This window comes from Capricornis sumatraensis, chromosome 9 (assembly GCF_032405125.1).
Source record: "Capricornis sumatraensis isolate serow.1 chromosome 9, serow.2, whole genome shotgun sequence".
Taxonomy (NCBI): domain Eukaryota; kingdom Metazoa; phylum Chordata; class Mammalia; order Artiodactyla; family Bovidae; genus Capricornis; species Capricornis sumatraensis.
Window position 1 is genome coordinate 30,848,181 of NC_091077.1, and position 144,179 is coordinate 30,992,359.

At 38.4% G+C, this 144,179-nt stretch overlaps 1 protein-coding gene and 1 pseudogene across 1 annotated transcript; one reads left to right on the forward strand and one right to left on the reverse strand.

The window, feature by feature from the left end:
- Positions 1-7,249: 7,249 nt before the first annotated feature.
- On the reverse strand, positions 7,250-68,822 carry SNX2 (sorting nexin 2). The gene is made up of 15 exons (XM_068979634.1): positions 68,700-68,822; positions 38,614-38,731; positions 34,353-34,516; positions 33,028-33,094; positions 32,639-32,682; positions 31,083-31,224; positions 27,973-28,051; positions 22,434-22,509; positions 21,383-21,496; positions 21,037-21,130; positions 19,409-19,614; positions 10,632-10,775; positions 9,424-9,504; positions 9,229-9,300; positions 7,250-7,721 (listed from the first exon to the last, which is right to left on the reverse strand). The coding sequence occupies exons 1-15, from the start codon at positions 68,805-68,807 to the stop codon at positions 7,671-7,673; spliced, it is 1,560 nt and encodes a 519-aa protein (XP_068835735.1). The 5' UTR covers positions 68,808-68,822; the 3' UTR covers positions 7,250-7,670.
- A 55,362-nt stretch (positions 68,823-124,184) lies between these two features.
- LOC138086224 (PRELI domain containing protein 3B-like) lies at positions 124,185-125,910 on the forward strand (annotated as a pseudogene).
- The last annotated feature ends 18,269 nt before the right edge of the window (positions 125,911-144,179 follow it).

Consider the following 144,179-nt stretch of genomic DNA (forward strand, 5'->3'; position numbering starts at 1 on the left):
ACTCTATGTGTACTACCTAAAGTTTTTTACATAATTCTAGTATTGTTCTAAAAAGTTTTTTTTTTTAAGCCAATCACAATTAAATATCCTAAAACTTTCAGCAGTGAACAATATTTGTAAGGTGTTAAAACTGAAAATACTGAACACTGATTTAACCAAAAACTTTTAACTACACTGGAAGTGGGAGATGAGTGTATGAAGCAGATGGATGGTAGCGTAAAACTCTCATTTGCCATAAAAAAGATGTGGCTGATATCTAAAATTGATGATTCAAATGACAGCAGGATGTGCATTCTACTTAGAAATGTGAAGGCATTTAAATGGCAGAAGAAACAGCGTAGAAAGAGGTTATCATTGAGGAAAAGCACCAGGAAAATCGTGGTTTGTGGGGCAGGGAACCATTGTGTTTTATTAGTGTTTCTGACGCTAGTTTCTGACGCTAGTTTTCAGACTATGTACATGGACTGATTTGATGAGATAGACATTAACTTAAAAATCAAAAGACTTAAGTCAGTTTTTATCTGCTGACATGCAACAAGCTTTCAATACTTCAGCAAACCAAAAAGTAAATTTGAAGAACCCACAGAAATAACCTTTGCCGCACTACGAGCTCTATGCATTGCAGTAAGAGCTCTGTGCAACTGTCACATTGAAGTTATTCTTTTAAAAAGGTGGTAATACATTAACGTCATTTCTTAAACCAGGTTTCCTCCTTTGACTGCTTTCTTGACTCCCGTTTCCTCTTACCAGAAAAATTTTTCTTTCACCTTATCATAGCTACATTCCCCAATCTGTGCCTGTCACCTCATTTACCTTTATCTTTTTGATCTTTTAAATCGTTCAAAATCCCTCCCCCCTTGGCTTTCTTACAGACACCAACAATCCCTAATCTTGAATAAATCAAACTTTGTCTTGCTTTCTCATGGCTGAAAAAAATGGATACTTTGGTTGACTCTAAACTCATGATTTCCAAACTTATTTGAAAGTGGGTACTCATCCATAGCTCTGATTCTTCTCGATTTGTTTTCTAGACATCCACCACTTTCCTGTGGCTCCCCCATTTTCTTTGGCTTTTCTGCTGGTATTCCCTGATGATGGTTTAATTTTCTATTTCACTGAGAAAATAAAAGCATTCAGGCATTATTTCCAAATAATGGAAATGCCTTTTCCCTTCCTTTTTGTTCAGAGGAAGAAACTCCCTTTTTCTTTTTTCTGAGGCTCTTTGCACTTACCTGACTTATTCACCTCCATTCTTCCCTTAGATGTTACTTGTATGTGATATTTTGTCCTCAGCAGGCTGAGTCACATTTGTTCTCTGAGAAGGCATTCATTAATAACCATGGTTTTAAGGAACAGAGTTTGTTCACATTCTAACTTGATGACACAACATCTAGCCTGACTTATGTTTTCATGTATTTTCATCTTGGATGCCCAAAGGTACGTCAAAAACGTGGCGGGTGGGGTGGTGGCTGGGAGAGGGATGGGTTGGGAGCTTGAGGTTAGCAGATGCAAACTATGACATGCAGAATGGAGAATGCATAAACACAGTCCCACTGCACCTACAGCACAGGGAACTCTTATCACTATCCTGTGATAAACTACGATGAATACAATGTAACACGCCCAGAACTCTCTCATACTATCTGTTATTCAAAGCAGAAGTATCCTAAGTCATCAAAGCCAGAAATCAGGGCATCCTTCTAGACAACCTTCTTGTTCTTCCAGGATAACCAATCCATTGTTTCCGTGCCTGACACAGCAGAGACTGAACAAATACTACATGAGTGAATGAATGACGCTGGCCTCTTCTTGCCATCCCATCTCCCTTTCGGCTCTCACTGCAGTGTCATGCCCTCACCACCAGTTGTATGATTACTGTTCCAACAATTGCTGTCAAGATCTTTTTATTCTCCCTTTTCTCCATTGATTACTACTTCCCTTAATCTACAACATATTCAAGGTTCTTCTATGTGTTTCCGTGTGGAAACAAACTTTCCCTAAGCAACTGCCCCATTTCTCTCTCACCCTTCATTTGTCCCCAAGCTTCTTTAAAAGTCTCTAGTTTCCTGACAAGATTGATTTAACTACAGCATCTTTGTAGTAGGGGTAGATCTAAGCTTTTGCTGGCTGAAAAAAAAAAACAAACAGGATTTTGTTTGCAAGCCTTATTCCCCTCCATCCCTGATCCCCAGCCTCAGGGCTCTAAGAGCAGATCTTAGGGACAGATTGTTCTGAGAAGGACCCTGTGGGTAAGCCCATTTAGATCCTAGTTAAGTGTACACCATTGTTTTAAAGAAGCAGTAAAGACTGGTAAAACAATCAAAATGCAGGTCATTTTGTTCAGACGGAGATTAAATATTCAGTAAACATTTACTGGATGCCTAACAGCTAATACTTATTAAGTACATGCTATTGCTGAGAAAGTCACATCAATTATCTTAATCCCCCGAAGGAGCACCTGAACAGGTACTATTATTACTTTCCACTTTACGAATAAGGCAACTTTAAGTTTTAGAGAAAAATAACTTTCTCTAAGTCAATGATGTAGATTCTTGAGCCAGGGTTCAAACAGGCAGACTGGATGCATAACTGTATTTTTCATCACCCCAGTACACTCCCTTGATTGTACCATATTAGGTTTTAGAAGAAATAAGAACATAGTCGTTCCTCAAGAAGCACACAGACTACTCAAAGTAGAAAGACTGCTATAATGCAAGGTAAACATCAGTAAACACAATCTGAAAGGTGCAAAACGTTACCAGAGTCCTGCTAAGAGATCCAGAAGTTCTTTGCTTCCTTCTAGTTAGAAAACTAAAAAGGATATATGGAGGATGTGGACTTCATAAAAGACTGAACAGGATTTAACGAGTTGCTGGTAAAGGGGAAAAAGTTAACTTAAACAAGGCAACATCAACAACACTGACCCATAAAAGGATAGCGCATTCTCACAAGACAGGGGCATCATTTCATTCAAGCAAAAGGTGGGTGAAAGCACGGAGTAAGATCAAGACAGGAAAAGTGGTTTGAAACCAGGTTCTGGATAATCTGGACTTTATCAAGGTCACAAGATCTTGTGAGGAGAAAGAGAAGAAATGCAAAGGGAACAGATTTTAGAACTAGAATCAACTCAAATTGGTCTTGGCAAAAAAAAAAAATCTCAGCTATGTAAATGAAAACATAAGCATTTTGTGTCTCAGTTGCAAGAAGGTAAGAAGCTCTTTAAACTGAAATTTGGCAGCAAAGGTTGGTTAAAAAGCCTCCTCTCATGCATGCACATGCACGTTCACGTACACACACAAGTCCACACACACTTATACACACATACACGGAGAACCACCTGAAATAGGATCTAGGAAATAAATATAGGCTAAAATCAAGATAGCTCAAGACTTGATTATGGAAGCAACAAGAAGGCAATTTATTGTTCAGTTTTGTTAGATTCTGTCTGACTTTAGTTTTATTAAACAGTTACATATATAAATTTAAAATAGAATTTTTTTCCTCAAAGCAGTCCCTTAAATCAGTTTAATCCCATTAACTGATGCTAATAAAAAAAAAAATTCTGTGTATTAACAAGCGGGTAGCTTCACCTTAATTGTCTTTAATTACAAAGTTTCCATTTGACTCAGTTTATTAAGAAAAATACTTAAAATTATTCAGTTTCTTGAGAATTAAAGTATGTGACAAGAGGAAGGAAGATGAGGATTTTTAATTTCTTCATGTGCATTAAAAGATCAGATAGCAAGCCACAATTTTCCTGTTTTGTACCATCTTCTATTCTTAGCCACTTCTGAAGTAACAGTTTGAACAAATAAATTCTCTGTATACCAAAGGACTATCTAGAATTCTATGTTTATGATTAGAAGAAGAATCGCTAATGTATCTCTTTCCATACATTTTCAAGGAAGAATGTTTATCTTCAACAGATTTAAGAAAAATCAGTTCAGTATAATGATTTAGATTCTGGGTTTGCTTATCTGTAAAATAAGGAAGTTGTACTAGAGTCTCTGATTTTCCATCAGGAAATAAAGTGCTACCACTTGTTGAATGGTACGAGTGCTCACTACTTGCAAAGCACTGTGCCACAAAGTCTTATACCTTATACCTTACACCAACAAGTCCCTTTTATTTAGCTTTGAACACGTCACTGGATTTGGAGTGGTAAACAAAAAAAATCGCTGTTGGACGTCACTCTCCTTTTCCAGTTCCACGAAATTATCTAAATCTGAACTGTCCAGAGTCACAGCCACTAGTCACATGTGATCACTTAACATGTGGCTAGTCTGAATGCATATACAATCAAAGTGTGAAATACACAGGGGATATCGAACACTTAGTACAAAAAACAGAATGTAAAACATCACAGTAATTTTTAATATACTGGATTGCATGCTAAAATATTTCAGAGCTACTCAGTTAAAAATTAACTTTACCTGTTTAATTTACTCTTAAAATATGGGTATAGAAAACTGAAAATTATTGTGGCTCACATTGTATTTTTATTGGTCTGTAACACTAAGGACCTCGTCCACACATCACCGTGACCTCTCCTCATGGCCTTGATTACAAAGGTGGAGTAATCAACAATTTTGATACCACTCCTGCTGTAATTTCCCTCTTCTTGCTATTTGGGTCTGGCCAATCGTTTATCTTCATTATTACTTGAAACCATATCCTTCACTGTGAGGATTAGAAATGAAACCTGTTTGATTCTGGATTTTACTCTTTTTTTCAATACTTTGAAACAGATAGTATCACAGATATGATAACATATACATTTCCTGCCAGTGGATATGGAAATGTGTCCAAATATCTCAAATCAGTGACTGCACTTCCTTTTCGAAGCTGTTGTCATTCCCTCCTACCAGCGACCTTCCTTCCTCTAAAACAGGGTGACGTTTGCTCCTTCTATCTATAGTCCAGAGTCTTGTTAGTCACATGACTGCCCGTGCAGGGAGCCATAACAAGAAAGTGAAGGAGACATCTGGCTTTGTAACTAGTCACATGCTATAGGACAGAAAAACGAAAATCTCTGTAACTTCCTTAGACATCAAGAAGTATGTTTGTTAAAGGATTATAATCTTCCGTTTTTATTCATCTGATTTCCCTCCCTTAAAGAAACCTGATTTGTTAAGAGACTTATTTTATATTTAAAAGCCACTAATGAAACAATCTACACAAGAAATTGGTAAAACTTTGCTATATCTGAATAATAAAAAGGTTAAAGAGTAGCCAACAATGAAACAAGGGTATGAGATTAATATAAATATATGTATGAAAAAGAAGATGGATAGTTGGAATTACTCATCAAAAATACAATAAAAAACTCATGTTTTAGAAATTATATTTTTATACACATTTATTTTGCTTTAGCCTTGCTTTTACGTTATTAATAGAAGGTGATTTTGATTAGAATTTGACTCTCTAACAGAATGATATTTATGCTAAAGCTTGGTAAACAACATATTTTGAAGTAGGAAGGCACTTTAGGAATCAGTTTTATACCCTTGTTTTATAGATGGGTCCCACAGCTACTGAGTGATTAAAGACTGAACAGTACGTATGCTGACTCCAAGTTCAGTTTGTTCCGCTGTATTATGCTGCTTTAGTCCTTCTTTAGTCCTTCTTTATCTTTTATCTGGTTAAAGAAAAAAAAATTAAACTCCTATGTTTATAACTAAAAAATTGTATTATATTAATGCTCTTGCTGTTCTATTTACTTGGAATCAAAGTATTTTAGTAAGAGGAATATGAGATGTGAAGACTGAAGGCTAAAGATGAATGTAGTGCTGAAGATATTAAATCCTGTATCAGAGGCTCATATAATTTATTTGAAATTTCCAATACTCTCTTTATCTTTTAATAAAAAGATTGTTAAGGGGAATAAGATCTGGAATGGACTCAGGTCTGTTACTCTCTTCAGCTTAAGTCTGAAAATATTTATTATTTTATTTGGTGGTCCTGATGGTTGTTATAAATGTATCACAGCAGAACTGAAGATTTCTGCTTGAATAACTAAGTTACTATCCTATGTGTAAACTGAATCTTTGGAAGTAACAAAACTATACACCTAATACTAAAACATCATTATAGTGAAACTGTTCCCAGTAAGCCTATATTTTGCTCAATATTAACAAGACAACAAGATAGAATCTGATATATATTAATATGAATTACTCATTTCTTAAAAGTATCTAAGTCACCTCCAAGAGAAGCAACAACAGAAGACTGTACTATTTCTGATTCAGTTTCTCCTTGTTCTTAAGATGGCAAACATTATTTTGCATCGTCCAGCATTTTTTTCTTTCTGTTCAATTCATGAAGTCTTTATTATAAACCTATAAGTGTCGGGTATTCTTCTAGGTTCTAGGATTATAAATATGAACAATACCTACAAGAGGCTACAAACTTCAACTAAAATAAGTGGAAGCAAACATCGCCTGAGGATACTCTGCTATGTTAACTGTGTTCAGTAAGCTGTTAGAAAAGACTCAGTTACACATACATCTTACTCTTCCAGAAGGGAGATACAATTGTTAAGCCTGAGAAGAGGAGCATCTTAAAGAAAAGTCTGATGCTAGTCACAACTTAAATTTTCATCAACATTAAGGATTCTATAACTGCCATGTAAACATGATACAGCAATAGGTGAGATGGTTGCCAAAGACAAATTTCACTTTACTTCAAATTTCCTTTGTACTAACATTGGCTATCCATCCAATCACTGGGTATTTTAGCACAGCACTTTTCTCTGTCAACGATGACCACAGATGATCTTTTAGCTTAAAACAAAAAACAAAGGCAAGGTAAGGAATAAATTAAATATATGCAAAGTCTTAGACTTTGAAGGTAATAGAAGATGAGCAAAATCCATAGGACCTGTAACAGAAACAGATAAATATTTTTTTAATTGTTAAATTGGGCAGTTATAATAGGAAAGGATAAAAAACAAGCAAAGACAACTATTTACTCCTCTACTCAAGACAAAAGCATTCCCCAAAGGTGAACCAAGAGATAAATGTTCTTTGGTTTATGATGATTTTGCAAAAACAAAACTTAATTAACCTTCATTTAGTGACTTAATAATGAAAGAGTTCAGCTTTTTTGGTCAATTAAAAAATTAATGATCATAGTAGCATCACCTAAATACATCTAAAAGAAAAAGTTTCTTTGTATTAAAATGCTTTCAAAAGATCTCTAATATGTTTACATACCCAAATAATTTGTTACTAATACTTCACAAGGAATATCATTTTATTACTGTAATCACAAAATCATAATTTCTGTACAGGAATGTATAAGTGAACATTAATCAATGCATTGAAAATTCACTTCATAAAGAGGGTGAACACACTACAGAACATACTGTAAAGAAAAAATATTGTAAAATTTTCTGACCTCGCAGTGCACTTTTTAGTGCAAGTATTTAAGACACAATAGTGTTCAATTCAGCAAAGTATTGCAGAATGTCATGCCACAGTCCACTTAATTCAAAGAGGGTCAGGACATGCAGCTTGTAATAAAATGTCAGAATATATATTTATAAAAAACCACATGTAATTCATAAAATATATAGTGGTTTATTTAGATGGTTTTTAATGATTTCACTATGGAATTCTGCATAACTGGAACAAGCATCCAAGATCTTCTTAACAGGAATAATCTTCTTGCTAGACAATGGCTTTGGCCTCAGGTAGGAATGCCTCCCAGTATTTTATCAGCTGTGGAGGATAATAGAAGATATTCTTAGAACCTGTCATATACATTTCATGAAGCATTAAAAAAATCTAGCTAACAATAAATAACATTTATTTAAGTCTGATTCTTAACGGGACCATCTAAATTCCCTTATACAGTTTGTCAATATAATTAGCTTATAAATTACTTAAAAATATTAACTATTCATGGCTAATTTCAATTTTTGTAATAAAAAACACAACTTAAAATTTAAGATTAATTTATGCAAAACTGTATATATAAAAAGCTTTGCTAGTGTACACTATATAAGATTACCTTAAATAATAAAACTGCAATGAGCTTTTCCAGTATAAAGTGATAACATCTCCTAATTCAGAGAATATTCACATTTTATGTTATTGCCAGCCCAAAAGAGTGATAAAGAAGGAAGAAAAGAAAACATCCAAGCAAGATGGGAAAAAGAGACTGGAAAGAATTAGCTGTCGGTCTTTCCTGGATAGTCCAGAAAATAGTACAGATTGACATAAAAAGTAACATTAAATTTAAAACAATTCTTTTAAAGATAAGCTCATATAACCTAATTTTTCCATTTCAAAAATCTGATTTTATGAACTAAGCACTTAAAATATTAAAAAAAAATTGAGGATACAAATTTATTACCTAATTTAAAAATTTAATCTATTATATAGTTTTAAAAGAACTGGGGGAAGAAATCCTTCTGTTCAAGATATTAAATAATTTGATATATTACTCAAAGTTACATTAAAATACACATGGGAAAAAATCTCTATTATCTTGTTACAGACTTTTCTTTACTATAACAAAAACCCATGGTTTTCTCTATTTAAGGAGACAAATGCCACTTGTGGTATACAATCAACATGAAACCCACACAAACTAAAGCAAAAATCAAAACAATATTCTTTAAAAAACCTTCAAAACTTAGTTTTTAGTATAAGTTCTAGCTGGTATGAAAGAGAACTTACTATAGGAATGTATTTAAACATCTGTGATCAATAGAGAAATAAAACTGGGAAGACAGAGAAAAAAGGAAAAATAGTACAGCATGTTTCTCAGAAGTCTAAAATTGAGAAACCTGTCTCTCTCCTAGGAGTTAGGAGTAGAGGCAATAAGAACTTCAAAGTGAAAGTGTTAAGTTGCTCAGTCATGTCCCACTCTCTGTGACCCCATGGTCTGTCCATGGAATTCTCCAGGCAACAATACTGGAGTGGACTGCCATTTCCTTCTCCAGGGGATCTTCCCGACTCAGGAATCGAACCTGGATCTTCTGCATTGCAGAGTGTTTACCACCTGAGCTACCAAGGAAGCCCCACAAAGGACTTGAGGATTTACAGTTACTTTTACTATACCATTTTATTTTCCCTTGGCTAGCTTTGTTTTTTTTCTACTCCATTTATTGCTTCTCAAGTTCAAAAGCTCATTTCATTGGTTATCATCTTTAAAATAAAAAAGTATATCAAAAACAAGTTCTAGAAGTCTTTAAGTTATAAAGAAAAAAAATTACCTTACCTGTTGTTGTGTTTGTACTAATGATTCTAAGTACTTGATAATAACAGTTTTAAAATCTTTCACTCGTTCTTTCTGTTGAAATATAATAAATGGGGAAAAAAGCTCCATTAGTACAAAACTAAATTTGATTTCACCACAGTATCACAGCAAAATGTGACCACATTGTTAAGAAAAGTGTAAAATTATTATACTTGCCTCAAATCTTCCTACTTCTTTTCGAATTGTTTTAGAGATCTGTTCAAAATCTCTTTCTCCTTGTTGTACTTTTGCCTCCCACTGACAAAAACAAAAGGTAAAAATTTTTAAATCTTGCCTGGGAAGAATCATTAGAACTAGCTGTCATGACCACTCATTTAATTTATAACACAATGCCTAAAAATCCTGAAAGCTCACCAATGGCAAGACCCAGTTTGGCATCACTCAAACTTGTATCTAACTTTCCAGTGGAAGTGCATTATCAGCTTAATTTCCATTAATATTTTACTGTCAGATATACTCAAGATCAGGATATTATAGTGCTTAATGAATTATAATCTCCACATCTTAATTTAGATGAAAAGATTTCAAACATAAAGTTCACCATCAAATAATTCAGCAGTGCTAAGAGTATAATCTTCTCATTTCTTCATACAACTTCAGATTATTTCAAAATATATCAATAATATTTGCCTAATTTCAAGAATACATGTTCATCACAGTTTATATGCCCATGGAAATAATTAGAAAAATTAGATGACATACATTTAGAAAACATTTTTGTAATGGTGTAATGTCCAGATTAAAAAAAAAATTATGCAATTGTGGTCTACTGAAGAGCTATTAGTAAACATTAAACTCACTACAGAAACAATGAACGTTGTGATTAGTGACCAATGGAACAGCTAAAAATAAAATAAATAAATATTTAAGCAATGGAATGATATTTTCCCACTATGTAACTGAAACATTGGTACATACTCTTCAAAGAGCAGGTACATTTACTTTAAGTAATATAAAGGTTGTCCTACCTCTTCAATTTCCTTATTGAAGCATGGCAAAAGAAGTGTATAAATTATAATAAACTTATATAAATTTACTAAAATACCATATATAATACATATATATGGGGGATAATATATAAGTAATTATCTGAAATCAAATTATCTCAAAAGAAAGGTTAATTTAAATGTTTTCCTTGTATGCTTCTTTATCCATTCCATAATTATGTGAAAGTAACAAAGGCTGCTGGAGATTTTTACAATGATCAAAATGTTAAAATAATTCTAAAACAGTTTACAAATTATGAAAAAAATTGCTAAGTGTTGAATGGTTCAGAAAAAAATTCATGAAAAATTATGCATATATGAATGACTTATGGAAAACTTGGGTAAAAGAGATAAATAAAAGCATTTTGTATTAATCACCTCTCTTATTTCATTTTTAGCTTGCTGTATTTTATCTGGTTTGTTAGCAACCATCATTTTTGCTTCAGTTTCACGTTTTTTGAGCAAAGTAATTTGGGCATCTTCCCATTTCTGCCAGCATTTCACTCGATGGTCAAATACACCCTATAAGTGAATGACATAATTATTATTAACTGGGAGCTAACACTGAAATTCTTTCAAAATACCAGAAGTCCTCCATACTGAAAACAATAAAACCAAGTATTTTTATGTTATTCTTTATACTAAGATACTGAAAATAAACATGCTAATATCAAAGGAAGCAGATTTCCATACTCATTTACATAAAAAAAACCCACCCAGAACTGGATGAAATATACAAAATCCATTTCACTAGCCTTTAGGGTTTAAAATATGACCTATAACAAGGTTTCTAACAGTTTTATGGTTTGAAGAAAGACTTTTTAATAGAAAAATGCTGGTATCATATCTACAATTCAAAGTTTTCCTACTAAAATATCAAAAGCAGATTTAAGTTTTGGAAATATGTCAGAAAATTGAAAATAGGAAAAGCTGTAAGATAACAAAGTAAAGTAAAAATGTGGTGGAAGAGATTATCAATAGCAAATAAAAGAAAAGCCAAACAATTTAAAGGTATAACAAAATGGGGGATGGGGGAAAGAGAGAGAGTCTTACACAAGAAGAAAAGGGCAAATGGATGTATTTATCTAGTATGCAGAACCTAATGAAGAAATAGACATACATACAAAAAAAGAACAGAAATATCCAACCAACTCCATGACTTCTTTCAAGGGGTTTGGCAGAGCAAGAACAAGTTATCAGAAATAAGACAGTAATTAGAAATTTCTTTAAAAAAACAAAAAACTGATGGACAGGATGCAATACAACAGTAATCCCTTTCCTAACTTGATGTTGAAGATACATTGATTTTTTTTTTAGTATTTATTAATTGAATAAATGAATCAAGCATTAATAGGTGAAACAGTTATTTTCATTTTTGTTCCAAGTAAAGTGTTCTGGATCAAGAAACAGTAAATTAATAAATGTTCTTATAAGAACTTGATGAAAAAGAAAGCACCTAGATTGCATATTTTCAAAATGTAGGCTTTGGAAAAAATCAAATTTGGATTCAAATACTAGTTTTGTCACTTAAAACTTTGGGTAAATTCCCAAAATATCCCCAAAATTGGGTAAATTACCCAAAGTCACTTGACTTTGGGTTCAGTTCAGTTCAGTTCAATCGCTCAGCTGTGTCCGACTCTTTGTGACCCCATGAATCGCAGCACGTCAGGCATCCCTATCCATTGGGTAAATTCATTTAATTTCTATAATCCCCATAGTTCTCTCAAATATAAGAGGAAAAGGAGATCTAGATTTATGCACTGGAAATAAAATGAAAAAAGTATACAGCATGCACAGTGACTTAACCTACCAGATGTCTAATAATTAGAAGATACTATTACGGCTTACCTATAAGTAACATACACACATAAATGTAGTTGATTAACTAGATTTCTACTAGAAGTGCACATAATAATAACTTAGTAGGGAAAAAATAATCAGACTGTATTCAGAAAAATACATGTTCTGTATTTGTATATTATGAAAATGTGGGAAATAATATTAAAAATTCCAAGTCAACAGAAAGTTCTTAAAGACCATACACATTTTAATTAATCAGGACAAGAGACATCCTAGACAAACTGGTAAGTTAAAAACACTCTATCTATAGGCACTGAAATCCATTTTATGAGATTTGTCATCTCATATCATTTCTCTTCTCTCAGTAGTGAGTCTTAGTGTCCTCTCTGCTTTTCTTGTTTAAAAGACCATATTCGCCTTAAAACATTTCTCATTATGAATTAATTTTCCTTCAGCCAAATTAAAGTGGGCCAAAATCACAAAAGTGACAAATCTAACACAAATACATTCCAAAAGTCACTATCATTTAAAAGAAGCAATCCCTGTGCCTTACCATATACACAAATTTTAAAAGTAATTTAAGATTTTTAGGCCTAGTTTTCCTTTAATTGGACAGAGCCATATCAGCTCTTTATTGATAAATTCCTCTGTTCAATAACTAAATTTATTATTTAAAATATTTCCCAACACAGGGCAGAAGCGAACTAAAATGCCCTTTAATTTTAATATTTGCTAAAGTTCTTAACTTTTTGAAAAGGCAAAATGATAGGATACTGAAAGACGAACTTCCCAGGTTGGTAGGTGCCCAGTATGCTACTGAAGATCAGTGGAGAAATAACTCCAGAAAAAATGAAGGGATGGAGCCAAAGCAAAAACAATACCCAGTTGTGGATGTGACTGGTGATAGAAGCAAGGTCCGATGCTGTAAAGAGCAATATTGCATAGGAACCTGGAATGTCAGGTCCATGAATCAAGGCAAATTGGAAGTGGTCAAACAAGAGATGGCAAGAGTGAACGTCGACATTCTAGGAATCTGCAAACTCAAATGGACTGGAATGGGTGAACTTAACTCAGATGACCATTATATCTACTACTACGGGCAGGAATCCCTCAGAAGAAATGGAGTAGCCATCATGGTCAACAGAAGAGTCCGAAATACAGTACTTGGATGCAATCTCAAAAAAGACAGAATGATCTCTGTTCATCTCCAAGGCAAACCATTCAATATCACAGTAATCCAAGCCTATGCCCCAACCAGTAACGCTGAAGAAGCTGACGTTGAAGACGTCAAGACCTACAAGACCTTTTAGAACAAATACCCAAAAAAGATGTCCTTTTCATTACAGGGGACTGGAATGCAAAACTAGGAAGTCAAGAAACACCTGGAGTAACAGGCAAATTTGGCCTTGGAATATGGAATGAAGCAGGGCAAAGGCTAACAGAGTTTTGCCAAGAGAACGCACTGGTCATAGCAAATACCCTCTTCTAACAACACAAGAAAAGACTATACACATGGACATTACTAGATGGTTAACACCAAAATCAGACTGATTATATTCTTTGCAGCCAAAGATGGAGAAGCTCTATACAGTCAGCAAAAACAAGATGGGGAGCTGACTGTGGCTCAGATCATGAGCTCCTTATTACCAAATTCAGACTTAAATTGAAGAAACTAGGGAAAACCACTAGACCATTCAGGTATGACCTAAATCAATCCCTTATGATTATACAGTGACGTGAGAAATAGATTTAAGGGCCTAGATCTATAGACAGAGCGCCTGATGAACTATGGATGAAGCTTCCTGACACCGTACAGGAGACAGGGATCAAGACCATCCCCATGGAAAAGAAATGCAAAAAAGCAAAATGGCTGTCTAGGGAGGGCTTACAAATAGCTGTGAAAAGAAGAGAGGTGAAAAGCAAAGGAGAAAAGGAAAGATATACCCATCTGAATGCAGAGTTCCAAAGAATAGCAAGAAGAAATAAGAAAGCCTTCTTCAGCGATCAATGCAAAGAAATAGGGGAAAACAACAGAATGGGAAAGACTAGAGATCTCGTCAAGAAAATTAGAGATACGGAACATTTCATGTAAAGATGGGCTCGATAAAGGACAGAAATGGTCTGGACCTAACAGAAGCAGAAGATATTAAGAAGAGGTGGTAAGAATACACAGAAGAACTGTACAAAAAGATCTTCACGACCAAGATAATCACGATAGTATGATCACTCACCTAGAGCCAGACATCCTGGAATGTGAAGTCAAGTGGGCCTTAGAAAGCATCACAATGAACAAAGCTAGTGGAGGTGATGGAATTCCAGCTGAGCTATTTCTAATCCTGAAAGATGATGCTATGAAAGTGCTTCACTCAATATGCCAGCTAATTTGGAAAACTCAGCAGTGGCCACAGGACTGGAAAAGGTCAGTTTTCATTCCAATTCTAAAGAAAGGCAATGCCAAAGAATGCTCAAACTACCACACAACTGCACTCATCTCACACACTAGTAAAGTAATGCTCAAAATTCTCCAAGCCAGGCTTCAGCAATACGTGAACCGTGAATTTTCAGATGTTCAAGCTGGATTTAGAAAAGGCAGAGGAACCAGAGATCAAATGGCCAACATCCGCTGGATCATGGAAAAAGCAAGAGAGTTCCAGAAAAGCATCTATTTCTGCTTTACTGACTATGCCAAAGCCGTTGACTGTGTGGATCAGAATAAACTGTGGAAAATTCTGAGAGAGATGGGAATACCAGACCACCTGACCTGCCTCTTGAGAAACCCATATGCAGGTCAGGAAGCAGCAGTTAGAACTGGACATGGAACAACAGACTGGTTCCAACTAGGAAAAGGAGTATGACAAGGCTGTCACCCTGCTTGTTTAACTTTTATGCAGAGTACATCATGAGAAACGCTGGGCTGGAAAGAAGCACAAGCTGGAATCAAGATTGCCGGGAGAAATATCAATAACCTCAGATATGCAGATGACACCAACTTTATGGCAGAAAGTGAAGAGGAACTAAAGAGCCTCTTGATGAAAGTGAAAGAGGAGAGTGAAAAAGTTGGCTTAAAGCTCAACATTCAGAAAACGAAGATCATGGCATCTGGCCCCATCACTTCATGGGAAATAGATGGGGAAACAGTGAACAGTGGCAGACTTTATTTTTTGGGGCTCCAAAATCACTGCAGATGGTGACTGCAGCCATGAAATTAAAAGACGCTTACTCCTTGGAAGGAAAGTTATGACCAACCTAGATAGCATACTTAAAAGCAGAGACGTTACTTTGCCAACAAAGGTCCATTTAGTCAAGGCTATGGTTTTTCCAGTGGTCATGTATGGATGTGAGAGTTGGACTGTGAAGAAAGCTGAGCGCCGAAGAATTGAATCTTTTGAACTGTGGGTTGGAGAAGACTCTTGAGAGTCCCTTTGACTGCCAGGAGATCCAACCAGTCCATTCTAAAGGAGATCAGTCCTGGGTGTTCTTTGGAAGGAATGGTGCTAAAGCTGAAACTCCAGTACTTTGGCTACCTCATGCAAAGAGTTGACTCATTGAAAAAGACTCTGATGCTGGGAGGGATTGAGGGTGGGAGGAGAAGGGGATGACAGAGGATAAGATGGCTGGATGGCATCACCGACTCGATGGACCTGAATCTGAGTGAACTCCGGGAGATGGTGATGAACAGGGAGGCCTGGCGTGCTGCAATTCATGGGATCGCAGAGAGTCGGACACGACTGAGGGACTGAACTGAACTGGAAGTTCTTAATATGTATCAACGGGCCTTCTCAGTGACATACTAACTGAAACTAATTTGGTCTCTGCCCAGCTTATTTCATAACATTCCAGAACCATCACATGTTTACTGTGGTACAGATACAGGAACCATGACAAAGGCGAAACGGTTAAAGTCTCGTTATGTTAGGAAAAAAATTTAGTCTTAACTCCATAAAAATTAACTTTTTCTTCATTTGTCTTTCTACCCTTGTAACACTAGAATATAAAGAGAAAATCAGAACCACACTTAATCTTCTAAAAATGTGATCTTAAAAATCAAATTACTGTTGAGGTTTGACAGAAACCAACAAAATTCTGTAAAGCAATTATTCTTCAGTAAAAAATATATTTTAAAAAATCAAATTATAACTAAATGTATATCTCTGCATGGCAAGATACTAATCCACTCTGGTATAACCAGTTTCATCTGTAAGAGGGAAACATTTAGATTGGTGATTTACTTTAGACTCCACACCCCTGGCGGTTCTGTGGTACCTATCTGTATGCAAGCTAGTCTAAGTTAGATAAGGTTGCAGTTGTGGAGCACTTTTCCTAGCCAACCAGGAAATTTGAGGCTGTAATTTTAATTTTTTCCCACTGTAATTTAACTAATACCATATTCTAATTCAGTGGATCTGAAAGTATGTGGCCCAGATTCCTGGAGTCCTGAAAGAATGCTGATTATACAGACAAACAATGAAGATGCTAAACTCCTTGGGGAATCCATCTATTGCTTTTTAAAAAATTGCATTTTATATATTTTATACATTTACTTTCAGAGTAAGAATTCCCTATAAAGAATTCTAGTGCTGAAAACACTGAAAACTACTACCTCAATTTCTGACCCTACTCTATAGAGGTTCACAGGAGGCCAACACATGAGAATGTATGTAACGAGTTTACCATTTAATACATGTCAGTTAACAGTACTACCCAAAATGTGGAGTCCCAGATGCCAGAGGCTATACAAAAGAGGAAAATAGGAATTTTCTGGCTTCAAGGCCAGAACTGGGGAGTAGTTTGAGCAGGTGAACTTTTATCTTTTCCTTTAAGACCCCAATTTCTCCTGTTCTCAGCACCCTTACTTTAAGGTAGTTCTCAAAGTACTTTAGCTTCATAATTACCATCATTTTGAGAAATACTCTCCATATGGATAGAACAAAGGGCTAGGTAGTATTAAACAGCTATTATAAATCAGTAAGACCAAAAAAATAAAAGAAAATTGGGCAAAGGACATAAACAGTTTATAGAAAAAAGAAATGCAAAAGGCTTACCATTTGTAAAAATGCTTACATTCACAATAACTAAAGAAATTAAGACTTATACCTTTTCAGAGAGTAACATGGCAGTGTTCATGGATATTTAAAATTCATATATCCACTGGTCGAGTAATTCTACTTCTAGGGATTTTATGCCCAAAGAGTTACTATCAAAATACTTAATATTTAATTTTAGACTGATCAAATAATTCAAGGTCTATCTATATGCTAAATGACAGACTATGATTAACCTTTAAAAGATTACAACATATATTTACATAAACTGATAAACAGATCTCTTAGAAATGGAGTGGGTAAAAAAAACAGGCAAAGAACTGTGCATATAGTATGCTTCTTTTTGAAGAAGGAAGAGATGAATGGACAGAAAAAGGTGGTTGAGAAAAAGAGATAGAAAGGAAAAAAAAGAAAATTAGTTTCATACACATGCATGGCTAATTCTGTAAAGACACCTCACAGTATCTGACTGAGGGAAGAAAGATTAGAGGTCTTAGGTAGAAAAGAAATTTACCCTTTAGGATTGCTAGAATTATTCTATGCATGTATTACTTATTCAAATACAAACAAATTAGTTTAAATTTAAAAACAAACAAAAAATAAAGACCAAAAAAATTATGTCATTCATAATTTCTCAACTCCTTTATGAAATAGAGTTGGGCTAGGTTTCAGTAGAAAATTAATCTGAAACAGCTTTATGCATCTTAATGTATAACTTGACCACAGACCATACTAATTTAGTATTTCCCAAAGGGTGTTCCATATATGTGCAAGGACATTAAGTGGAAAAGAATTCCTGTTCATATGAATTTGGAAGCCTCCAGATTAAACAAAATGTCTATTTCATTTTTTTACTACTGGACAGTCCTGAGCTTTTAAAATGTACACTGAATCCACAAGACAGGGATATCACAAACATTATCTCATAGACTTAGTTGACTGTGGTACATTTTTCAGTGTCAGTGTGCTGTAGGAAACATTCTGGGATGTGAATATAACTGTAACTTCATGAGATGCAAAAATCCAGTAAGAAGGTAGAGGCAGTATGAGACAAGCTGTTTTTGAAGGATGAGCATCCATCACACAGGAAGAATAACACTGAGAGGAGTCTTCTCCCAGGTTAGCTCTTCTCAGCATGTACTACCTCTCAGACAGTGCCAAGTGTCCCTTTTCGAACCCACAGGTTTTTTTCTGGAGGTGTTATTCTTCCTAACAACAGCTCTCATGCTAGTGGGAGTTCTGAAACGAGGTGAGAGTAGGTGGCAGAGAAACAGGAACCATTATCTATAAACTGGACTTCTGTGTATCACAAGTTGCCTATTTAAAATGAAGTATACTCTAATAACTATATTAACATCTTTAAATAACTGAAAAGAAAAATTAACCACCAGGAATATGAAGAGTGACATCTAAGAGTAAATACAAACAAAACTGGTAATTTAGCAAACCCTAAACCTAAGAAGGAGCCTCTATGCAGTGCTAAGAACCCTCTAGCAATAACCGTCATTAGCCTGAGAACAGAATCACCTAGAAGATGCAATGCATCAATGTTCTGATTATAGATGAGTATCAATCTGATCAGACTTAAGCTGAAAAACTTTTGTGTAAGAAAGCAAGGAACAAGGTTGCATTAACTTTCTAGATGTCTGAATTCAAAGTAAACTTCCAGTTCCCCTTATTCCATAACTAATGTTTGTAACAATACTTCAAAGACACTATAAGATCTTAAAAAGTATATTCCAAAACATGTAATAGACAAAACAACAGTTCAATTATCTGAATATTGGAGATATCTGTAAAAGACTATTTTTTATTAGTTAACAGGATTACTTTCTCAATTATTCAGAAACTTAAGACTGCTCATCCTCAAACATTACAACTTGAAAACACAGTTCTTTATCTAATCTAGCCCCATGTCATCTATAAATACATGATGACCACACAAAATGTTTTCTTAGAGTCTAAATTCATGCTAAAGTCACCATTAAATATATTCATGCAACAGTCAGTCAGTTCTGGTTTTGTCTGATTTAGTTGCAAATTTCTATATGTAAATATGTAAGTAAGTATGTATTGGTTTTACCGTATTTGGCATCCTTGGATCCCTTAAAAAACATCAATTCTGTCTATGGTATTAAGCCATGGGGAAGAGAATATTAAGTTATGAATAATCATCTTGAAATTATTTTATACATATTAGTATAGTCATGTAATTTACATACTTAAATGCATGCCTATAGGAAATCATATTCTTCTTATAAGCAAAAAAGTGAAGTATGAAAAATTCAAGGAAGATTACAAAATAAAGCTTACTTTCACTGCAGCAATAAGACGAATGTAGTCACTAAGTAGTTCTGAAAACATATAAAAGTCAGCAAAAGCTTGTTCTTGATGTAACTGGTCTATCTTCTCCTCAACCTCTGCAAGCTGAGACAAAGCTCTAGATAGAGCAGTATGATCTTCAGAATTACCTAACATGGCAGCACTTTTAGCAAAAGCAGCTGTGTTGGCTGAAAGTTCTGAAATAGAAAAGCATTCATTTTTAGTGTTCACTAGTGAAGTTCTTAAATATTGCACTGATATTTTACATTCTCTTTAAATTTTATCTATTTACAAGCTGCTCAAATATTTACATTGTAAAGCAATATGCTCCAATTAAAAAATAAAAAACATATTTAAAAATAATAACATGAAAAAAAGTCATTAAAATGCCTTGGACATATAAATGTCAACTGTTCAGAGCTGTACTGAAAATTTAGAAGTACACTGCCTATACTCCTAGGGTATAAACTATGTTTAAAAATTTAATATTAATAATCTCCCTTCCCATTCTCCTCCTAAGTGCTTCTCTGTCTAGTCCTAAGACAAAAAATAAATATTTTTATATGGAAAGCACTGGGAACACTCACAATTGATTTGTATTACAATTATCTGGCCTTTAAACATGTATTTATCATTGAAAATAGCAATTTTTATGAGATTATTATTTAGCACACAGGAAGAAAACAAGACAAAACTGTATATATAATTCACATAAATCTTATTCTTTTTTTCTTTGTGTGCAACACCAATGGTTAGTGAAATATTAAGAATTTTTGAATGTGATCATTTTAAACACATCAAACAGAAAAACAGATGTCAAGAACTAACGATTACTTTGCCTGGATTTGCTCTGTTGCTCTGCATTTCAAGAAGTTCTCTTAAAGAACCATAAAATGTTCCCTAAGAGAATATAAATAGCAAAAACTGTTATAAACCACTTTCAATAAGTAATATATTAGTAGATTTTTGTAATTACTTTTTTTTGCAATGTATTACTGATAATGGCACTTACAGGTAATAAATTATTTACTAAGTGGTTTAGAAAGTATTCTAGAAAGATAATTACTTACTAAGTGCTTCAGAAAGGTAGTTCTAGAAGTCATGTATTCTTTAAAAATAAAACCAAAAACATCTCACCATGGAATAAAAAATTAGAACTCAATTTTAAAATGAATTTTAAACACTCCCCTTTCTGGGTTTTTAAATATTGTGGCTGAAAAATGAAGCAAATGCTTCACAGTTCTTTAGGAAACATAGGCACAAAACCACATTTTAAAGACAAATTTCAAATATCAATTTTTGAATTTCATTCTTTGAGTTACCAATAAGACATCTTCATTCATTCAATATATGCTTAACACACACAGAGTTAATTATCAAGCAGTTTTAATCTAAAATTCAAAATATACTTTTACAAACCTAAGATTTTTCTCCTTCTAAACTAGAAGATTAAAATACAACAAAAAATATTAACAAAGTTGAAACAGAAAACATCCTCTTAAAACTTTAAAATGATCACATTCATTTCACAACTTTAAAATAATCATTTTTAATAAAATTTAATAAAATATCTGAATTAACTTACAGTGTTAAACATATAAATAACAAGACAAACAAACCTTTTCTATGACAGACCAAGGCTTCAACACTGGCATGAAGTTTCCTAAGTTGCTGATCCAGATTTTCAAATTGCTGCTGCTTTTCCTCAAACCACTAAGAGAAAAATGAAAAATGGAGCTAATTTAGCCAGAACAAACCAGTGTAAATTAGGTTACCAATAGCAAGCTACATTCCTTGTTTTAAAGTAACGAATTAACCATGTATAACCATGGTGGTCAACTGATGTGCTGAGAACTACACTCAATAAGCAAATTAATATCCTATTTTCTACTTGTACAGCTTTAAAATGCAATTGTTGGGCTCATTAATTCATCTCATTATTCAAGTCGAAAAATCAGCTCTTACTGCATCCGATTCATTCATCTTGATTGTCATTTTGTTGACAGCGTCGGCAGCCTTGTTCACCATCCTCAATATTCCTGCTCCACTCAGAGCCTGTGTATTAACTGCTCTAGGCAGCTGGAATTGAATGACAAATAAGGGCAAACAAACCGGTTAAAAGCCTAGAGGTTTAACTGGCCACAAAAGGGACTGCCCCCACATAACACCCCCGAAAAAAAAAGAAAAGAAAAAAAGGAGGTTGTATTTTCTTCACTCTCATACATTTCAATAGTGAGATCTAATTTCTCAAATACACTACTTGTACATTCTCAAAGGAAAACTTAAAAAATAGACTTTCCATTTGTTTTTCTTCTGCACGTTTACATTTAGATGGAACAACACTCGGTTTGTCAAAATATATTAAGAAATTGCCAAGCACCTTAACACTGGCCACCTGTTTGCTAGCAGATATAAACTGTTTAAAAGGAAAAAAGGAGAAAGTCTTGAGAAAAATCTCCTTATGCTTAGAGCTGTGCGATTTGAAATTTTTTTTTTTTAAACAATTCTGGACTTCAAGAAAATTAAAAATATCTCATATGGTAACAATTAGAGGATAAAATGTGCCAAATATAAAGATCAGCATGGTTATAATTAAGCTCTTTCAAATCACACATTTCCATTTCAAAACCTTAATAAGACTATTAGAATATAGATATACAAACCCACATTCAACTATCTCTAAAATGAGATCTGAATAAACTTATTTCAACACAATGTCTAAACAATGACTTAGGGTATTAAGAATTAGACTATTTGTAAGCTATTCTTTTAAATCTGGTTTTACTATATTTCAAGGAAGGGAATAATCATCCTACAATTATTGATATGAAGAAGATATTTTGCTATGAATTTAGTTAAGTAATTAATGCACTAAGCAAAAAAACCCCACAACACATTGCTTTATTCCACTTATTAATGCAGTTGTTTACTGAATACCTATACTTATATATAATTACTACACTGATAATCATAAATGAGAACATTTACATATAAAAATTTAAAGTAGAAATAGTACCTCCGAACTTTCTAAGAACTGCCTTAAATCAGGATCCTGTAGTAAAGTTGGATGCTTTACTGTTCTTTGAAGATACCTAGATTTAAGAATAAAATGCTCCTTTATTTATCAGTAGCATCTTATTTTAAATCTTATTTCAACAAAAGAATATTTAAAAATTTAAAAAAGATGCTTTCTGTTTGCTTCCTATCAGTTTGCTTTCATTCTAATTATGTAGAATTTTACAGTAATTTAATAATTAAAAAGCTTTGCATTCATCTTTTGAAAATCTATAATTATGTAAAAAGAGGCACGGTAGTGGGGTAGGGGTAGGAATGGAGAGATGCGAAATTACTTACCAAACTTCTCATTGCAAAATATTAGAGTTAGGGTACATATCTAAGTTTGTCAAACAACTCTATCTTTTGGCAGGTCAGTATGTCCCCAGTCATTATTATATATATTCTAGTAATATATATATTACTAATTAGTCCAAACTATTTTTTTTAATTGCCATCATTACCAAAATGGAGAATAGCCTACCAATTTTTTCCCCCTTGGCAGTAGATTTAAATTATCAAGTCAGTTTTGATCCTCATTTGATAAGGACTAAATTTTTTTCAACATTTCTATTTCTAGGGTTTTGCTATTTTTGATGTTTTCCTTATACAACATCACATAAAATAAAAAGTAAAGAGAAACATCACTATTAAATCATTATCAGCTTACTTTAGTAATTTTCCTTTACGAGAAAAGGTCAAACTCTGACGGTCACAATAAATTACCAATTCTTCTTTCATAAGAGATAAAATTCCACTATTTGAATCACTGCTACTTATCTAATCCCATTTTTTAAAAATTGCTCTTTCCCCAGATTAATAATTACATGCATTAATGTTTCAATTATAATAATCTGCCTAACAGTTAATATGCCTTTATTCTATTTACACAGAACAGATTACAGAATATGCCTAAGAGTTTCTGGGGAAAAAAAATAAAAAGCTCAAACGTTAACTTCTGTTTTTATATATTTAAATAAAATACTTACCATATTAAACTTCATTTTAAGTCAACAGCTTACGTAAGGGGTCATTATAACAGAAGTGGTATTTAAAAAAAATATTTGCTGCTTAGTTTATGAAACTAAAAAAGAGTACAGTAGGAACACTAATCCTGTAAGTTTGAGAAACGTTGATACTTTTCCACTGGAATTTTACTTAATTTTAACACTGAAGTTCTCTAGTACTACTCTAGCTGAGTTATTAAGTTGTTTAGGACTGTGTACTGTTTAAAAGCAGTTTGCATAAGTTGTTCATCTGAGTGCACCAAACAGCTGGTAAGTAGCAAGCACTTAAGACATTCATAAAATGAACAACCAAGGAAGACAAAATATCTAGTACACAACCTTTAAGAAAAATTGCAGTATTTCAAACATAAATGGAAATAGCTAATACTCCTTATATTCTAAAATAACTTTTAAAAGTTGAGTTCTAGTGAGAATTTTTGAGTTCTACTAAGTGAGAATACTAGTCTCATGCAATATTCCAAGAGAAAGAGTGTTTCTATAACCAAGAAAGTTTGAGATATATTACATACATATTCCTTTAAGATTCATAGTGAATAGCAGCATATTAAATGCTGTGAGAAGTACTGCAGGAAAAAGATCTGGTTTAACTTTGTTAAAGCATATATTAATAAACCTCAACTGACAGTAGATTTCTTTTTTTCACCTTAAAACATACTAGCATTTTGAGGAATCAACATTGAAAAACTATGTTCTAGAAAAAGACAATAAAACTTTCTTAAGAGTTACATGAAAATAAAGAGCAATTAACCACTTTAAAAAGCTATTAAACATACATAATGTTAAAATTAAGAAAATAAACATAAAACGGATTTTTAATTGATTAACTACTTGTAACTATACACCAATTCAGAATTAAGGTCAGAGAAGGTTATAGATATGTAGAAGAAAGATGAACAAAAACGAATGTAGGAAGAACACACTGAAAATACAATAAAAAAGAGGTATTGGGGAGCAGAACAGACACTGAAGGAAGACATAAATGAAAGATGCTTGGAACTGATGAAAAGTAAGTGTCAGACTCTGCAAGAAGTGGTCAGCAGTTAGTTCTTAAGATTTGTGCTAAGGAAAGGTTATCAGTATATTTATAATCACTAAGGGCTTTCAACTGCTTCCCTGGTGGCTGAGATGGTAAAGAATCTGCCTGCAAAGCAGGAGACCTGGGTTTGACGCCTGGGTCTGGAAGATCCCCAAAATCTGGAGAATTCCATGGACAGAGAAGCCTGGAGGGCTATAGTCCATGGGGTCGCTTTCAAGTTTCTACTTACCAAAACAAAATAAAGCAGGTTATACAAAAGGCCTGAGAGAAACAGAGTTAAAGATATTTCTCTTGCTTTAGACTCAAAGATAACAAAGAGAGACCAAGAAGGCAAAAAGAAGCTGGGTCTCTGATGACATTCATTTGTTCATTCAACAAATATATCTTGAGCATTTACTACACATCAGTTACTGTTCTGAGTACTCAAAATGTATCAATGAACAAAAGAGAACAAGATTCCTTTCCTACTGAAGCTTATATTAGAAAAAGAAGACAGACAACAAATCATAAAAATTATGTAATATGAGATAAGATGGCAAATGCTGTGGAGAAATGAAAAGACAAGTAGAGAAAGGACAAGTAAGTGGAATCAGTGAAAGTGAAAGTCGCTCAGTCATGTCCGACTCTTTCCAACCCCATAGACTATGTAGTCCGTGGAATTCTCCAGGCCAGAATAATGGAGTGGGTAGCCTATCCCTTCTCCAGGGGATTTTTTACCAACTGAGCTACTAGGGAAACCCAATGGGATCAGTGGTTGATGGCAATTTAAATAGAATAGGTCAGAAAAGGTGATACCTGAATGCCTGAATTTTAAACAGGTAATGGAATTAGCCATGCGGATACCCCAGGAGCAAAAGCTTTATAGGATGTGCTACAGAGGATAGGGGAGTGAAAACCCAGGTGAGAAAATGCCTGGGATCTTTGAGGAGCAGCAAAAAGGTGAGTGTGGCCTAGAGCACAGTGATCAAGGAAGATATGAGATCAAGTACGTAACAGAGTGAGCAGTGCATGTCATGGAAGATTTTACAGGTCATTATAAGGATTATGGCTTTTATTGAATGAAATTAGATGCGTGTATGAGTGGGGATGATTCATGTTTTAAACAGATGACACTGGTGGTTATATTAAAAAAAGATTAGAGGTACAAGGATGGAAACAGGGAAATCAACGCGGAGTCTACTGAAGTTAATTCAGACGTTTCAACTAGCAGTGAACAGGTGAAAAATCTGTTGTCCAGATATCAAAAGGAAACAACAGGATTTCCCGATGAATTTGATAACATTAAACATCTGCCTACCTCCAAACCTTCTGATATGAGTGGGTTAATCAATCTACACTAACTGTTGAGGCTTTGCCAGCTGGGTTTGCAGGTACTTATTATGATACACTTACATTTTTAGAGAAAAGGAACAATGAATTTAGGTTAAATAACTGGTCCAAGACCTCACAGATAGTGTGCAGTGCATAATGGAGTGCCGGTTTCAACACAGAAAGGATTCTAAAACCCTGTACACTTCTTCATGCTACTTTACATTTCTCAGTTTATATTTAGAGAAGTGTATCCTTACTATAGAACAAACTCAATATGCTCATAAGGTAACACACGAAGCACTCATAAGAAAATCAAGTGAGCTATCTTTAGGATACTTAGAAGACGTAGTTTCTGCTTACTGAGTGTGGCACAGGAGGAATGTTTGGGTTCTTAACCACGCCCTTTCTCTTCTCATATTTTAACACCAGATATTAATCCTTTTGCTCAAGACAGTCATCTGGATTCTCAAAGTTCAACAAATAAATAACTATGTAAACGACTACTAGAGCATATACAAAGAAATACATCCTTGACCTGCCAGATCCAACTAGGTTGTGTATCCCACAGAAATGCCTAAATGTTTAAATTTTAAGAAATGCCACAGAAAACTCACAATAAAAATCATTCCAGTTCCTCTGTTTCTGTACCTTTACACCTGTATTTTCTTTAGTTATCTTTTCTAATGTACAATGAACTCATAATACGCTTTATCACTACTGCAAATTCTACTAAGGTATTGATAATATTTAACAAGCAATATTTACTAGTCAAAAAACTATCTTCACAAATACACTAGGTCAAGCTTCAATACTTCCTTAAAACTCTCCTCAGTGTTACATAGTGAATGAAGGTACGGTTTAAGTACTATGCAATGCATTCAAGTTAAAAGAAACGGTGAGTGGAGAATCAAATATGTCCTTGGTACAATAAATCTTCATTAAGTTTCTTATCAAGGATGTCATCCAAAATATTTCAAATTTACTCACAGAAAAACAGGACTGGAAAGGCTTCTCAAAAGGTCATGGTTATACTTTCAGGAAGAACTAAGTGAAATCAAGGCAGTACATTATCTATCTTTATTCTTAAACATACTCAGTCTATGACTTCTTTCACAACAGAATCAGTTCTAATGCCTAAATTAAACTTCTATTGATGCAATTTAAATCTTTTTCCAGAGTGACTGCTAGTCTCACAGACATAATCTCATCTTTTAAGTCTTCTCTAACATAAGATTTTAAGTTGCACACTAGCTTTTCTTATTATGAATTGTTCAAACCTGACTTTACTGTGGCATTGTTTAAAAACTGAAATAATTTATTACTAAAATCCAGAAATATGTTGTCTCACAAACAGTTTTAAAAACTAATTTATACCCAGTAGATATATATGCTATTTCCTAAAAACTGTCCTTATCTACTCTGATCACTAATTTTAAGCCAAGAGAGAAAATAAAACAAATAAGCAAATTTGATTAAAATTAAAAACAAACAAAAAAAAAACCTATGAAAGTAGCAAGTATTTTAAATCTAGGTAATTATCAACTATAAGGTGAACTTTAAGATAGTTTTGAACTTGTTTTCTCACATTTTCAGCATAGAAAGGAAGAAATGTTAAGATTCTGGGAGTAGATGCCTCCCATCCATTTCTCTTGAGTTGGCCACAATGAACCCAAGTCTTCAAAGCCATAGGAAACGTGTCAGGTCAAGAAGCATGAAAGAAGGTACAGTATGTGTGTCTATCAGCCCTTAACTATACAGTCAGTTCAAGCACTGACTAACCCTGCTGTACTTTCAAATCACAATCAACTATAAAGAACTGAAGGAGGGAGCACAAACCTAATTTTTCATTGCATTTAATAATATTTCAATATCACTATTCAAAAGAAAAATTATTGTAGATAAAGACAAGTATCACTTTGTTATGAGAATTAATAGAAACAGAACAAGATGACAGTACCACATTTTTTAATGGACCAATTTTCTTTAAAAAAGCTTATAGCACTCTTAAGAGTAATCGAGTGGTACTTCAGAATTTTCATACTTAATAATATACTTGTGCCACTTAATGGAATCAGACTTATATTACTGAAAAAACATGAGTAATAAACATAGCTGATTAGAATTACCTTTCAAGAGCTGCTCTCCTTTTTTCTACAAATTCTGTGGATGATGAATCTTCTTTACCCACCTTGACCTTGGTCATGCCTTTGAAAAAATTGAATGAGATTCACGATTTTCTACTACCGAGAAACATTCTTTTAAAATAATTTCTGCATAATTTGGCTTCCCTGGTGGCTCAGAGATGGTAAAGAATCTACCTGCAATGCAGGAGACCCAGGTTCAATCCCTAAGTTGGGAAGATCCCCTGGAGAAGGGAATGGCTACCCATGCCAGTGTTCTTGTCTGGAGAATTCCAAGGAAAGAGGAGTCTGGCAGGCTACACAGCTCATGGGGTCACAGAGTCAGACGCAACTGAGTAATTAACACTTTCACTTTCTGAATAATTTAAAATATATTTGAACTTGACAAAAAAGTGTCAAAAATTATAACTAGTATCATATGTTTGACAAATTAATATATATACTTGGCAAGTACTTTTAATGTAAACAGATAAAGCAGAGGTTGAGCTATGTCTGTAGTTTTCCAGTTTGGAATCCTTATTTTACTTGATATATATTATACTCCTGGTAAATTAAAATGTGTTTGATTGCAATATGCATAATGGAGTTCAAATTCATGAGTTTAAGCTCATTTGATATTTTTCTCTCTTATGAGCAATAATTAAGTCTTTACTTTAGTACTAGAAAAATAAGTATCATCTGTGAATATGCTAAGTACTTCCACTGCCACAGATTTTAAGAACATGTTCTTGTTTATTTACTGTATCTGGCTTTATAACAGCTGAAATAATGAGCTCTTTCACAGAACCTCTTTTAATTTAAAAAATAAAGTCATGTGCAAATTTTTTCTTAGTTAATGTATTCATTTTTAAAAACTGATGGACAATATGAAACTTTAAAAATGACTACTTTTCCACTTGATTTTCTGCCAAGAACTTCACAGAACAATTTATTATCTACCTTTAATAATAGCTCAGACTTTATGCACACATTTAGAGGAAACTAACTTGACTTTATCTTTTATTTAACTACATTTATTTCTCCTGCTGATTTCTTTACTTATATCTTTTTTTAAACTGCATTTTATATGGTTGCCTCAAATTCTTCCAATCTTTTCAAGCTAATAATTAGTGGACAGTTGAAGATTATTAGAGGAAAATATTAGTTTGAAACACAATAAACTTGGCATGAAAATTGAGTTAAAAATTTTTTTTTCCCCTGGCTCAATGTTTAAAGACTAGTGTATCTAGTCACCAAAATGAGAAAAATTATTTTGTTTTTCCTCTTTTGATATATTAAAAACAGTTGTACAACTTAAAGCTAAAGAAAAAAGGATAATAATAAATAATTTATGATAAATGAAACAAGTTCACTACACAGATAATGGGAGGCCAAAGGATACCACTGCAACAGTTTAGAGAAATAAAATTATTAACTAGACTAGCAGTTCACATGGAGAAGGCAATGGCACCCCATTCCAGTACTCTTGCCTGGCAAATCCCATGGGCGGAGGACCCTGGTAGGCTGCAGTCCATGGGGTCGCTGAGAGTCAGACATGACTGAGCGACTTCACTTTTACTTTTCACTTTCATGCATTGGAGAAGGAAATGGCAACCCACTCCAGTGTTCTTGCCTGGAGAATCCCAGGGACGGGGGAGCCTGGTGGGCTGCCGTCTATGGGGTCGCACAGAGTCGGACACGACTGAAGCGACTTAGCAGTAGCAGCAGTAGTTCACAAAGCATGGTTAGAATATCTGGAAGCATTCTGAGACCTTTCTGAGGAGTGGCAAGGGATGTGTACAAAAATCTATCTTCATAATACACCACACTGTTATTTTTGTATTTTTTACTCTCATTCTTTCATTGAGAACTCAGTGGAACTTTCCTAAAGTTATATGCTGTGTTGTATTACAAAAGATAGAGTGCGAAGCAGATGTGAAAATAAAGCTATTTTCTATGAAGTCAGAAATTAAAGATTTTGCAAAACTGTAAAAAACAAAAAAGGCAAGCCATTCTTACCACTTTTTTGCCTTACAAAAATAATTTTTCTCAAAAACCTTATTTGTTAATAACAGGTTATCAGTTTCTTACTTTTAAGTCAATTAATAAACACAATTTTAAAATTCTCACGTGTAAGTATCAAGAGATATAGCTCCAAAAGCAAAAGCTCTTTGAGGCCCTTCAATAAATCTGAATACACAAGGTGTCTTGAGACGAAAAAGCTGAAGAACTATACTAGATCTCTGAATTTTAAAAATGAAGAAGAATATAAAAATGCTTTTGAATATAGCAAGGTTTCAAAATCATAAAAGATACAGATAAAACTGCTTTTCAAATCAAATGTTTAAAGAGGTGAAAACAGTAAGTTAGAATGAAACATTTCAAATATATTTCAGAATAACAATCATATATATAAAAAATTGATTTATATAAAAACCTATGACTGGGAAATTGGTTCAAGATGATGGAGAAGGAGGATGTGCACTCAACTTCTCCTGAAAGAACACCAAAAATCTATCACTGAAAAGAAAGAGTGGAAAAAATACTACAAAATTTTAATGGCGGGACAATAGAGGTTTTCCTCTTTTGTAATATTCTGCATATTCTTAACTAAGTAAGGCTTTATTACCTGTAAAAGTGAAATGTTTTTAAATGTTAAATTGAGGTATGTAATAAAATGAGTTTAAATAGCTCCTGTGTGAGCAAGGCTAGATCAAATCTTTTTGTACAATGTATAGCTGAGCATGGAACATCTCCAAGTCCTCAGAAAAATGTTAATATGCTAATAATATTAAATATTCTCTAAATGTTACTCAGTAATAAGGTACTCTAACTACCCTGAAAGTTTTTAATTGCTTTCATCTTGCTAAATTCCAACTTAGTATTTAACATCATCACATTGTATAAATCAAAATCCTTAGGTATTAGAAAATAAAATTTTTAGCTATACACTCTTCAGTTGATAAATGACTATCACAAATAGAATATTTAAATTCAGTATCTCTTAAGACATTGATATGTCATGATAGTGTGTGATCATGGAATACACAAATCCATACAATCAAAATTGAACTAGTACCAGTAACAAAAATCAATTTTTAAAGATTTATACTTACCTACTATACTCTTTTCTGGAGCTGGTGGCACAATATAACCAACATGTAAATACTTGCTTGCTAATTTGCTATGCAAACCGAGGAAGTCACTAAATCTTCTTTTAACTGAAAATTCACTTTTGCTGAACATGGAAAGAGAAGTCTACAAGTGAAGAAGAGGTATTTCAAATTTTGAATACTGAAAAATTATTTAAAAATTAATGTAATACATAATTGTGAATATGCATACACACACACAGAGAGAGGTCTATATTGCAAAAAAAATCTAGAGTAGCTAACTAATGTGAAACAAAGATTTCTAACAACTGAAAAAACCCCAAATCACAGTTGTTGCTGTGTTGTTTTTTTTTTTTTACAGAAAACACCTGCTTTATTCTACACTTAACTCATCTCACTGACTCTACCTGTATTTATGCTAATGATTCTTAATCTCTGACCTTTACCTCTAGCCTAGATCTCCACTGGGCTTCAGTCTGATATAGTCCAAAGGAAAACCTCCATTTAAATTGCACTGCCATCTCAATTTCACCATATTTTCCCCTGCTGGAAAAGTGAAGGGAACTTCTCTGTATTGTTTGCTATTATATTCTAGCTTTTGGAAGACAGCCTGACTCCAAGGTATATAAATAAGTATCTGTTTAATGAATTAACAGATTTCACTCCATACTGTGTTCCTCTCTTTGTATTGCTTTTTCTCCAGGATCATTCCAACAAGCACAGAGTTCCTCTAGACAAAGACTCAGGCTTCCCTCCTTCCTCACTTCTTACATCCAAGCTCTACTGATCACACCTCCTATATAACTCAAGAAACCATTTTTTTCACTCATCCCCAGAACCAATTCCTAAGTATCACTTCTCACAGTAGGACTGCTGCAGACCCCCTGTCTTTAAGATTTGAAGGTCTACAATCCCTTTAAGAATTGCAACTGGCTCAACTGCCTCAACTAGAGATCCTGACCTTTCTTTTTATTTTGGCCACACTGTGCAGCACGTGGAATCTTAGTTCCCTGACCAGGGATTGAACTCACATACTCCCCAGCAGTGGAAGCACAGAGTCTTAACCAGTGGACCACCAGGGAAGTTCCCTGACACTTTTATCCTCCCAATCCAAACTGAGTCAGAGAAAGCTTTCTAGAACAAAAATCTCAATGTGCCATACTCTTGTTTGAACTTCAATGGTTCTCCATCATACAATTCCTAATGTGGCTGTTCATAATAAAGGCAGGCTTACTGCCAAACAATTTAATCTGGCACCACTTCCTACAGGTCCTAGAAAGCACAATGTTTTCTTATTTCTGGCTTTTATACAAGCAAATCGCTTTGCCCCCTTTCCCACCCGCAACACTTCTACTTTGTCTAGATTAGATCCCTTTCTGCATAGCCTCCCAGAACACTCTCTCTACCAAACCACTCACGACTCACTCTGACTATTTATGCGCAACTTTTACTGGATGATAACCTCGTAAAGACAGTGATCACGTACACTTTAATCACTGTGGTATCCTCATACTACACAGTGAGGACTCAGTATTTTTTTAGAGGAGCAAAAGGCTTACCTTTGTCGTTACTCTATAAGCCATGTAAGCATTCATGCCATCACCTATAAGAAAAGCCAAGCTATTAAAAATCATAAGCTTAACACACAAGGTAACTATGTGAGGTAATATATTAACTTGATTGTGGTAATCATTTCATAAAATATTAAGCTAATCACATTATGATAATTGTGATGTGCATACATCCTAAATATACATCATTTTTATTTGTCAATTATTTCTCAATAAAGCTGGGGGGAAAACAAACCACCAAGCTGCCACAAGTTTAAAAATTAGAAGCATCAATTTTAATATTGTAACAATGCATATAGTTAAGAAAAACAGCACATTAACAACCAAGTTAATTATTAAAAAGAAGCAAGTACAAAATATAATAAATGTTGACTCACCAACTTTCTCTGGATCTGATACACCAATTTCTATATCAAAAACATCTCCATTTGCTTCTTCTTCAATCTAGGAAAATTTTTTTGGTATTAAAGATTCCAATTTGTATTATCATCATAATAGTAGTAAGTATAATTTTTACCATCTATCTTTTATTAGGATCACTGCCACATGAAACAATTTCAGAGTCACTCAGCACTCTATTTCTGAAAATCAATGAAAGCTTTTACATTTCCTGTCTATGTGAAAAATACACACACACACAAAGACAACAGGAAAAAGATAATTAGGAGAAGTAACAGAAAGTCTTGTGTTCCTCCGACTCCTCAGATGTAAAGAAAACTTCTGGAGGAATACTGTGGAATATTTTTGTTCAATCTTCAGATGCAGACTATGAAGATAATTCCTTATTTTTAATATTACAATTTTTCAAAGCTGTATCTCTCCTCTTTAAAAACCAGGAAGTAGCCATTACTTCTGCCAGTAGAATCCTACATACTTGCATACTTGAGCATCATGATTTCTCTAATTACCTAGTAAACACATGTTCTTCCTGAAGCCAATAAAAGCGCTACAAAGCTCACTGAGAAAAGAAGAAAATGATAAATCCATAAGGCTACAGAGAAGCACATTTTATGCCATTGTAAGTAAGCAATCCCTGTTAACAGTAGTTCTGAGGGAAAGGCTTGTCATTTTCAAGAAGAAAACACAGGAACTGTTCAATCTTTCAAAATTTAAAAACAACATTAATATTCCAGGACTTCAGATAAGTATGTTTTTCTAATGATAATTTTTTTCAAAGTTGCCCTACTGCACAGATTTTTGAAAGTAAGCCTTACCTGAACTGTAACATACGTAAAGCATACAAATCCTAGGTATATAGCTCAGTAACTTTTACAAAGTAAACACATCTCTGTAACTAGAACCGAGATCAAGAAAAAACAGCATCATTAAGGCCCTCACGCTTCCTCTCCACTCACTACACATCCCCTGCTCTGCGAACACAGTGTCAGTCGCTCAGTCCTGTCTGACTCTGCGACCACATGAACTGTAGCCAGCCAGGTGCCTAAGTCCATGGGACTACTATGGTAAGATCACAAATGACGTAAACTGCCTGACTTGAGAAGGAAAGTGATGTATTCAAGTTATTGGATTAAAAAGTGTGGGGATACATTTAGAAACCAAATCATCCAACCTCTTCAGTGTTCTTTTTGGAAATGTCTAAAAGGCTTTGATTACAAATGACGGACAGCAGAGAAATGCTGGGTGGGGAACAAAAAAAAGTATTATTTACATATTAATTTAGAATATAAACATTTTTCCATACCTCGTCCCTGGATCTATCAAAGATCACAGGAGCAGACATACTCTTTGATTCAATTCTGGGAGCAATGAGTGTTGTGGGGGTCACAGGTGTGACTGCAGGAGAAGGTTCTGAGGAGAGTATAGGTTCCCTTTCTGGACTATCCAGAGAAACTTCCTCTGTAGCTTCTAGATACAAATTAAACAAGTTAGTTGAGGATACTGGTAACAAGCAGAGCAGGCAACGAATTATGAAACTTTTATATGACCCATAATATTAAAATATTATTTTAAAATGATTGTTATAAATAATTTATGAATCCTTCCTTAGTGGTTTATTTAAAACTTTAAAACCAACAGTGACTTTGTTGATTTTAGGAAGAATTTCAGTAAGTCAACATAGTTATCTATACTAGTGGTAGGGATAAAGCTAGAAGGAAAGCAATGATGTGAATAATTCCACATTCATCTGTGTTTGGATCTATAATGTATCTAACACTTGTGGTAACTTACCTTCCAAAATCTTGTATTCAGGCTAACATTATGATTCTTTTATACACAAACACAAACTTTATAGCGGAGAGCTGCTCAGAACTATCCCAACTGGGATTAAAAATCTGTTATGCAAAGTCCACAAAGTAATCTAAAGCAATTAACTGCTAAAGGTTACAGGATATTAGCTGAATACACTGGAGAAGGCAATGGCACCCCACTCCAGTACTCTTGCCTGGAAAATCCCATGGATGGAGGAGCCTGGTGGGCTGCAGTCCATGGGGTCGCACAGAGTCGGACACGACTGAGCGACTTCACTTTCACTTTTCACTTTATGTACTGGAGAAGGAAATGGCAACCCACTCCAGTGTTCTTGCCTGGAGAATCCCAGGGACGGGGGAGCCTGGTGGGCTGCCGTCTATGGGGTCGCACTAAGTCGGACACGACTGAAGCGACTTAGCAGCAGCAGCTGAATACACAAATATACACAAAGCAATAGGTGTTTAGGTTTTCATTTAAAGTGCTTGTTCATTTGAAAAATCTAAAACTAAATATACTTATAAACAAAACAAATCAATAAACTGAGTGTCTAAAAGCTATGTAACACTGTGCTAAAGGCAATGAAGAAACACACAAGTATCATACCTGCCCTCAGGGAGTTTATAATCTAGTTGGGAAAACAAGATATAAGCATGTGGAAGGTTAAACAACAAAAGACAAATAACAGCCAAGAAAACAATATAAAGAGCATAACAAAACATTTAACTGCTATATGAACTATAGGAACAAACTATAATTTGAGTTGAGATGGGAGAGAATAATCTAGGCTGGGGAAAATAGGGAATATTTTATGAAACCGAATTGAAAAGATATGAATGGATTTAAAAAATGAGGGAAGCATTCCACAAAAATGAAACACAGTTGACCCTTGAACAACATGGGGGTTAGGGCCACCAACTCTCTACACAGTCAAAACTTTGAGTCTAACTTATATTTGGGCCTTCCATATACATGGCTCCTTTGTTTTAGAGGTTCCACATTCTTGGATTCAATCAACCTCCAATCAAGTTGTACTGTAGCATTTACTAATTTTAAAAAATGCGTATTAGTGGACCTGAGCATTTCAAACCCATATTGTTCAGGAATCAATCATAACTGAGTAAGTTAAAAGCAAAGCCAGAAAAGTAAAATTTATAATCAGTGGCCAAAATAATAACCACAGTTCTGCTGGTTTACAGAACTGATACCAAGAAAAGGCAGGCAGGACTGTAAGTGAAACAGGATGAGATCAGTGGTTTCTAACCTGAGGTTCTTAGATTCCTCAGAGTTTGAGAAGGTGGTAACAATAGACAGTGAGCCATTTTAATACCTCAAGAAGTATGTCAGTAATAACATATATGTTATTTACGTGAAGCAGTAAGATACCTCTTAAATTTTCTACTTCTTTGAATTAAGAGGTACAAACTACTATGCATAAAATAAATAATCTACAAGGATATATTGTACATCACAGGGAATACAGCCAACATTCTAAAACTATAAATGGAGTATAAACTTGAAAGTCACTATACTGTACACCTGAAACTTATGATATTGTACATCAACTATACCTCAATAAAAAAATAAGTCAAAGTTTTTCTTTTTTTACAGAAAAAAGTCCCATATATGCTAAGTACAAAGATTAACATTTCCTTGAAAGAGACACTTTGAAGGTTAAGTGTAAACTGATTGTGTCAATTTCAGCTAAGTAACATTTCACTCATACCACAGACACCAGAGAATTTTTCAAACAAAGGAATACTCCTTAAACTTTGGATTTGGTATAATCTGCTGAAAAGCGTAAGTGAAATACACTAACTACCCTGGCAGAAGCAAGTTCTAAAAGTCTAGGACAATTTCAACACTGGCAACTTGCTCACCCTCACTTATTCCTCTAGGACAGTTTCCTAAAATGTGTTCAGTGAAGCTTAGCGCAGGATGGTACTGATGGTGGAAAGGGGCTCTCTAGTTACCCATGTTTGGTGAACATCCTATAAGTAAGCTAATAACAGTAACAGTCATGCTTGAACTTTTTCTGATGCCACTTCTGACATAATAATAGTATTTGAAATGCTACCCAAAGTATATTGGCATACATACCAATTACAATCTAATCTCATTATGGTTTTAAAACCAGAATGGCTAAGTCACTAGAGCAATACCTATAGTTTCTTCTCTTATACAGGTCTTAGGAAACCTAATGATGTCATTATGAAATGTAGCTGAGTTTAAGACAAAAGATAAAGCATAAAAAGTGTCTGCGGATAACAAAAGAAACAGATGACTATTTTTATTGCTTCATCTCTGTTTCTCCTTAAAAGCAAACAGAAACCCTGACACTAACCATGGATCAATCACTGTGTTTAGTATACTCTGCACTAGGTACACTAACACAGAAAAGACTTTTCTAGTTGAGCTTCGTGGGCAAATATCACTGCACAGTGCTGACGTGGCAGACTGATCAGCAGGGCACACTGTAAACAAGAAAACCATCTTTCCTATGCATAGACCCAGAGTTCTGCTGTAGAGTCTTAGCACACTCATTAACATAGAAGTCTGAGACTTAAAGACTCTTTAATAAGATGGATAATGTAAGTGTTCTATTTATGACCCTCTACTATTAGAGGAATAACCACAATTTTAGATTAGCAGCTACTTTTGTCATCTTTCAGATTAAAACATAAATGCCATGAGGAAACTTCTAAGGATCTCCTGGGAAAAAGTCAATGAAAGAAAAGAAAAGGGAGTATTACAATTTTGGTTAACTGTCATTATACACTAAGTTGTTAGGTAGCTACAGAAAAGGGTGGGAAGGTGACTGGGTAAATGACTGTCTTCACATTTTAATTTTCTGACATGAATTCATAAAATACATGAATTCACCTGCAGTGAAAACTTTTCATACACTAAACAGGAAATTATATGGACCTCTGTCATAGAGGACTGTATTTTTAAATATACTTGTACTAAAAAAATACAAGATGGTTTCAATATTCAACCACTATAAAAGCTGAGGGAGGATACATTATCAAGCTTTAACTCAAAGAAAGCCAGTTTAGGTAAATTAAGCTCTTAAACACACAAAGATTTACTATTGCAATTATTTGTGCCATTAATTCTAAGGAAGATGCTGCTTTTTAATAGCCAAACATAAATTTGTATTTAAATTTTAATCTTAAAGCAGATAATTGTTTTGAAGAGGGTCCAATTTTTTAAAGGTAGAAAGAGACTACACCAAATCCTGCCCCCATATTAAAAAAAATTCCTGAAGCATCAATTTATTCACCTAAAACTGAATCAAAATGGAACCCATGGTAAATACTGAAACATTTTTATTAAAACAGATTTCAAATATATTTAGATTATAAATAATTTTTAAGTTCAGAGTTTAATTTTGCTTTGTGATAAATTGTAAATAGTAAGAAAGAATATAATCATTGCTATTTCTCAAAATCTGAATGCCACAACCATTAGTTTGTGTCCAAGTACTGCTTGAAATAATCAAATTATTAGTGTAACTTATTTCCAAACGCTTAAAACCAGAAAGGATCATATTCGTGCTTTTCGCAACAGTCTTTATTTTTCACAAAGCAAAGTAACTAAAATTTCCTGTCCTCCTAAGTTGTTAACAAGAAAAGCCATCAATAGTACTTTACAGAAAATGTTAGTTTTGTTTTAAGAGAATATTTTCTGATAGGATATATGCTACAAATGACAATTACTTAAAAAAAAAAAATAAAGGTATTTACAATTACCTGCAAAAAGATCTTCTCTGTCATCATCTTGCACAACTTCTGCAGGTTTTGGACCATTGGAGTTTGTACTAATATCTTCTCCAAGAAAGCTAGCTGGATCTGGAGATGATGGACTTGACTGTTAAAAAAATAATTGATAACAGATTGCCATGTTTGTCTGTTATAATTATGTCTCCAGATACTATAGAAATAGAACATTCTCCTGATAAGCAGAGAAGAAAGAATAAGAACAGCTATTTACAGTTCCTCCTCTGAGGGTAAGAAATAATCAAAAACACACTTTCACTCACCTTCTTTCTTAACAAGAAATCACTTAAGATTTAAAACAGAAAATCTTTTCCAGTCATCCAGTTAGATATACTAATCTGTCAAGTTTAGTTATAATTAACAAAAACAAATTTTAATGTTTTATATAGTATAATATCATATAATAGTAAAAATCAGACCTTGCAAATATGTTGCATGAATAAGAAGTTCAAATTAATACTTTAAGAAAAAGGTTTAGCAGTAGTTGCCTTAAGACTACAATTATTCTAAAATTTCTGTATTTTGAAACTAAAAAATTCCCACTAATTTAGATTTATCACAGTTTTCTTATAAATTAAAACTAGTACTAAAAAAATACATAACACAAAAAGGAAGTTGTATATATCAAAAGTGCACAGCTATATATTTTCAAAACCCAACACACCTGTGTCATCAGCACCCATTATCAAATCGAAAAGCTCCACTCATGCTCCCTCCTAGGCTTTACCCTCTCCCAACCCAGGCTGCCACCAACCAGGATTTGTTTTTCCTGTTTCTGCTCTTCACACAACTAGAATTATCCAAAACAACATTTTTTTTTCTGTTTGTTCTTTGACCTTAATGCTATGTATACAAGACTCTTATATTGTTGCATGTAATAACAGAACACGCATCTTTGTTGATGTAAATATTCCACTGTGTAAATACACCACAACTGATCCATTCTGCTGTTGATGGGCATTTAGGTTTTCAAATTTCATTACCAGTTTTTTACCGCTACCAACAGTGCGTACAAACTGTCCAGCACATATATCTTTTAGCAAACAGTGAACAAATTTCTGTTTGCTATGTACCTAGGAGTGGAATACCTGAATCACAGGATAGGTAAATGTTCTGCTTTAGAAGATATCACTAAAAATCTTCTAAAGCAGTTATATAATTCACACTCACCCCAGTAATACAGGACTTCCCTGTAGCTTGACAGTAAAGGATCTGCCTGCAATGCAGGAGACCAGGGTTTGATCCCTGGGTCAGAAGATCCTCTGGAGAAGGGAATGGCAATGCACTTCAGTATTCCTGCCTGCAGAATCCAATGGACAGAGAAAGCTGCCGGGCTACAGTCCGTGGGGTTAGAGTTGGACACGACCGCACGACTAACATACACACACCAGTAATATACAGAGCTTCCAGCTGCTTCACATCCTTGTCAACACTTAAATATATTTCATGTTTTCACTTAAGCTATTATGGAGAGTATAGAGTGCACGTTACTGTGATCTGAATTGGCATTTTCCTGATGAGTAATGATGGTGAGCAGTTTATGTTTAACAAACATTTGGATATCTTCTTTTGTGAAGGGTCTCTTCAAGTATTTTCCCTATTTTTTTTTATTGTTCTTACTGATTTGTAGGAGCTCTTTGCATAGTCTAGATACAAGTTCTAGATATGTATCACATATGGAAGGAGAAAAAAATTTCTCCCAGTTTGTACTGGTGCCTTTCCACTTACTTAATGGTACATATTAATGAATAAAGTTATTAATTCAGTTCAGTCGCTCAGTCACGTCCGACTCTTTGCGACTCCATGAACTGCAGCACGCCAGGCCTCCCTGTCCATCACCAACTCCCAGAGTCCACCCAAACCCATGTCCATTGAGTTGGTGATGCCATCCAGCCATCTCATCCTCTGTTGTCCCCTTCTCCTCCCACCCTCAATCTTTCCCAGCATCAGGGTCTTTTCAAATGAGTCAGCTCTTTGCATCCAGTGGCCAAAGTATTGGAGTTTCAGCTTCAATATCCATCCTTCCAATGAACACCCAGGACTGATCTCCTTTAGGATGGACTGGTTGGATCTCCTTGCAGTCCAGGGAACTCTCAAGAGTCCTCTCCAAACACCACAGTTCAAAAGCATCAATTATTCAGTGCCCAGCTTTCTTTATAGTCCAACTCTCACATCCATATATGACCACTGGAAAAACCATAGCCTTGACTAGATGGACCTTTGTTGACAAAGTAATGTCTCTGCTTTTTAACATGCTGTTTAGGTTGGTCATAACTTTCCTTCCAAGGAGTAAGCGTCTTTTAATTTCATGGCTGCAGTCACCATCTGCAGTGATTTTTGAGCCCAGAAAAATAAAGTCATCCACTGTTTCCCCATCTATTTGTCATGAAGTGATGGGACCGGATGCCATGATCTTAGTTTTCCGAACGTTGAGCTTTAAGCCAACTTTTTCACTCTCCTCTTTCATTTTCATCAAGAGGCTCTTCAGTTCTTTTTTCACTTTCTGCCATAAGTTATTGATTCAGTTCAGTTCAGTTCAGTCCCTCAGTCGTGTCCGACTCTTTGTGACCCCGTGAATCGCACTATGCCAGGCCTCCCTGTCCATCACCATCTCCCGGAGTTCACTCAGACTCACATCCATCGAGTCAGTGATGCCATCCAGCCATCTCATCCTCTGTCATCCCCTTCTCCTCCTGCCCCAAATCCCTCCCAGCATCAGAGTTTTTTCCAATGAGTCAACTCTTTGCATGAGGTGGCCAAGGTACTGGAGTTTCAGCTTCAGCATCATTCCTTCCAAAGAAATCCCAGGGCTGATCACCTTCAGAATGGATTGGTTGGATCTCCTTGTAGTCCAAGGGACTCTCAAGAGTCTTCTCCAACACCACAGGTCAAAAGCATCAATTCTTTAGTGCTCAGCCTTCTTCACAGTCCAACTCTCACATCCATACATGACCAATGGAAAAACCATAGCCTTGACTAGATGGAACTTAGTCAGCAAAGTAATGTCTCTGCTTTTGAATATGCTATCTAGGTTGGTCATCGCCTTTCTTCGTAAGCGTCTTTTAATTTCATCGCTGCAGTCACCATCTGCAGTGATTTTGGAGCCCCCAAAAATAAAGTCTGACACTGTTTCCACTGTTTCCGTATCTATTTCCCATGAAGTGATGGGACCAGATGCCATGATCTTCGTTTTCTGAATGTTGAGCTTTAAGCCAACTTTTTCACTCTCCTCTTTCACTTTCATCAAGAGGCTTTTTAGTTCCTCTTCACTTTCTGCCATAAGGGTGGTGTCATCTGCATATCTGAGGTTATTGATTAATTAGTAAGGGTAAATTATCAATTTTACTTTAAGGCCATTTCTAATTAGTAAGGTTTGTCTTATCAGTTTTTTGAGTAAACTATCCCCTATGGCATAAGGACATTTCTTTACAGCTTTCAAAAACAGCTTAAATTCCTTATGGGGAAATTTTAAAAAGCAGTTTTCTTTTCTCTCAGGAGCTCATTATTATAGCTCCAAACTCTCATAAAGCTAGGTGTCTACTCACCTTAGCATGTTTTTCTTGAAGGAACTTAAAAACAAATAAGCTTTTCCTATAAGCTTTTTCCAAAGATGTTCCTGAAAACCTCCTCTCTAATTGAGTATGGTTAGGTGAGTGGTATATATGCTTCCAATGCATATCTGTTTCTTTTGTCCTAATTTCTCTTACCACACTGTATTACCATTATTATCTATTTATAGACAACCGGCTCTGTATGGAAAGAAGAAATGTCTTATTTTATTTCTTTTTACCAGGTTCCTGGCACCGAACACTCAATGACTATCTGTTAACGCAACTCTAAGAAAATAACTATGAATATGTGTAAAAAATGGCATTTAGTCTGTCAACCAGACTGTCTAATATAAAGTTTGAAATACCCTTTAGTACATATACGTAAAAATAGCAGAGTGGCTCCAATGCCCATTCACGGAAATACAGAGGAATTGCTGCAGTTTGAGGAATAACTAAAAAAATTCTACCCTGAACATAACATTTAATGAAAAACTAAGGGCTTTCTCACTATGAGCAAGAACAAGGCAAGGATGTCTGCTGTCATTACTGCTTGTCAACATCCCACTGCAAGTCCAAGCTAATGCAGTAAACATAAAAAAGGAAACAAAATCCAGAAAAACTGACAAAAAAGGCTTCCAGAACTAATAAACAATTAATTATAGCAAGGTTGCAGGATACAAGGTTAACCTACAGAAGCTAACTACTTCTATATACCATCAACAAATAGAATTTGAAATTTAAAAAGAAAAAAATACCATTTACATCGGTACCCAAAACAACTAAACACTTGGGAAGGAATCTAACAAAACATGCACAAAATCCCTATGAGGAAAACTAAAAATTCTAATGAACAAAATTGAAGAAGAGCTAAATAAATGGAGAGATATTCCATATTCATGAATAGGAAGACTCAATACTGTCAAGGTGTCAGTTCTTCCTGACTTTGAACCACAGATTCAATGCAATACCAATCAAAATTCCAGCAAGCTATTTTGTGGGTATCGATAGAATGATGATAAAGTTTACATGGAGAAGCAAAAAACCCAGAAGAGACGGTACATTACTGACCGAGAAGAACATGTGGGAGGACTGCAGCTGCCTGCCCTCAAGACTCACCGTAAGGCCACAGTCACTGACACAGTATGGCACAGGTGAAAGGACGAACCTAGAGATAGGTTCACTTAATATAAGCGAGTCCTTCATGGATGGCGGTCTTGTGGCAAAGGGGCTTGTGTAACTCAATGAAGCCATGAGCCATGCCATGCAGGGCCACCCGAGAAGGACAGGTCACAGTGGAGAGTTCTGACAAGACACGGTCCACTGGAGGAGCGAATGGCAAACTATTCCAATATTCTTGCCTTGAGAACTCTGTGGACATTATGAAAAAGTCAAAAAATATGACACTGGAAGATGAGCCCTTCAGGTCAGAGAATGTCATATGCTACTGGGGAAGAGCAGAGAAATAGCTCCAAAGAGAAGGAAGAGGCTGGGCCAAAGCAGAAACAACACTTAGTTGTGGGTGTTTCTGGTGTTGAAAGGAAAGTCTGATGCTGTAAAGAACAATAAAGTATAGGACCTGAAATGTTAGGTACATGAATTAAGGTGAACTAGACTTCACTTTGACTTTTCACTTTCATGCATTGGAGAAGGAAATGGCAACCCACTCCAGTGTTCCTGCCTAGAGAATCCCAGGGACGGGGGAGCCTGGTGGGCTGCCATCTATGGGGTCGCACGGAGTCAGACACGACTGAAGCGACTTAGCAATAGCAGCAGACATGGTCAAGCATGAGATGGCAAGCGTAAACACTGACAACTTAGAAACCAGTGAACTAAAATGGATGGGAATGGGTGAATTTAATTCAGATGACCATCATGTTTACTTCAGTGGGCAGGAATTCCTTAAAAGAAATGCAGTAGCCCTCATTATCAACAAGAGTCTGAAAAGCAGGACTTGGGTACAATCTCACCAAGAATGATCTCAGTTTGTTTCTAAGGCAAACCACTGAACATCACAGTAATTCAAGTCTATGTCCCAAGCACTAATGCTGAAGAACCTGAAGTTGAACAGTTCTATAAAGACCTACAAGACCTTTTAGAACTAGTACCAAAGAGAGATACCTTTTTCATCATAGGGGACTGGAATGCAAAAGTAGGAAGTCAAGAGATACCTGGAGTTAAGAGGCAAGTTTAGCCTTGAAAATGAAGCTGGGCAAAGGCTAACAGAGTTTTGTCAAGAGAGCATGCCTGTCATAGCAAACACGCTCTTCCAAAAACAGAAATGACAACTCTAGACAAGGACATCACCAGAAGGTCAATATTGAAATCAGTCTGATTATATTCTTTCCAGCTGAAGATGGAGAAGCTATCTACAGTCAGTAAAAACAAGACCTGGAGCTGACTGTGACTCAGATCATGAGCTCCATATTGCAAAATTCAGACTTATTGAAGAAAAGTAGGGAAAACCACTAGGCAGTTTAGGTATAATCTTAATTAAACCCTTTTGACTGTACAGTGGGGGTGACAAATAATTCAAGGGATTAGATCTGATACACAGAGTGCCTGAAAAATTATGGATGGAGGCCAGTAACTCTACACAGAAAGTGGTGACCAAAACCCAGCCTAAAGAAAAAGAAATGCAAGAAGGCAAAGTGGTTGTCTACGGAGACCTCACAAATAGCAAAGGAAAGGAGAGAAGTGAAAGGCAAGGGAGAAGAGGAAAGATATAACCAACTGAATGCAGACTTCCAGAGAACAGCAAGGAGAGATAAGAAAGCCTTTTTAAGTGAATAATGCAAGTTGACAGAGGTAAACAACAGAATGGAATAGACTAGAGATCGCTTTAAGAAAATTGGAGATATCAAGGGAACATTTCATACAAGGATGGGCAGGATAAAGGACAGAAACGGTAAGGACCTAACAGAAGCAGAAGAGAGTAAGAAGACATGGCAAGAATACACAGAACTATACAAAACAAGTCTAAATGACCCAGATAACCACAATGGTGTGGTCACTCACCGAGACCTCCTGGAGTGTGAAGTCAAGTGGGCCCTGGGAAGCATTCAGTTCAGTTCAGTTGCTTAGTTGTGTACGACTTTTTTGCGTTCCTATGGACTGCAGCACGCCAGGCTTCCTTGTCTATCACCAGCTCCCAGAGCTTACCTAAACTCATCTCCATTGAGTTGGTGATGCCATCCAACCATCTCATCCTCTGTCGTTCCCTTCTCCCACCATCAATCTTTCCCAGCATCAGAGTCTTTTCAAATAAGTCAGTTCTTCACATCAGGTGGCCAAGTATTGGAGTTTCAGCTTCAGCATCAGTCCTTCCAATGAATATTCAGGAGCGATTTCCTCTAGCATGAACTGGTTGGATCTCCTTGTAGTCCAAGGGACTCTCAAGAGTCTTTTCTAACACCACAGTTCAAAAGCATCAATTCTTCGGTGCTCAGCTTTCTTAATAGTCCAACTCTGACATCCATACATGACTACTGGAAAAACCATAGCTGACTAGATGGACCTTTGTTGGCAAAGTAATGTTTCTGCTTTTTAATATGCTATCTAGGTTGGTCATAACTTTTCTTCCAAGGAGCAAGCATCTTTAATTTCAAGGCTGCAGTCACCATTTGCAGTGATTTTGGAGCCCCCCAAAATAAAGTCTGTCACTGTTTCCATTATTTTCCCATCTATTTGCCATGAAGTGATGGAACCAGACGCCATGATCTTAGTTTTCTGAATGTTGAGTTTTTAGCTGACTTTTTCACTCTCCTCTTTCACTTTCATCAAGGGGCTCTTTAGTTCTTTGCTTTCCACCATAAGGGTGGTGTCATCTGCATATCTGAGGTTATTGATGCTTCTCCTGGCAATCTTTATTTCAGCTTGTGATTCAACCACCAGCCTTTCTCATGATGTACCCTGCATATAAGTTGAATAAGCATGGTGACAATATACAGCCTTGACATACTCCTTTCCTGATTTGGAATCAGTCTGTTATTCCATGTCCAGTTCTAACTGTTGCTCCTTGACCTGCATACAGATTTCTCAGAAGGCAGGTCAGGTGGTCTAGTATTCCCATCTCTTGAAGAATTTTCAGTTTGCTGTGATCCACACAGTCAAAGGCTTTGGCAAAGTCAATAAAGCAAAAATAGAAGTTTTTCTGGAACTCTCTTGCTTTTTTGATGATCCAGCGGATGTTGGCCATTTGATCTCTGGTTCCTCTGCTTTTTCTAAAACCATCTTGAACATCTGGAAGTTCACGGTTCACGTACTGTTGAACCCTGGCTTGGAGAATTTTCGGCATTACTTTGCTAGCATGAGGTGAGTGCAATTGTGCAGGTAGTCTGAGCATTCTTTGGCATTGCCTTTCTTTGGGATTGGAATGAAAACTGACCTTTTCCAGTCCTGTGGTCACCGCTGAGTTTTCCAGATTTGCTGGTATATTGAGCACAGCACTTTCACAGCACCATCTTTTAGGAGGTGAAATAGCTCAGCTGGAATTCCACCACCTCCACTAGCTTTGTTCGTAGTGATGCTTCCTAAGGCCCACTTGACTTCGCATTCCAGGATGTCTAGCTATAGGCGAGTGATCACACCATCATGGTTATCTGGGCCCTGAAGATCTTTTTTGTACAGTTTTTCTGTGTATTCTTGCCACCTCTTCTTACTATCCTCTGCTTTTGTTAGGTCCATACCATTTCTGTCCTTTATCGAGCCCATCTTTGCATGAAATGTTCCCTTGGTATCTCTAATTTTCTTGAAGAGATCTCTAGTCTTTGCCATTCTGTTCTTTTCCTCTATTTCTTTGCACTGATCACTGAGGAAGGCTTTCTTGTCTCTCCTCGATATTCTTTGGAACTCTGCATTCAAACGGGAATGTCTTTCCTTTCCTCCTTTTGTCTTTTGCTTGTCTTCTTTTCGCAGCTATTTGGAAGGCCTCCTCAGACAACCATTTTGCCATTTTGCATTTCTTTTTCTTGGGGATGGTCTTGATCCCTGCCTTCTGTACAATGTCACAAACCTCTGTCCATAGTTCTTCAGGCACTCTATCTATCCGATCTAATCCCCTGAATCTATTTGTCACTTTCACTGTATAATCATAAGGGGTTTGATTTAAGTCATACCTGAATGGTCTAGTGGTTTTCCCCACTTTCTTCAATTTAAGTCTGAATTTGTCAATAAGGGGTTCATGATCTGAGCCACAGTCAGCTCCCAGTCTTGTTTTTGCTGACTGTATAGAGCTTTTCCGTCTTTGGCTGCAAAGAATGTAATCAATCTGATTTCGGTACTGACTATCTGGTGATGTCCATGTGTAGAGCCTTCTCTTGTGTTGTTGGAAGAGGGTGTTTGCTATGACCAGTGCGTTCTCTTGGCAAAACTCTGTTAGCCTTTGGCCTGCTTCGTTTTGTACTCAAAGGCCAAATTTGCCTGTTACTCCAGGTATCTCCTGACTTCCTACTTTTGCATTCCAGTCCCCTATAATGAAAAGGACATCTTTTTTGGGTGTTAGTTCTAGGTCTTATAGGTCTTCATAGAACTGTTCAATTTTAGTTTCTTCAGCATACTGATTGCAGTACAGATTTGGATTACTGTGATATTGAATGGAAGCATTACAATCAAAGTTAGTGGAGGTAATGGAATTCCAGCTGAGCTACTTAAAATCCTGAAGGATAATGCTGTGAAAGTGCTGCACTCCATATGCCAGTAAATTTGGAAAACAAAGCAGTGGCCACAGGACTGGAAAAAGTCAGTTTTCATTTCAATCTCAAAGATCAATGCCAAAGGATGTTCAAACTATCACCCAGTTGGGCTCATTTCACATGCTAGCAAGGTAATGCTCAAAATCCTTCAAGCTAGGCTTCAGCATTATGTGAACCAAGAAATTCCAGATGTACAAGCTGGATTTAGAAAGGCAGAGGAACCAGATATCAAATTACCGACATTCGTTATCACAGAGAAAGCATGGGAATTCCAGAAGAACATTTACTTCCACTTTATTGACTCTGCCAAAGCATTTGACTGTGTGGATCAAAATAAACTGTAGAAAATTCTTAAAGACGGGAATACTAGAGCACCTTAACTGTCGCCTGAGAAGCCTGTATGCGAGTCAAGAAGCAACAGTTAGAACTAGACATGGACAACAAATTAGTTCAAAATTGGAAAAGGAGTGCATCAAGGCTGTATATTGTCACCCTGCTTATTTAACTTAAATGTAGAGTAGATTATGTGAAATGCTGGGCTGGGTGACCCACAAGCTGGAATCAAGATTGATAGGAGAAATATCAACAACCATCACTCTTGGCAGAGAATGAAAAGAAACTAAAGAGCCTCTGGAAGAGGGTTAAAGAGGAGAGTGAAAAGGCTGGCTTAAAACTCAACATGTAAAAAATTAAGATCATGGCATTTGGTTCCATCACTTCATGGCAAATAGAAAGGGAAAAACTGGAAACAGTGACAGAGTTTATTTTCTCAGGCTCCAAAATCACTGCGGAGGGTGATTGTAGCCAAGAAGTTAAAAGACGCTTGCTCCTTGGAAGGAAAGCTATGACATATATAGACAGCATATTAAAAAGCAGAGACATCACTTTGCTGACAAAGGTCCATATAGTCAACGCTACGGTTTTTCCAGTAGTCATGTACAGATGTGACAGCTGGACGATAAATAATGCTGAGCGTCAAACAATTGATGTTTTTGAATTGTGATGTTGAAGAAGACTCTTGAGAGTCCTTTGGATTGCAAGGAGATCAAATCAGTCAATTCTAAAGGAAATCAAGCCTGATCATACACTGAAAGGACTAATGGTGATTCGACTCATTGGAAAAGACCCTGATGCTGGGAAAGACTGAGGGTAGGAGGAGGAGGAGGCAAGAAAGCATGAGATGGTTGGATGGCATCACCAACTCAATGGATGGGAGTTTGAACAAACTCTGGAAGATAGTGAAGAACACAGAAGCGTGGCATATTGCAGTCCATGGACTGCAAAGAGTCAGACGTGACTCAGTGACTGAAGAACAACAGAATAGCCAAATGATTCTCAACAAGTGAGCAAAGGCAACATAATGTGGAAAAATGAGTCTCTTCAACAAACAGTGCTGCAACAACTGAAAATCTACATGTAAGAAAAGCATCTAGAAACAGAACTTACAGCCTTCACAAAAACCAACTCAAAATGGATCACTGCCCTAAAGATAGGGCACTAAAGTATAAAGTTTCTAGACGATAACTCGAGAGGAAATCTAGACGACCTCCTGTTTCACAGTAAGTTTCTAGATACAACAGAGGGACAATCCATGAAAAAAAATTTGATAAGACAGACTTCACCAAAATTAAAATAAAAACTACTCTGCAAAAGACAGTGTCAAGAAAATGGAAAAACAAGCCGCAGACTGGGAGAAAATATTTTCAAAAGACATAGCTGACAAAGCCTTTTTATCCAAAGTATACAAAGAACTCTTAAAACTCAACAATTAGAAAATGAACAACCCAATTTAATAACAGGCCAAAGACCTTAACGGATACTTCACCAAAGATAAACATATGGCAGATAACCATGTGAAAAGATGTTCCACATCATACATTATCAGAGAAATGCAAACTAAAACAACAGTGAGACACACTATACCTCACAGTGGATTCACTCCAGACACCTAGTAAAGTGATCAAAATTTCGAACACTGATACCACCAAACGCTGATGAGGATGTGAAGCCAGAGGAACTCTCATTCACTGCTGGTGGGAATTCAAAGTGGTATAACCACTATGGAAGGCCATTTTGGCAGTACATTTATAAGATAAGCATACTCTTATTATGTGTTCCAGCAACTGTGATCTTTAGTAGTCATCCAGGGGAGCTGATAACATACCCACACAAAAACATGCAGATAATGTTAACAGTAGCTTTAATTATGATTGCTAAATTTGGAAGCAATGAAGATGTTCTTCAGTGGGTGACTGGCTAAGCAAACTACAGTACATCCAGACAATAGTTTGCATTGTATTATTCAGACCAAAAGGAAATGAAGCACCTGACCATGAAAAGACATAGAGGAAACTTAAATGTGGAAGAAGCCAGTCTGAAAGACCTACATGTTATATATTTACAACTGTATTGCACTGTTGAAAAGGCAAAACTATGGAGATAGTAAAGACGAGTGGATTGGGGGAAGGGTGGGATGAACAAGCAGAGCAGAGAGGACTTGCAGGACAGTGAAACTACTCTGTAATATATTATACCAGTGGACACACGTCATTAAATTTGCCCAGACACAGAGAATGTACAGCACCAGGGTGAACCCTAACGTAGACTACGGATCTTGGATGACTGTGATTTGTCACTGTAGTTTTACCAGTAGTAGCAAAGGTACCACTATGGTGGATACTGATAATGAAGAAAAATCATGTGTAGGCGCATTATAGGGGAAATCTCTATACCTTCCACTCAATTTTGCTATGAACTTAAAACTGCTCTAAAAGGTAAAGTCTGTTTTTCAAAAGACAAAGCAGCAGAGTGGCATTTGGTTTCACAGAAAAATGCTTCGAATATGCCACTATATAAAAGAAATAGTTACCTATGAGTACGACCCAGTTTCCTGACACTACTCATTAAAAATAAATGCTGCTGGGCTTCCCGGGGGCTCAGTGGTAAAGAATCTATCTGCCAATGCAGGAGACACGGGTTTCAGCCCCTGATCCAGGAAGACCCCATATGCCGCAACCTGTGCACCAAAACTATTGAGCCTGTGCTTTAGAGCCTGGGAGCCACAGTTACTAAGCCCACGCGCCATAACTAATGAAGCCTGCGTGCCCTAGAGCCCATGCTCCCCCACAAGAGAGCCACCACAATGAGAAGCCTGTGCATCGCAACCAAAGAGTAGTCCTGCTTGCAACAACTAGAGAAAAGCCCTGCAGCGATGAATGCCCAGCACAGTCATAAACAAAATTATGAAAAAAAGAATAAACACATACTCTTTAAAAACCAACCAATCAATACACAAATAAATACCGTTTTTTGCAGCTGGTCCTCTCTTTGTGGGGGTCCCAACAGATTCAATCAACTGCAGATTGACAGTATTTTTTAAAATTTCAGAAAGATTCAATAAAGTAGATTTTGTCACACACCAGCTTGGTAAAGAACCCACCTGCAATGTGGGAGACCTGGGTTTAATCCCTGGGTTGGGAAGATCCCCGGGAGAAGAGAAAAGCTACCCATTCCAGTATTCTGGCCTGGAGAATTCCACAGACTGTATAGTCCATGGAGTCTCAAAGAGTCAGACGAGTGACCTTCAGGGCTTCCCTGATAGCTCAGTTGGTAAAGAATCTGCCTGCAATGCAGGAGACCCCGGTTTGTCTCCTGGGTTGGGAAGATCTGCTGGAGAAGGGATAGGCTACCTACTCCAGTATTCTTGGGCTTACCTGGTGGCTCAGCTGGTAAATAATCGGCCTGCAGTGGGGGAGACCTGAATTCGATCTCTGGGTTGGGAAAATCCCCTGGAGAAGGGAAGGGTTACCACCGTATTCTGGCCTGGAGAATTCCATGGACCATATAGCCAATGGGGTCACAAAAAGTCGGACACTACTGAGCACTACTTTCACTTTCACTTCAGCAACCAATTGCACAGCTGCTGCCACTAAGTCACGTCAGTCGTGTTCGACTCTGTGCGACCCCTAGACGGCAGCCCACCAGGCTCCCGTCCCTGGGATTCTCCAGGCAAGAACACTGGAGTGGGTTGCCATTTCCTTCTCCAATGCATGAAAGTGAAAAGTGAAAGTGAAGTCGCCCAGTCGTGTCCACGACTCTTCACAACCCCATGGACTGCAGCCCACCAGGCTCCTCCATCCATGGGATTTCCTAGGCAAGAGTACTGGAGCGGGGTGCCATCGCATTTACATAGTATTTACTATTTATAAGCATTTACAGTGACATAGGTATTATGAGAAAATTTGAGATGATTTTAAAGTATATAGGAGGATGTGTATAGGTTATATGCAACACTATGCCATTTTAAATAAGAGACTTCCTAAAAGGGATTTTGGTGTCTGTAGTGTGTCCTAAAACCAATGGCGTATGGATACTGAGGGAGATTATACTTGCTTTGAGTAAGAAACAGGCATTAAGGGCCTATATATAATAAACCTGGGCACTCAACTTGATTATTAATAGAGATTTTTATTTTTAAAATGTCAAAATTTCCTGGGGATCAGAAGTTCTGGATTTCAGTTTTGCCTGCACACTAACTCTTCCATGTTTGCATAAATTTCCTTGCTGTTGTTCAGTCACTAAGTCGTGTCCAACTCTTTGCAACCCCACGAACTACAACATATCAGGCTACCCTGTCTTTCACTATCTCCCAAAATTTGTTCAAACTCATGAGAAGTACATCAGAATTGCTATAATGGTGCTTCCCCCCCGCCCCTTTTATTTTTTGACTACCCACTTCACTATTTTACAATTTCTAAATCTAGAGTCATCTAACTTGATTTCTTTTTGCATTTCTTAACTTTGTTTGATAATAACTTTGAAAAACACCAAAATTTGTAAAAATTACATGCAATCTTAAAAATAGTCAATCTCAACTCAAGGCTATTATTTAGTGCTTGTGTAATGAATCTGTGATCAAATCTCAAGAGAAAAGACAATCAACAGATCCTAACCCCAAAACAGATATTGCAGTATTAGCCAAGAAAGCTTTTACAAGGTTTTCAAGCTATGCTCTATGAGATAAAGGTAAATATATCGGAAGCGAATGAAAAAAATGAACGTTTGCAGCAAAGAAATAGAACCTACCAAAAAAAAAAGAAAAAAAAAAAAAAAAAAAACACCAAACAAACAAAAGAGAAAGAGGAAAAAAAAGAAAAAAGGAAAACTCCAGAACTAAAATCAAAGTATCTAAAAAAGTTCACAGACTGGGTTCAATAAAAGAATAAAGATGAAACAGAAAAGTGTCAGTGAACTTGAAAATAAATCCGTATGAAGTAGCCAATCTGAATAATCATGAAAAAAAAGTTGAATAAAATGAACAAGACCTCAGAGGTCTGCAGGATATTAGAAGGTCTAACATTTATGTTACTGAAGTCACTAGAAAGATGAAAAATTTCTGCAGAAATATATACAGAAAAAAACTGTTGAAAATTCTTGAAGCTGAGGATATAAATGTATAGAAGCAAACTTCAAAGAGGATAAAACCAGAGAAAACTATGACTACAACATATTATCACATTGCTAAAAATTAAACTATTAGGGGAAAAAATGAAAGTAATGAGAGAAAAAAACCCACCATTTTCACAGGGACATATCAATTTTAATGACTGTAGATTTCTCATCAGAAATCGTAAGACTAAAACAGTCTAAGAATAGTTTCTAAGTGATGGAAAAAAAACTGTCTACCCAAAAATCTATAAACAGCAAAAATATCCTTCAGGAATAAAGGTAAAATACTTTTCAGATGAAGTACAAATAAGATAATTCATCATCAACAGACCTGGTCTAAAAAAAAAATGCTAAAAGAAATTCTTTAAGCTTAAGAAAAATATACAAAAGGAAACAATGAAAGAAGGAAACATAACAGGAATGCTAAATATCTGAATAACATAAACTACTTTTTCCATCTTCAATTCGTTAAAAGAGATACGACAATTCAAAGTAAAAACTGTAATACAGGATACAATTGTAACACATGCAGACTATTAATAACCTATGATGTATTCTTATCATAAATAAATGTTCATACTATGCTAATATCTTGGATAGTCATAGTTCTTTGACATCAAAGTCACAGAGAAAGAAAAACTAGAATGTTTATGTAACAGAATGGACTCTTTCCTACCATAGGTTAGTGCCTGGGAGTGGAGAACAAGATGGGAATGGTGTGGACCAGGAACAACTCCAGTAACGGCTGGGGTAGCCGCAGGCGTCCCCTGTGAAGAGGCTACAAGGCGTGCTCTTTATATCAGCCCATCCATCAGCAACACAGTGCCCTGCTGCTCTGCTCACTGAGCAGCCACTCGGTAAACGCTCTCAGGACTCACTCGCCTCTGCTTCTGCCTCTCCATGTCTCTTTCAGTTTCCAAGTGGGTTCAGGAAGAGCTGTTCTCAACTGGACAGAAAGGAGTATGGAGAGAGTGGCCACTGAATGAGGAAGTGATGGTAGAAGAGTAGTGTGACAGCTTCTGGGTGATCTGAATTATCCAAGACAGGTTATTCAACACAGATATTGAGGAAACATATTTATCTTCCCCCCCAAAAGATTAGTAGGTCTGTTTAATATCCAGTCTAATAAAGACTAGGCTTCCCTGGTGGCTCGATGGGAAAGAATCCATCTGCAATGCAGGAGATGCAGATTTGATCCCTAGGTTGGGAAGATCCCTTGGAGAAAGAAATGGCAACCGATTGCAGTATTCTTGCCTTGGAAACCCCATGGACAAACAAGCCTGGCACGCTACAGTCCCTTGGGGTCATAAAAGAGTCAGACATGGCTTGGCAACTAAACAACAATAAAGATACTGTATTTTCTAGAGCAAAGAACAGGCAGACATTGTCTAGTACAAATGATTTAGGTTCTGTAAACTCAAGTTTCTCAGCTATGACACAAACCAGAGGCTGCTGCAATGCTGGTCTGGGCCCCTCTGTCTCATCATGCTGGCAAGAGAGGGGCAAGGGAAAGAGGTACAAAGACACTCATGCTATTTGCTATGCACTGAGTATAAAATCCTTTATTATGTCAACCTCTAGCAACCATAAAAGAAATTAGCTGTCAGCTTAGCAGGGAAGTAAAATTTACCCTTTATAGTTCTTAAAAGAAAAACTCAGTAATGTTGAAGGTAAGTCTTAGGAAATATCCAATCTGAGTAATAGAGAGGGAAAAAGAAATGAAGAAAATGAACAAAATCCTAAGGACCTGTGAAACAATATAAAAAAGTTCAACAATCACATTACTGAAGCCCCCCAAAAGAGCAGCACAAAAAATTTTTTCAAGAAGTTATGGCTAATTCTCCAGATCTGGTGCAAGACATTAATTTACAGATCCAGCAACATGAGAACTCCAAACAGGATTACTGCAGAGAAAACTAGATGCAGTCTCATCATTAAAAATGGCTGAAACCGAAACATTAAAAAACTAAAAACCTGAAGCAGCTAAGGAAAAACAAACAAAAATTAACACTTACAGAAAGAGAAGAACTGAGTATTTCTCATCAGAAATCAGAGACCAGAAACAGTAGCACAAAATTTTTAAAGTGCTGAAAGAAGTGCAAATGCAGAATTCTATATCCAGCAAAAACACCCTTCAGGAATGATGGTGCAATAAAGTTCTTCTCAGATTAAAGGAAACTATAGGAATCTGCCATCACTAGATCAGCTTTTTTATAAAAAAGTGCTAAATTCTTTGGCCTGAAGATACACAATACAAAAAATGTAAATACACCAGTTATAATATACAGGTGGCCAGACTGTGTATAAAAGTAACAATTTACAACAATACGCTGCCTACAAAGCCCTACTTTAAAGATATAAATAAGTTAAAACTGAAAGAATGGAAAAAAACATGCTATGCTACCAAAGCTGGAGTGTTACATCAACAGGAGATAAACTTAAGAATATCACTGGCAGTAAAGAGGGGTTTGTTGCTGTTGTTTAGTCGCTAAATTGTGTCTGGCTCTGAGACACCATGGACTATAGCCCACCATGCTCCTCTGTCCATGATATTTCCTGGAGCAAGAATACTACAGTGGGGTACCATTTCCTTCTCCAGGGGATTTTCCCAACCCAGTGATTGAATCAGTGTCTCCTGCTTGGCAGGTATATTCATTACCACTGAGCCACCTGAGAAGCCCAATAAAGGAGTAGTATCATACGATAAAAGGATCAATGTGCCAAGAAGTTGCAATGATACTAAACTGCAGTAACTGATACAATAAATACAGATAAGAGAAGGTAGAGAAGATCTGGAAAATACTATCAGTCAACTTGACTTTTAGAGAATATTTCAACAGTAACATCAGACTATACACGTTTTTCAAGCACACACAGACTATTCACTATAGGAGGTCACGTTCTGGGCCATCAGACAAACCTTAACAAATGTAAAAGAACTGAAATCATAAAACACTCTCTGACTATCAAATAAACAGCTATCGGTAACAGAAAGCTATGCAGAAAATCCTCAAATTTTGGAAATTAACACTTCTAAATAACCTGTAAGTCAAAACAGATGTCACAAGGGAAACTAGGAAACAGTTTAAACTGAATGAAGACAAAAACAATATTAAAGTTTGTGGGAGACAGTTAAGGCAGTGCTTCAGAGAAATACATAACTAAACACGAGTACTCAAAAAAAGCCTTTTATCAATAATCAAAGCTTTTATTTGACAGAACAGAAAAGCACACCAAACAGCAGGCAGAAGAAATTAATAAAATTAAAAAGAAAACAAAAAACAGAAATCAAGAAACCAAAAACTGATTCTTTGAAAAAGAAAAAAAAAAATCCCAATAAAATGACAAAGCTTTAGTAAGATTAAAACAAAACAATAAAAAGCAAACAAAGAGACAGCATAAATTACCAATATAAGGAATAGAAAGGGAGGGGCATCACCCATAGACTCCATGGATACAGTAGGAAGTATGGAGTATTATGAAAAACTTCTGCCCATAAATTTCACAACTTACACTGAAAGGACAAATTCCTTTAAAGTCATAGATCACCAAAGTTCATCAAGAAGAAATACTTTCCTAACTATCAGAGACACTGAATCTGTAGTTAAAAATCTAACAAACGAAACTACATGTTCAAATGATTTCACTAGCAAGTTCTGCCAACAATTAAGGCAAACATAAGACTAATTCCACACAAACTCCTCAAGAATACAGAAGAGGAGAAAACACTCTCCAATTCATTTAATGAGGTAAGCATTTCTGATACCCAAAATCAGACATTACAAGTAAAATAAAACAGCACCCAAGTATCTGTCACAAACATGGACAAAACAGCAGCAAAATACTAGCAAACTGAGTGCAGCAATATATACAGAAAAATAAACACATTATGACTGTGTGGGAATTCAAAGAATTCAAGGTTTACTCAACATTTGAGTATCAATCAACACCACTTTATCAATAAACTAGAGAATCACATGAATATATTACATGCAGAAAAAGCATTTGCCAAAATTGATATCCATTCATAGATACAAAATAAAGAAAACTAGGACTAGAAGGGAAATTCTTTAACCCAATAAAAGCCATCTACCAAAACAATACTCTAGAAAGAAAAAAAAAATGAACATTTTCCTCCTATGAGCATGAATGGGGAAAAGATATCCACAATCACCACTTCTATTCAATATTACACTGGTGGATTCAGCTAGTGCATTAAGGCAAGAAAAAGACATAAAGATTAGAAAGAAATAAAGCTCGTACCACAGACAACATGACTGTCTACATAGAAAATTTCAGACTCTAAAACTCTACTATAACTAGTGTCTAGCAACAGTTGCAGAAAACAGAGAAAATGTGCTATTAATGAGAGAACATAAAAGATATAAAAGCACCAAAAAGCTGTAAAATAGGTATAAACTAATAAAATGTGCACTAGATCTGTATGCTGAAAAGTAGAAACACGAATGAAAAGAAAACAAGTAAGACCTGAAAGAACAAAAGAGAGAGAGAGAGAGAGAAATAGTATACTTATGGCTTAAAGGCTCTTAATAGTATCAAGATGCTAATTCTCCCCCAAACTAATGAACGGGTTCATAGTCATCTCAATTAAAATCTCAGCAGGAATTTTTGATAGAAAGCAATAAATAGGTTCTGAAGTTATATGGGCAGGCAAAATAACAAGAATAGTCAGAAAACAATTTTGAAAAGAACAAACTCACTGGATTCACACTACTTGATTTCAAAACTCAGTGAATCAAGACAACATACAACTGGCAGAAAGACAGTCAAAAGACCAACTACACAGAATCCAGAAATAGACCCACACATAAATGTTCTATTGATTTTTCGATAATCATTCAAAGAAAACCCAAGGAAGAATTTTAAGTTCAGCTTCTTTATCTTAATACAAATCTTAAATCCACTGATGTTGTTTCATGTACTGAAAAATACAGTCAACTAACAAGATTTATAGAGCATTCTGCTCAATATCAAACTAGATAGATTCTTTTCAAGTACACACATACTGCTTACCACAAAAGACCATATTCTGAGCCATAAAGCAAACTGTAACATGACTATCAATAATTGAAATGAGATTTTATATGCAAAAAAATGAACCTCAACTCATAAGAAAATTAACTCAAAATCAATCAAGTCTAAATATAAATAAGCTAAAACTTTAAAACTTGTAGAAAAAACACATAGGAAAAACTTTTGTGACCTTGGGTAATGCTACCCAAGGATTTCATATGCAACGTATAAGGCGGCTGCTGCTGCTAAGTCGCTTCAGTCGTGTCCAACTCTGTGTGACCCCATAGACTGCAGCCTACCAGGCTCCCCCGTCCCTGGGATTCTCCAGGCAAGAACACTGGAGTGGGTTGCCATTTCCTTCTCCAATGCATGAAAGTGAAAAGTGAAAGTGAAGTTGTCCGACTCTTCGCAACCCCATGGACTGCAGCCTACCGGGCTCCTCCGCCCATGGGATTTTCCAGGCAAGAGTACTGGAGTGGGGTGCCACTGCCTTCTCCAAACATATAAGGCATTATCAATCAAAAACGGATAAAACAAGCCAGACTGCGAAAAAAATACCTACAAAACATATGTGATGAAGGATTTATATTCAGAATACATGGAAAAATTCTCAAAACTCAATAAGGAAACCTACTTTAAATGGGAAAAAGATGAAAGAACACTAAAGACAACTTTCAGATGGTGAATATGTAGGCAAAAAAGTACTCACCGTCATTATCATTAGGGAATATATATTAAAATCACAATGAGATAACACTACATATCTCTTAAAATAATTAAAAAGCAGTGGTATGCTGGTATATATTTAGCAATCAGGTCTTTGGGAAAGAAGACCCTGAACTTTAGCTTTCGCTGATTTCTGTGGCATAAACAATTACCTCTGTGGCCGATCACTCCTTACTGAAAACGGAGCTAGTAAGACACTTTACACCACACAGATACAATAGACACATTAATTCAGGAGCTCAGAAACTAATAAAACACAGTAAAGAAACAAACAAGTGCCAGCTGTAAATATTTACTGCCTTTTAAAATATAATTTATGTTTACATAACCTTTAACAACGACTGTTTACTAACCAGCTTACAAAATTCCTGAAAATTTAAAGATCAGTTCTTTCAAGCCAGCATAAGTCAGATGTGTGGATCACAACCAACTGTGGAAAACTCTCAAAAAGATGGGAATACCAGACCACCTGACCTGCCTCCTGAGAAATCTGTATGCAAGTCAAGAGGCAACAGTTAGAACTGGACATGGAAAAACAGACTGGTTCCAAATTAGAAAAGGAGTACATCAAAACTGTATACTGCCACCCTGCTTATTTAACTTACATGCAGAGTACATCATGTGAAATGCCGGGCTGGATGACTCACAAGCTGTAATCAAGATTTCTGGGAGAAATAGCAACAATCTCAGATACGCAGATGATACCACTTTAATAGCAGAAAGCGAAGAGAAACTAAAGAGCCTCTTGATGAAGGTGAAACAGGAAATTGAAAAAGCTGGCTTAAAACTCAACATTTAAAAAACAAAAAGAATGGCATCAGTACCATCAGTTGATGGCAAATAGATGGGGAAAAAGTGGAAAACAGTGACAGAATTTATTTTCTTGGGCTCCAAAATCACTGCAGATGGTGACTACAGCCATTAAATTAAAAGATGCCTGCATGTTCCTTGGAAGAAAAGCTATGACAAACCTAGACAGTATATTAAAAAGCAGAGACATCACTTTGTTGACAAAGGTCCATACAGTCAAAGCTATGGTTTTTCCAGTAGTCGTGTACAGATGTGACAGTTGGAGCATAAAGAAGTGCTGAAGAAATGATGCTTTTGAACTGTGGTACTGGAAGACTCTCAAGAGTCCCTTTGACAGCAAGGAGATCAAACCAGTCAATCCTAAAAGCAATCAACCCTGAATACTCATTGGAAGGACTGATGCTGAAGCTGATGCTCCAAAACTCTGGTCACTTGGTGCGAAGAGCGGACACAGTGGAAAAGATCCTGATGTTGGGAAAAACTGAGGGCAAGAAAAGGGGGGGCAAAAGAGGATGAGATGATTGGATGGCATCAATGACTCAATGGACATGAGTTTGGGCAAACTCCGTGAGACAGTGAAGGACAGGGAAGCCTAGTGTGCTGCAGTCCACGGGGTTTTAAACAGTTGGACAAGATTTAGCGACTGAACAACAAAAAAGCATGCCACTGCCTGAAACAGAACTGATACTAACAAATAGTGACAAGGATGTGGAGCAACTGAATTCTCAACCATTGAAGGGACTTCCCTGGTGGACTAGTGGCTAAGATTCAAACTGCCAATGCAGGGGACCCATGTTTGATCCCTGATCTGGGAACTAGATACCATATGCAGCAACTAACAGTTCGCATGTCATATTAAAGATCCCGAATGCTACAACAAAGATCTTCTTAAGCACCTCAACTGAGACCCACTGCAGCCAAATAAATAAATAAACATATTTTTTTTAATGGCTCAAAACACCATTGAAACCTCTCTTTTCCTTCTTTCTCGGAATGTTTTATGTTATTAGATTTCAGAGATAAAATGAATGAAAACCTGACCAGATACTAAAACAGGCAAAACCAGCTGCACCTAAGCGTCCTTCAGGATTCACACTCAATAAATATATACAAAGCTCTCTAAGTAGGAAAAAGCTTTCAATATTAAGGCAACTTTTATAACGGGAGGAACATACCATGACATGCTTTTGTCTTGAAGAGCCATGCTTTTGTTTATCGGTTTTTAAAGAATAACTGTATCTGTTTCTTTCTGGCTGTGCTGAGTCCTCCCCGCCGTGCAGGCTCTTCTCCTGTTGCTGTGCCGGTGCTTCCCCTCATTGCAGAGCGCAGGTTCCAGGGCACCTGTGCTTCAGCTGCCGTGGCATACGGGCTCGAGAGTTGTGGCACACGGGATTTGGTGCTCCAGAGCATATCATGATTTTGTTTTAGTGAAACCATATATGATTAGTTCTCAGACTTGGAGAACTCTGTCTTAATGGACATGGTCTTGAGTTATACTGAGCTAGCCAAAAAGCTCACTCATTTTTTTCAAACGAACTTTTTGGCCAACCCAATATTATTACTACAGATACCTATTATAATTTGAGTTATATTATTAAAGAGCCATCAACCTGTAAGACTAAAAGTAAATAACTTCATCTCCCTTTGCCTTATCCCCCCACCCCAAACCTTTCTAGCAGAAAGTCTGGCAGTTTCTTAGAAAGTTAAACATGTATTTACCACAAAACCAGTCATCCTACTTCTAAGTATTTTCCCAAAGGAGATGAAAAATATGTTCATACAAAAATCTGTACATATATGTCTATGTCATCTCTTCATTAATGTCCCAAAACTGTAAACAAAAGAAATGTTCTTCAACAACAAAAAACTGTGATGCCTAATACAATGCAATACTAAGTTCAGCAATAAAAATGAATGACTCTTGATACATGCAACATCCATAAATATCAGACACTTCAGGTTAAGTTACAGAAGCCTCATTCAGGAAGTTTCACACAGTTTTGTTTATACAAAATATAATTCCATTTATATGATTCCATTTATATGAAATTCTGGAAAAGACAAAACTACAGGCAAATACAGATCAGTGGGTGCCAGAGGCTGGGAGTGGGTGGAATTAACTACATGAGAGAAGTTTTAGAAGGTGATAGAAATGTCATGCATCTTCAATGAGGTGGTAGTGAACTTTACTGAGGTAAATTTTATCACAACTAAAAACTATCATCACAGGGAAAAAACACAAGAGTTCAATTTTATAGGAAAGTGGGCACTCGAAAATTAACATTAAAGACAAATTTTAGGAGTTCCCTGGTCACCCAGTAGTTAGGACTCCATGTTTCCACTGCCAAGGGCCTGGGTTCAATCCCTGGTAGGGGAACTAAGATCCTACAAGCCGTGTAGCATGGCAAAGGAAAAAAAAAGAAAAAATATTATTCTATTTCAGGAAAAAAAATGAAAAAATTTGAGCACCTCTGCCTCAAGCAACTAAAGAGTAACATTTTTTTTTATAGGCACTAAAAGTAGTTCAGTCCTTATATTTAATAGTTTCCAGGGCAAGTGGTCAACTTATACCTTGTCATAAATCTCTTTCTAGTGTTTCCCATGCAGTTGTCTTTAAATACCTGGTCAGAAAATGTCTTTCCTCTGAAACAGGTAATTCATAATGAAAATTTAAAAAAAATTTTAAAGATGGACGCCAACCTAAAGATTTGAAGACAGAATTAGGAAAACAAGATACACGCTTTTACTACCTGTTGTGTTGAAACAGTAGATACTAAACTTCAGTTCTTTATCAAAAGACTCCTTAGTCTCTCTCTACTTGCTCTCTGTTGGTGTCATCTACTTTTCAAGGTTTCAAAGATCACATCTACACAATTAAGTCACTCCAGGTTTCTACACTATTTCTGCTGCTGCTGTTTGCTACATCATGTCTTACTCTTCATGACCCCATGGACTGAAGGACGCCAGTGATAGTCCTTCACTGTCTTCTAGAGTTTGCTCAAATTCATGAGCACAGAGTCAGTACTGCTATCCAATCATCTCATCCTCACAGTACACGGTACTGTTTCTGTACCATGTACGTATTTCAGTTACACACATTATCACCTGGTATTGCAGGTGTTTTTTCCACAAAGCTGTGTTTATTATGCTGACTCCTGTTCATTCATATACTCCATGAGGCCAAGGACTAGATTTCCACAGTTCAATTTGGTGTTGCCATTCAATAAATTGTATTGAATCTGTATCTCTACTCCATCCGGGATTTCTACCTGTCTGATAGTCTCTTCATTGGCGTAACTTATTCCCAAATGAAATAAATTTATAACTCCTTCCCCGAGACATTCAAAGCGTTAAGATGGCCATCTTTTAATCTTGTTATTGTATCAACCTCCTTCTCTCCTTTATTAATTGCACTATTCCTCTTGAGGTCTTTAACCTTAGACTCAAAATAACCTCCAGCTCATCAACCTACAAATTTATCCCCCAAACTGCCAGAACGTTAAGCTTCCAAGGCAATCATATTACTGCCCTGAAAATCCTGTAGGGCTCTCATGCACCTATGTAACAAACTTCAAAGCTCTGCACAGTCTCACCACGTAAACCTGTAACACCCTGTATAGAGCCACTCAAAATTATTTATGGTTCCTTACAATACGAACTGAACTGTAAGTGACATTTGCTATTTTCCCACACTGAAAATTTCATTCCACCCTTTAAAGTCTCTCTTAAATATTATCATCTCAGTGGCTGTTCCTAGCCAGTAGAAACATTTATGTCCATCTACCACGTGTCAGGAATGCTGGTAAGAGTTAACAATCTCCCCCAGTTCACTGGTACTTTCAGTGAAAATTGGTGTGTTTTCAGAACATAGTCACAATCTCTTTGGATCTGAGTTTTCTATACTTCTCTTTCTTCTTCACCAGAGATTTTCTTTCCTCAAAGATCTGCTGATATCTAGTTGATCTTTGTACTCCCACTATCATCTAAAAAGTATAACAGAGAGTAAACAGTCAAGTACTTACTGAAATCAACCAAGTACAGCATCTTCTGAGCAGGCATGGGGTTACATGGTGGGGAAGGAATTCTAAGACCTGTGAACCTCCCATCTGGAAATTTCACTTGAAATATTCGATAAACTCTATCATGTGACAGTGTTAGGGAAACTGTGGTACTCAGCTTAACTTCAGTTGACCTTAAGATGGGAAGCTAGTACGAGAACCAAGTATAAACATCTATAGTCAACCAATTTTCGGAAAGAGTGTCAAGACCATTCAATGGACAGTCTTTTCAACAAATGGTGCTGTGACAACTGGACAGCTACAAGCGAAAAAAAAAAACAAAACGTTTCTCTCATACCATATACAAATGTTAACTCAAAACAAATCAAAGCCGAAACTATAAAACTCTTAGAGGAAACCTGCATGATCTTGGATTTGGCAGGGGATTCTTATATATGATGCTGAAAGCATGAGCAACAAAATAAAAAGTAGATGAACTGAATTTCATCAAGTTTTTAGAAAGCTTGTGCTTCAGAGGACACCAGAGGAAATGAAAAGACAATTCATGGAACAGGAGAACCTCTGCAAATCATGTATCTGACAAAGAACTTGTATCTAGAATACACAAAAAATTTTTTATAAATAAAAAGACAACCCAACTAAAAAATGAGCAAAGGCTCTGAACAGACATTTCTTCATAATGTACAAATGGCCAACAAGAACATGAGAAGAAAATATAATCTTTAAGAAAGACTTAATTTAGTCTTTAAGAAAATATAATCAGTCTCACTGTTGACATATGTATGTTCTGGTATACAGACGTGATTTTTGTTGTCATAGCACTACAGTGAAATACCCAAATAAAAACTTAAATTCATAAAAAAAGAAAATACAATCAAAACCACACTAAGATACCATTTCTCAAGCATTATGATGGATAGAATAAAAAAGTCAAATAACAACAAGTATTGGTGAGGATGTGAAAAAATGGGTTCCCTCATACATGGCTGGTGGGAATGTAAAATGGTGTGGCCATTTTGAGAAACTCCAGCAATTCCTCAACTGATTAAAAGCAGAGTCATCATATGATCTAGCAATAATAATATGCAAAATGTGGAAACAATGCAAATGTCCAACAAATGACAAAATGGATAAACAAAATATGGTATAGCCACACAATGGAATGTTATTCAAGCATAAAAAGGAGGACATACATAGACTCTGAAAACATCAGGTTAAGTGAAAACAGTCAGTCACAAAAGACCACGTATTACATGATTTCACTCGTATGAGGTCCAGAATAGGGAACATATAGATAGAAAGTGAATTAGTAGTTGCCTAGGGTTTATGGAATGGGGATGGGGGTGATAAACGGTACAGGGTTTCTTTCTGAGGTAATAAAAATGTTGCAGTATCTGTGAATATACCAAAACACATAAAATTGTACATATTACATGGGTGAACTGTATGGTCTATGAACTAAAAAATGAACAACATTGCAAATCAACTATTAATTTACTCTAACAAAAATTTAAAAAAAAAGGAACAGGGCTTCCTTGGTGGCTCAGTGGATAAGAATCACCTGCCAATGCAGGAGACATGGGTTCAATCCCTGATCCAGGAAGATTCCATATGCTGCGGAGCAACTAAGCCTGTGTGCCACGACCACCAGACCTGTGCTCTAGGGCCTGGGAGCCATGACTACTGAAGCCCGTGCATCTAGAGGTGACTACCTGGAGAGGAGACCCCGCTCCTCACAACTAGAGCACGCCCTCGCATGGCAACAGAGACCCAGGGCAACCAAAAATAAAGGAAGAAAAGAACAGGCAAGTAATACATAAATCTCCTGACTTTTTAAAGGTATAGTCTTACTACTGCATGCTACTTTAGGGCAAGCACCTCTTAACCTTAGGACTGTATCATTTTTTTAAGGCAGCATTGGAAAACCATCTAAAGCCTCTCAAGTACCAAAAAAAGAACAAGCTTTTGCCAGACTTTCTTCCCTTCTCATTTCTTTCCGTGTCCCCTATGCCCGCCCTTCACCACCGTGTTTCACAGTCACAACAGAAGCATACAACTAGATGTTTCAAATATGCTTTAACTCCTGACCAGGGCTTTATGTGACTGTTCTTCATTTTGAAAAGAAATGATTTTAATACTGGGATTAAAATATACTCACAGCATACATATATACTATGTTGTACAGTCATTACAAGGTTAATAATTATGATATTGAAGCTGTGTATAATTTAATCTTCACTTATATGGATTTCAATTGATTTTTTTACTCCCAATGCCCTCAAAGGATAAAGTTCCTACATGAACACTTTAAAAACTCTTTCTTTTAAATAGAACGATGTTCATTTTTATGTCTATTATACTTCATAGCTTAGGTAATAACTATTTAAAGCAGATGATCTGCATCAGAATCACCTGGAGCTTTGCAACTCATCCTTGTCTATGGACTAGAAGCAATGTCACAATAAGAGTTTGTTAAAAATGCAGGACACTGGTTTATCCCAGCCCTACAGAATCAAAATTTGCACTTTAACAAGATCTCCAGGTAACTGACATATGAAGTTTGAAAAGCAATGATACAGAACACTCAGAAAAGATGCAGATTCTAGTGAGACAAAGGTATCTGCATTTTAAACAAGAATCCTATAGTTTCTCCTCCACACTGAAGTTTGAGAAGCACTATTCTATTCAAAAGAAAAGTGACATGCTGAAAAAATATTCCTTTAGAGCAGCTTTGGTATACTAATAAGCTATTCCCAAAATAGCTTGAAAAGCAAAAAATAATAATAATTCTGAATTTATAAGCCTCACAGTTATACTACTTTAAAATATCCTGAGTCTCATGAAATAAAGGGTTTAGATGAATAATCAAATCCAACTTTTTAGAAAGCTTTCATAATGCACTAACCACAATACATTTATTCATACTCAGAGCTCTATAGACTTTAACTGGGGACGGGGGTGGGGAACACACAGCCTTATTAAACAGTCCCACCCAAATGGGAAATAGAAACTGTAGTTCCTTTCACTCAATTTTAAAAAGACCTCGATTAAACAGAATGCTTAGTGATCACAATATTCTAGTTTACACTAATGTTAAGTTTATTCTGATCCTTGTTGGTGGAAAATCTTTGTAGCCCCACAGGGAATACAGGTCTTACAATCCTGCACAGACATTACCTTTCAAAACATGTCATGTAGCTGTAAAGTATAAAGGACTACAAGGATACTACCCCCAAAAGGTAATTTGTTGTGCAAGATAATTTTTATTAAATCTTAGGAGATGCTGGTTTTGACAATTCATTCAACAAATATTTGCAAAATGCAAATGATCAAGATTTCATGAGGAACACAGAGATGATCCAGGTACTATCCCTGGCCCCAAGAAGCCTAAAATCTTGAGGAGAGGTGAGGTTTGGCCAGGAACAGGCATATACAATTAGCAGAATACGGTCAGTCCTGAAAACGGTCAGGGAAGTTACCAGTTCCACGCAACTGAAAGCTAAATAAAGGATATTCTACCATAATTTTCAATTAATTTGGTGCGGAGTGGATCAAGCTAGGGAAGCTTATTAAAAAAGCACTTTATAAGGAAGTCTAAGGTCAGACGGTTAAGCGTCTGTCTACAATGCAGAAGACCCGGCTTCGATCCCTGGATCGAGAAGATCCCCTAGAGAAGGAAATGGCAAACCACTCCAGTACTATTGCCTGGAAAATCCCATGGACAGAGGAGCCTGGTAGGCTCCAGTCCATGGGGTCGCAAAGAGTCGGATACGACTGAGCGACTTCACTTTCACAGTCTAAGGTAAACAATTCTTTGGGAAATTTGCTTATATTTTAATACACATACACACACTTAAAGTTCGGCTATCAGGTGTGTGTGCTCTCATCAAAGGCAAAGCAATTGAAACATGAACTAGATTCAGGAGGCCCAATACAGTTAAGTTCATAGAGGGCGTTTCCTTTGACAAAAACAGGAACACGTAGCTTCAGAGATCGCTGATCATGCGAGAAAAGAGGAAAAAGGAGTGAGGATCTGTTATTTCTCCCCTGGTAACTTAAAAAAAAAAACTTCCCCCACTGCCTAGCAGTTTCCTGGACTACTCCCTGCCTTCAACTTTGTATTTTATCAACACTATGATCCTTAAAAGGCTTAGAAACTAAACACAAGCAAAACCGGCCAAATTCATTTACCTATTTAACAGATTAAAACAGAGGTACCTCCCTCAAGGGGAACTAGCAGTCCTTGATGGTCCAAGACCGGGAAAAAAGTGCATTCGCACGGTCCCTCCAGCGCCCCGGCTACTCAGCGCGCTCTCTTCACTGCTCTCCCTTTTCAGAGGCACACCCTCCCTTGGGAAGGGAAAAGCAAGCACCTCTTCAAAGAGGCTGCGGAGGTTGCCCGGCAGCGCCAGGTGTGCTGAGACCCAGGGCAAGACCTTCAGAGCTCTTGAAGGAGAGGCGCAAGTGACACCGCGGAGGGCCAGCTGAGCGGGGAGAGGACACTCGATGCTCCGTCCGGTCCCGGCCCTCAGGGGATCAGGTCGGCCCCCGGCCCCGCAGTTCGCTCTCCTAAGCAGGCCTGGCCGCCCAGGCCAACTCCGGCCCAATGACAGGTACGCGAGGTGGGGCCCGCGTCACAGGTGTCGCCCCAACCAGGTCCTTGCAAACCTGGGGGTTGGGGTGGGGGGGAACGCGGAGGGTCAAGTCGAGGCAGGGCAAGCACCAAAAGGTGAGACGGGCGGCAGCAACGGAGCGCAGCACCCACGGCGACGCGGTCTCACCTCTAGGGTGGAGACAGTGCTGGTGAACAGGTCCTCTCCGTCCTCCAGCTCTTCAAAGTCGGTGGGTTTCCCGTCCCCTAGCGGAGGAGGCTCCCTCTCGGCCGCCATCTTCGCTCGCCCAGACGACTGCGCGAGCGGGACCTCGCGGACCTGTCACGTGAGCACGCACGGCTAGGCTAGCGCGCCGGCCGCCGGGCTCCCCCTCCTCCCTGGCCCGCCGCGCGCGGCCCCGCCCAGCGGCGCGCGGCCCCGCCCCCGGTCTCGTGCAGGCGTCAGTCCGAGCGCGCGGCGCTCCTCCCCGCCCCTTTGCGTCTTCTTACACCCCCACGTCTGGTCCCGGCTACTTTTTTACCGCCCACTTGCTCTACTGACTGCTGTGGAAGAATCTTGGCGTTCTATTACCGTGTCCCCTTCTTAGCGGGACTAGGCCAAACGACTTTTGTTGTCGTTACCAGTTTTAAATCTTCTTTAGGAAGTGGAAGAGCTTGGGGACCAATCTTTGGGTTTGGGTTATGCACAGACTGAGGGCAAGATTGAGGATCGGCAGGAGAGAGAGACATCTCTCTTAGATCTCTGGGCTGTCCTGTAGAACTTTGAGACATGATGGAAATGTTCTGTCTCAGTACTATCCACCAAGGCTTCCCTCGTGGCTCAGCGGTAAAAGAATCCGCTTGCAATGCAGGTGTAGGTTCCATCCCTGGGTTGAGAAGGTTCTCTGAGAAGGAAATGGCAATCCATTCCAGTATTCTTGCCTGGGACATCCCATGGACGAAGGAGCCTGGCGGGCTACAGTCCATGTGGTTGCAAGAGTTAGACACAACGACTAAACCACCACCACCACCGTCCACTAGAGTAACCGATGGGCATTGCAGATAGCAACCTGAGGTTAGTATTTTGCTGGAGAAGAAACCTTCACAGGGATTCTTTATAAAGTAAGTATATAGAAGCCTTCAGCCCTCAATGGCCGGGGAGTTAGAAGTCCTGGGTTTTACTGGCTATGTACAAGACTTACTTAGCATCACTGTAATTATTATTGTCTTTTGAAGTGCGTTGAGCAGACGGTTTTCCTAGTCGCTAGGATTTCTTCCACCCCTATTTCTTAATTTTTATGATCATTGTCAAGAAGCATCAACCCAAACCACAACTAATTTAAATAAGTATATCAAGGCCCAAATGTTGCTTGGGTGAGCTGGATGCATGGGCCAGTTGTCACTGTCATGCCACATCACCGTCACCACTGCCGCCGGCCTGTCTGCAATAACCAGCTGTTGAGGCACATTCCCCCGCCTGCATTCCACCACCTATAGACAGTCTGTGGTCTGTCACTGATCAGAAACTTTAATCTCTTTTGAAAGTTCACAGTCTGGCTTGAAGTGATTTTTCTCTGTATCCTGTTTATCAGTGCCTCTGTTTATTGCTTACTACTTTCTGTCTTATGCTATGGTCATTTATATTCCCAGCATATCTTTTTTACTGGACATCTGATTTAGTTGAAAGGCAGGTCCAGTCACTTGTAACAGAGAACTACATTAAAAGAGGCTTTTTAAAAACTGTAGTTTAATTATTCCTCATGTAGGATGAGAAAGGATCCATGACATTATCCAGGGATTACAGACTCCTGTTGTTCTGCCCTCCCTAGGAATAGAATGTCTTCCTTATGGTTCAAGTTGGCTCAACACCACAACCATATTCGAGCAGACAGAAAAGGAATAAAGGGAAATGGAATGACATTCCATTCCCTTTAAGAACATGGTCCAGAAATGGCACACACACCACTTCTGTCCGTATCCCTTTGATCAGCTTATTAGTTGCTTGGCTGTTCCTAGCTGCAGGAGACTAGTAAATACTATCATTATGTGCTTCTCCCACCCCTAAGAAGGTTCTCTTACTCTGGAAGAAATGAACACCACTGTAGGAAACCAGCAGTCTCTGCTATAAAGCATCCATTCACTCTTCTCATGGTAGCAAACCTGAATTTCCTTCTGCATAATCATTTTTTCCCACTCTCAGCTAGAAGTTTCCTCCAACTCAGGACTGGAGTATATGACCTAGGTTTAAGTCAAACCTGGCATTGACTCCCTTGACCCTAGTGATTGGTAGGAGGTCAGATTTGGTGACATTTCCCCAAACTCTTAGCAGCTTTGATTGTCTTACTTTCTCTATCCAACCTAAACTCCACTGGGACTATAAAAATTGTCTTGCTCTTTTTCTTCCTCATCCTTTGCTATTCTGTTTTATCTTCTCTGAGATCCCAAATCCAATCATCAACTTCTGTAATCTTATATCCATATTGCCAAGAACATTTTGAAAAAAAGTAAACCCCAGTCTCAACTGGTGATTCTGCAAGCCCATGATTCTTAACCAAACTCCTCACTGCCTAGATATCATCACTGGCTTCTTTTCTAAATCTTTCAACCATTCTTTCCAGTAGAGGTTCTAAAAATTCATTTTCTCATCAGGTATCCCATCGCCATTTCTCCTCATTTTGATCAAATGACTTAGCCTGCTTATTCAATGACAAAAACAAAATCTGCCAGTTAAAACCTTCAATCTTCAAGTAGGATGGAAATTCTCTTCTCTCTGTGCTCCCATCACTCACTGTGCATGTTTCTATAACACCTATTATACTGTAGTGTGATCATGACCACTTTTCCATCACCCTTGATAGTCTGCAGGATTGTTGCATGTCAGGGCTCTTTCTTATTTGACTTTGAATCCTGGGAAGTCAGTCACTCAGTCGTGTCTGACTCTGGAACCCCATGGACTGTAGCACAGGAGGCTTCCCTGTCCTTCACCATCTCCTGGAGTTTGCTCAAACTCATGTCCATTGAGTCAGTGATGCCATCCGCTCATCTCATCCTCTGCTGTCTCCTTCTCCTCCTGCCTTCAGTCTTTCTCAGCATCAGGGTCTTTTCTAATAAGTCGGCTCTTCATGTCATGTAGCCATTGGAGCTCAGCTTCAGCTTCAGTCCTTCCAATGAATATTCCTTTCCTTAGGGTTGATTTCCTTTAGGATTGACTGATTTGATCTCCCTGGTGTCCAAGAGATTCTCAAGAGTCTTCTCCAGCACCAAAGTTCAAAAGCATCAATTTTTTGGCACTCAGCCTTCTTTATTGTCCAACTCTCACATCCATACATGGCTACTGAAAAAACCATAGCTGGGTGACAATATACAGGGTAGTCCTCTACTAGTCATCAATCACTGTAAACCAAATTATACCAACCTTAGCAGCCTAAAATCACAAATATTTATTTTCTCATAATTTCTGTGGGTCAAAAATCCAGGTGCAACTTAGCTGAGTGCCTCTGACTCAAGGTGTCTTACAGGACTGCAGTAAAGGTATCTAGCAGAGTGGCAACCAATTCAAGCAAGACTCAACTGGGAGAGGACCTGCTTCCACGCTCACTCATGTGACTGGTGGCAGGTCTCAGGTCCTTGCTGGCTGTTATTTGGAGACTGAGTTCCTTTGCATACAAGCCTCTACATAAAGCTTTTGTTTTGTCTTTATTTTTAATTGGAGGATAATTGTTTTAACAATATTGTGTTGGTTTCTGCCATACATCAACATGAATCAGCCATAGGTATACATACGTCCCCTCCCTGTTGAACCTCCCTCCCACTTTCCACCCCATCCCACCCCTCTGGGTTGTCACAGAGCACCATATTTGAGCTCCCTGCCTCATACAACAAATTCCCACTGACTATTTAAACCATAAGGTTTTTCAAACAGCATGTCAGCTTGCTTCCCCTACATGAGGACTCTAAGAAAGATAGAGTGAGCCAGGAAAGGACAGGAGAGGGTGAACAAGACAGAAGCCAGAGTCTTTTTGTAACCTAATCTCAGAAGTGGCATCTCATCACTTTTGCTGTGTTCTGTTCTTTAGAAGCTCACATTACAGGGAAGGGATTAAATGGGGGATATGATTAACAGGAGGCAGGGATCTTGGGGGTCATTTCAGAGGTTGCCACACACCCTAATTGTGTTTAGTACTCAATAAAATATATAGTATGCTGTTAATACCTTCAGTGAATAAATGAATGAATATATGAAACTCAGAAGAGAGGGCTAAATGGAAGATATAAATTTGGTAGTTAATACCACTAGTATATGATATGACCCAGGCAGTCTGGGAAGCACAACCCTAAGGATCATTAAAGAAGCAGGTAAAGGAAGAGGTGGCATAAAGAAAACTAAAAAGCAGCAAATAGATAGGAAGCAAGGTAGGAAGGAGGCAAAAGGAAGTAAAGGAACAAAAGAAAAGAGTGTTTGGCAGTATCCATTGCCTCGGTATATTAATAAGGTGGTAACTGAAAAGGTGAATGATTAATGAGTACAAAAAATGAAGACAGCAAGTTGTGATGGCTGATTTTATGTGTTCCTTTGGCTGGACCACAGTGCCCAAATATTTGGTGAAATATTACACGGATGTTTCTGTGAAAGTGTTTTTGGGATAAAATGAACCTGTAAATCAGTGGCCTTTTAGTAACAGATTACTCACCATTATGTGGGTGGGCCTCATCCCATCAGGTAAAGGCCTTAATAGACCAAAGACTGACCTCCCCCAAGCAAGAAGCAATTTTGCCAATAGACCTCTGCCTTTGGGGTTGAACTGCAACTCTTTGCTGAGTCTTCAGCCCACTGACCTACCTTATCAGATTTTGAACTCACTAAAGGCTGCCCTTAGTGATGAGATAGCTAGAGGACATCACTGATGCAATGAACATGAACTTGGGCAAACTCCAGGAGATGGTGAGGGACAGGAAGGCCTGGCGTGCTGCAGTCCATGGGGTCACAAAGAGTTCGCATGATTGGGCAACTGAACAACAACAACAAAGGGCTTCCCAGGTGGTGCTAGTAGTAAAGAACCCACCTGCCAATGCAGGAGACATAAGATACCTGGGTTCCATCCTTGTGTTGGAAAGATTCCCTGGAGGAGGGCATGGCAACCCACTCTAGTTTTCTTGCCAAAACTGGAGAATCCCAAGGACAGGAGCCTGGCAGGCTACAGTTCATGGCTTGCAAAGAGTCAGACATGACTGAAGCAACTTAGCATGCATGTATGCTAGCCTCTACAATTGCATAAGTCAGTTCCTTAAAATAAATCTCTCTCTATATGTAACACATCCTGTTGGTTCTGTTTCTATGGCAAATCCAGACAAATACACAAGTATAGAGTATTCTTTTAAAATATATAAATGGAACCAATAATAGAATAGGTCAGTAACTTGCTAAAGACACAGGCTTACTTTTTTGTGTGCATGTTTTATTTTAATTAGATTTAAACATGTTTATATATTATGGAAAGAGGTGAAAAGATGACAATAAGATGAGAATATAATAATAGAGAAATAATTGGAATGGTTGAGATCTGAAAGCATACAGGCAGGAATAGGATAAAAGCAAGTAGAAGAATGTGCCTTAAGAAAGAGAAGTTTTACTTCATCCTTTTGTATGGAGAAAGAGACATTTAGAGCCTGTATTAGTTTTTGTGCATAACAAATCATTCCAAATCTTAGTCACTGAAAACAACAACCATTTCTTATTTCTCATGAGTCTGCAGGTCTACAACTTAGTTCTGCTGGACCAGTTGTGGCGAATTTTATCATAAGGATTGTTCATTTATCTGTGGTCAGCTGAAGGATAAGTCTAAGGGCTGGCTGACAAGGATGCTTTGGGATAGGACAGTTTAGCTCTGCTCCATATACTCTCATACTCTTAGACTGGGCTTCTTTTCTCTTTTATTTCTCTCACTCTCTCTCTCTTTTTTTTTTTTTTTGTATTTTTAGTCTGGGCTTCTTTGCAAGGCTATGATAGGATTTCAAAAAAGAAGGTAGAGACATACAGGTACTTTGCAATCCTTCACAATAGAAAGTCACATAGCCAAGCCTAGGATCAGAATGAGAAGTGACTACAAAATTATAGGCCAAAGGGTGTGGAAAAAGGAAGTCACTAATTTGGTTCATTAATGCAATCAGTTTACCACAGGGTGGATGTAGTTACAGACTTGTTAATAAATAGAGGGGCAGGAAATAAAAAGGTCCACACCCAACTTTATTTATAAGACTAGAGATCTCTTCCAGAGAAGGCAATGGCACCTCACTCCAGTACTCTTGCCTGGAAAATCCCATGGATGGAGGAGCCTGATGGGCTGCCGTCCATGGGGTCGCAAAGAGTTGGACACGACTGAGCGACTTCACTTTCACGTTTCACTTTCATGCATTGGAGAAGGAAATGGCAACCCACTCCAGTGTTCTTGCCTGGAGAATCCCAGGGACGGGGGAGCCTGGTGGGCTGCCGTCTATGGGGTCGCACAGAGTCGGACACGACTGAAGCGACTTAGCAGCAGCAGCAGAGATCTCTTCAAGAAAATTAGAGATACCAAGGGAACATTTCATGCAAAGATGGGCACAATAAAGGACAGAAAGGGTATGGATCTAACAGAGGCAGAAGATATTAAGAAGAGATGGCAAAAATACACAGAAGAACTATACAGAAAAGATTTTCATGACCCAGATAATCATGATGGTGTGATCACTCACCTAGAGCCAGACATCCTGGAATGTGAAGTCAAGTGGGCCTTAGGAAGCATCACTATGAACAAAGCTAGTGGAGTTGGTGGAATTCCAGTTGAGCTATTTCAAATTCTAAAAGATGATTCTGTGAAAGTGCTACATTCAATATGCCAGCAAATTTGGAAAACTCATCAGTGGCCACCGGACTGGAAAAGATCAGTTTTCATTCCAATCCCAAAGAGAGGCAATGCTAAAGAATGTTCAAACTATTGCACAGTTACACTCATCTCACATGCTAGCAAAGTAATGGTCAAAATTCTCCAAGCCAGGCTTCAATAGTATGTGAACCGTGAACTTCCAGATGTTTAAATAGGATTTAGAAAAGGCAGAGGAACCAGAGATCAAATTGCCAACATCTGCTGGATCATGGAAAAAGCAAGAGAGTTCCAGAAAAACATCTATTTCTGCTTCATTGACTATACCAAAGTCTTTGACTGTGTGGATCATAACAAACTGTGGAAAATTCTTCAAGAGATGGGAATACCAGACCACCTGACCTGCTTCCTGAGAAATCTGTATGCAGGTCAAGAAGCAACAGTTAGAACTGGACATGAAACACAGACTGGTTCCAAATTGGAAAGGAGTCCATCAAGGCTGTATATTGTCACCCTGCTTATTTAACTTACATGCAGAGTACATCATGAAAAATGCGGGGCTGGAAGACGCACAAGCTAGAATCAAGATTTCTGGGAGAAATATCAATAACCTCAGATATGCAGATGATACCACCCTTATGGCAGAAAGTGAAGAACTAAAGAGCCTCTTGATGAAAGTGAAAGAGGAGAGTGAAAAAGTTGGCTTAAAGCTCAACATTCAGAAAATGAAGATCATGGCATCTGGTCCCATCACTTCATGGCAAATAGATGGGGAAATAGTGACTGACTTTCTTTTGGGGGGCTCCAAAATCACTGGAGTTGGTGACTGCAACCATGAAATTAAAAGACGCTTGCTCCTTGGAAGAAAAGTTATGACCAACCTAGACAGCATATTAAAAAGCAGAGATATTACTTTGGTAATGAAGGACAAAGGTCTGTCTAGTCAAAGCTATGGTTTTTCCGATAGTCATGTATGGATGTGAGAGTTGGACTATAAACAAAATGGAGTGCTGAAGAATTGATGCTTTTGAACTGTGGTGTTGGAGGAGACTCTTGAGAGTCCCTTGGACTGCAAGGAGATCCAACCAGTCCATCCTAAAGGAAATCAGTCCTGAATATTCATTGGCAGGACTGATGCTGAAGCTGAAACCCCAATACTTTGGCCACCTGATGTGAAGAACTGACTCATTTGAAAAGACCCTGTTGCTGGGAAAGATTGAAGGTAGGAGAAGGGGCCGACAGAGGATAAGATGGTTGGATGGCATCATCAACTCGATGAACATGAGTTTGAGTAAGCTCTGGGAGTTGGTGATGGACGGGGAGGCCTGGTGTACTGCAGTCCATGGGGTAACAAAGAGTTGGATACAACTGAGCGACTTAACTGAACTGATAAAAGTGAAAGTTGCTCAATCGCGTCTTACTCTTTGAGACCCCATGGACTGCATAGTTCTTCAGACCAGAATACTGGAGTGGGTAACCTTTCCCTTCTCTAGGGTATCTTTCCAAACCAGGGATTGAACCCAGGTCTCCTGCATTGCAGGCAGATTCTTTACCAGCTGAGCCACAAGGGAAGCCCAAGAATACTGGAGTGGGTAGTTTATCCCTTCTCCAGCAATTCTTCCTGACCCAGGAATTGAACCGAGATCTCCTGCATTGCAGGTGGATTCTTTACCAACTGAGCTATGAGGGAAGCCCACATATGTAAATATATTTATTTGTTGGGATAGGAAAGGTTACTAAATAAGCAAAAAGAAGTCAGTACCAGCATAGATGGCAATTCCAAATATTTTCAGTAGATCTTGTGAGGATTTGATGAGAACATTCACCAGAGACATACGGGGAAGTGGCAAATACTACTGGAAGCCTATTGAGGTGGAGGCTGTATGTTTCTGGCAGCAATAATCCCAACACTTATGTGATTTTCTCCTATAGTCTGGCCCTGGAGGTGAAGGAGTGAGGTGGATGATAGGGCTGATTCAAGGCTAAATATTTTGGGGATGAGCTTGGTGGGGAGAAAAGGCAGCTAAGGATTTTGAGCTTCCCTCAACAGGGAGGAGTGACCAGAATCAGATGGTTTCCAATGACAAGGAGGGATAGCAAGTTGCATGAATCTCCAAGAAGAGACTTCTTCCAGAGGGGATTAAAAATCGATAGTATTAAAGTGATATTTAGGTCTTCCCTGGTGGTTCAGCAGTAAAGAATCTGCCTGCAGTGCAGGAGCCACAGGAGACCTGGGTTCAATCCTTGCAATGGGAAGATCCCCTGCAGGAGGGCATGGCAACCCACTCCAGTATTCCTGCCTGGAGAATCCCATGGACAGAGGAGCCTGGCGGGCTACAGTCCTTAGGGTCGCAAAGAGTTGGACACGACACGACTGAAATGACTTAGCACATACATAAAGTGATATTTTGGAGAAGGCAATGGCACCTCACTCTGGTACTCTTGCCTGGAAAATCCCATGGATGGAGGAGCCTGATAGGCTGCAGTCCATGGGGTCGCTAAGAGTCAGACGCAACTGAACGACTTCACTTTCACTTTTCACTTTCATGCACTGGAGAAGGAAATGGCAACCCACTCCAGTGTTCTTGCCTGAAGAATCCCAGGGATGGAGCCTGGTGGGCTGCTGTCTATGGGGTTGCACAGAATTGGACATGAGTGAAGCGACTTAGCAGTAGCAGTAAGGTGATATTTAGAACCTATATGAACTATATTTTTGGTGAAAAGTGACATGTTACTCCAGTAAAGGAGGCTGAAGGAACTTTTGGGGCAGAGATTGATGATGTAAGAGCATTTGGATGGGAATTGGGGATCTCAGAGGCATAGAGAAAAGAGTGAAGACGGTAGGCAGCCACAGACAGACAAGTGTGTAGGAGGTAATGGGGAACAAGTTGAGAAGACCTAAACAGACCTTGTCCTTGAACATAGCTTCTGGTGAGTGAAGTGGCATACAGGGTAACAGTTATGAAGAAACAAGACTCATTATGATCTTCTTTGCAATTGTATTGGAAAAGTAATCAGTTGGTTGCTTAACTTTAACGATAATTAAGTGAAAATATTTCAGCGTCTTACTGGAAGATAATGAAGACTTCACATTTGTTAAAGGAAGGAAGGAAGTCAGTGAAGCATCGTGTTTTCTTTATCACAGGTCATCAATGCCAATAAACTGCCATGACTCTGAAAATGTCAGCAATCCCCTAAATAGTGAGATGACTACTAACTCTAAAATGATATATAGTTATGACCCCCATGTCTCTCACTCCCTGAATGGCACAGACTCCTACAGAATAAAACAACCTTTCAAAATAACTGTTTCTTCATTTCTACTTCTTTTTAAAAATAATTAATTTAAAATTTTAATTCAAGTATAGTTGATTTATAATGTTTTAGGTATGCAGCAAAGTTATGCATATATACATGTATATGTATTTTTTCAGATTCTTTCCCATTATAAGCTATTATATTAAATATATTTCCCTGTGCTATATCAGTTCAGTTCAGTTCAATTCAGTCGCTCAGTCATGTCCGACTCTTTGCGACCCCACAAATCGCAGCACACCAGGCCTCCCTGTCCATCACCAACTCCCAGAGTTCACTCAGACTCACGTCCATCGAGTCTGTGATGCCATCCAGCCATCTCATCCTCTGTCGTCCCCTTCTCCTTCTGCCCCCAATCCCTCCCAGCATCAGAGTCTTTTCCAATGAGTCAACTCTTCGCATCAGGTGGCCAAAATACTGCAGTTTCAGCTTTAGTGTCATTCCTTCCAAAGAAATCCCAGGATTGATTTCCTTCAGAATGGACTGGTTGGATCTCCTTGCAGTCCAAGGAACTCTCAAGAGTCTTCTCCAACACCACAGTTCAAAAGCATCAATTCTTCAGCACTCAGCTTTCTTCACAGTCCAACTCTCACATCCATATGTGACCACTGGAAAAACCATAGCCTCGACTAAACGGACCTTTGTTGGCAAAGTAATGTCTCTGCTTTTCAATATGCTATCTAGGTTGGTCATAACTTTCCTTCCAAGGAGTAAGCTTCTTTTAATTTCATTGCTGCAGTCACCATCTGCAGTGATTTTGGAGCCCCCAAAAATAAAGTCTGACACTTTCCACTGTTTCCCCGTCTATTTCCCATGAAGTGATGGGACCAGATACCATGATCTTCATTTTCTGAATGCTGAGCTTTAAGCCAACTTTTTCACTCTCCTCTTTTACTTTCATCAAGAGGCTTTTTAGTTCCTTCTCACTTTCTGCTATAGTAGATTCTTATTATTTATGTTTTATGTACAGTACATGTACATACATGTCAGCATAGATAGCATATTAAAAAAGCAGAGACATTACTTTGCCAACAAAGGTCCATCTAGTCAAAGCTATAGTTTTTCCAGTAGTCGTGAGAGTTGGACTATAAAGAAAGCTGAGCACCAAAGAATTGATGCTTTTGAACTGTGTTTCGAGGAGACTCTTGAGAGTCCCTTGGACTGCAAGGAGATCCAACCAGTCAATCCTAAAGGAAATCAGTCCTGAATATTTATTGGAAGGACTCATGCTGAAGCTGAAACTCCAATACTTTAGCCACCTGATGCAAAGAACTGACTAACTGAAAAAGACCCTGATGCTGGGAAGGATTGAAGGCTTGAGGAGAAGGGGACAAGAGAGAATGAGATAGTTGGATGGTATCACCGACTCAATGGACATGAGTTTGAGTAAACTCCAGGAGTTGGTGATAGACAGGGAGGCCTGGCCTGCTGCAGTCCATGGGGTCGCAAAGAGTTGGACACGACTGAGTGACTGAATTGAACTGAACTGAACTGATGTACATGTCAATCCCAAATTCCAGATTTATCCCTCCCCTTCTTTCCCCTTTGGTGACCATAAATTTTTCTCTGTCTGTGAATCTATTTCTGTTCTGTAAATAAGTTCATTTGTATCATTATTTTCAATTTCACATGTAAGTGATACAATATGATATTTGTCTTTCTCTGTCTCACTTAGGTTCACTTAGTATGATTATCTCTAGATCTATCCTCTTCACCTCTGCTTTCTTTTTCCTTTTTTTTTTTCAGTTCTATTTCTTGAACACCCTAAAGGGAGACAAAGGGAGACATGAAGATTATAACACTCCAAATAAGAAGTCTTTAACCTTTCCATTCCCTCCCTTTGCTCATACTATAAACGACCTCTGTACTTCTCTCACCCCAAAATGCCCCTGAAAAAAAAATACCTCATCCCATGTCTCTGGGCCGTGTTTTCCTGCTACCAGCTTTCCAGCAACCTTTCTGGCTCCAAGTGTCCACAGGTCCACAACCACAGTCACAGCCAACTTCATCACCCTGAGAGCTACGTAGCCAACGTAGCACCCTGCACTCAGAAGCACCTCATGCTTAGTTTAATGCTTTGCTGTTAATGTCTTGAAATTCTTTACAAGTCTAAACTCTGGGCCCTGCAAATTATATAGCAGATCCTGACTCCAGTCTGCCAGTTATGACAGCACCAGAGGACAGTGGGAGGATCGGGCCTCCTGGGTCTTCCAGGGCAGGGGAAGTCGCTCAAGTCAAGAGAACTGCCTGGGTGGTACTGGCGGCTTTAGCCAGGTCTCTCGCCTGCTGGGAGGAGCAGCAGCGAATGTTGTGGACACTTACATATTAATCATATTAATAAGTTTTGTCTTATCACACATTCTTCTGAGGATAAAAAGTCAAGTTCAGATATAAATTATATCATACAGGTGTATATAGTTAAACTTACAAGGATGAGAGCATGTAAAGAAAGGCTTAAAACAATTTTTCAGTAGAAGAGAAACACTGGCAACAAAATAAGGAAGAGAATATTTGATATTTCTAAGAGATGCATTTATAAATACATACTTTGAGGGATGGAATTATTTGCTTGGTCGAACTGAAGTGGGAATGGAAACTATTAAAACTGGGGAAAAGGTCAAAGGAAATAAGATACGGTGTTGGGGGTCAGGTAAAGAAACTGGGCCAAAACCAAAAGGAAATAAAACTAAAAATGAGTTACTGCAACCTCTTTTTTAAAAAATTCTAGTCATGAACCCTGTCTCCTACATCAGAGACTGCCTTGTTCCAATGAAAGATTACATCTTTTTGTCTTTCATTGCCCTTAACATGGTACCATACACATTGAACTCCTCAGTCAATATGTTGTTTAATTGAAAATAAAGCTAAAAAAGAAACAAAACCAGTTCTTTTAGATCAAAGGAAGCAAACTGTCAGTCTGAGGCCTTGGCACAGATGGGTTTTATTTGGCCCACACCATTTTTAAAAAATATTTTAATCAACTGGTAATTGAAAATCAAGAAATTTCACATAAAAATCCAGTGTCCTGGCTTCTCTTTAAAAAATTAAAAGATCTGGCTACATTCGGCCCAGGCCTTTATGGACGTATGGTATCCTTTTCTTCATAGTCCTGAGTTCACCCTGCTGTCCTCTCGGCATGGATGAACCACCCCCCCAGCCCCGGACCCCCTCTGAGCAGAGACGGTGTGCTGATCCCCTAAATCCAAATCTAATCATACCCTATTCTTCCTTCATAATAAGCATCAGGCTTCAGCAAGCATCGTGGTAATTCAGAGGAAAGGGAAATTTTCCTCCTCCCTAATAGCCAAGGGTGGCCATGTAACTAACTTCTGACCATTCTGTATAATGTAAGACTTCCCTCGTGGCTCAGGCAGTAAAGTCTTCTGCCTATAATGCAGGAGACCCATATAATGTAAACAGTTTTATGTACAACTTCTTTATTAAAAAAAAAAAGGCGATATGCCCTTCCCCCACCTACTATTTCTGCAGGCTATAGAAGTAGTATGTGATCAAATATAATCGCTGGCACTCCAACAGCCATTTGGGACCAGAAAGTAAACTTGGGACTGGTAAAGCAATCAGGTAGAGGGGGCCTGAGTCCCTGATTCAGAATCTGCTGTATCAGCTCCAGGCTTTTACATCAGACAGACACGAACTCCTGTTTTGTTTAAGCCATCATTGCTTGGAGATTTTTGTCACACACAGCCAAACCTAATCCTAAATAATACAACTACAAAATCATCTCAGATAGCAGGATTTTTCTTCTTTATCATGACTACTATTACTGTAAGGCAAATATGATGAAAAATCATAGTCTTTGGGAAGAAGGATCTGTGCAGTAGATTCCATAATTTGGGAGCGATACTTGTACATTTCATGAATACGAACTGGTTGAGGCTCCTCTGTCTCTGCTAATATTGTGTGGTAGTGAAGCTTTGGAGTTTCTGAGTAAAAATAGGAACTTCCTTAATTGCTTTTTACAAAGATCAGATGAGATAAAGTACTTAGTGTGTAAGTGTTAGTCACTCAGTCGTGTCCGACTCTTTGTGACCCCATGGACTGTAGCCCACCAGGCTCCTCTGTCCACGGAATTCGCCAGGCAAGAATACTGGAGTGGGTAGCCATTCCCTTCTGAAGGGGATCTTCCCAACCCAGGGATTGAACTTGTGTCTCCAGCATTACAGGCAGATTTTTTACCATCTGAGCCATTACTTAATGACTTTTTGGAAAGATTAGATGAGATAAAGCACATAATCAAATGGAAAAGTCTCATTCCTTAAATTCTAGGCAGATGAGACAGAATGATGGCCTGGGGGTGGCAGGGCATATGGCGCTAAAGAGAGGCACATTTCACTTCCTGTTCACTCTACTCTGCTGACATTCAGTTTAGTTCAGTTCAGTCGCTCAGTCGTGTCTGACTGTTTGTGACCCCATGAATCGCAGCACGCCAGGCCTCCCTGTCCATCACCAACTCCTGGAGTTCACTCAGACCCACGTCCATCGAGTCAGTGATGCCATCCAGCCATCTCATCCTCGGTCGTCCCCTTCTCCTCCTGCCCCCAATCCCTCCCAGCATCACAGTCTTTTCCAATGAGTCAACTCTTCGCATGAGGTGGCTGAAGTACTGGGGTTTCAGCTTCAGCATCATTCCTTCCAAAGAAATCCCAGGGCTGATCTTTAGAATGGATTGGTTGGATCTCCTTGCAGTCCAAGGGACTCTCAAGAGTCTTCTCCAACACCACAGTTCAAAAGCATCAATTCTTCGGTGCTCAGCTTTCTTTACAGTCCAATTCTCACATCCATACATGACCACAGGAAAAACCATAGCCTTGACTAGAATTGACCTTTGTTGGCAAAGTAATGACATTAAGAAGTATTAAAGATGGTGGGATCTTGGGACTGGTAGTGAAAAGTTTTCGTCTGACCATGAAAGAGCTCAGTGCATTGTTATTTCAAGCCAGCATATATATGATCTATTTAAAGTTAAGACTAATGAGGAAATCTCAGATACTAATGTTACTATATCACACTTAAATCATCCCTAACAGTGGGGAATCTGATGATATTTGAGTGGGAATTATATTTTCTTAATCAAAGCACCATTATTACACAAGTATTAATAAACTCTTAAAAGAGTCCTGAGTTTACCAAGAAAGTTAATTCCTGCTGTTGGAGTGAGCTGCTGGTCAGAATACTTCTCATGAACTCAGAATGATGTACATACAGAACACACAGACAACTCTCCTTCTATCAACAGAGCTATTTCTATATATTTGAATAATATTTATGTATTTTTGGAAACCAAATCAGTAAACTAGAATCAGAAGAAATTCCATCCATTTGGGAGTTTTTATTAAATTAAATTTTTTCTTATTTCAATATCTAACTCTCTTCTTAAACAATATCCAGTGAAGGCTGAGACTTCAAAAATATCTTTAGTTGAAAGTAAACACACAGCTTAGAAGAAATAAAGAAGGTGGTGCCATTTTAAGGAAGTAATTTAAAAGTGGTTTTATCTTGGTACATAGAGTATAAATGGAAAATATTTGCATAGATAGAAAAAGAATACTATTCATAGAGTCATATGTTATTTACATAGAGTTGGACTGTGACATTTTTGTTCATTACTCATAAAAGTGTCCACAGTGAAAATATCTTATTCTTCAGTGTATTTTATATTAAAGTTGTCATTTTACCAGTGAAGAAACAGTCTTTACATATCATTCCCTTCCCTTGTCCTCTATGTTTAAAGGTATATTCTAATTTAAAAATCCTAAGTCTTCTTTGTATTTAATTGTGATATAATGATTAATGAATTAGTTATACAAGATGGCCCTAAAAAGGATCTGAGAAACCATATTGTAACTGGGAGAGATTATACTGATAATTTTTTCCAATGATTTTTAAAACCTCTATGAAGATGCAATTGTGGGGAACATTTAAAAAAATTATAGTTGTCAGTTGGGTGTTGTGAGAATTCTCTAGGATAATCCTTTAGGATGGGGCCAAGACCCTCCAGGTCAGCACCAATTATAATGAGGCTTTCTATCTTTGGTGTCAGATTCTCAAAATATTTGAAGCCTTTAGATTAATCTTTAGATTTAAATCTAAAGTTAAATCTTAAGATTTAAATCTAGATAGTCTTTAGATTTAAAATAGGCTTATGTAATACAATTAAATACAGCAGTTTAAGTTGAGGTACCAAAGTTCTATCTGAATTTTAGTGTGTAATTGGCTTTGGAATATATGTTTTCAAAGGCTTGGAGTGTCCCTTTCGCCTGGCAGCCCCATCCCTAGATGCCTGGCTTCCCTTGATGTGACTGAACCGTCCTGTCCCTGTTTCCATCAATAAGAGGACACATCCAGCCAGCCCAGTGGGAGGGAGGGAATGATAACATCTCTCAGGACAGAATAATGCAACCGAACACACACCCAGATCATGCTGCCAGTGTCACAGCCACTTGCTAATTTAACTTGACCTTGTTTACTGGGGCAAAGTCAGACTCAATTTCCTTGAAGACTTGTTGGCTGTTTCAGTGCCTCCATCCACCCATCTCCTCCACTTGCCTAAATGGCTAGAGAAGCCAACTCTTGGCTATAAACCATGAAAGCTCATTTCCTTTCTCCCGCATCTGGTCATGAGACCATGGTGAGATGACAATCTGTTTACGCTTTTTTTCACACTCTGTGGGACTATGCCCTTCTGTTAAAATTGACTGATAGAAAGCAGTGATTCTCAAGTTCTAGTGTGCCTCAGAATCCTCTGGAAGGCTTGACAAAACAGATTTCTGGGCTTCACCCTCAGCATCTCTGAATCAAAGGGTCTAAGGTGGGTCCAAGAATTTGGTTTTCTAAACAGTACTCCATAAAGCTAATGCTATTGGCTGGAATATCAGACTTGAGAATCACTGATCTAGAGGATAAAACCCTTTGGTTCTGGCTCCAGAACAAGAAAGTTAGTTCTTGAATCAACTGATATGTAGCTTTATGTCTATCAGATCTTTCAGTATTTAAGTGTGTTGTCATATACATCCTGCGTACATGCTAAGTCACTTCAGTCGTGTCTGATTTTTTGTAACCCCATGGACTGTAGCCTGCCAGGCTCCTCTGTTCATGGGATTCTCCAGGCAAGAGTACTGGAGTGGGTTGCCATGCCCTCCTCCAGGGGATCTTCCTGACCCAGGGATCGAATCCTCGTCTCCTACGTCTCCTGCATTTGCAGGCAGGTTCTTTACATATACATCTTAGGGATTCTTATTGTGTCATTCAGATAAGTGGTCTTTGATGATGTTCAAAACCTAAGGCTGTGGTTAGAGACCCGAGTTCACATTAGAGGGGGAACAAACAACCTCCTTCATGATTTGCCTCCTTTCTCACTTGGTTCTCATTTGGTTCTTCAGCCAGTGACCTGAAATTTCTACAGTCACTTTCCAGTTTAAATAATGAACGTCAGAACACTGTCTCCAGAATGATATGGTTAAAAAGAAAGAAAGCAAGAAAAAAGAAAAGGATGGATGACAGGAGGAAAGCAAAGAAGGAGGGGGCGAGGGAGGCAAGAAAGGAAGAAAGAAAGCTTCAATTTTTTTTGTTTCTTGTTTTTTTTTTTTAACTTTTTAAAAAAATTTATTTTAATTGGAGGCTAATTAGTTTACAATATTGTGGTGGTTTTTGCCATACATTCACATGAATCAGCCATGGATGTACATGTATTAAAACACGTCTTTAAGATACATTTAGAGAATGTCTGGAAGGAACTATATTGACTTAATAATAATTAAAATAATAATGGCAACTAAAATTTGTATCCAGTGCTTACTCATGACAGGTAACTGCTAACTACTTTATACGTTGTATCATTTCATTTTACGAAAGTCCCATAAAGGCTGCTATCTCCACTGAAAATGTTTTAAGTGATGTTGAATCACATTTAGAACCAGATTTTAATGAAAAAAATTTAATGCATTAAATCACAGGGTAAGGAGTGTTTGCATTTCATGTAAGCTGAATACCCAGAACCATAACACTAAACAAATCACTTGTTTCCTGGTCTTGCTTTTCTCTTGCCGTGTTGCCACTCCTGCTTTGAACACCCTTTCCATTCCTTTCCCCCAGAGCTGAAATTCTGCCCACTCTGCTGGCCAAATTCAAACGACACCTCCTCTGTGTTCTCTGTTCTCACTTCATTTTCTTTTGAACAGTCACATATAATGAAGAGGTGAATGTGTTTGGATATGAAATAGCAGTGTTCACTTTGATTTTTGTCACATATTGGCTTTGGGATTTTGAGCAATTAATATCTCTGTTTCTCTGCTTGAAAAGTGGGATGAATAATATGCTAGTATGTTGTTGTTGTTCAGTTGCTAAGCCGTGTCCAGCTCTTTGTGACCTCATGGACTGCAGCACACCAGGCTCCCGGAGATGGCTCAAATTCATGTCCATTGAATCAATAATGGGATCTAACCATCTCATCCTCTTCCGCCCTCTTTTCCTTTACCTTCAGTCTTTCGCAACATCAGGATCTTTTCCGATGAGTTGGCTTTAGCATCAGGTGGTCACAATATTGGAACTTCAGCTTCAGCATCAGTCCTTCCTATGAGTATTCAGAGTTGATTTCCTTTAGGGTTGACTCTCAAGAGTCTTCTCCAGCACCACAATTCTAGTATATGCACCCCAATATTAGTATACTGGCCTGTTTTAACCTTATGAATTTATGAATCAGTAATTAATTGAGTGTTCTCTGTATTGTCTTCTAGAAAGCTCAGGGATTAGTTGGCAAGCCCTCTCTAGGAAATGTACTGGATCTCATTAGTAGCAGTACAGAGACTGGCATTTTGTCTCTGTACTACTATTTTGTATCATTTTCCTTTAGACTTTCCTGAAAATAATAACTTAAAAACTAATTTACAGAGGTAATTCAACTCTGTGCATACAAATTAGAAGATATAGCATCTCCACTCATTGAGGAATAATAACTTCTAATATACACAGTTTCATTCATATCCATCTATCATCTGCCTATCTGTACCAGTTTAAAATGGTATTCTACTATGCATAGAATGTGAATACTATGCATAGAAGCAAAGAACTGACTCATTGGAATAGACTCTAATGCTGGGAAAGATTGAGGGCAGGAGGAGAAGGGTTAACAGGGGATGAGATGGCTGGATGGCATCATCGACTCAGTGGACATGAGCTTGAGCAAACTCTGGGGGACAGTAAAGGACAGGTAAATCAGGTGTGCTGCAGTCCATGGGGTCACAAAGAGTCAGACATGACTGAGTGACATGCATATTGTTGTATAGACTGATTTTTTAAATTTAGGAATATATTGTGAATATTTTCCCACATCAATAGGAATTATAAATATTCACATGAATATTTATTACTTACGGAGTTTTCCTGCCTAGGCCTCCACCATGATTACTTAAAATTTGAGCAGGTGAAAGGAGATGGAACCCAACACAGAGAAGGACTGACTTTAGGTAGGGGAAGACACATTCCTCCCATTTTAATGGGAAGAAAGGGCATATGCAGATAAAGGTAGATTATATAAATATATAATTTATATTATATGGGCTTCCCTTGTGGCCCACATGGTGAAGAATCTGCCTGCAATGGGGGAGACCTGAATTTGATCCCGGGGTCAGAAAGATCCCCTGGAGAAGGGAACAGCAACCCACTCCAGTATTCTTGCCTGGAGACTCCCATGGACAGAGGAGCCTGAAAATATACAGTATATAATATATATAAAAAGGTCTGTCTAGTCAAAGCTATGGTTTTTCCAGTAGTCATGTATGGATGTGTGAGAGTTGGACTATAAAGAAAACAGTGCCGAAAAATTGATGCTTTTGAACTCTGGTGTTGGAAAAGACTCTTGAAGTCCCTTGGACTGCAAGGCAATCAAACCAGTCAATCATAAAGGAAGTCAGTCCTGAATATTCATTGGAAGGACTGTTGCTGAAGCTGAAACTCCAATATTTTGGCCACCTGATGTGAAGAACTGACTCACTGGAAAAGACCCTGATGGCTGGGAAGGCTTGAAGGTGGGAGGAGAAGGGGACAACAGAGGATGAGATAGTTGGATGGCATCACCAACTCAATGGACATGAGTTTGAGTAAGCTCCGGGAGTTAGTGATGGACAGGGAGGCCTGGTGTGCTGCAGTCCATTAGTGTTACAAACAGTCGGACACGACTGAGCGACTGATCTTAATCATATATACATATACATATACATATACATATACATGTATAGTTTTCCCCCTTAGACCATATAGTAAGAAGAAGCATGGATATGGTGACCTGAAAGCAGGAGGCAATAAAATCTCTTCTGCCAGAGTTCAAAGAAAAAAAATGGCAGCGACTTGAACAGAATTCTGTGGCAATAGAACTGCTTGGCCTCCTTATGCCCAGATCTTCAGGGCTCATGTTTGTCCCTTACTATTCCCCACAGGGGAAACTCACCTTAAACACCTGCTACCCAGCTTTCTGTGTTATTCTTGCCATCCATTTCCTGGGAACTGGGCCCCGATCTACCTGTTTCACATGGTGTATTTTTGCACTGACTTCTCTGGCTCTCTGTGACCTTCCAGTATCCTCACTGCAACCCCCTGAAGGCATGCCTCTTATCTGATCTTAGATCAGACCCTTTGCTCCTTACCTTTTCATTAGCTTCCCAATTATCTGCCTACCTTGAGGTCTCTCCAGCCACTCCCAAACCACTATAGGACATTTTCCTAAAAGATCATGAGACTCTGTCTAACTTGCTAGCAAAAACTGTTGTTGTTGTTTAGTTGCTAAGTTGTGTCCCCCTCTTTGTGACCCCATGGACTGCATCATGCCGGGATCCTTCACTATCTCCCGGAGTCTGCTCACATTCATGTCCATTGAATCAACGATGCTATCTAACCTGTTCATGGATCACAGCCTTGTCATGGCCAAGGGGCTTGCATAACTCAGTGAAGCCAGGAGCCATGCTGTAAGGGGCCACCCAAGACAGACAGGTCATACATGGTGAAGAGTTCTGACAAAATGTGGTCCACTGGAGAAAGAAATGGCAACCCACTCCAGTATTCTTGCCTGGCAAACCCCATGAGCAGTATGAAAAGGCAAAAAGATATAATGCCAGAAGACGAGCCCCCCAGGTTGGAAGGTGTCCAATATGCTACTAGGGAAGAGTGGAGGGTAATTACTAATAGCTCCAATAAGAGTGAAACAGCTGGGCTGGCACAAATATGAAGTAGGAAATAATCCCTGGAGCATAAACCTAGAAACTCACCAATACAAAGAAGAAAACATGATACATATCAGATTAGTGAAGTTCACACAGCAAACAGAAGCCACTATGATCGCGTTTTACCAGGAAATCTATTCAGAAGCACTGAAAACAGTGCAGTGATGTATGAAACACAATGTTGTTGAGTTGATTCAAGGTGAAGATGAAACTTTACATTTATGCAAATACAGTTTATTCAGGTTAATATTTACACAACAAAAAACTTTCTAGCCGAGTGACTGTAATCTACAATTAAAAAATGTAGTCACCTTCTGTTTCTGTAACAGCCTGTCATCTAGGTGAATTCTTTCTCCAGATAACATCTATATTATTTGCTTATTTGACGTTACAGTTATTAGCTCTCAAGTGTAAACATGTGAGATAAACAGTCACATGGTTAAGAGAGCTGAACAATTTAATCCTCTAATGCCAATAGGTTTGTTAAATGTTACAATAAAAAAAATCAACTAACAGATAGATATTGATGCAAAAAGTCAATGTTTCTATGTTTGTATATGCCAGTCCTTAACTGAATGAGTTTATTTCCTTACAAAAGGTTTATTTTTGATATGTAGAAATGTGTAGAAAGCTCATCAGCTTAATAAGATAAAGGCTTGTCCAGGAAGGTTTGGGGAGAAAAAATGATAGGAGAGGCATGGGGGAAGGAGTCAGCAAAAGCCTTAAGGGTGACAGAGGGAAAATGATAGTCATAAACTCACATTAGCAGTAAGGACACTAGCTAAGTAGGCAAAAGCTAGTTAATATGTATTTATCTGAGTCACAAGACCCAGGGGTTGGGTTTATATCTAAGAGAGAATGAGAATATTAAAAGAGCCCAAAGGTCAAGTGGCAAGACCAAAGAAGGATCACAGCCCTTCTGTGGCATTCTCTAGTATCCAGAAAACATGTTACATTTCTCCGAATATCACTACTTCATTAAGTTCAGTAACCAAGTCAATGTTGGCAGTATGACTATGACTGATAAGACTATTCAAGGAAAATTTTATAATGATTATGTTGATGATGTGATTTTGGAGTTAAAAAAGGAAGCACAAATTTCACTTAGTACCCATTGTCCCACACCATTTCTAACGAGAAAGAGTGGGCAAAAGGCAAGTGGACAATGTAGCCATCAATATGTGTACTGTGTGGTTCTCAGTGGACCTCTTATAGGCAATGAATGAAGAAAAGGGTAGCAAATTCTTCCTGGATGTTCTCAGGTAAGGAATAATTTCACCTCCCACTCATTTCTTACTGTGAGACCTTGAGAGATCAAACTGGGAATCTGACCCTAAGTCATGTTTTTCCTGTTCCACCAGATTGCGCAGAGGAGGTTGGAACTGTGCACCCTGTTATCTTAATACAGGGCAATTTTCCCCCCTTGTCTCTTTTTCGATTCCCTCTGATGGTCAGGGTCAGTCGTGTCCGACTCTGTGACCCCATGGACTGTAGCCTGCCAGGTTCCTCTGTCCTTGGGGGTTCTCCAGACAAGAATGCTGGAGTGGGTTGCCATGGCCTCCTCCAAGGGATCTTCCCAACGCAGGGATCGAACCCAGGTCTCCTGCATTGCAGGTGGATTCTTTACTATCTGAGCTACCAGGGATGCCCACAGCACAGCATAAGGGACTAAAATTAACTACATGCATGCATAGACAGTGCAATTACAAGTAGTGAGATACAAACAGGCTACAAAGCAAATGCCATTCTTGAGGTGGATGGAGGGTTCTGCACACGACCTTTGCACACAACACCACCAAGGAGGTGGGGAGACCCCTGAAGCCACTGCCTCCCCACAACCTCACTCTATTTAAGGAACCAGCCTGCCCTCCTCAGAGAGTAAGCAAGAGCATCTCTTCCTTGTTTTTGATTTCATGGTGCAGCAATAAAATACCAATAAAGTCTTGTTTAAATTCCTTGTCTGGCCTTTTATCAATTTCTATTGATTAAAGAGTCCAAGGATCTGAGTTGGTAACAGCATAGTAGCAATATACTTCATTTCCACTGGTCACATTCCATTGGTCAGAACCAACTACATGTCCCAAGTTACATGTGAAGGGGCTTTGAGATGAGGTCCTTGGTTGAAGCGAAGTCTCTGACTCCTTCCTCTCAGACCCTGGGAGCATCTTGGGTAATCTTTCCTTAAAATTCCATTAGATTGGGCTTCCCTGGTGGCTCAGTGGTAAAGAACCCACCTGCCAAAGCAGGAGATGTGTGTTCGATCCTTGATCCAGAAAGGTTCCCACAAGCCTCAGAGCAACTAAGTCTCTGTGCTACAATGTTGAGCCTGGGCAGCACAAGTACGGAGCCCACATACTGCAACTACGGACGCCCGCATGCCACAGAGCCCATGCTCCATAACAAGAGAAGCCACCACAATGAGAAGCACACGTGCGGCAACTTAAGAGTAGCCCCTGCTCACCGCAACTAGAGAAGAGCCCGTGCAGCAGTGAAGACCCAGCACAGCCAGAAATAGATAAAAGTTTTTTAAGTTTTCATTAAAAAAAAAAAAATTCATCAGGTTGTTGGCTGAACTGGGCCTCACACAAATTTTATGTGGCCCATATAGCATTGGTTAGGAAAATATAGGGCCAGAGGAGATGGCTCAGACAGTAAAGAATCTGCCTGCAATGCAGGAGACCCAGGTTGGATCCCTGAGTTGGGAAGATTCCCTGGAGAAGGGAAGGCAACTCATTCAGTATCCTTGCCTGGAGAATTCCATGGACAGAGGAGCCTGGCAGGCTATAGTCCGTGGGGTTGCAAAGAGTTGGACACAACTGAGTAACATTTTCACTTTCAGGACTATATAGAGACCTTTTCAGTTAGTTATCAATATTTAAAAATAGGAAGCTTTCTATATTAAAAAGTCTACATCTTGGGTTTCTCTTTAAAGAGTCAGATTCTCTGGCGAAGCCTACAGTTATGCGTGGTAACATGACTAGAGCTAGATCCTGTCTACTTTCCAGCTTGCTTCCATCCCCTTTAACAATTCCATTTAGCCCTTCCAGGTAGTTTCATTGCTTTGGATTCCTTGCCTTGGCACTGCTGGCATTGGAACTTGTGTTTTTGGAGCAGAAACACAAACTATGGTGTGATTTGGCTGGAGGTGGAGGAGATCATCTCGTTTTGCTATATGTAGTAGTAAGACTTCCCTGTAGCTCAAACGGTAAAGTATCTGCCTGCTTTGCAGGAAACCAGGGTTTGATTCCTGGGTTGGGAAGTTCCTCTGGAGAAGGGAATGGCAATCCACTCCAGTATTCTTGCCTGGAGAATTCCATGGACAGAGAAGCCTGGTGGGCTACAGTCCATGGGGTCACAAAGAGTCGGACATGACTGAGCGACTAACACACACACACACACACGCACACACACACACACACATACACAGTAGTTAGCAAAGTACCAAAAACTGGATAACTTAAACGAGAGATTCAATATCTCAGTTCTGGAGGCTGGAGGTTTCAAATCAAGGTGTTGGGAGGGCTTTTTCTTTCTGGGCTATGAGGGAAAATACTGTTCTAGGCCTATGTCCCTTGCTTGTAGATGGCCATCTTTATTTTCACAAGGCACTTTCTTTGTATGTGGATCCCCGGGTCCAAATTTCCTCTTCTGATGAGGACATCAATCATATGGGATTAGGGCCTGCCTACCTTAATGAGCTCACTTTAACTTGATTACCTCTGCAAGGATCCTGTCTTCACACAAGATCACATTCTGAGGAACTGGGAGTACACACTTCAACATATGACTTTGGACAGCACACAGTTCAACTTGTAGTACTGTGTTCACTCACCTGGCTTCATGTGTGTCTCACGATTACATAAAGAAAGGAAAGGGACTTCTTCCCTGGTGGCCCAGTGATTAAGAATCCACCTTGAAATCGGGACACAGGTTCGAGACCTGGTGGGGGAGCTAAGATCCCGCTGCTGAGGAGCAACTAAGCCTGTGCGCTGCAACTACTGGGCCTGCGCACCACAACTAGAGTCTATGCGCTGTGATGATAGGTCCTGAGCAACACGCAGATTCCACGCACTGCAACCAAGACCCAGACCTGACGCAGCCAAATGAATTAAATTTTAAAAAAAGACAGAAGAAAAAAATTCTCAAAATAATCTCCGCTAGAAAACCGATCATGTTATACCACTGTGTTGAAAAAAAAAAAGAAGGCATATTTTACAGAAGAGTTCAGAGGCAATATCAAAAAGTAATCTCTATTCTTTACCAAGGATATCACATATTTGGTTTTCACTGTGCAGCTGACCTGGCCTGTTCTGAGGCCCAGAAGAATCCTTCCATCCCATGGGGAAAGGCTTTTTCTTATGGGAAGGGGCAGTGCACAGGCTGCTGTTGTGAATTAAAAAGGTTGCCAGCCATATCAGTAAACAAAGGATGTTGCGGCCACGAAGCCAGCAGCCCTGGAAGCCACCCCCAGCCGTGCACTGGGGATTCAGGGTGAGAAATGCAGGATACTGAGCCTAGACCATTAAGATGCATATTAAAGGAATGACTTCAGTGAGCCCCGATTCTTGCATCTCACCATACACAGAAAACCACGAAAACACATTGAGATGTCCAGTTTTCTTTAATTAATAGTAATCTTTTGATGGGGCTTCCCAGGTGGCACTAGTGTAAAGAACCCTCCTGTCAATGCAGGAGACAAGAGACGCGGGTTCGATCCCTGGGTTGGCACGACCCCTTGGAGAAGGGAATGGTAACCCACTCCAGTATTCTTGCTTGGAAAATACTATGGACAGAGGAGCCTGGTGGACTGCAGTTCATGGGATTGCGGAGCTGGACACAACTGAAGCAACTTAGCACAGTACAATCTTTTGATGTTCTGACTACCTGGTTTTGTTGCAAAAACTCTCTTACTTCTTTGGAGCAATCCCTCAGAGCTATCTGAGAGGCTGCCTTCTGGGCTTGAATCCTCAGAAAGTCTGCCAAGTAAAACATAATTCTTAACTTTTAGGTTGTGCATTTTTTTTCTGTTGACACCGTGTTCCTTGACAAAAGAATAGCTCTGCTCAATCTTGCATGAACTTTTCTTCTCTCCCAGGCAGAAAAATATGTTCCTTTTCATGTAATTGTCCACCCACATCTGCTATCTGCAAAGCAATTGTGAGGTTACCACACAGATCCAGCGGGCTGACAAGTCTTTCAGTAACAGAAAGCCCCCCACAGAGCAAGCTATGAAATGTCGCCAGAGTTCAGCTGTGGTAAATCAAACTGTTTACTGAGGAGCAGAGGAAGAGTTCCTAACTGCCCCTCGCATTCTTTCAACTTCTTTCACCAAAGCATTCACTGACTTCTCCGAGGGGGTGTGGGGGCCTTTGTGGGGGAGATAGCTGCCTGGGACAGGCCATGGTGGCTTGAATGAAAAAACTCCCAGCAGCTGGGTGCCACAGCACCCTTTGCTAATAAAACACAGTGAAGGGAAGTATGTTGTTGTTCAGTCACTAAGTAGGATCCGACTCTCTGTGACCCCATGAACTGCAGCATGCCTGGTTTCCTTGTCTGCCACCATCTCCCAGAGTTTGCTCAAGTGCATGTCCATTGAGTCGGTGATGCCATACAGCCATCTCATCCTCTGCCACCCTCTTCTCCTTTTATCTTCAATCTTTCCCAGAAAGGAAGTATAGTAGCACTGAGTTCTCAAAACTCTGCTGATGATACACTTGGGAACTCAAAGAGCCAAACCCAGGTGAACTGATGTAAAGGGCTACTGAATCATCATTAGAAGTGGGAAAAATGCCCAGTGTTTGAGTTTTCAAGAAGGCAAGTAGTCTGCTTAACTGTGTGTGTGTTTGGATTTTTTGTTTTTATGTGAGCCAATGACTTGACTCACTTCAAACAGATCAGCTGTTTGGAGACACATAAGCACAGTCCCACATAAAAGACTATTTAAAAACCTTTAGGGATAGTTAGGGAGTTTGGGATGGACATGCACACACTGCTACATTTAAAACAGATAACCAACAAGGACCTACTTTAGAGCACATGGAACGCTGTTTAATGTTACATGGCAATCTGAATGGGATGAGAGTTTGGGGTCGAGTGGATATGTGTTTACGTATGGCTGTGTTGCCTTGCTGTCCACCTGAAACTATCACAACTTTGCTAATCAGCTTATACTCCAATATAATAATAAAAAGCTTAAAAAATAAAATTTCTAAAGTCAAATCAGAGGATTATGAAGATAAACAAACAACCCCAAAGAAAATATTAGCAAAATATTCTCCTTACTTAGAAAAATCAAGATTCAGAATTCTTGGACCTACTGAGACAGTTCAAGAACACTTGGTGCCATAGCACTCATGATTCACTTCCTTCCTCAGGATATGAGAGTATGAGAGGCTGACATTTTCTTCCATCAGCATTGGTTGAAAAAGAGGATCGGGGAAGTCCTCTCTGGCTGCAGAGGTGCTGAGTAGCTGAATGTAAATGTAGAATTCTGTAACTCTGCACAAATGAGATAGTCTATGATTTGATCCTAGAAACAATGACAGGAAATAACTCATCATCTCTTCTCTGGAGAAGAGTTTTCCTTAAAAATCCATGTGACCACATCCTTCTTTAACCTAAGCCTCTGCTGCCTGGTAATTCCCTAACCGTCAGTCCTTCTGGAATCACCTTTTCTTTAATAATCAAATAACATGCCCAAGCCTCCATCCCACTCCTTGCAGCCTGGTGTCCTAAAGATGCCCTAATACACCCTCCTGAAGAGGGGAATGCCCAGGCCACTTCTACATTCACTACCGCTGCTGTCTCTCCCTGCAGAGCCAAATGCGTCCTTACATTACTCTTGGCTGTTTGCTGTCATATGTATATGTTTCAAATATAAGACAATTAGATTTCTGCTGAAGCTGGGAGGCAACAGAGGGTAACTGCAACTCAGGGTATTAGACATTCCCATCGTAAAATTTGTCAGCTGCTTTCCCTACATAAAATGTCTTCTCGAATAACTTTCTCTCCCACCTCTGCCTGCCACCATACAGCTTGGGTCCCTCTTTCTTTCAGGTTATCCCAACCTTCCTTCCTTCAGGGGCTACTAAGACACCAATACCCAAGTCTCTTGATACAGGGTCTATAAAAGTGGGCTTAGCTTGTTGCTCAAGGTTATGAGAAAAATTGTTTTGAGTGTCTCTTATTCTAGCTCTCAAACCCTGGCCAGAATCTTTTGTTGATATGTGACTTCATCTAGCAGAAAAAAATATTTCCCCAAACTTGCTCTACAAGAGCAAATCACAAATTATATTAAAATTTCTGTTTAGTGGGCAGATGTATTTCTATCTCTGGAAAAAATTGGAATTAAATATGCAAGTGATGAAGTAGATAATCCATATTGTTAGTATATTTTTCTTAAGGAATAATCTATCTTCAGATATTTATATTTTAGACAATTTGGCCTGTTAGAAGAGTTCCATCATTCCAATTAAAAGTGAGTAATTGAATAACAGTTTTACATTTGTGATATTAAGTTAAGATCTAAGTTTATAACAAAGAAACACATGAAAAGATGTTCAATATCATCATTATTAGAGAAATGCAAATCAAAACTACAATGAGGTATTACTTCACATTTGGTCAGAATGGCCATTATCAAAAAATCTACAAACAATAAATGCTGGAGAGGGTGTGGAAAAAAGGGAGCCCTCTTGCACTGTTGGTGGGAATGTAGATTGATACAGCCACTAGGGAGAAGAGTATGGAGATTACTTAAAAAACCACGAATAAAACTACCATGTGCTGTGCTGTGCTGTGCTGTGCTGAGTCGCTTCAGTCATGTCTGACTCTTTGTGACCCCATGAACTGTAGACTGCCAGGCTCCTCCATCCATGGGATTCTCCAGGCAAGAATCCCTGGAGTGGGTTGCCATGCCCTCCTGCAAGGGGATCTTCCTGCCCCAGGTATCCAACCCTTGTCTCCTGCGTTACACGTGGATTCTTTACCACTGAGCCACCAAGGAAGCCCCTAAAACTACCATCAGTTCAGTTCAGTTCAGTTGCTCAGTCGTGTCCGACTCTTTGCGACCCCATGAATCAAAGCACGCCAGGCCTCCCTGTCCATCACCAACTCCCGGAGTTCACTCAGACTCACGTCCATCGAGTCCATGATGCCATCCAGCCATCTCATCCTCGGTCGTCCCCTTCTCCTCCTGCCCCCAATCTCTCCCAGCATCAGAGTCTTTTCCAATGAGTCAACTCTTCGCATGAGGTGGCCAAAGTACTGGAGTTTCAGCTTTAGCATCATTCCTTCCAAAGAAATCCCAGGGCTGATCTCCTTCAGAATGGACTGGTTGGATCTCCTTGCAGTCCAAGGGACTCTCAAGAGTCTCCTCCAACATCACAGTTCAAAAGCCTTGACTAGGCAGACCTTTGTCAGCAAAGTAATGTCTCTGCTTTTGAATATGCTATCTAGGTTGGTCATAACTTTTTTCCCAAGGAGTAAGCGTCTTTTAATTTCATGCCTACAGTCACCATCTGCAGTGATTTTGGAGCCCCAAAAAATAAAGTCTGCCACTGTTTCCCCATCTATTTCCCATGAAGTGATGGGACTGGATGCCATGATCTTCGTTTTCTGAATGTTGAGCTTTAATGACCCAGCAATTCCACTAGTGGCCACATTCCCTAAGAAAAACCATAATTCAAAAAGACATACATACCTCAGTGTTCACTGCAGCACTGTTTACAAAAATCAGAACATGGAAGCAACCTAAATGTCCATCAGCAGTTGAATGGATAAAGATGTGATACATATATACAGTGCAATACTCTCAGTCATAAAAAGAACAAAATTGGGTCATTTGTAGTCATGTATATGAACCTAGAGCCTGTCAAATAGAGAGAAGTAAATCAGAAAGAGAAAAAAAATATTGTATATTAACGCATATATATGGAATCTAGAAAAATGGTACTGATGAACCTATTTGCAGGGAAGGAATAGAGATGCAGGTGACTCTTTGCGGCCCCATGGACTGCAGCCCACCAGGCTCCTCTGCCCATGGACTTTCCCAGGCGAGAGTACTGGAGTGGGTTGCCATTTCCTTCAGGGGATCTTCCTGAGCCAGGGGTCGGGATACTGCATCTCCTGCATCTCCTGCACTGGCCGCTCGGTTCTTTACCACTAGGCTTTCCTGGTGGCTCAGACAGTAAAGAATCTGCAGTATGGGAGGCCTGGGTTCAATCCTTGGGTCAGGAAGATCCCCTGGAGAAGGGAATGGCAAGCCACTCCAGTATTCTTGCTGGGAAAATCCCATGGACAGAGAAGCCTGGTGGGCTGCAGTCTGAGGGTCGCAAAGAGTCAGACACAACTGAAGTGACAGCCCACCCACATTCCCACGTGTAAAAGAGATAGCAAGTGGGAAGCTGCTGTATAGCTCTAGGAGCTCAGCTCGGTGCTCTGTGATGACCTACAGGGGTGGGATGGTGGGTGGGAGAGAGGCTCAAGAGGGAGGGAAATATATGTATAAGAAAGAAAGAAAGAAAGTGAAGTCACTCAGTCGTGTTTGACTTTTATACCTATAGTCAATTCACATTGATGTACAGCAGAAACGGAAAAAACATTGTAAAGCAATATACTCCAATTATAAACCATACAATTAGAACAATTAAGAGAATTTATGGTTCATTTTATCTATAAATTTAACTTATTTGATTTATAAGAATCGCTAGATTAAGGAGGTTTCTTTATGGCGTGATGGAAATAATCTAAGGTTGATTATGATGGTGGTTGTACAGCTCTGTGGATACACTGAACTATACACTTTAAATTGTACATTTCTTGTACTCTTTAAATGGGTGAACTGTATGGCATATGACTTATATCTAGTAAAGCTGTTAAGAAAAGAATCATTTGACTTGTTGAGAATGTGAGTCCATTGTAATACTGAAAAAATATAGTACACTTATAAATTCAGTATCAGAATTTTTTCCCGGTTTATACATCAGAGTATTTAAAACCATTAGATTAAATTATAAAAGCTTCCTTAGGGCTTCCCTGGTGGCTCAGAGGTAAGGAATCCACCCTCCAAACCAAGAAACGTGGGTTCAGTCCTTGGGTTGGGAAGGAGACGGAAATGGCAACCCACTCCAGTATTCTTGTCTGGGAAATCCCATGGAACAAGGAGCGTGCTGCTGCTGCTAAGTCACTTCAGTCATGTCTGACTCTGTGCGACCCCATAGATGGCAGCCCACCAGGCTCCCCTGCCCCTGGAATTCTCCAGGCAAGAACACTAGAGTGGGTTGCCATTTCCTTCTCCAATGCATGAAATGAAAAGTGAAAGTGAAGGCGCTCAGTCATGTCTGACTCTTAGCTACCCCATGGACTGCAGCCTACCAGGCTCCTCCATTCATGGGATTTTCCAGGCAAGAGTACTGGAGTGGGGTGCCATTGCCCTCTCTGATACATAGTCCATAGCGTTGCAAAAGAGTTGGACATGACTTAGTGACTGAACAGCAACAAAAGCTTCCTTAAAACTCATTGTGAAAATTTGCCAAATAAAATAAGAAGATTTATATATTATAATTAAAGTTTAAGGCAAAAGTAGGTTTTTAAAATTTAATCTTAATAAATTGAATACTGATAAAAATAGAATATTTTATGCATGCTTAGGACTTCCTTATGGAGCAAAGGGGATGAGACTTATACAATATAGTTAGTCATTACAATATAAATTAGCAGTCTTGAGATCCCTGAATGACGGAGTAACAAAAATTCCTATGAAATTGAGCTTGAAAAACCTAGTAATTCTGAAATTAGAGTTAACACCTTTAACTGGTACTGGCTCTGGTTGGTTACATTTTACAGAATGGAAATTGACGAAAGGACAGCTTTATCTGTTTTCTTCACTGTGAAACAGAGAAAAAAAACTACCCACTTCCAATGACTGTTGTGAGCATTAAATAAAGTAGTCCATGTAAATGGCTGAGTTATTGGCACAGAGAAGGTGCTGCATAAATCTTACCTGCTGTTATTAGCTGGTCAGTATCAGAACATTTTAGGTAAATGCACAGAGTAGACATCTGATGCTCTGTTGTTATTTTTGGCCAGCTAGTGTCCATTCTCCCTTTCCAAGTCTTAATTTCCTTTTTGAGAAGTTATCCATTTCTGAATGTGTGGTATCCCTGGTGGAACTACCTAGGCGCTTGTCTTCTTGGGCTGGCAGGTAATCCAAGTTAGACTGACTGGAGCCCCAAGCTCAGCATCTGGGATATTTGATTATTGAGTGAAGTGGTGCAAGAAAGGAAAACCCTTCACGGTGCAGTTCCCAGTCATACAGTGCATGGTGAGCCTGGGGCCATGCTTGGTCAGCAAGGCCGACAGACGTGAGCAGGACACAGCACAGAGGACAGCGAGGACGAGCCAGGACCTGCCGCGCGCCTCTGCATCTGTCCATTACTGCATCTGACAACCTCCCTAGAGGTTCTTCTTTGCTCAGCTTTAACTTGGAACGGTACAGAGATGGGTGTTCTGAGAAAGAGAGCTCCTAATAAATCAAGTTGACAGCTATATGTTCCAGCGTAGTTCTAAAGGAAATAAATGGAGATGAGATACAAGAACATGTCAGTGAGAGGCCTGGCCCACAGTTGGTGTTTACTAAAAGCTCATTTATTTGTCATCGTGTTGGTAAATCAAGTGACCTATGCTAATATTATTGAGACTTGACATCATTGTTTATGACCATTTTAAACATGTGAAAAGCTGGCACCCCTGATGTTAGAGTAAATAGCATTGCTGGTACCCTGTATCTCTTCATATGCAAACTGTTTATATGAATGCAATGACTAAATTTGCTTAAATGTCAAAAACAGTAAATGCAAGTTGTGTATTTCCTGTGATTAGATTTATTTTCACTAGCCTTGTATGTTTAGCTTTAAGAATAATGATCTTTTTCTCATTTTCCTATCAAAGGTGTGATTTGTATTTGTTAGAGTAAGACCTTTTTATTATGCTATGCTCCCTTCATCCTAATTTTTTTCTTTCAGCTTTCCCGCATAGACTTCATTATTTATTAAACTATTCCAATTTACTGCCTGTGTTCTTCTTGCCTGAACTTTTCTCACAAAGAGAGATAGCTAATTAGCTCTTAGATAAGAATCTCCATAAATGTAATTGTATCTGAAGGGTTCTATTAGGAAACAGAAGGCATGCTTAGCCGGGGTTTAGGAGAGAATTTATTGAAGGAGCCATTTACAGAGGTGAAGGTAGGGCTACAGGAATGAACGAGAAATGCTGAAGCACCCAGGCACCAGCCACGACTGAAAGCTACTATGACTGCCCTGAAGGGATTAGGGAAGAAAACGGCCTGGCAGATGCTGGCACCAAGCCAGAGAAGTTGGCCAACAGGAGCTTAGGGATGAAGCGTCCTCCGGAACTTTCTACTGAAGCAAAGCAGGAGTGCAGGAAGAAATGTCCAGCTTTTTCTCCTGTTCACTGATCTCCCGCCAGTGCCTTCCCAGTAGCTAAGCCCCCTTAGCAGTGAGGGGACAATGGGGTGTAGGTGGTACAGTCCACAGAGGGTGGCTCCCTTCGGGGGCAGAGGTCTCACGCATGTGTAATTATGTGTGTGTAAGCCTTGGGTGTTCTTTGGAAGGACTGATGCTAAAGCTGAAACTCCAGTACTTTGGCCACCTCATGCAAAGAGTTGACTCATTGGAAAAGACTTTGATGCTGGGAGGGATTGGGGGCAGGAGGAGAAGGGGACGACCGAGGATGAGATGGCTGGATGGTATCACTGACTCGATGGACGTGAGTCTGAGTGAACTCCGGGAGTTGGTGATGGACAGGGAGGCCTGGCGTGCTGCGATTCATGGAATCGCAAAGAGTCAAACACGACTGAGTGACTGAACTGAACTGAATTGAAGCACAAAGTGGATTCTATGGACACCCTCAGGGCAGTGTCTCAGAAACCCCAGAATAGGGAGCAAGAGGTACTTGGACAGGCTGAGGTGAGGTGCTGTCCCCAACAGGCTGAACAGGAAGCTGGTGGAACTGTCACTATATCTTACCCAAGATATTTAACCTCCTTGAAACCCTTTTAAAGCCTGAGGAGGAAATAGCAATGCCTGACTTACAGAGTCGTTGAAAGGATGAAGTGATAGTACAATGTAGAGTTCTGATTGTACTGGCTGGCATGTGTGAGGCACTTCATAAATGGTTGATGCTTTTACAATGAGACCTGAAAATCAGCATTGATAATTTTAATTTCCCCCCTTTTATTTATCAAGTTCAGAGTATGTCCAAAAATGAAGACCTGACCTAGGACCTGTACACATCCTATACTTGTCAGCATCCCCATCCTTTTGAAACTGCAGAAGAAAGCAGAATACAAGACTGTTACTGCCTTGAAAATTATCACATACTCCTGCTTGACTATATAACCTTTCCTTACTCACCAGGGAGAAGTGCTCCCCCTTTGCCTGGCAAAGTAATAAAGCCACTCCTTCTTTCTTCTCCATTAAAAAAGAAAGAAAGAAAGCCTGGAGAATCAAAGGGGAAAAATCTTCCTCTAAATCATACCACCCAGAGAAAATTACTGTGAACACTTTGGTATTATCTGTATTCATGTGTATCAAAACACTATTATAGTTTCTATATTGCCACGTGGCCTAATTTTTCATCTTGTGTTCTGTCATGAACATTTTTACAAATAAATATTATTTCACACAATTATGTTTACTGGCTGCATACTATTCTGAGTAATAAACAGCATAATTATTTTAAATGATTACTTATATAGACATGCAACAATTCCCTCCTAACTAGTTCTTTGATTTTGGACTTTTAGGTCATCTCCAATTTTCTTATTTTATAGACTATTTTGAACTCAGTAGTTCACTTAATAAATGTACCTATGTTTGACTTTTTTCAGGATAAATTTTGAGTAACGGGGTTGTTCTGTCAGAGAGTATAAAAAAAACCCCAACAATGTTAATTTACTTTGAAATAATTACCTAATGTTAAAATGCCTCTCATATGCAGTGTATCTCACTAGTAACAGCTTGTAAGCTCTAGGAAGACAAGGATTTGGCTCTGGAGTGTTCATAATTGTATCCTAGGTGCATAGAGCAGTGTAAATGAAAAAAAAATTGCTTTTCAGTGAAGGAAACAAAACAATACTGTGAGTACATACTAGTATGAACCAAGGTCAGTGAGATGATTTTAAAAGATTTCTACTAACAATACAAAAATATATCAAGAAAAAAAAGAACAAGTGTTATTTATTTTTTTAAAGGAGACTACAATATCGTAACTATTCCAGAAGAAGGCATCTGGATGAAATGAGGATTTTTTTATTAAGATGGAAAAAATGGAGTGGCTGTTGGGTAGGCAGCCAACAATGTCTGCTGCACAGCTAAAAACATAGCTTTTCTAAGTCTTGAATTATAATGAACATGTTAAGTTTGTAGCAATGTTCTTGACTGCTATATTAGAATATAGCAGGAAAATTATTTTTGAAAGAATTAAGATTTGTAGGCTTCTAAACACTCACACACACACACACACACACACATACTTCTGGCCCATGAAATTTGTGGAGAGTCTGGCTGGATGTTTAAGGGGTAGATTCTGGGAAACTTTTGATCTTAAAAAGAGATTCAGGGAGAAAAGGGTCTTTCCTTTTCTCTTCTCTTATGCCTCTAATACTGTACTCACTTCTGAAATGACCCATGGAGGGACTCAGTCTGATGATGAGGCTGATGTGCTGAGAAGGCAAAACAGAAGGATGGAAAGAGTTAGGGTCCTTGGACATAACTTTGGGCTGCTAACTGTACCAGTATTGAATTCATCCTATCTCAAGTCTTCCTATCATATGAAGATCAGTTTTCCTATTGTTTCAGACCATTAAGACAAGGCCTTCTGTCCCCAGAAATGGAAAGCATTCTAATTGTAAAATATATCACAGGTATCATTCCAAATATTTTGGAGTAAGCCATGTGTGTAGTACATTTACAGTCTTTTGATAATTCTTAGAGCATGAGTTTTAATGACAATAGAGGTATATAGCTATATATTTACCATATACAGTATACAATTGGTTATAACATTTATAAAATGCTTATAATATGGCAGGCATTAGCCTCAGCTTTGGGAATCCAAGGGAAAGTAAAACAAGGCCCTTTCCCTCTGGGAGGAAAACATGATTATTTCCTAATAATTTTTATTTTTAGCATATATCTCTAGGAATGAAAAAATGAGCTTTGTTTAATGTAGTTTACCTCTTTTTTAAAGATCTTTAATGTGATCATAAAGAAATTATGCTATTTTAAAACCCTAAAAGAGAACTAAGAACATATGTGTAAGGCTCAAAGACAAATTCTTATTTATGGGCTTTGCTATATATGTGTGTGTGTATTTTCTGAAGTTCTGTACACAAATCCTACTTTTGAAAAGTCCAAAGGAAGCATATTGTTTTGGATTCATAGCACATCCCACTAGAGAGGTAAATCTGTATATTAATGTCTTAATAAATTTTTAGCACATATTTTATGAGAAAGGTGAAATATTATAATATTTTTGACAGCTAATCGATAAGGTAGGCATTTAGTTTTACTACTTTCTGGGTTATTAGGCTGCTGAGTGAAAGCAATATAGCTAGTTAAGGGAGGTATCCATTTCATAAAAGGCATGGAGAATATTAATTGGTCTTTAAGATATATGCCATGTCCCTAACTGCCTTCTCTGATTTCCTTAGCTTGACATTAAAAAAAATTAAGTTCCAAAGTTCCCAGGTACCTTTCTCCTTCCCTTATTGATCTTCCTTTATATCTGTCACTGACTAAGATTTAAACATAACACATAAATCATACATGTAAAGTCATAAGGCTAAAAGACTAATATAACAAGGAATAAGATAAACCTGTAAGACCCTGGTTAAAAACCTTTTTATGTGAGAGAGTTGTTTTCCAGCGACTGGTGCTGTATTATGAGTCTAGTCCATGAATTCACACCCCCTTGCATTAGGCCCTGAAGCATGCTATCGCAAGAATTGAGTCTTTATTTCATTGCAGCATTTCCATGCCTCCCACCTAGTGGGAAATGTTGGCAACTCCAGGTCACCAATCCAACTAACTCACCAATAATATTTTGCAAGGTCTTTCAGGGCCCTGGGGCTTCCCCAGCAGTAAAGAATCCGCCTGCAACCCAGGAGCTTATTCTTTCTGTTCCTAATCATATCACAAATGAGTCTAAGTGGAAGATTCTTCCCTTTCAGGTTGTTTCTGATATGTCCAAGATAGTCTCAGGACTCACTGCAGTCATTGCAATTGGAAGTTCTGTTCAACTGTTCTGAGATAGGTTAGTGGACCCTACCAGGATCCACTGGGTACATACAATATAGAGACCAAGTAGTTTGTGAAAGATAGTTTAGGGGATAAAGAGAGAAGCCGGAGAGCCAGTCCCTGCTCTCACTAGGTGACGTGAAAGTTTCACGTGAGTGCCATTCTGGGTTCACTCCATATGCTTTCCAACCTGCTGTCTGCCCCAGGAAGCTGACCGGTAGGAATTCCATCCTGTGGTTCCTGGCTCCTGGATGGGGTCAGCTACTGGGCTGTCCTGATAAGAAATTAGAGAAAGGGAGGAGAAAGAGGTCAGGGTATGTGTGGCCCTCGTGACCTCCCTATGAAGACACCTTAAGTTGGCTGCTACAGAAAGTCTCAGCTCCTCCCATGGAGGCTCCCTGTTTACAGCTCTCTCTCCGGTGTCCACTTCCTCTCTTGTTACGGCAGGGACAACATCACTTAGCTAGCCTGGATTCCTAGACAATCTCGTGGTTTCTCTATATAGTGCCCAGATCCATATAACAAGTTCACTGCAAACTATTCCAGTGTGTGTGTCTGACATCAGTGTAGTGCTGGGATCCTGTTATTGTAGGCTTGTGAGATATACATGCAGAAATTCATAAAGAGATCAATTGTACAAATGAACCAACGTAATAAAATTCTATAAAAAGGAGCAATTCAAGCTACCGTTGGGTGACAGAGGAGTTTTCCTCAAAGAGGGGGCTTTGTACGAGGTGCAGATGGAAATGAAGCATTGATCTGTTTCTCATGATCATGTTTGAGCATAGGTCTCCACCAGCCATGTACATTTTGAGAAAAGAGTGGAAGATAAGGCAAGATGTTAAATATAGTTATCAGTAGCAGCCAGGTACATTTATCAAGTGCCTACTTTAATGTGAGAAATCTGGTGATAAGCATTCCCTTTTTACATGAACAAACTCTTATCTTCACTATTCCATATATTACCTGAAAGATGCTAAAAAACACCTTTTTGCTCCTTCACTATTTTCTATAAATTTGCTCTCTGTTCCGAGGGGATAGAGAATGGAAATAAGTTATAGCCCATTAGTTCTTAAGCAGTCTCACTACTATGCAGGTGGTGAATTTATCATCTATGCCTCTAATGCTCATTTGCTACAGTTAGAAAATCTGTCTGTGGTTGTCCAGTAGACCAATAATCATGATCACAGATCTATTCAGATATTCATCGGAATGCTTACATAATTCATTTAGTCAGCAAATATGTACTCAGGGCCTACTATGTGCCAGGCACTCTTCTGGGCTGCAGGCAGAGAAGAGTGAACAAACAAAGTGCTTGCCAACATGAAGCTCACATTTAGGTGGAGCAAGCCTGACAGTAAGCAAAACAAAAAGTCAAATGTATAGAATGTTAGTGCCTTTGAGAAAAATGTTGCAGAGGGAAAGGATAGTATGTGCTGGAGGCTATACTGGGTGATTTTGGACTGAGTAATCACGGAAAGGGTGGTGGATTTGTACTGTGACTCAGCTAGGACTTTTCCTTTCCCTGTATGTTTCTTGTTAATATTCAGAGGGGAGAAATGAAGCAGCTACCATGTTGTTTTTTATGCTTGCAAGGTCCATGAGGTATTATTGTTTTGCTTGAAGTATTGAATAAATGTGGCAAAATTGAAAAAAATCAGATAGCAAATCTAGACAATGCTCTTGAGGAGTTTTCCTGTCATTAATATTGATTTGTAACCACAGTCAAGGTGTACTTAAAACACAACCAATCATTTGAATCTTACGGACACTTTCATTGAAAGATCAATGATATTTTCTTTACTTTTTGTTCATATGTATGCCTCTCCTCCTAGCCAACCAGTTCCCAGAGAGAGGAATATATGTTTCTCTTATCTTCTTTTTCTTACCAAGCATGATGAAAGAAAGAGAAGTTTATTGAATAATAACTATCTTTCATTAAGTGTTTCTTTGAGTTAAATGATTTGTCTATTTCTATAGAGTTCTTGGGAATATTTAAGAGTTCAAGTAGGCATGGTTTTAATATGATCATAGCAGTCAGAGAATATATCAGTATCTAGAGATTAGGTGAAAAGTCTGTCTATTTAAAAAATAAATGTTTCTAGTCACAGATGGATAGTAACTCTTTAAAAAGTATTTTATGATTTTTTTTAGATCAGAATAAGGGAGCAAAAGCATAGTTAGAGATGAATTCAAAAATTAAAGGAGGAATGCTACTTTGTATATTCTTTAGGAAAGTAAAATTTTAGAATGACTTATTTATATCTTTAAACTATTTTTATCTTGATATAGGATGAAGAAGTGAAGTCGCTCAGTCGTGTCCAACTCTTTGCGACCCCATGGACTGTAGCCTAACGGGATCCTCCATCCATGGGATTTTCCAGGCAAGAGTACTGGAGTGGGTTGCCATTTCTTTCTCCAGGGTATCTTCCAGACCCAGGGATCGAACCCGGGTCTCCCACATTGTAGGCAGATGCTATACGGTCTAAGCCACCAGGGAAGTCCTGATATAGGATAGGAAATGTGTATAAGTATTACTTGTAGTTCTGACATCTTATTTCCTTAACCCAAGAAAATTTTAAGAAGTATAAACAAAGCTAAATTGTGTTATTAAAAGTCCAAGGTACCTAGAATAAAGAGTAATTATTAGAGAAGAGATCCAAATAACACAAAGTAAAGACAAAAATTAAAATGAGGGACACATTATTATAGAGCCAAAGAAACACAAATCATGTTGCCTTTATTAACGTAGGTATACCTAACGTGTGTGCTAAGTGCTAAGTCATTTCAGTCACGTCCAATTCTTTGTTACCCTATGGACTGCAGCCCACCAGGCTCCACTGTCCGTGAGATTCTCCAGGCAAGAATACTGGAGTGGATTGCCATGCCCTCCTCCAGGGGATCTTCCCGACCCAGGGATCAGCCAGTGTCTCTTATGTCTCCTACACTGGAAGCCGGGTTCTTTACCACTAGCACCACCTGGGAAGCCAGTATTTATTATGAGTACCGCAGTGCCATGTACTGAGATTGCTATGGCCTGAACTATGTCGCCCCCAAATTTGTTGAAACCCTAAGTCTTAAAGTGACCGTATTTGGAGACAGGAGCCTTTAACAGATAATTAAGGTTAAATGAGGTCAGACGGGGGCATTCCTTATCTGATGGGATTGTTATTCTTACAAAAGAAGAAGATATACTGGAGAGCTCTCTACCATGTGAGGATATGTGAAAAGCTGGCTGTCCCCAAGTCAAGAAGAGAGTCCTCACCAGAAACTGAACCCTGCTGGAACCTTCATCTTAGACTTCCAGCCTCTAGAACTGTGAGAAAATAATATTCTATTGTTTAAGCCACCCAGAATCAGTTCATTTTTATGGCAGCCCAAGCAGACTAAGACAGGGGTGGTGGTCTAGTCGCTAAGTCGTGTCTGATTTTTTGTGACCCCATGTACTGTACCCCACCAGGCTCCTCTGTCCATGGGTTTTTCCAGGCAGGACTACTGGAGTGGGTTGCCATTCCCTTCACCACGGGATCTTCCTAACCCAAGAATCGAACTTGGGTCTCCTGAATTGCAGGCAGATTCTTTACCAAGTGAGTCACCAGGGAAGCCTGGGGACAATAGTTAAAAATGGAAAAGATAGTGTACTACTTTTATTAATATATGGAAAAATCCCAGAGCCCTTATGATGGAAAACATACATAATGCCAGGTACATTTAGTTTCATTTACTCCTCAAATGAATTCTTTGAGAAAGGGATAGTAATTCCCGTATTAGTACAGCTAGTAAGTGGAGGAGTCAAGCTGCATACTTCCTTCATTTGGTATCAAAAGACAGGTTCTTAGCCATTCACTTTATTCATTTTCCAAAAAGTACTTGAGTTTTTACTATGTGGCAGGAACTAAGTGGGTGTAGACATGATTCTGGACCCGTTCCCTACCCTAGGGGGACGAGGAGCTAGGGTCTACACCAGGATGCTCTCTATATTTGATATTCTAAAAGCCTAGACAGACATGGAGAGGAAAAATCTCTGAGGCTGAGATGGAACGTCTGGTGGTAAGATTTGAAGTGAAAGGTGAGAATAGAAATTAGAAGCATTCTCATGAATTCTAGAGCAGTGCTTCTCAAAATATACCAGTCCTATCAATCACCTAGGGATCCTGTCAAAACAGTTTCTGACTCAGGAGGTACTGGGTGGGGCCTGAAAGTCAGCCTATGTGACAAGCTGCCAGCCAATACAGAACATTCTGTGGACCACATTGGAAGTATCAAGAGAGAGATGCATTACTGACTGCAGCCCAGAAAGAACCCAGCCACTGTTCTTGCTTGAACACACTAATGGGTTAGGAAACAGGGCCACTTTGGTAAGAAAACATGCACTGTTTTACTTAATTATTCCTTATTGAACACTGTATTTTAATTAAATCAGGATATATGGTGCTACATAACCCCAAGTGATCAGTTTGACGTAATTTTAAATTTCAAAACTAATATATTTTTTACTTTTCATTAGAGGCCTGGGTTTTGACTTCACTTGAAATCGCTGCAACATCCCTACATAGAGGGTATAGAAAGAAATTAAACAAATTCCCTAAATGAAAGCATTTTATATTTATATATATACAATGAAGTGTTTTTATATGTTCTAAACAGTTGGCCATGTAATTAACTTTATTTTAGTTATGGAAACTGAAGCTTGCTACCTTTGTTCTTTCTTTCTTTCTCTCTCCCAGGTTTATTGAGATATAATTGACTACTTCTTCTCTTTTTAACCACCACTTCCAAAGACATATCACATTTGAACTGACCATCAAGAAGACTTTTTCTGATCCATGAATAGCTATGCTATTTTGGGATAAAATACCACCTTTTACAGCAAGGTTTTCATAAGACCATTTCTGTGATGATTTGAGTCTGAGGCGTCCATTCCCCTGTACAATATTCTTTTTTTCATGAATTTAGAGTTTTCTAATTGCTAATGTTTCCATTCAGGAAAAGCCTGGAAAGATATAAACATTTTAAACATCCTTCTAAAATCAGCCCTGAGCCCTTTCATTTACGTTAAATACAGATATGTTATTTAAAATAGTTATAAGAAATAAAAGTCTTTCTTAGTCTTTTTTTGTGACACCCAATTAATCACTTGATATTTATGTAGTGGCTTTCTCCAAGTTTCCGAATATGATCAAACACAGAAATACTGTCACAATATTCCTATGAAAAATTTAGATGGAAAAGAAGAGAAAATCAGCTATTACCTTCTCACCCTGAAAACATGAAAACACATCTTAAACTGTAAACAGAACAAAACCTTTTGTAGAGGTTAGGGAAATTTGAGTTGAAATGATAAGAAATTTATCATTTCAGGGAAGAGAATTACACAGGAAACAGCGGCGATTAGACAGGAAGCAACTGCAGGTTATCCTAGGATGTGGCCGCCCACGAGTGCAGGATTTGCCTTCCTTTCTGGTCTTACTGTCACTCCCCTAGAACTAATGGTTAGCACCATTACGTGCATACTTTTGCATTGACTCTGAAATGACTGCTTACCTCTTCCACCCTGCCCTTACCTCCTAGTCCATCTTTTCTCCTGCCGCAGACTTCAAGATAGGTCACAGAAGGCTAGAGCCACAACTGCAGACCCACCCCATCTTCTAATGCAGCTAAAACCCCTCCAATCCCTCTTTGGCTACCCCTTAGGTAATGCCATTTGCTGTAATTAACCCCAAATTTCCAGTAGCTTAAAACTATACAGATTTTTCAAACATACTCAGAACTACAGAAAGTAGTAAAATGAGCTTCCATAACTATATAAGTTAGTGTTCAGAAATTTTCATTTTTTTTGGCCAGTCTTGTTTTAATCTATCCCCACAACTCTTGGTTACTTTTGTTATATTATTTATACACACTTTTAATTTATAATGGATAACCAACAAGGATCTAATGTGTAGCACAGGAAGCTCTGATCAATATTCTGTGATAACCTAAATGGGAAAAGAATTTGAAAAAGAATAGGTATGTGGACATGTATCTTTGACAACAAAGGTCCATATAGTTATGTATGGATGTGAGAGGTGGATTATGAAGAAGGCTGAGTGCTGAAGAACTGGTAACTTTAAACTGTGGTGCTGGAGAAGACTCTTGAGAGTTCCTTGGACAGCAAGGAGATGAAATCAGTCAATCCTAAAGGAAATCAGTCCTGAATATTCCTTGGAGGACTGGTGCTGAAGCTGAAACTCCAATAATTTGGCCACCTGATATGAACGGCTGACTCACTGGAAAGGACCCTGATGCTGGGAAGATAGAAGTCAAAAGAAGAAGAGGGTGGCAGAGGCTGAGATGGTTAGAGAGCATCACCCACTCAATGCACATGACTCTGAGCAAACTCGGGGAGATAGTGAACGACAGGGAAGCCTGGCGTGCTGTAGTTCATGGGATTGCAAAGAGTCAAACACAACTTAGGACTGAGCAGCAGCAACAACAACTGAACCAGTTAACTGTACACTTGAAACTAACACAATATTATAAATCAACTATGGTTCAATATAGTCCATCCTAAGGGAAATCAGTCCTGAATATTCATCGGAAGGACTGATGCTGAAGCTAAAACTCCAATACTTTGGCCACCTGATGCAAAGAAATGACTCATTTGAAAAGACCCTGATGCTGGGAAAGGCTGAAGGTGGGAGGAGAAGGGGCTGACACAGGACGAGATGGTTGGATGGCATCACCAACTCGATGGACATGAGTTTGAGTAAACTCCAGGAGTTGGTAATGGACAGGGAGGCCTGGTATGCTGCAGTCTATGGGGTCACAAAGAGTCAGACACAACTGAGTGACTGAACTGAACTGAACTGAATAGTTCAATTTAAAAAGTAAAAAAAAAAAAAAAAAAGATACCATAGCATTTCAATTGTAAATACTTTAGCATATAACTAGAAGAAATAAGGGCATATATACACCCACCCACAATACCATTGTCCTACGGAATATGCCTAACAATAATTGTTTAATATCACCTAAACACTCAATCCTTGAAATTTTCACAACTATGAAAAAAGTCTTTTTGTAATTGATACATCGAAATCATTATCATTTAGTCGTTAACATCTCTTGGTGGTGGTTTAGTCACTAAGTTGTCTCTGACTGCTGCGACCCCATTGACTGTAGCTTGCCAGGCTCCTTTGCCCATGGAATTTTCCAGGCAAGAAAACTGGAGTGGGTTGCTGTTTCCTTCTCCAGGGGATCTTCCCAACCCAGGAGTCAAACCCCAGTCTCCTGCATTGCAGGCAGATTCTTTACTGACTGAGCTAACATCTCTTAAATCTCTTTTAATCTGTAACTGTCCCCCTACATTATATATTAACTGAAGAAATCAAATCTTGTTCTTTAGATTGTCCTACATTCTAGAATTGACTAATTGTTTCCTTCTTGTGTTGTTTAATGTGTTCCTCTACCCATTCTTGGAGAAGGGCATGGCAACCCACTCCAGTATTCTTGCCTAGAGAATCCTATGGACAGAGGAGCCTGGTGGGCTACAGTCCATGGGGTTGCAAAGAGTCAGACATGACTGAAGTGACTTAGCATGCATGCACCCATTCCTTCAGTTCAATTCTGTTCAGTCCCTCAGTTGTGTCCGACTCTTTCCAACCCTACGGACTGCAGTACACAGCCTCCCTGTCCATCACCAACTCCTGGAGTTTACTCAAACTCATGTCCATCAAGTTGGTGATGCCATCCAACCATCTCCTCCTCTGTCATCCCGTTCTCCTCCCACCTTCAAACTTTTCCACATCAGGGTCTTTTCCAATGAGTCAGTTCTTTGCATCAGGCGGCCAAAGTATTGGAGTTTCAGCTTCAGCATCAGTCCTGATGAATATTCAGTACTGATTTCCTTTAGGATGGACTGGTTGGATCTCCTTGCACTCCAAGGGACTCTCAAGAGTCTTCTCCAACACCACAGTTCAAAAGCATCAGTTCTTCAGTGCTCAGCTTTCTTTATAGTCCAACTCTTATACCCATACATGACTACTGGAAAAACCATAGCTTTGACTAGACAGACCTTTGTTGGCAAAGCAATCTTTGCTTTTTAATAAGCTGTCTAGGTTGGTCATAACTTTTCTTCTAAGGAGCAAGCGTCTTTTAATTTCATGGCTGCAGTCACCATCTACAGTGATTTTGGAGCCCCCCAAAAGAAAGTCTGTCACTGTTTCCACTGTTTCCCCATCTATTTCCCATGAAGTGATGGGACCAGATGCCATGATCTTCATTTTCTGAATGTTGAGTTTTAAGCCAACTTTTTCACTTTCCTCTTTCACTTTCATCAAGAGGCTCTTTGGCTCTTTGCTTTCTGCCATAAGAGTGGTGTCATCTGCCTATCTGAGGTTATTGATATTTCTCCCAGCAATCTTAATTCCAGCTTGTGCGTCATCCAGCCCAGCGTTTCTCATGAGTACTCTGCATAGCAGTTAAATAAGCAGGGTGACAATATATAGCCTTGATGTACTCCTTTCTTGATTTGGAACCAGTCTACTGTTCCATGTCCAGCTCTAACTGTTGCTTCCTGACCTGCATATAGGTTTCTCAAGAGGCAGGTCAAATGGTCTGGTATTCCCATCTCTTTCAGAATTTTCCACAGTTTGTTGTGGTCCACACAGTCAAAGGCGTTGGCATAGTCAATGAAGCAGAAGTAGATGTTTTTCTGAAACTCTCTTGCTTTTTTGATGATCCAGTGGATGTTGGCAATTTGATCTCTGGTTCCTCTGCCTTTTCTAAATCCAGCTTGAACATCAGAAAATTCATGGTTCATGTACTGTTGGTACCTGGCTTGGAGAATTTTGAGCATTACTTTACTATCGCGTGAGATGAGTGCAATTGTGCGGTAGTTGGAGCCTTCTTTGGCATTGCCTTCCTTTGGGATTGGAGTGAAAACTGCCCTTTCCCAGTCCTGTGGCCACTGCTGACCTCTTCCTAATTGTTTATGTATTAGTAGTTAGGCCTACATGTTTGATTCAATTCTGGGTTGGTTTTACAGGAGAAGAGGCAAGAATTCTTGAGAGGATTGCTTCCCGTTTGTGGTAGCTGACCACCAAGTTGGCCCCTGTTGCCCCTCCCTGTCTTATATTCATGTCCTCGTATCATCAGTTCTCTCCCGAACTGAATAGAACTGACTTGTAAACCAACGGTACAGACAGAAATGATACTATGTGATAAAAAGCTTTGTAGATTTTTCCTCTCTTTCTCTTGGATCACTCAGTCTGGGTGCAGCTAGATGTTCGGGCAGATTCACACACTCCAGTGGCCACTCCAGTGGCCCTAGGGAGAAGGCCACATGATGGATTGAGGCCTCCTGCCAATAGTCAGGTGAGTGAACCATTATGGAAGTGGACCCTCCAGCCTCAGGCAGGAACTCAAATGGTTGTCACCTTAGCTGACGTCTAGACTGCAACCTCAAGATTCCTTGAGCTAGAACTGCCCAGCTAAACCACTGTTGAATTTGTGAGCAGAGAAACCATGTGAAAGTATAAATATTTGTTTTAAGCCACTAAGCTTTGGAATGATATGTTACACAGTAATAGAAGAAAAAGATCACTAGTGTATCACAAACTGTTTTCTGGAAATACTGTTAATGATGCTAAGATTGATCAATGGTTTCAGGTGTTGTCAACCTGACCTATCCATTATACAGTTTTCCATGACCATTTCACCTACTGTTGTTACTAGCCATTGATGTTTACTGACTACATTTATTGTTTTATTGGGGATTGTATATAATTTCTTCTGTTTTTATTAATTGAGATTCTTAAAAACTTGGAAATTTTATGTAAGCTAAATTAAGAGCCATTTTAAAAGTTTTATGTTGGTTTTATGTCTCCTTCATTGATTGGCGTAAATGAATTAAAAATTAGTGTTATCAAACTAGAACACTGAAATTTAAAATGACAGTGTGGTTAAGGAGAGGGAATCTTTATGATGCTACATAAACTAAATGATGTTAAATAACTAATCTGTTCTGTTTTTCAAGGATGCAACCGCCTGCTTTGGTGTTAAGCAGTAAATGAGATACGAGATTCAGAGAAAACATTGCTCACTGTAGTAGCCAGTGAGTGCTGATATTTACTGGATGAATAGTCTAACATGACTACCAGCATTTTCTGTTCCATTCAGCTTTAAAGAGTCTCCTGGGCTAAGTGTTTTGCAAAGTAGCAAACATTACTGCCTGTGTAGTTTTTATTGTAATCATTTAAACACAATTTTATGTAATCACTTCTGGTCTATAAAATAGTGCAATTCCCAAAGCTATAAGGTCATCTAAAATTATAGCTAAAATTATATACAATAACTGTCCACAATTTCAGAAATTATTCCCAGCAAGCTCTAGTTATGAGAATGGATTTCCCTCACTCTTTAAAAAGATCACCTGTCACATATTGTATTTTCTAAATAAATAAATCTATTATAATGTTTTATTTCTTAGGACTGGGACTATTTAAATGTCAGTGTTTTGCTTTAAATGGTTTTCAGCCACTTCTTCAGGGAAAGCTTTTCTATATGGTAAGATTTTATTTCACATTTTGTGAAAACACACTCTTTTGGGGACAGGAGTCACATTTTAAATGTTCATCTTAGAAGTATGTATTCTTTACTCACATTAGCTTTGATCAGTTACTACCGTCATTAGCTTACTTTTAGGATTTGCCCTTCATTCAGTTAAGTTCTATTTCCCAAACATTTACTGAATATTTTCTAGAGGCAAAGCTTTATGCTTATAAGATATAAGTTGGTAGAGTTACAAGTGCATAAGAGTGAAGATACAGTGCCCAGTGTTCACTCAAAATGGTCAGTCATCAAAATGATATCTTCCATGGTCTGGAGAGTCAAAACTGGTGGGAAAATTGCAAATTTTAATTTTAAAATTATGAGAAAATTTAGGAGAAAGGATTATTATTTCTCAATTGCTTCACAGAGGAAATAATTATGAATAAGCCTCGGAAAAGGAAAAGTTAGATAGCAAAGAATGAAGAGGTGAAGGGGATATTCCAGGTAGTAGAAATTTAGAAGATCAAGGTATAGAGGTAAGCAATCCAGATTAGCTGATTGGTGAGGCTGGAGCAAAGTTTGTGTGGAGAATTCTTGTGGGAGATAAAGTTGGAAAGAACATAAACTGACTTAAAGAGAACCACAATCAGCATCTCACTAGGTATCCAAGTGTTGGGCTTGATATTTTACATGTTTGTATATGCTTATACAACTAAGTGATTCTGCTTATTTTAAAAAATATAAACAATACTCATAATGTCTCTTACTAACATGTCACACCAGTACTATCATAGTGGACACAAGGCTGCTCAATGTATGCTTCCACCCTATCTAGTATCTTCTTTGGGAAACCACTTCCTTCTGCCCAACCTTATTTGTATAGAAAGGACCATTTCTATTTCTCCTATTCCGTTATATTCTGGGAGATAACCACAGGATGAAGCCAAAACATGTAAGAGGACAGAACTGATATTTGGAGATGAACTGAGCTTATAGAACATGGCGTTTAGTCCTTGGAGCAAGTTATTCCTGAAGCTAGAATAGTCCTTGAGCCTGCAGATGAATGAGCCAACAGATTATTTTTAATTATGAGTTGGATTTTCCATCATTTGCAATGGCAATAGTCCTATGTGTCCTTATTATCAATAACTTGCTCCTGAAGCTATTTTGATGGGTACCCTCTGGGGAAACAGAGACCAGTCACTCTGTCACCCAGTGAATTTTACATCTTTGTATGATTATAAGCTTCCTCAACCCTTCTTGGAATGTTTTCATTCACTTTGTTGATGAAGCTGAGTTTCTAATTTCCTGTCTGTTTTATCCATCTTTTCAGTGGACATTGTGTCAATTCTCCTCTTTTACTGAAACTTCAATTAGAACACAAGACGGTCAACTAAGACAGCTCATTGAGTGATAAGTTCATGTTTGCCCCCCTATTTGAGCAATATTATAAAATTCAAAAGCTGTGTTTATCATTTTAACAAATAGCACCATGTGACACATTATATTGCACCTGCCACCTCTTCTGATTCCTAGCCAAAGTTTTGGGGGTATCACAAAAATTGAAAGGTGTGAGTCAAAGGCTACTTGGTTCTTTGTTTCCTAATGTTGTCCATGGTTCCACTGAATCTGTCTTTGGACTGGTAGGCCACAGGGTTGCTCTGGGATCTAAAATGGCACTCACTGTTTTCACTCAGGAGAAAAGGATTTCCTTTAAATCATACACATACTGTGGGTTTTAAAAACATCAGATGATCCTCAACAAACAAGGAGGAACGAAGGGAAATTACTTTTCAACCAACTGTCACTTTACTTTGGACATTTTGGGGGAAGATTTACTATGAAATTTACTTTTGAAACAGTTAAGTGATCTCATCTTTGTCTGAAAAACTTAACTTTTCTTATCTGGTGCTATAATGATCAGTGGGTGTGTGTGCATGCCAAGTTGCTTCAGTCGTGTTTGAGTCTCTGCGACCCTATGGACTGTAGCCCGCCAGGCTCCTCTGTCCATGGGATTCTCCAGGCAAGAATACTGGAGTGGGTTGCCATTTCCTTCTCCAGGGGACCTTCCCAACCCAGGGACTGAACCCTTGTCTCTTATGTCTCCTGAACTGGTAAGCAGGTTCTTTACCACTAACGCCACCTGGAAAGCCATAATGATCAGTAAAGAGTATTAAACAAGCTGATTAAAACAGCTTTATTGTGAAACCTAATCATGATAATTATCTCCAGGATAACTATTTTCACTATCACTAATTTAAAAGAGCATTTATGGACCCAGTGTAAAATGATACGTAAACATAGAAAATTAAATCTATAAAGCATCTTCAAATAGGTTAAAAAAAAGGCCTAGGCATTCATAAAAATGTTTAATAGCTTCCTTTAGTTGCTCTGTTATGTACTATAAACCGTTAAAATAGTCATCATTTAAAAGAAATGATATGTTTAGATTTAAATACGTTGACCTTGAAGTAATACTTCAAGTAATCCTCTTTTCGAGAAAAAAGAGATGTGGTGGTCAGTAGTGTCACCACCGAGAGTGAGGACAGGGAGAAGGGCACACTCGATTTGGCACAAGAACACTTGAGATTCCCGGGAGGGCAGAATCAGGAGGCAGCAAAGAAATAAGTGATGGAGTCCAAAGGAGAAAATAGCAGATGAAATTTTGTTAGTGGAGGTGTTTGAGAATTTTCACAGCATGTAATGCCAGGGCCAGGTAATTGAACATTTTGGATCACTTGGAAAGATTATTTAATTATTCTAGCCTTAATTTTCTTATTCCAATTATCTTTCGCTGAGGAACAAACCAGCTCCAAAAGTAGCAGTTTAAAACAATAATTTATTTTGCTCACAAATATGCAACTTAAGGAGGGGGTCTGTATTAGTTTTCTATGACTGCTGTAACAAATTACCACAAATTTAGGGGCTTAAAACAACACAAATATACTATCTCACAGTTCTGAAGGTTAGAAATGCAACACAGTTAACCACTAAGCTAAAATCAAGTGTTGCAAGGTTATACACCCTCCTGGAATTTCTAGGAGGGAATTGGTTTGTCTTTTTTAGCTTCTAGAGGGTATCTGCCTTCCTTGGTTCATGGATCCTTCCTCCATCTTCAAAGCCAGCAATAGCAAGTCAAGTCATTCTTCCACTGAATCACTGTGACCTTCTCCTGCTTCTCTCTTTCAAGGATCCTTGTGATTGCATTGGACCTACCCTAGATAATCCAGAATGAATCTCTCTACTTAAGGTTAGCTGATAAGCAATCTGAATTCCATCTGCAACCTTGATTCCCCTTTGCCATGTAAGACTACCTACTCACAAGTTCTGAAATTCAGGAAGTAAATCCTGTTCCATCATTTTGCCTAGTACAGGTGCAATGGAGATGATGGCTCATCAATGCTCCAGACAGCATTAGTTGCGCTGGTTGGACTGGGTCTGGAAGATCTGCTTCCTGACACTTCACTCATGAGTAAACATGAGCTGGCAGGTTGGTGCTGATTTTCTACAGGGAGCTCAGTTCCTCTCCATGAGGGCGTCTCTGTGGAGCTACACTGGCTTCCTCACAATAATGATGTCTGGCTTTTAAGGACTATTATTCCAAAGGACAGGAAATAGAAGCTGCTGTCTCTTAAGACTTGGACCTGGAAATCGACAGTATCAATTTCATCTTATTTAGTTGGTCCAAGTAGTTAGAGTGTCCATCTAGATTCAAGGGGAAGGGGCAGAGACCCCCAAGTCTCAGTGACAGAAACATCAAAGAATATGACAACTTTAATTCTCCATATTCCTCACTGGGAAAATGGGGATAATCTTTACTTACAGTATCGCTGTAAGAATAAGAAATGGGGCATGTAAGTCGGCTAAGGACATTCCTACTATATGTCTAACAATGAATGAAAAGGAAGACTCTCAATGTCTGTTGAATATTTGGATATGTATGAATAGATAAACGATGACACCCCACTCCAGTACTCTTGGCTGGAAAATCCCATGGACAGAGGAGCCTGGTAGGCTGCAGTCCATGGGGTCGCTAAGAGTCAGACACGACTGAACAACTTCACTTTCACTTTTCACTTTCATGCATTGGAGAAGGAAATGGCAACCCGCTCCAGTGTCCTTGCCTGGAGAATCCCAGGGATGGGGGAGCCTGATGGGCTGCCGTCTATGGGGTTGCACAGAGTCGGACATGACAGAAGCGACTTAGTAGTAGCAGCATCAGTGCTTAATATTTGGAGGTAGGAAAAGAGTGTTAAAAGATCACTTTCCTTCTCCCCAGAAAATGTATATGTGCACTTATGTACACTCTTTGGTTGACTATTTCAAGGGGTTTGCAGGCTAGTTAAAGAGCCTTAGCACTAACACACACAGTAACAGGAGACTGAAATACTGCGGGGCAGTTGTGCATGTGCTGTGGGGCGTACTTGGGTTTATTTCCTTTTTAGATCTGGGGTCAGGGAGAGTTTTCATATCTGCTTCCAAGATAGCCTGCTTTGCTTTTTTTGTAAAATCGGAGATATGGGGAAAAGATGTTCCACTAACACTATTAAATGTGCTTCGTCTGTTGTTTCATTTTCTCCGCTCAAATAAAGGAAATGCTATTAGATAACGATCATCTTTAAGAAAAGAAGGGACTGAATGTTTTCATTTTCCTTAAAGCTTTTAATCTCTCATTATACTTTTTCCTTTTTTACTTTGGTTCAGTGTATATATGAGTAATTATACGTTTATGTAACTAATCCTTAATTGTTTCAGTGGCATTTTAAAATTTTAACTAAAAGCTTTATTTTTCCCTAATGATCAAAGTCATAGATACCCCTGAGAATGTAAACAATTCTCATAAAATAAAAGGGGAAAATTTTTATAACATGGAAGGATAACCATTACTAACAGTCTAGAAGATGTCCTTCCAGACTTATTACCATGTTTATATACACATTAAACAAAAATAGACCAGCATTGTAGATACTATGCAGCTGTTTTCTTTCTTCGCTAAATATATTAGGCACATCTTTCTATGCTAATGCTTGTTTATCTAAGCGCTTATTTTATCTTTTTTTACTGAGGTATAGTTGATGTATAATTATGGCATAAGTTTAGGTATATAATATAGTGATTCATAATTTTAAAGGTTATACTCCATTTATGATCATTTTAAGACATTGCCTGTATCCCCTGTGCTGTACAATACATCCTTGTAGTTTATTTATTTTATACATAGTAATTTCTCCCTCTTAATTGCCAATTCCTGTCTTGCCTCTCTCTCCTTTTTCCCCCACTGGTAACCACTCGTTTGTTTTCTATAACTGTGAATATGTTTCTTTGTGTTTTACTGGCTTGTTTTACTTTTTAGATTCAACATATAAATGACCTCACATAGTATTTGTCACTGTCTGACGTATCTCACTAGGCATAATACCCTCCAAGTCTATGCATGTTGCTACAAATGGCAAATTTTCACTCCATTTTATGGCTGAGTAGTATTCCATTAGCTATATATATCACATCTTCTTTATTCATCTGTTGATGGGCACTTAGGTTGCTCCTGTCTCTTGGCAACTGTAAACAATGCTGCCGTGGACATTGGTGTACATGTATCTTTTCAAATGAATGTCTTCATTTTCTTTGGATATATATGCAGAAGTGGGATTTCTGAATCATGCAATAGTTCAATTTTTAGTTTAGGGAGGAATCCCACTTCCACAGTAGTTGCATCAATTTATATTCCCAGAAACGACGTACAAAGGTTCCCTTTAGTCCACATTCTCACCAACATTTTCATTTGTTGTCTTTTTCATGATAGGCATTCTGGCAGGTGGTTTTGATTTGCATTTCTTTTATGATTAAAGATTCTGAGCATCTTTTCTTGTAAGTCTTCTTTGGAAAAATGTCGAGTCAGGTCTTCTGACCATTTTTTAACTAGGTTTTTGTTTCTTTGATGTAGGGCTGTATGAGCTGTTTATGTATTTTGGAAATTAACCCCTTGTCAGTCTTATCATTTGCAAATGTTTTTCCCATTCAGTTCTCCCTCACATATTTAAGTGGTTGGATGATATTCTGTTATGTGAACGTATCAGAATCTGTTTTACCAAAAAATAAAACCCTTAATTAGAAGATTTGGGCAGGAGGGGGCTGTGATATGTTACTGAACACATTTATAAAAGAGATTATTTTTTGTCTCTTCTTCCCTCTCCTCCTCTCCAGCTTATCCTCATGCTAGTTTCACTGGAAGACTTCACTAGGAAATGTGCCTTCATGATTGCCCCTTGTCATTTGTTTTTGTGCTGCCACAGTCTGCAGGGGTTTTCTGCTGAAACAGCTCTGAGACTTTAGAGACCTGGGATCGAATATAAATCCAATACTCAGTGTATAACTCTGGGCAATTTCTATAATTTTCTGGATTCCTTTGTATGCAAAGGAGGTAAGTGCATTAGATGGTCTCTGAGGCTCTGAGTCATCTCTACTTGAGTTTCTTGAAACTACCACGTATTAAGCACTGCACGGACTTTCCAGATTGCCTTCATACTAATTCCAAAAGGTAGATAATGGAATCCGTTTTTCACACAGAGTTGAGGGAGACAGAATGTGAGAACCTGAAGGTAAGACGAGAGTCTGGCATTATTATCTGAGAAAGCAAAAGAGTTGGAGAACCTGAGCTCTTAGAAGCAGCTTTGCCTACATTGAAACCCTGGAGTTCGTGAGTACTTACCAACTTATAGTCCAGTTTCAAAATATTCTCTCAAGAGAGGGAGAGGGCGGGATGATTTGGGAGAATGGCATTCTATCATGTATACTATCATGTAAGAATTGAATCGCCAGTCTATGTCTGACGCAGGATACAGCATGCTTGGGGCTGGTGCATGGGGATGACCCGCAGAGATGTTATGGGGAGGGAGGTGGGAGGGGGTTTCATGTTTGGGAACACATGTAAGAATTAAAGATTTTAAAATTTAATAAAAAAAAAAAAACAAAAAAACCAAAATATTCTCTCAGTTCTGCTCACCCAAACTATGTGGGTAGGTTAAAAAAGGTATTTTTATTCTCATTTTCAAAAGTGATAAACAGAGAAGTGATTCATGCAAGATTATAGAGAGAGGAAGTGGTCTTAGAATTAATTGCTGGTGAGAAAATCACAAAGCCAGGCTTTCAGATCTAATTATGGTGATCATTTGCATAATCCATATTTCATTACTTCCTGACCCAGGGACTGAACTGAAGTTTCCTGCTCTTCAGAATGATTCTTTCTGTCTGAGCCATCAGGGAAGCAGACTGCATTACTTAAACTGACTATGCTAATTCCCCAGTTACTATAGAAAAAAGCACCCTGAGTGGCTGAGGGGTGGGGCAGGGGCATGATTAACATCTTTGCCTCATTATGCCCTAGCCCCACCCCAACACTGTGAGGGTCACCGACACCATGAAGATCTGGACTTCAGAACACGTTATTGACCACTTACGGATAACTGTTATAACAGCTGCAATGCAGAAATATCCAAACGCTATGAACCCAAGTGTGGTTGGAGTTGCTATATTGGACAGACACATAGATCCCTCTGGAAAGCTGCATACCACAGACTTCTCAGCATGGAGTAGGGACTGTCTTTCACTGTGAAATCAATTATTGGTATCAGTTCAGTTCAGTTCAGTCGCTCAGTCATGTCTGACTCTTTGCGACCCCATGAATCGCAGCACGCCAGGTCTCCCTGTCCGTCACCAACTCCCGGAGTTCACTCAGACTCACGTCCATCGAGTCCATGATGCTATCCAGCCATCTCATCCTCTGTCATCCCCTTCTCCTCCTGCCCCCAATCCCTCCCAGCATCAGAGTCTTTTCCAATGAGTCAACACTTCGCATGAGGTGGCCGAAGTACCGGAGTTTCAGCTTTAGCATCATTCCTTCCAAAGAAATCCCAGGGCTGATCTCCTTCAGAATGGACTGGTTGGATCTCCTTGCAGTCCAAGGGACTCTCAAGAGTCTTCTCCAACACCACAGTTCAAATCATCAATTCTTCGGCGCTCAGCCTTCTTCACAGTCCAACTCTCACATTCATACATGACTAATGGAAAAACCATAGCCTTGACTAGACAGACCTTTGTTGGCTAAGTCATGTCTCTGCTTTTCAATATGCTATCTAGGTTGGTCATAACTTTTCTTCTGAGGAGTAAGCGTCTTTTAATTTCATGGCTTCAGTCACCATCTACAGTGATTTTGGAGCCCCCTTTTCGGGGCTGTTTCCCCATCTATTTGCCATGAAGTGATGGGATCAGATGCCGTGATCTTCGTTTTCTGAATATTGAGCTTTAAGCCAACTTTTTCACTCTCCTCTTTCACTTTCATCAAGAGGCTTTTTAGTTCCTCTTCACCTTCTGCCATAAGGGTGGTGTCATCTGCATATCTGAGGTTATTGATATTTCTCCCGGCAATCTTGATTCTAGCTTGTGTTTCTTCCAGCCCAGCGTTTCTCATGATATACTCTGCATAGAAGTTAAATAAGCAGGGTGACAATATAGAACCTTGATGTACTCCTTTTCCTATTTGGAACCAGTCTGTTGTTCCATGTCCAGTTCTAACTGTTGCTTCCTGACCTGCATACAGATTTCTCAAGAGGCAGGTCAGGTGGTCTGGTATTCCCATCTCTCTCAGAATTTTCCACAGTTTATTGTGATCCACACAGTCCAAGGCTTTGGCATAGTCAATAAAGCAGAAGTAGATGTTTTTCTGGAACTCTCTTGCTTTTTCCATGATCCAGCAGATGTTGGCAATTTGATCTCTTAGGAAGAACAAAAACATATGTGTAAGAATATTCTGTAGTGGGTCTCGTAGAGACAACCATGAAATTTAAATATGAATGCTTCATTTACAAATATGGTTTCAGTAGACGAGACACTTATATACAAACCACATCCTCAAGACCCAGAGAGCACTATTTTGACTCAAGAAGCCACAATTATGGTGAAAAGAGTCGGTCTGGGCAATTGCCTCGAAGGGTTGATGGCAAGGACCATATTGTCAAATGCTAATAAAGGCTGAGAAGCCATGGCTTAGGTATAAATTAAATGCTGAAATGGAGGAATTGATGGCTTTGGCAAGAAGAAGCAAATGGACACCAATGGGAACAGCAGTATTTGTGAAGAAGTGGTAATGAAAGTTGATATACAACATGCAGTTCCCCAGGTCTCTACAATCAGCATCATATTTATTTGTTATTTAAAACATACAACTCTATGTTAGGTAGGATTCTTTTTTTAATAAGCTGAAGAAAAGGTCTATGACTTGATCAAAACAAAGAGGTGCAGAGGTTCTAAATGAAAGGGACCAGCTGAAATTAGTGTTGTCTGAAATTAAGACGCTTGCTCCTCTGAAGAAAACTATGACAAACTTAGACAGCATATTAAAAAGCAAAGACATTATTTTGCTGCAAAAGTCCGTATAGTTAAAGCTATGGTTTTTCCAGTAGTCATGTATGGATGTGAGAGTTAGACCACAAAGAAAGCTGAGCACTGAAGAAGTGATGCTTTTGAACTGTGGTGTTGGAGAAGGCTCTTGAGAATCCCTTGGACTGCAAGGAGATCAAACCAGTCCATCCTAAAGGAAATCAGTCCTGAATATTCATTGGAAGGACTGATGCTGAAGCTCCAATACTTTGGCCACCTGATGCAAAGAACTGAGTCATTGGAAAAGACCCTGATGCTGGACAAGATTGAAGGCAGGAGGAGAAGGGGATGACAGAGGATGAGATGGTTGGATGGCATCACTGACCCAATGGACATGAGTTTGAGCAAGTTTTGGGAGTTAGTGAAAGATAGAGGAGCCTGGCATGTTGCAGTCCATAGGGTTGCAAAGAGTTAGACATGACTGAGCAACTCAACTGAATTGAACTGAATTGACTGGTTTTGAGGATTTCAGTATTAATGTGAAAATTCATCAATTGTTGAAAAATATACTTGGAAATTGATATTGGCTGATTAAACCTCCTTAAGGTAGAATCTTAAAGCTTTTCATGCATTGAAACTCTACATGGCTTTGTACCAATGTCAGAACCAAGCAGATCCACCTCTACAGACACACCACTGCCCTGCTGCAGTAAACGTAGAGAACTTACAAGCAGGAACTCACTTTTAAGGAGAAATTGTATTTTAAAAAGACATTAACTGTATAAAAGAACTTGCTGTGCTATAAACCACCATTAAAAATCATAGCATTTTAATTTCATACTCAAATAACATTTCTAGAGTAAAAGTTATCACAAAATAAACAGCTCCAAAGAAAGTACATTTTATTATTTGTTAAAGAGTACTGTATTGATTTGCCAAGTTCTGTAACTTAGTGAAGGTATTATCTTCCTTGGATTTGCACTTTATGACTTAGTATGCTGTATTGTGGACTGATTATGTTAACTGAAAAGATGAAGTCATTATCGGAATTTTGCAGCACTCTAACTTAAACAGAAGAACAGCTATTCACATCTTTTAGCATTTCCATGTGTCAGAATCATGGTTCTGTAATTGGTAAAGCATGATATGTCAGGTTATTTTCATATAATTATTTTTGAAGTAATTACAATCACAACACATCTTTGTTATGTGAAGAGCTGTACATCATTTGAAATTACTCAAATGATGCCTTGATCTGAAGCATAAGTCCAAAGGACTTAATGTTTTTAATAATACTGTGTCACTGCAAGGGATGGGGGTAGTGGAGAAAACAAAACAAATAATAGGGTGAAAAAAAGCATTGACCTAAACTAACCACTATGTGAATTGCTTAGCAGCTTTATTTATGGAAATCCTTGATTTGGATGCCAGAGGGCAGCTGCTGAAAAACAATCCAGTATATATATTGCATTGTCTGTTCATTTCCAAGGCAAACCATTCAATATCACAGTAATCCACGTCTATGCCTCAACCAGTAATGCTGAAAAAGCTGAAGTTGAATAGTTCTATGAAGACCTACAAGACCTTTTAGAAATAACACCCAAAAAAGATGTCCTTTTCATTATAGGGGACTGGAATGCAAAAGTAGGAAGTCAAGAAACACCTGCGGTAACAGGCAAATTTGGCCTTGGAATACAGAATGAAGCAGGGTAAAGGCTAATAGAGTTTTGCCAAGAGAATGCACTGGTCCTAGCAAACACCCTCTTCCAACAACACAAGAGAAGACTCTACACATGGACATAACCAGATGGTCAACACTGAAATCAGATTGATTATATTCTTTGCAGCCAGATATGGAGAATTTCTATACAGTCAGCAAAAACAAGATGAGGGGCTGACTGTGTCTCAGATCATAAACTCCTTATTGCCAAATTCAGACTTAAATTGAAGAAAGTAGGGAAAACCACTAGGCCATTTAGGTATGACCTAAATCAAATACCTTATGATTATACAGTGGAAGTGAGAAATAGATTTAAGGGCCTAGATCTGATAGAGTGCCTGATGAACTATGGACGGAGGTTCGTGACATTGTACAGGAGATAGGTATCAAGACCATCCCCATGGAAAAGAAATGCAAAAAAGCAAAATGGCTGTCTGGGGAGGCCTTACAAATAGCTGTGAAAAGAAAAGTGAAAATGAAAAGCAAAGGAGAAAAGGAAAGATATAGGCATCTGAATGAAGAGTTCCAAAGAATAGCAAGGAGAGATAAGAAAGCCTTCCTCAGCGATCAATGCAAAGAAATAGAGGCAAACAACAGAATGGGAAAGACTAGAGATCTCGTCAAGAAAATTACAGATACCAAGGGAACGTTTCATGTACAGATGTGCTCAATAAAGGACAGAAATGGTCTGGACCTAACAGAAGCAGAAGATATTAAGAAGAGGTGGCAAGAATACACAGAAGAACTATACAAAAAAGATCTTCACAACCAAGATAATCACGATGGTGTGGTCACTCACTTAGAGCCAGACCTCTTGGATTGTGAAGTCAAGTGGGCCTTAGAAAGGATCACTACGAACAAAGCTAGTGGAGGTGATGGAATTCCAGGTGAGCTATTTCAAATCCTGAAAAATGATGCTGTGAAAGTGCTGTGCTCAATATGCCAGCTAATTTGGAAAACTGAGCAGTGGCTACAGAATTGGAAAAGGTCAGTTTTCATTCAATCCCAAAGAATGGCAATGCCAAAGAATGCTCAAACTACCGCACAATTGTACTCATCTCACACAATAGTAAAGTAATTCTCAAAATTCTCCAAGCCAGGCTTCAGCAATACGTGAACTGTGAACTTCCAGATGTTCAGGCTGGTTTTAGAAAAGGCAGAGGAACCAGAGATCAAATTGCCAACATCCGCTGGATCATCAAAGAAGCAAGAGAGTTCCAGAAAAACATCTATTTCTGCTTTATTGACTATGCCAAAGCCTTGGACTGTGTGGATCACAATAAACTGTGGAAAATTCTGAGAGAGATGGGAATACCAGACCACCTGACCTGCCTCTTGAGAAATCTGTATGCAGGTCAGGAAGCAACAGTTAGAACTGGACATGGAACAACAGACTGGTTCCAAATAGGAAAAGGAGTACATCAAGGCTGTATATTGTCACCCTGCTTATTTAACTTCTATGCAGAGTACATCATGAGAAACACTGGACTGGAGGAAGCACAGGCTGGAATCAAGATTGCCGGGAGAAATATCAATAACCTCAGATATGCAGATGACACCACCCTTATGGCAGAAAGTGAAGAGGAACTAAAAAGCCTCTTGATGAAAGTGAAAGAGGAGAGTGAAAAAGTTGGCTTAAAGCTCAATATTCAGAAAACGAAGATCATGGCATCCGGTCCCATCACTTCATGGGAAATAGATGGGGAAACAGTGGAAACAGTGTCAGAGTTTATTTTGGGGGGCTCCAAAATCACTGCAGATGGTGACTGCAACCATGAAATTAAAAGACACTTGCTTCTTGGAAGAAAAGTTATGACCAACCTAGATAGCATATTCAAAAGCAGAGACATTACTTTGCCAACAAAGGTCTGTCTAGTCAAGGCTATGGTTTTTCCATTAGTCATGTATGTATGTGAGAGTTGGACTGTGAAGAAGGCTGAGCACCGAAGAATTGATGCTTTTGAAATGTGGTGTTGGAGAAGACTCTTGAGAGTCCTTTGGATTGCAAGGAGATTCAACCAGTCCATTGTAAAGGAGATCAGTCCTGGGTGTTCTTTGGAAGGAGTGATGCTGATGCTGAAACTCCAATACTTTGACCACTTGATATGAAGAGTTGACTCATTGGAAACGACTCTGATGCTGGGAGGGATTGGGGGCAGAAGGAGAAGGGGACGACAGAGGATGAGATGGCTGGATGGCATCACCGACTCGACAGACTTGAGTTTGAGTGAACTCTGGGAGTTTGTGATGGACAGGGAGGTCTGGCATGCTACAATTCATGGGGTTGCAAAGAGTAAGACACGACTGAGCAACTGAGCTGAACTGAAGTGATATTTTCTATTTTGTATCTGGCTCCGATGGCTCTGATGGCAAAGAATCCACCTCAATTCAGGAGACCTGAGTTTGATCCATGGGTTGGGAAGATCCCCTGAAGGAGGGCACTGCAACCCACTCCAGTATTCTTGCCTGGAGAATCCTGTGGACAGAGGAGCCTGGCAGGCTACAGTCCATGGGGTTACAAAGAGTTGTACATAACTGAGATACTAAGCAAAGCACAGCACAGCAGGCAATTCATTATCAACCACTAAATAAGAATATCTTTGATTCTTTCAATTGTTGCATTGAGTATTTTTGTTAAAAGGTGATGAGCTCTTGCCTTTATTTCACAGTACCTAATATGATAAACTTTGTCAGGTTTCCTATAAAAGTAACCAGTTAATGTGTGTATATAAACCATGAAAATAATATACCAAATTTTTTAAAACATAGTATTTTTCTACTTAAAATAACATTTAGCTTGAGACTTAGGATATTTGTAAAAGCAAGTTAAAATCAATAAAGTTTTTTACTATTTTTTATAAACAAAAATTGTTTTTACAATTAAAATAACATTTAAACTAAACGGAACATTGATAAATATTGATATTTAATGATAAGTTGCCTTGTATAATGTCTGAAAATTATACTTGTTCTGAAAAGTGTCAATACCATAATGATAAAAAAATTTCTAAACAAACAAAAGGACCCTGAAACTTATAATTGAGAGATATACATGGGCAAGAAAATATTTTGAAAAGTCAATGTACAAAATTTACATAGACTATTCCATTCTAAATTCTTAAAATTAAGTTACAATTTTATTTTATAACCATTTTTTTAAAATTACTGCCTCTTTTCATCTTTTAATATTACATTTAGGATGTTGGTAATGAGTATTCTTTAAAGTGATCAATGGCCTCTGCTCAGCAGCTGAAGATTTGTCAAGGGAATAAGAAGAAATATTTACCAGTATAGTGAATATCTAGTTTTAGTGCAGTTTGTGAACAGATGACAGGCCCCTAGGTCCATGAGGGAACTATCTTGCTTCCTGAGTTTTTCCCCTTAATTATTCTTAAAAAATTTTTTTTATTGGAGTATAGTTGATTTTTGGAGAAGGCAATGGCACCCCACTCCAGTGGGCACCCCACATGCTAGTAAAGTAATGGTCAAAATTCTCCAAGCCAGGCTTCAGCAATACGTGAACTGTGAACTTCCAGATGTTTAAGCTGGTTTTAGAAAAGGCAGAGGAACCAGAGATCAAATTGCCAACATCCGCTGGATCATCAAAAAAGCAAGAGAGTTCCAGAAAAACATCTACTTCTGCTTTATTGACTATGCCAAAGCCTTGGACTATGTGGTTCACAATAAACTGTGGAAAATTCTGAAAGAGATGGGAATACCAGACCACCTGACCTGCCTCTTGAGAAATCTGTATGCAGGTCAGGAAGCAACAGTTAGAACTGGACATGGAACAACAGACTGGTTCCAAATAGGAAAAGGAGTACATCAAGGTTCTATATTGTCACCCTGCTTATTTAACTTCTATGCAGAGTACATCATGAGAAACGCTGGGCTGGAAGAAACACAAGCTGGAATCAAGATTGCTGGGAGAAATATCAATAACCTCAGATATGCAGATGACACCACCCTTATGGCAGAAAGTGAAGAGGAACTAAAAAGCCTCTTGATGAAAGTGAAAGAGGAGAGTGAAAAGGTTGGCTTAAAGCTCAACATTCAGAAAACGAAGATCATGGCTTCCGGTCCCATCACTTCATGGGAAATAGATGGGGAAACAGTGGAAACAGTGTCAGACTATTTTTTGGGCTCCAAAATCACTGCAGATGGTGATTGCAGCCATGAAATTAAAAGATGCTTACTCCTTGGAAGAAAAGTTATGACCAACCTAGATAGCATATTCAAAAGCAAAGACATTACTTTGCAGACTAAGGTCCATCTAGTCAAGGCTATGGTTTTTCCATTAGTCATGTATGGATGTGAGAGTTGGACTGTGAAGAAGGCTGAACGCCGAAGAATTGATGCTTTTGAACTGTGGTGTTGGAGAAGACTCTTGAGAATCCCTTGGACTGCAAGGAGATCCAACCAGTCCATTCTGAAGGAGATCAGCCCTGGGATTTCTTTGGAAGGAATGATGCCAAAGGTGAAGCTCCAGTACTTTGGCCACGTTATGCGAAGAGTTGACTCATTGGAAAAGACTTTGATGCTGGGAGGGATTGGGGGCAGGAGGAGAAGGGGACGACAGAGGATGAGATGGCTGGATGGCATCACTGACTCGATGGACGTGAGTCTGAGTGAACTCCAGGAGTTGGTGATAGACAGGGAGGCCTGGCGTGCTGCGATTCATGGCGTCGCAAAGAGTCAGACACTACTGAGCGACTGAACTGAACTGAACTGAACCAGTACTCTTGCCTGGAAAATCCCATGGATGGAGGAGCCTGGTCAGCTGCAGTCCATGGGGTCGCTAAGAGTCGGGCACGACTGAGCTGCTTCACTTTCGCTTTTCACTTTCATGCATTGGAGAAGGAAATGGCAACCCACTCCAGTGTTCTTGCCTGGAGAATCCCAGAGACAGTGGGCCCCCATCTATGGGGTCGCACAGAGTCAGACCCGACTGAAGCGACTTAGCAGCAGCATAGTTAATTTACAATGTCATGTTAGTCTCAGGTATACAGCAAAGTAAATCTTGTACATATAAATATATCCATTCCTTTTTTTTTTCTTTTGGATTCTTTCCTCATATAGGCTATTACAGAAGAGTAGATTTCCCTGTGCTGTACAGCAGATTATTATTAGTTATCTATTTTATATATAGGACTGTGTATATGTCAGACTTTATTTTTCTGGGCTCCAAAATCACTAGATGGTGATTGCAGCCATGAAATTAAAAGACGGTTACTCCTTGGAAGGAAAGTTATGACCAACCTAGATAGCATATTCTAAAGCAGAGACATTACATTGTCAACAAAGGTCCGTTTAGTCAAGGCTATGGTTTTTCCAGAAGTGACTTAGAAGCAGCAGCAGCAGCAACAGCATGTATGGATGTGAGAGTTGGACTATAAAGAAAGCTGAGTGCCGAAGAATCGATACTTTTGAACTGAGGTGTTGGAGAAGACTTTTGAGAGTCCCTTGGACTACAAGGAGATCCAACCAGTCCATTCTAAAGGAGATCAGTCTTGGGTGTTCATTGGAAAGTCTGATGTTGAAGCTGAAACTCCAATACTTTGGCTACCTGATGAGAAGAGCTGACTCATTTGAAAAGATCTTGATGCTGGAAAAGATTGAGGGCAGTAGAAGGGGACGACAGAGAATGAGATGGTTGGATGGCATCACCGACTCAATGGACACGGGTTAGGTAAACTCCGGGAGTTGGTGATGGACAGGGAGGCCTGGCATGCTGCAGTTCATGGGGTTGCAAAGAATCAGACACGACTGAGTGACTGAAGTGACTGACTGACTGATGTGTATATGTCGGTCTCAATCTCCCAATTTATACCTCTCCCACTTTACCTCCTGGTAACCATTTTTATGTGCTGTGTGCTTAGTTGCTCAGTCATATCCAACTCTTTGTAACCCCCTGGACTGTAGCTTGCCAGTCTCCTCTGTCCATAGAATTCCCCGGGCAAGAATATTGGAGTGAGTTACTATGCTCTTCTCCAGGGGATCTTCCCAACCCAGGGATCAAACTCAGGTCTCCCGCACTGCAGGCAGATTCTTTACCATCTGAGTCACCAGGGAAGCCCAACAATTATTATGGTAAGTACAAATCACATTATTTTCTAATCAAGTACAACTTAAGGTTTCTGTTGCAGGACCTTTAATAGCTGCTTTTCATCCTAATTTCATCCATTGCTGCATTTTAAAAGAAAGCTTCCCATATATAAAGCAAACAGGAATTTCCCATCTAAGAGGACTATGAAATGGGAATGTGCTTACTCATTGCCCTAAAATCTCCCTTCTGGCATTATAGCTCAAGTCCTACTTAGAAAACAGGCAAGAGACCTCTGAAGTCTCTTAGGACATATTCTATCTCTGTGTATAAACACTGTGCCTACTTGGGATTGCTTTTATGATCTCACTTTTTAAACCTCTACTTTTATCCCAACTAGTTCTGGTTTCAATTACATAATTGGCTCAGCTCTCTTAATAGGCTTCCAACGTGGCTCTCTCTTAGGAACTGCCTTGCTCTCTCTTTTCTTCCTTCCCTTTCCCCTAATAAACAGTCATTTTAAATAAGACTCTTACCTTGCCATGGGCTTCATGCTATCTTCTCTAATCTTACCAAGTACTCTTTCTCTTTTCCAGGTAGATTTTTCCCCCTATCTCTATGGTCTTCTTCTGTCAGAATTCTTTTGTCTCCTCAAATAAAGGAAGAATTTGTTGTTTGCCCATGTAATTTTTTTTTTAATTTCAGCTTTATTGAGACAGCTGATCATATGGTAGCTATTTTTAATTTTTTTGAAGAAATTCCATATAGTTTTCCAGAGTGGCTGGATCAATTTATATTTCCACAAATAGTGCACAAGGGTTCCATGGGGTTGCAAAGAGTCAGGCATTATTATGCTGCTTAGCACGCATAGTCAATTAACAACGCTGTGATAGTTTCAGGTGAGCAGCCAAGGAACTCAGCCATACGTATACTTATATCCATTCTTCCCCAAACTCCCCTGTTGAGAGGTTTTTGATTAATGATTCAATCTCCTTACTTGTTATTGGTCCATTTTGATTTTCTATTTCTTCATGATTCAGATTTGGTAGATTGGGTGTATGTTTTTAAGAATTTTTCTATTTCCCCCTAAGTTGTCCAATTTGTTGATGTATAATTGTTCATTTCAGTCTCTCACAGTCTTTTGTAGTTCTGTGGTACCGGTTGCAAAGTCTCCTCTTTCATTTATAATTTTATTTGAATTCTTGTTCTTTTTCTCTTGGTAAGTCTAGCTAAATGTTTGTCAGTTTTGTTAACTTTTTCAAAAAATCAACTCCTGACTTTCTCAATCTTTTCTATTGTTTTCTGGTCTCTATTTCATTTATTTTGGCTCTGATCTGTATCTCCTCCCTTCTGTTGACTTTGGACTGAGTTTATTCTTGTTTTCCTAGCTTCCTGATGTATAAAATCAGCCTGTTTATTTGAGGTCTTCCTTTTTTTCTTAACACAGGCTATAAACTTTCCTCATAGAACTTCTTTTAGCTCCAGCCCATAAATTTTAGTATGTTATGTTTCCTTTCCATTTTTGTTTGCTTCCCATATTTTTTGATTTCCCAGTCAATTTTATCTTTGCCTTGTTTAATTTCTGCATATCTTCATTTTCTGGTTTTTCTTCTTTTATTGATTGTGGTCAGAAGATATGCTGGTGTAATTTCAGTTTTTTAAAATTTGCTAAGACTTGTTTTGTGACCTAACTTATGATCCATTTTGGAGAATGTTCTATGTATAGTGGAGAAGAATGTGTATTCTGCTGCTGTTGGATGGAATGTTCTATGTATCTCTATTAGGTCTGTTTGGTTAATTTGGCTTAAAGTGTATTCAGGTCCAATGTTTCCTTGTTGATTTTCTCTCTGGATGATGTATCCATTACTGACAGTGGAGTACTGAAGTTCCTACTCTTATTGAATTGCTGTCTATTGCTTCTTTTAGATCTGTTAGTATTTACTTTATATATTTAAGTGTTATGATGCTGGGTGCATATAGAATTGTTATATCCTCTTGATGGATTGATCTCTTTATCATTATATAATGACCTTCTCTACCTTTTGTTACAGTTTTGGACTTAAAGTCTATTTTCTCTGATTAGGTATAGCTATATCTGCTTTCTTCTGTTTCCCATATATGTGGAGTATCTCTTTTCATATTTTCATTTTGACACAATGTGTGCCCTTTTTTTTTTGTCTGCACTGCATGACTTGCGGGATCTTAGATCCTCCACTAAGGACTGAACCCCTGTCCTGGGAGTGAAAGCATAGAGTCCTAACCACTGGACCACCAGGGAATCCCCCCAATGTGTGTCCTTGCAGCTGAAGTGAATATCTTATAGGCAGCATATAGTTGGGTTCTGATGTTTTTTTTTGTTTCATTCTGTCACTGTATGTCTTCTGGTTGGAGAGTTTAATCCATTTACATTTAAATTATTTATTGATAGGTGTGGACTTTCTATGGCCATCTTGTCAATTTCTGGCCCTTTTGTAGTTCCTTTGTTCCTTTTTTCCTATCTTCCTTTGTGAATTTATGATTTTTTATAGTGATATCTTTGTTCTTTTCTCTTTATCTTGTGTGCACATAGTATAGGGTTTTGTTTTGTGGTTAACATGAGACTTACTTGCAACATCATAGAGATATAAGCCTATTTTGAACTGGTCACAACTTAGCTATGATCACACACAAAACTCTACACTTTTACTAACAACCCCTCAACTATGATATGTTTTTAATGTCATGATTTACATATTCTTATATTGTGCATCTGCTATCAAATTAGGGCTTGCCTTGTGGCTCAGATGGTAAAGAATCTGCCTGCAGTGCCGGAGACTCGGGTTTGATCTCTGGGTTGGGAAGGTCCCCTGGAGAATGAAATGGAAAACCACTCCTGTATTCTTGTCTGGAGAATTCCATGGACAGAGGAGTCTTCCATGGACAGAGGAGCCTGGTGGGCTACAGTCCATGGGGTTGCAAAGAGTCAGACATGACTAAATGACTAACACACACAAATTATTGTAGCTATGCTGTACTGTGCACACTCCTTTCAGTGTGTCTTGTAAAGCACATCTAATGGTGATGAACTCCCTTTAATTTGTCTGGGAAAACCTTTATTTTACTTTCATTTCTGAAGGAAAACTTTACCAGGCAAGGTGTTCTTGGTTAGCAGTTTCACCAGCAGCTGTGGGGGCCCTGGCTATTGGTGTGTACTACTGGCTCCAGAGACTCGCCATAGGTGCATGGCAGTGGAAGCCATGTTGGGATTTTGGCTGAGAGCATGCAGGTGCAGAGACGGAGGGGCTAGCTCCAGGTGAGCCTAGTGGTACAGGCTAGTCACTGGGGATAGGGATGAATCTGGGCCTACAAGTAGCTGTGGGAGCCATAACTTTTGGTGTGCAGTCCTATGCTTAAGAAAGTTGAGGACAACATTCTAAGGTCCTTGTATAGCTGCTCTTTAGAGCTACCTATTATTTTTTCAGTGTTTGGTACAGTTCACTTTTCAACCTTTTGAGGGCCCATTTACCATACTCTACTCAGTTTAGAATTCAGGCAAGACAGAGAAAGCCTCTTTTAACAAAACTGATTTCTTCTTTCTTATGGGAAGTTATCTGACTTCATCTCTCTTGTAAAACTTTGCTTAACATGGCAAGAAATAGCCAATACACAAATTCTTAGTTTTTCTGACTAATTCTGTTAGAGTTATAGCCTGTAACAGTTTGTGGCTTATCTCCCGAAGTATGGAGGGTCACAGTTTAACCAGATACTTTTCTCAGCATAGTAACAGTCACCTGATTTCTACCCTGGAGTATCTGAGATTTTTATGCTCTATGTCCAATTGATGAGCTAATATCACATATATCTTTTGTTATAGCAATACCACTTTTAGGTACAAAATCTGTATTAGTTAGATATAGGTTTAACTGCTATAACAAAGGTTACCAAGTACTAGTGACTTAAGAAATATAAAAGTTTATTTCTTTCTCATGTTGTAGCCATGTAAGCTGACCATACCTAGTATGTCATCTCTATGATGTTAAGGGATTCCCTGGTGGCTCAGATGCTAAAGAGTCTGCCTGTAATGTGGGAGATCTGGGTTTAATCCCTGGGTTGGGAAGAAGAAAATGGCATGCCACTCTAGTATTCTTTCCTGGAAAATTCCATGGCCAGAGAAAGCTGGCGGGCTACAGTCCCTGGGGTCACAAAGAGGTGGACACAACTGAGCACCTTCACTTTCACTTTCATGATGTTAAAGCCCAAGTCCCTTCTACCATGTTTCCTTTATCATGTGACTTTCACGTTTTTGCCCAAGATGGCTTCTCTAGCTCTTGCTGACCTGCTCATGTCCCAGCCATCAGGAAGAAGAAAAAGCGGAAGTGAAGAGTGTGACCCAGTTCATTTTGAGTATAATCAGGGAGCTGTGAATGTGACTTAGACTCATAATCCATTGGCCAGAACTTGGTCACACTGTCACACCTAACTTTAAAGGAGCTTGGAAAGTATAGCTTTACTGTGGATGGCTATGTGCCCAGTTAACATACTGGGGCTCCACCAAATAAGAAAGAAGAGTAGAATGAGTATTGGAAAGAGCTATCAGTTTTTGTCATATTACTTGACTCTAAATCATATTTCTTTAAAAATTTGAAGTCTGTAACCCTACAGTAATGAGTTATATTGGCTCCTCAGTTTTCTTCACTAGGTCTGAAATATTTTATGCTCCAAAATACTCAGACTAGAGATTTAGCTAGCCCTTTGGAACTCTCTGAATGTTGAAAATAATCCCTCAAAAAGAGAGCTTTTGTTACTCTCTACCAAGAATCACATAATTCAATGTTTTGTTGAAATGGTAGATGGAATCCACCGATCCCGAAGGAAACCTTATTTCTTGATGTATGAGGAAGCATAATAACAAGGAGGCCAGAAGTTAGCTGGGGAAATTACAACCAAGCTGGCCTCAGCCAAAGTTTAAAATGGTCCTGTAAGATTTAAAACAACTTTTTTTTTTCAAATAACTTACTTTCTGGCAAGGATCTTGGTATCAGTCAGAGTTCTCCAGAGAAACAGAACCAATATTTTATATATGCATACATATATAATGTGTTATATACATATATACATACATATAAAATAAGGAACTGGCTCATATAATTATGGAGATGGAGAAGTCCTGCAGTCTGCCATCTGTGAGCTAGAGAACCAGAAAAGCCATGGTATAATTCCATCCAAGTCTGAAAACCCAAGAACCAAGAGCACGGATGTCCCAGCTTAGGCAGAGGCAACAAATTCACCCTTCCTCTGTTTTTTTTTCTATTGGGGGCACTGAATGAATTAGATGATGCCTACCCATATTGGTGAGGGTGATATTTACTTAGTCTACTGATTCAAGTGTTAATCTTTTCCAGAAACATCCTCCCAGACACAGCCAGAAAAAAAAAATTTTTTTTTCCAGCTATTTTTGTCATCTCTTAGACCAGTCAAGTTGCCACATAAAATTAATCATCACAATCTGCCAGTATTACTATCAGAAAGAAGCTTAAATATAAGAAAAAGCTCAGGACTGACTCTAGAGTTAGAAATATTCTGTTTAACTCTCTCCCTTTCTGTACACAGAATGGTTATTTGGAGAAGTGGTTGATTTCAGGACAGAAGCAGGAAAGGCACAGCTTGAAATATCTTGTGGTACCAGAAAGTAAAGAGTTGCTCAAAAAGTGATGTGACTTTTCAAGTCATGTCAAAAGTACACAGAAATATTGTAAATCAACTATATTTCAATTAAAGAAATTTTAAAAATAAAATAAATTTAAAAATTCAAAAAGAAAAGGGTACAGGAACTAGCTAGAAGGAGTTAGTCTTTCCAAATGGTCAAACACTTGAGCAAAAAATTTAAAGAAACTAATTATAACCCATAAGATAAAATGGGCTTCCCTGGTGGCTCAGATAGTAGAGTCTGCTTGCAGTACAGGAGACTTGGGTTCTATCCCTGGGTTGGGAAGATACCCTAGAGAAGGAAATGGCAACCCACTCCAGTATTCTTGCCTGGAAAATCCCATGGATGGAGGAGCCTGGCAGGCTACAGTCCATGGGGTTACAATGAGTCCACAGTAATATACATAGCCAAATAAATGAACATAAATTCCTCCCTATATTGTTGTTATTGCTTAGTCATGAAGTCATGTCTGACTCCTTTGTGACCCCATGGACTGTAGCCTGCCAGGCTCCTCTGTCCATGGGATTTCCCAAGCAAGAAGAGTGGAGTAGGTGTCATTTCCTTTTCAAGGGAATCTTCCCTACCCATGGACTGAACCCATGTCTCCTCTATTGCAGGCAGTTTATTTACTACTGAGCCACCTGGGAAGCCCTCTTTCTTATAGTACAATTCTAATTAATGAATGTAGAAGCAATGAAAAGAAATAAGAAATCACCATTTGACAAACACCTCAGTAACAGCCATTTTGGACAAGGATCATTAATGAATGCTAAAATCAGTGGGTGAAACTTTAATGAGAAACAGGATATTTGTAGAGGCTCAAAAGTATTTCTCCATGAAATACTGATTAGTTACAGTGAGGAATTAATGCAGTGGAGGAACTTGGTAGAGCTGACCTTAGCAAAGAGATCAAAGTGAACATCCTCAGGAATGAGCTGTATTGCATCAAGTTCCTCCTGATAAGGGGCACTGAGAATGTCATGACATAAATTATGTGCTACTCGTGCCAAAAACTACATAACCTGAATTTTGTCATGAAGAAACACACCAGATAAACCAAAACTAAGAGACATGCTACAAATAATTAGCCAATATAAAAACGTCAAGAAAGATAAGAAAAGACTACAGAACTGTCCAGTTTGGAGGAGAAAAGGCGATATGACAGCCAAATGCAAAGTGAGTTACTGGATTGGACTCAGAAAAAAGTATTAGTGGGACAACTGGTGAAATTTAAGTTAGTACCATGAGCAAAAATAACAATGTCAATTTCCTGGTTTTGATCATTATACTATAGTTATGTAAGATATTAACATTTGGGGAAGCTGGATGAGGGCATATATGAAGTCTTTTTGCAAATTTTACCATAAGTCTAAAATTATTTCACAGTAAACTTTTTAAAAGGAAGAAAATGGTGATAAGACTTAAGAGGTGATCAGAGGCACTGCCTAGGTTTTTCCTTCCCTCGAAGGTGATTGAGTTGAACTTGGAAAGCATTCTGATATGTGTACTTTTCAAGCAAAACTTACATGTCACAAACTTCTTGTATACCCTCCTCTGGATCTTTTTTCTTCTTGATTCTATATTATAGTTTAATTTAGCAGCCAGAACTCTATGCATATTCCATATATGTCAATTCTGAGATGAAGTTTTGTATCCAATATCCTTTCCTGACAAGACCTGGGTTTTATTTAACTTTTGGCTACAACACTGTACTGAATCTATCCTCTGTCCGTGGGGTTTCCAAGGCAAGAATACTGGAGTGGGTTCTCTGGATTCCTACTCCAGAGAATCTTCCCAATCCAGGGATCGAACCTGTGTCTCCTCTGTCTTCTGCACTGGCAGACAGATTCTGTACCACTGAGTCACCTGGAAAGTCTGACTGTATGGTCTTAAAGTGAAAGTGAAGTCGCTCAGTCATGTCTGACTCTTTGCCACCCCATGGACTGTAGCGTACCAGGCTCCTCTGTCTGTGGGATTCTCCAGGCAAGAGTACTGGAGTGGGTTGCCATTTCCTTCTCCAGGAGATCTTCCCATCTCAGGGACTGAACCCGGGTCTCCTGCATTGCAGGCAGACACTTTACCATCTGAGCCACCAGGGAAGCTTAGAGGTATGGTCTTAGAGGTCTGCAAATATGACTTTAAGATCAAACCTTCAGATCACTACATAAGAGAGCTTTAAAATTTTGTTAGAGTGTGATTAGATTATTTGTACTTCTCCTCTTCCTCCCTGATGGATTATCTCAATTTACATGATTTTGTTTTTCTTTTTTTCCCCCCTCTACTTTTCTGATCATCACCATAAGATTTGACTTCAGCATAGTTTGTGAATGAGAGTTTTGCAAAGTCCCCCGCAACAAATTTTGTTATCTCTTTTTTTCCATTCATATTTAGTACAGTGAGTACTATATGCTATGCACTTTAAATATATTATCTTTAATCTTTTGAGGTTTTAGTATATCCCTTTTTGGGATCAGTAAAGTGAGATTCAAAGATTACACAACACCTAGAAAAATATCACTGTAAACTTTGACTACAAAATTTAGAGTTTGTGATTACTCTAGAATGCCATGACCCCCAAATCGTCAAGTAATCCTGGGGAATCTCTAACAGATTCTACCTGGCTTTTACTCTCTGATGCACTTACTAGCATAAATATTTCTGGCAAAATCACATAGGTGTTCTGTTCCTTCTAGGATCAGATTTCTTTGAAACACAAAAAACCCAAACAAAACCCAAACAATAAAATAAACTCAGCAGCATTAAAAAAAAAAAAAAAGATAACTGGTTAACCCTCTATTAGTTCTCTGACCTGATTCTTAGGTCGTTTGGAATTGTTTTGGCTTTGAGTACATATTTATCTTCATATTTCTAAAAGAGTTCTGTGGAGATTTGTAAAAAAAAAAAAGTTCTATGTATCAAAATTATATACTCATTGGCATTCAATAAATACTACTTTGTCAATGTTTACATCATGCCCGGAAATGTCAAAATTTTAACCTATTAGAGACCAAACTTCAAGACAATTATTTTAAATTACAAATGAACAGTTTTTGCCTATACTACACTTAAACAGAAGCTTTGGCATCTATTAACTCACCCTGAAAATGTGAGTAAAGAATTAGGGACTTAAGTAAACTGCATTTGTGGGGGAAACCATTTTCTGTCAAGAAACTGGCTCTCCGTTCATGTTATTTTAGCTACTATGCCATGGGACACAGATATTTATGAATTTATATTTTATTAAATTACTATTTCTTTCAGTTTTTATTTAGTATCTTTACGCTTTGTTCAATCTCTGTGAATTCCACAAAGGAATTTTTTTTTCTTGCATTTAAGGTAAAAAGGGATTTTAAAAACAATTTGAGGGGGAAAAACTAATTCTTTTCTAAGAGTTCAGTTGTTAGCAACATAATCACTGTTTCACATTTTAAACAATATGACCATATAGTAGAGAGCATGCTTACACATTTTTCTTTTTAAATATCTGTTTTTTTCTGTTCTTATTTTCTAGTTCATAGTAAGAAGCTGGAATTACATACTTTCTCTCAGAGAGGAACTCTACAAGAAGGGGAAATTACGCCCACAAATTTGGTGAGATGTATCCAGTCAGGAGGTCTTTGGGAACTCATGCATATGGTTTCTCACCTATTTTCCAGAACATGCTTAGAGCCATTTAAGAAATAAATAGTATTGGTATATAGTAGTAAATTGATGTTATCTCAAAACTATAGTATGACTTTAAAAATTCAGATATTTTTATCTAAGTAAATTTGCTTTATTGACTGGTAATCTGTTACCAAAAGGAAGATTTTGTTAACTATTCTTACCATTATATTCATTATTCACCATTATTTCTCGTTATATTCATTGATTCTGCCCTTGCTTGGTTTCCAACATTTCTTAAAACCAAAAGTGTTTTAATAAAATTTGACTGGATTATTGGAGGCTTAAGTTACAATGGTTAGGAGCTAAGAGTATCTTAGATCATTAAGAAAAAAAAATACTGTGGAACACTTTTTCTGTGCTCTATTTATTATTCATAGCCATTACTTAAACTTGGAAATATAAAGAGAGCATCTAAGGCAAATGAACTAAAAAAAAGGAAAAAAAAAAAACTGAGTCCAAAAGAAAGAAATTTACATTGACCTTAAAATGTGCTAATTTCCTTTTAGGATTTCACCATTTTTTATATTACTCAGATGGTTTTGGCCATCCTTTAGAGAACTAGATAAAACTACTTGGAAAAAAAGACCAATTTCTCCTCTCATATTTTTATTGCTAGAGGTTAATAATTAAGGCAATCTTTTTATTGTTAGAGATTATTCAGGTGACTTTCATCAAAGATATTTCATCAGTTGATGAAAGTGAAAGAGAAGGGTGAAAAAGTTGGCTTAAAACTCAACATTCAAAAACTAAGATCGTGGCATCTGGTCCCATCACTTCATGGCAAATAGATGGGGAAACAATGGAAACAGTGAGAGACTTTATTTTCTTGGGCTCCAAAATCACTGCAGATGGTGACTGAAGCCATGAAATTAAAAGAAGAAAAGCTATGACTAACCTAGACAGCATATTAAAAAGCAGAGAC

Excerpts from the sequence above, each read along its gene's own strand:
- SNX2 (XM_068979634.1), bottom strand. The coding sequence starts at position 68,807 with ATGGCGGCCGAGAGGGAGCCTCCTCCGCTAGGGGACGGGAAACCCACC. Across the intron at positions 21,497-22,433 it reads AGTTCTTAGAAAGTTCGGAG|CTGCCTAGAGCAGTTAATAC; the intron begins GTACTATTTCTA and ends ATTCAATTCCAG. Across the intron at positions 9,505-10,631 it reads CTAAAAATGAAATAAGAGAG|TGGGAGGCAAAAGTACAACA; the intron begins GTGATTAATACA and ends TGTTTTTGTCAG.